The sequence below is a fragment of the Piliocolobus tephrosceles genome, unplaced genomic scaffold, assembly GCF_002776525.5.
Source record: "Piliocolobus tephrosceles isolate RC106 unplaced genomic scaffold, ASM277652v3 unscaffolded_76, whole genome shotgun sequence".
In the NCBI taxonomy this organism is placed as follows: Eukaryota; Metazoa; Chordata; class Mammalia; order Primates; family Cercopithecidae; genus Piliocolobus; species Piliocolobus tephrosceles.
Window position 1 is genome coordinate 203,822 of NW_022334940.1, and position 143,267 is coordinate 347,088.

At 45.0% G+C, this 143,267-nt stretch overlaps 1 protein-coding gene, 2 long non-coding RNA genes, 4 other non-coding genes and 1 pseudogene across 12 annotated transcripts; 2 read left to right on the forward strand and 6 right to left on the reverse strand.

Moving 5' to 3' along the window:
- Positions 1 to 9,683: 9,683 nt before the first annotated feature.
- LOC111530466 lies at positions 9,684 to 9,790 on the forward strand. The gene has a single exon (XR_002727822.1). It is a non-coding gene; the product is annotated as a U6 spliceosomal RNA (small nuclear RNA).
- A 21,934-nt stretch (positions 9,791 to 31,724) lies between these two features.
- Positions 31,725 to 105,077, reverse strand: LOC111530453 (putative uncharacterized protein FLJ44672). 5 transcript variants are annotated; one of them, XM_026446732.2, is made up of 16 exons: positions 104,666 to 105,077; positions 102,248 to 102,349; positions 97,555 to 97,602; positions 95,757 to 95,815; positions 94,542 to 94,614; positions 84,544 to 84,628; positions 74,824 to 74,977; positions 73,445 to 73,498; positions 72,977 to 73,051; positions 61,823 to 61,983; positions 58,295 to 58,359; positions 45,767 to 45,831; positions 37,978 to 38,165; positions 36,127 to 36,268; positions 35,849 to 35,911; positions 31,725 to 35,757 (listed from the first exon to the last, which is right to left on the reverse strand). In XM_026446732.2, the coding sequence occupies exons 12-16, from the start codon at positions 45,775 to 45,777 to the stop codon at positions 35,061 to 35,063; spliced, it is 1,101 nt and encodes a 366-aa protein (XP_026302517.1). In that variant the 5' UTR covers positions 45,778 to 45,831; positions 58,295 to 58,359; positions 61,823 to 61,983; positions 72,977 to 73,051; positions 73,445 to 73,498; positions 74,824 to 74,977; positions 84,544 to 84,628; positions 94,542 to 94,614; positions 95,757 to 95,815; positions 97,555 to 97,602; positions 102,248 to 102,349; positions 104,666 to 105,077; the 3' UTR covers positions 31,725 to 35,060. The 5 variants fall into 5 exon arrangements, 4 of the variants coding, with proteins under 4 accessions (XP_026302517.1, XP_023053431.1, XP_023053434.1 ...); XM_023197663.2 differs by lacking the exons at positions 74,824 to 74,977; positions 84,544 to 84,628; positions 94,542 to 94,614; ... (2 more) ...; positions 102,248 to 102,349; positions 104,666 to 105,077 and adding an exon at positions 66,195 to 66,299 and having other exon boundaries at positions 73,445 to 73,580; XM_023197666.2 differs by lacking the exons at positions 74,824 to 74,977; positions 84,544 to 84,628; positions 94,542 to 94,614; ... (2 more) ...; positions 102,248 to 102,349; positions 104,666 to 105,077 and having other exon boundaries at positions 36,127 to 36,376; positions 73,445 to 73,580.
- On the reverse strand, positions 33,394 to 34,951 carry LOC111530445 (annotated as a pseudogene).
- Positions 60,895 to 60,997, reverse strand: LOC111530468. The gene has a single exon (XR_002727824.1). It is a non-coding gene; the product is annotated as a U6 spliceosomal RNA (small nuclear RNA).
- Positions 105,064 to 113,759, forward strand: LOC111530455. The gene is made up of 2 exons (XR_004228830.1): positions 105,064 to 105,404; positions 111,844 to 113,759. It is a non-coding gene; the product is annotated as an uncharacterized LOC111530455 (long non-coding RNA).
- LOC111530456 lies at positions 111,104 to 120,447 on the reverse strand. 2 transcript variants are annotated; one of them, XR_004228828.1, is made up of 8 exons: positions 119,452 to 120,447; positions 118,746 to 118,850; positions 117,207 to 117,335; positions 116,079 to 117,108; positions 115,331 to 115,517; positions 113,589 to 113,691; positions 112,314 to 112,388; positions 111,104 to 112,050 (listed from the first exon to the last, which is right to left on the reverse strand). It is a non-coding gene; the product is annotated as an uncharacterized LOC111530456 (long non-coding RNA). The 2 variants fall into 2 exon arrangements; XR_004228829.1 differs by lacking the exons at positions 118,746 to 118,850; positions 119,452 to 120,447 and adding an exon at positions 117,604 to 118,510.
- LOC111530464 lies at positions 115,143 to 115,277 on the reverse strand. The gene has a single exon (XR_002727820.1). It is a non-coding gene; the product is annotated as a small nucleolar RNA SNORA15 (small nucleolar RNA).
- On the reverse strand, positions 119,651 to 119,784 carry LOC111530465. Its single transcript, XR_002727821.1, has one exon. It is a non-coding gene; the product is annotated as a small nucleolar RNA SNORA22 (small nucleolar RNA).
- Positions 120,448 to 143,267: the final 22,820 nt, after the last annotated feature.

Sequence of the window (143,267 nt, forward strand, 5' to 3'; positions counted from 1 at the left end):
AGGAAGGAAGGAAGGAAGGAAGGAAGGAAGGAAGGAAGGAAGGAAGGGAAAGTTATTTCACAAGAGTGCATTTAATGCAGGCAACTTTTGAGCATCAGAGAAATTTGTCTGGATGAAGACCAGAGATGCAGTGTTGGCGTTGCTTACAAGAATGGTTTGGAATCCCAGCTCTACTGTGTTAATAACTGCCTGTGCCTAGCAAGGTACTTAACCCCCCTTTGCCTCAGTATCTTCTCCATAAAATGAGGATAGCAGTCGTACAGTGGTCCATGCCTCAGAGGGTTTGAGGAGAATCAGTTACATGGTGATGGGCACACAGTTAATGCTCAATAAATGCTATAGCTATTATCTTCACTCTTGTCTCTATGGGTGAAAGAAAAATGCAACATTGCATCAGATTAAATTCTGCAGAAGCAATGGCTTAAAATAAACTGCTATTCAAAAACTAAAATTATCATATTGGGCTAAAGCTATTCAAAATTTAACTGAACTATATTCCAGTAATTCCACAAAATAGATAAATGTGTACGTAGTCACTTAGAAAAACATTTAACAACTGCGTTTAAATGCAGATTCTTGGCTGGGCATGGTGGCTTACACCTGTAATCCCAGAAATTTGGGAGGCCAAGGATGGTGGATCACCTGAGGTCAGGAGTTCGAGACCAGCCTGGCCAACATCATGAAACCCTGTCTCTACTAAAAATACAAAAATTAGCAGGGCATGTTGGCAGGCACCTCTAATCCCAGCTACTCAGGAGGCTGAGGCCAGAAAATCACTTGAACCCAGGAGGTGGAGGTTGCAGTGAGCCAAGATCGCACCACTGCACTCCAGCCTGGGTGACAGAGACTCCATTTCAAAAAGAGCAAATAAATAAATGTAAATTATTGGGCTTTGTTTCATTCATGAGTCCCACCAGCAGAGAGACCTAAGAATGTATATTTTTATCAAGCCCTCTAGCGACCTTTATGATCAGGCAAACTCAGGTAATAACATCGAACGGTTGGTGAGTGTGTATTTTCCAGGTTAAAATGATATTGGGCATAGAGCAGCGGTTCTCAAATTTTAATGGGCTTAAGAATCACCAGGAAAATTGTTAAAAATTACATATCCAGAGGTTTAGATATCCAGAGATTTAGATTCAGAGCTCTGGGAGACACTAAAAAATCTGCATTTTTAAACCAGTTTCTTCTCTCCAGGGTGAATCATTCAGAGGCACTTGTCTTCATTCTGGGCTGTAATTTATAATGAACAGAAATGTATTTGGCTCAGCGTTCTGGAGGTTGGGAAGTCCAAGTAGAGGGGCTACATCTGGTGAGGGCCTTCTTGCTATGTCGGACAATGGCAGAAAGTATCACATGGTGAGAGAGAGCAGGAAAGGGGCGGAACTCATCCTTCGTAAGGAACTCGCTCACATCATAATGAACCCCACTTCCACAATAACAACATTAATCCATTCCTGAAGGCAGAGTCTTCATGACCTAATTACCTCTTAAAGGTTGCACCACTCAACATTGTTGCATTGGAGATTAAGTTTCCAACACATGAACTTTGGGGCATATATTCAAATCATAGCATTCTGCCCCAACCACCCAAATTCACGTCCTTCTCACCTGCAACATACATTCATTCCATCCCAATGGCTCCAAAAGTCTTAATTTGTTTCAGGACCAACTCAAAAGTTTAAAGTTCAGAGTCTCATCTAAATCAGATATGGCTGAGACCCATGGCACAATTCATTTTGAGGCAACACCTGTGAGCCTGTGAAATTAAAAAAAAAAAAAGTGCTTCTAAAATACAATGGTAGGACAGATATAAGGTAGACATTTTCTTTATTTTTATTTTTATTTTTATTTTTTGAGACGGATTCTTGCTTTGCCACCCAGGTTGGAGTGCAGTGGCGCGATCTCAGCTCACACTGCAAGCTCCGCCTCCCAGGTTCACGCCATTCTCCTGCCTCAGCCACCCAAGTAGCTGGGACTACAGGCGCCCGCCACCACGCCTGGCTAATTTTTTGTATTTTTAGTAGAGACGGGGTTTCACCGTGTTAGCCAGGATGGTTTTGATCTCCTGACCTGGTGATCTGCCTACCTCGGCCTCCCAAAGTGCTGGGATTACAGGCATGAGCCACCACGCCCAGCCACTTTTTTGTTTTTTTTTCTTTTTTTGAGACGGAGATTTGGTCTTGTTGCCCAGGTTGGAGTGCAATGGTGCAGTTTCAGCTCACTACAACCTCCACCTCCTGATTTCAAGTGATTCTCCTGCCTTGGCCTCCTGAGTAGCTGGGATTACAGGTGCCTGCCATCACACCCAGCTAAATTTCTTTTTTTCTTTTCTTTTTTTTTTTAAGATGGAGTCTTGCTCTGTTACCCAGGCTGGAGTGCAGTGGCTATATCTTGGCTTACTGCAAGCTCTGCCTCCCGGGTTCATGCCATTCTCTTGCCTCAGCCTCCCAAGTTGCTGGGACTACAGTCGCGGGCCACCACGCTCCACTAATTTTTTGTATGTTTTTTAGTAGAGATGGAGTTTCACCATGTTAGCCAGGATGGTCTCGATGTCCTGACCTCGTGATCCACCCACCTCGGCCTCCCAAAGTGCTGGGATTACAGGCATGAGCCACCGCATCTGGCCAGTTTTTGTATTTTTAGTAGAGACAGGGTTTCACCATGTTGGCCAAGCTGGTCTTGAACTCCTGACCTCAGGTGATCCATTCACTTCGGCCTCTCAAAGTGCTTGGATTATAGGCATGAGCCACCATGGCTGGCAGATGTTTTCATTTCAGAAAGGAGAAATAGGCCAAAAGAAAGAAGGAACAAGCCCAAAGTAAGTCCAAAACCCAACAAGGCAGGCAAATTAAATCTTAAGACTCCAGAATAATCTTTTATTTCCTGTGCTGCTACCTGGACACATTGGGAGGATTGAGACCCCAAAGCCTAGGGCAGCCCTGCCCCTCTAGAGCTAGCAGTATAGGACTACTATACTGCTGTGGCCACTGGGCTCAGTCCACTCAGCAGCTCTCATGGGTTGAAGTATCATGCCTTCAGGTCTCCCAAGCTGGAGTTGCACATTATCAACTCTTCAGTTCAGCCAGGCATGGTGGCTCACACCTGTAATCCCAGCACTTTGGGAGGCCAAGGTGGGTGGATCACCTGTGGTCAGGAGTTCGAGACCAGCCTGGTCAACATGGTGAAATCCCATCCCATCTCTACTAAAAATACAAAAATTAGCTGGGCAATGTGGCACACACCTATAATCCCAGCTACTCGGGAGGCTGAGGCAGGAGAATCACTTGAATCCAGGAGACAGAGGTTGCAGTGAGCCAACATTGTGCCACTGTACTCCATCTTGGATCAAGACTGTGTCTCAAAAAACAAACAAAAAACTACAGTTCTTGGATCTCAGTGGTGGCCGCACTCTCACAGCTCCATTGATTTGGTGGGGACTCTCTGCAGTAGCTCCACCTCTGTGACAAACTTCTGCCTGGGGCTCCCAGCTGTTCAATTCATGTTTTGAAATCTAGGTGGAGGGCCAGGTGCGGAGGCTCGTGCCTGTAATCCCAGCACTTTGGGAGTCCGAGGCAGGTGAATCACGAGGTCAGGCAATCGAGACCATCCTGGCTAACACGGTGAAACCCCGTCTTCTCTAAAACTACAAAAAATTAGAAGGGCATGGTGGCAGGTGCCTGTAGTCCCAGCTACTCGGCAGGCTGAGGCAGGAGAATGGTGTGAACCCAGGAGGCGGAGCTTGCAATGAACCGAGATCATACCACTGCACTCCAGCCTGGGCGACAGAGCAAGACTCTGTCTCAAAAAAAAAAAAAAAAAGAAAAAGAAAAAAAAGAAATCTAGGTGGAGTCCACCATAGCTCCACAGCTCATATACTCTGCATATATGCTGAGTTAGCACTGTGTGGATGCCACCATGGTTTATAATCCTGTATCTTCTGGAGTGGTGGCTAGACCCACTTAAGTTATTGAAGTTTATTGTATTTGTCTATTCTCACGCTGCTAATAAAGACATACCTGAGACTGGGTAATTTATAAAGGAAAGAGGTTTAATGGACTCTCTGTTCAGTATGGCTGGGGAGGCCTCACAATTGTGACCAAAGGCAAAGGAAGATCAAAGGCAAATCTTCCATGTAGGCAAGAAAGCATGTGCAGGGGAACTGCCCTTTTATAAAAACCAACAGATCTCATGAGACTTATTCACTACCATTAGAACAGCATGGGAAAAACGCACTCCCATGATTCAGTTACCTCCTACTGGGTCCCTGCCACAAAATGTGGGGATTATGGGAGCTAAAATTCAAGATGAGATTTGGGTGGGGACGCAGATAAACCATATCATTGGTTTTTCCCCAGGTTCCCCCATATAAGTCGGTGAATGTAGATGGATACTTGTGACAAAGGGCACCATTGTGGTCCAGACACTGAATACACTGAAGTCCCAGCTGCTGCTCTGCCAGGATTCCCTGTCCCACCTGCCAGGACCTCCCCTCAACCACCTCCCTGTTCAGGAGGTGCCCATATATTCAAGAGAGAGTGTTCATAATTTTCTTTTTCTTTTTCTTTTTGAGACAGAGTCTTGCTCTGTCGTGCAGGCTGGCATGCAGTGACATGATCTCGGCTCACTGCAACCTCCACCACCCAGGCTCAAGTGATTCTCATGACTCAGCCTCCTGAGAAGCTGGGATTACAGGCGCACACCACTACGCCTGGCTAATTTTTTGTATTTTTATTAGAGAACAGGTTTTGCCATGTTGGCCAGGCTGGTCTTGAACTCCTGACCTTGAGTGATCTGCCCCCCTCAGCCTTCCAAAGTGCTGGGATTATAGGCATGAGCCACCGTGCCTAGCCAATTTTCATAATTTTCTTTACTTCCACTGTGGTGAGAGAACTGGCTTCAGGGAAAGCCATCCTGGGCAGGTGAGGTAGCCCCATTGGGAATAGGTTTCAATCAAATGTTTTGGAGGCAGTGATGTCTGTGCACCCTGGTGAGAAGGAGCGCGGCGTGAACATCAGGAACCAGACTTCACCCTGGAGGAAAGGCCACGGGTGGGGCTGAAGGAGCAGTTCTCACAAGTGATCCTGTGGGCACTGGGGACCTACCATGCACCTTGGTGCACAAGTGTCAATGTGGCTCAGAGTGGGGTAGAGGACTCAGGGTGTTAAAAGCATCAAGGCATCCAGGGGAGAGCCACCGCACCCAACTTTACTTTTACCCACAGGCTGATGCAGCCCAAGGAAATGTTACTCCACAACGACCTCAATGATACACACGGAACCTGTTTGCCAGGCCCTTGCCACAGGCAGTAATTTCAAAATGGGGGCTGTCAAGGCTTGTTAGAATACCTGGGATTGAAAGGAAAAATAATATATATATATATATATATATATTTTTTTTTGAGACAAGGTCTTGCTTTGTCACCCAGGCTGGAGTGCAGTGGTGTGATCATAGCTCACTGCAGCCTCTATCTCCCAGGCTCAAGCCATCCTCCTGCCTCAGCCCCTGCAAGTAGCCAGGACCAGAGGCGCACACTACCACACCCAACTAAGAAAATACTTTAAATATTTTATTTATATATTTATTTTTATTATTATTTTTATTTGAGAAGGAGTCCTAATCTGTCACCCAGGCTGGAGTGCACTGGCACGAACTCAGCTCACTGCAAACTCCGTCTCCTGGGTTCAAGCAATTCTCCTGCCTCAGCCTCCCGAGTAGCTGGGATTACAGGTGTGTGCCACCACACCAGGCTAATTTTTGTATTTTTAGCAGAGACAGGGTTTCACCATGTTGCCCAAGCTGGTCTCGAACTCCTGACCTTAGGTAATCTGCCTGCCTCGGCCTCCCAAAGTGCTAGGATTATAGCTGTAAGCCACTGCGCCCGGCCTAATTTAACATTTTAAAATCTTGCTTACATTTTGAAATAAAATCTCAATTTGGGTTTTTTTTTAGACAGAGTCTTGCTCAGTCGCCCAGTCTGGAGTGCAGTGGTGTGATCTCGGCTCACTGTAAGCTCCGCCTCCCGGGTTCCCGCCATTCTCCTGCCTCCTGCCTCAGCCTCCCAAGTAGCTGGGACTACAGGCGCCCGCCGCCACGCCCGGCTAATTTGTTTTTTGCATTTTTAGTAGAGACGGGGTTTCACCGTGTTAGCCAGGATGGTCCTGATCTCCTGACCTCGTGATCTGCCCACCTCGGCCTCCCAAAGTGCTGGGATTACAGGCGTGAGCCACCGCGCCCGGCCTCTCAATTTGGTTTTTAAAGAAACTCTGTCCAGGTTGTGATGACTCACATTTGTAACTTTAGTACTTTGGCAGGCTTAGGTGGGAGGATCGCCCAGGAGTTCAAGACAGCCTGGGCAACATAGGGATACCCAGTATTCCTAAAAATAATAATACAGAAATTAGCCAGGTGTGATGGTGGGCACTTGTGATCCTAGCTACTTGGGAGGCTGAGGCTGAGGCTGAAGGATCAGTTGAGCCTGGGAGGTCAAGGTTGCAGTGAGCTGAGATTGCACAGCTGCACTCCAGCCTGGGCAACCAAGTGAGACCCTGATTAAAAAAAAAAATAGTGCTTAGTGCCACATGCCAGGAACCACAATGACAACAAGTCAGAAGTGCGTTGAGTCAGGGCCCACCGAGAGTCGATGGGGTGTCATAATGTGGGGACCCTGCCCTTTTCCAGAAGGTGGAGGTACAGAGGAGCTCATAAGAATCACAGCTTCTTACCATGGCCCTGAACCCACTCACATCAGCAGCTCTCTGCACAGCCAACCGGACAGCTCGCACCAATAAATTAAACCTTATTTTTTGCCGGGCGCAGTGACTTACGCCTGTAATCCCAGCATTTTGGGAGACCAAAGTGTGAAGATCATTTGAGGCCAGAAGTTCAAGACCAGCCTAGGAAATATAGTGAGACCGTGCCTCTACAGAAAATGAGGTGGGAGTGGTGGCATGTGCCTCTGGTCCCAGTTACTCAGGAGGCTGAAGCAGAAGAATCTCTTTAGCTCAGGAGGTTGAGGCTGCAGTGAACTATGGCACCACTGAACTCCAGCCTGGAGGATAAAGCAAGACCTTGTCCTCATAAAAAAACAAAAAAGAAGCAAGCCAGCAGGTCTAATCCAGACTTAAGAGGAAGGTATTGTCCAGGAACACTGGCTTACACCTGTGATTCCAGCATTTTGGGAGGCTGAGGTTGATGGATCAAGTGAGATCAAGAGTTCAAGACCAGCCTGGCCAACATGGTAAAACCCCATCTCTACTAAACATACAAAAATTAGCTGGGCATGGTAATGGTTGCCTGTAATCCCAACTACTCAGGTGGCTAAGGCACAAGAATCACTTGAACCCAGGAGGCGGAGGTGGCAGTGATCTGAGATTGCACCACAGCACTTTAGCCTAGGTGACAGAGCAAGACTCCATCTCAAAAAAAAAAAAAAAAAAAAAAAAAAAGAAAGAAAGAAAGAAAAGAAAAGACCTTGCAAATCAGCCATCTGCACGATGCCTGAATTCCTACTATAGCCCTGGCCAACTGGCTTTTCATTCTGTCTGCGCAGTAGCATGGCTAGGAATGGTATCCTGGTTATACTGCAATGAAAAATGTCTACCTGTAACATTGACTATTTCGTGCAGGTACCTATAACTTGTGGAAAGGGTGAAAAGCTCAGAAGATTCTATTGTCTATTTGATTTGATTTATGTATTTTTGAGGCAGGGTCTTACTCTATCATCCAGGTTGGAGTGCAGTGGCACGATCATAACTCACTACAGCCTCAAACTCTTGGGCTCCAGCAGTTCTGCCTCAGCCTCCGAAGTACTTAGGACTACAGATTTGCGTCACAATGCCTGGCTTTTTTTTTTTTTTTTTTTTTGTAGAGATGGGGTTCTCATTATGTTAGCCATTTAGGCTAAGGTCTCAAACTCTTGGCCTAGAGTGATCCTCCCACCTTAGCCTTTCAAACAAATGGGATTACAGGCCTGAGCCACCATGCCTGGCCATCTACTCTCTAAATGCTAGTTAACTGCTTTGATGGGCCGGGTGCAGTGGCTCATGCCTATAATCCCAGCACTTTGGGAGGCTGAGTGGGTGGATCACCTTAGGTCGGGAGTTCGAGATTAGCCTGGCTAACATGGTAAAACCCCATCTCTACTAAAAATACAAAAATTAACTGGGTGTGGTGGGGCGTGCATGTAATCCCAGCTACTTGGGAGGCTGAGGCAGGAGAATTGCTTGAACCCGGGAGGTGGAGGTTGCAGTAAGCCAAGTTTGCACCACTGCACTCCCAGCCTGGGTGACAGTGCAAGATTTTGTCTGAAAAAACAAACAACAAAAACTGCTTTGATGAAAGCTAAAGAGTAAACTGTAAATACAGACTAGGCCTAACATTTTTTGTTTTTTGTTTTTGTTTTTGAGACTGAGTCTCACTCTGTCACCCAGGCTGGAGTGCAGTGCCATGGTCTCAGCTCACTGCAGCCTCTGCCTTCCAGCTTTTTTTTTTTTTTTTTGAGACGGAGTCTCGCTCTGTCGCCCAGGCTGGATTGCAGTGGCCGGATCTCAGCTCACTGCAAGCTCCGCCTCCCAGGTTTAGGCCATTCTCCTGCCTCAGCCTCCCGAGTAGCTGGGACTACAGGCGCCCGCCATCTCACCCAGCTAGTTTTTTGTATTTTTTAGTAGAGACGGGGTTTCACCGTATTAGCCAGGATGGTCTCGATCTCCTGACCTTGTGATCCGCCCATCTCGGCCTCCCAAAGTGCTGGGATTACAGGCTTGAGCCACCGCGCCCGGCCTGCCTTCCAGCTTTAAGTGATGCTTATGCCTCAGCCTCCTGAGTAGCTGGGATTACAGGTGCCTGCCACCATGCCTAGCTAATTTTTGTATTTTTAGTAGAGACAGGCTTTCATCATGTTGGCCAGAGTGGTCTCCAACTTCTGACCTCAAGTGATCCACCTGCCTCGGTCTCCTAAAGTGCTGGGATTACAGGCGTGAGCCACCATGCCTGGCCAAGATTAGGTCTAATTTTTGAAGTAATCGGGAACATAGAAAATGGTTCTGCAATTATTAATCTACTTTTTTTTCTTTTTTCTTTTTTTCTGAGACAGGGTTTCACTCTGTCACCCAAGCTGGAGTGCAGTGGCATGATCATGGCTCACTAAAGCCTTGCCCTCTTGGGCTCAAGCGATCTTCCTGCCTCAGCCTTCCAAGAGCTGGGACTACATGAATGCACCATCATGCCCAGCTAATTTTTTAGTTCTTGTAGAGACAGGGGTCTCACTATGTTGTCCAGACTGGTTTTGAACTCTTGGGCTCAAGAGATCCTCCCACTTTGGCTTCCCCAAATGCTGGGATTATAGGCATGAGCCACCACACCTGGCCTCACATATTTTGATGTATAAAACACCAAATATTTTTTTTAAAGAGCTAAAGAAATTAGTAGTTTTTAAAGAAAGAAGTAGTGGGAGTGTCTAGTACAACCAAAACCAGGCATCAAAGTCAGCAGTTACACATTCCAGGCTCAGTACAGTGGCTCATTCCTGTAATCTCGAAACTTTGGGAGGCACAAGTGGGAGGATTGCCTGAGCCCTGGGGAGTGGAGGTTGCAGTGAGTCATGATTATGCCACAGTATTCCAGCCTGGAAAACACACTGAAACCCTGTCTCAAAAATAAATAAATAAATCATTCCAGAACCAGTGCTCACTTTGGCAGCACACATACTAAAATTGACATGACATGGAGAAGATGAGCATGGTCCCTGTGAAAGGATGACACACAAATCCATGAAGCATTCCATATTTAAAAAATATTTCAGAACCAATCAAATAAATGAATCAAAAGAAAAGGAAGACCCTGGTGATTCCTTTGATACCAGAAAAAATCGACCGGGTGCAGTGGCTCATGCGTATAATCCCAGCAATTTGAGAGGCTGAGGCGGGCAGATCATTTGAGGTCAGGAGTTGGAGACCAGCCTGACCAACATGGTGAAACTCCATATCTACTAAAAATCCAAAAATTAGGCCGGGTGCAGTGGCTCATGACTGTAATCCCAGCACTTTGGGAGGTCAAAGTGTGTGGATCACTTGAGATCAGGAGTTCGAGACCAGCCTGGCCAACATGGTGAAACCTTGTCTTTACTAAAAAACAAAAATTAGCCGAGTGTGGTGATGGGCATGTGTAATTCCAGCTACTCAGGAATCGGAGGCAGGGAGAATCGCTTGAACTTGGGAGGTGGAGGTTGCAATGAGCTGAGATTGCACCACCGCATTCCAGCTGGGGTGACAGGGCAATACTCCATCTCAAAAAAGAAATAAATAAATACACAAAGTACAAAAATTAGCTGGACATGGTGGTTCATGCCTGTCATCCCAGCTATGTGGGAGGCTGAGGCAGAAGAATCGCTTGTACCTGGGAGGCGGAGGTTGCAGTGAGCTGAGATCACACCACTGCACTCCAGCCTGTGTGACAGGGTGAGACTCTGTCTAAAAAAATTAAATAAATAAATAAAAATTTAAAAAGTTTTCATTTGCAATTCTGAATTTGGCAAGAAGAGTGAACTGTGGCCCAGTGACCGGCACACAGCATTTTAGAGTTCATGGCGTGATCCCTGGGAAACTGTTTTTGCCAAAGTTGTGGCATCATCTCTGGCCACTCACTTTATTCCAAAGACTGGGCTCAAAATGACTGTTTATGGAAATCAACTCTAGCCTCAGAACACAAAATCATTGCAGTTCTAAAGATATTCAAAAGAAGATAATTAAGGTTATTAAAAAGCAATGAAGGGCCAGGCACAATGTTTCATGCCTGTAATCCCAGCACTTTGGGAGGCTGTGGCAGAAGCATCACTTGAGGCCAGGAGTTTGAGACTAGCCTGGGCAACATAGTGAGACCCTGTCTCTACAAAATAATTTTTAAAATTAGCTGGGCATGGTGGTGTGAGCCTGTTGTCCCAGCTACTCCAGAGGCTGGGATGGGAGGATCACTTGAGGCCAGGAGCTGGAGGTTGCAGTGAGCCAGGATTGCACCACTGCTCTCCAGCCTGGGTGACAGGGAGAGATTTTGACTCTAAAAAGGAAACAAAGGAAGCAAGGAAGGGCTTCTCTTCCAAATACTTCCACTTCATTTGGAGCAATTACAAGATTCCAGGAAACACAAAAACCCTATCCTGAGTACCTTTTTGGATGTATGCTAATAGGAAAACAAATCTCATTAATTAACTGACAGAACAGCTAAGAGAAAAGGATCTTAGGGGACATGTGTTTTCACTCCCTAAGTTTAAACACAAGGAAATTGGGTACCAAAGAGATGAAATAACTCACCAGGTAGAGAGAGAAGAGCCTGTCTTACCACAAGGGGTCTCTCACTGAAAACCCAGCAAAACTCGTCCCCTGCCTGCATTCTCCAACATCATAGCCCAACATAGGATAGAAATGTCTTCACTTCAGAGGACAACCGGTTTGTCCTTTGCCTTTTACACTCCTTTCAGCGAGGAGTATTTCTCAACTTTGTGTTTGTGCAAACTCTTGAGCAGCACAAACTCCTGAGCTAAGAGACACTTCACTCTGTTTGCAATTGAGGGCAAAGGCTGGGATGCTTGGGCACCGCTCCAGGCTCCTTTCCCAGAAGTCTGGGGTGGCAGAAAAAAAAAAGCATTTATTTTTCACTCACTGAGTAGAGACTTGCAGTGAGCCGAGATCTCACCACTGCACTCCAGCCTGGGTGATAGAGCAAGACCCTGGCTCTAAAAAAAATTTTAAAGATTGCCCTTGGAATTAAGATTAATATATATTCCCTGTGGTTTCCAGGGTATCAAGAAAAAAAAAAAAAAGGAGGCAGAAAGACACAGAAGAAGAAAAGGAAAATTTGAGCAAGAATGGAAGAAGGGCTGGGTGTGGTGGCTCATGCCTGCAATTTCATCACTTTGGGAGGCCTAGACGGGCGGATCACCTGAGGTCAGGAGTTCGAGACCAGTCTGACCAACATGGCAAAACCCCATCTCTACTAAAAATACAAAAATTAGCAGGGCATGGTGGCAGGTGCCTGCAATCCTAGCTACTCGGGAGGCTGAGGCAATAGAATCGCTTGAACACAGGAGGCGGAGGTTGCAGTGAGCTGAGATTGTGTCATTGCACTCCAGTCTGGTGACAGAGCAAGACTCTGTCTCAAAAAAAAAAAAAAGGTTTTCTGAGGCTGAGTGCGGTGCTTCATGCCTATAATCCTAGCACTTGGGGAGGCTGAGGCAGGCAGATCATTTGAGGTTAGGAGTTTGAAACCAGCCTGGCCAACATAGTGAAATCCCATTTCTACTAAAAATACAAAAATTAGTTGGGTATGGCAGTGGGTGACTATAATCCCAGCTACTCGGGAGGCTGAGGCAGGAGGATTGCTTGAGCCCGAGAGGCAGAGGTTGCAGTGAGCAGACATAGTGCCATGGCACAATCATAGCTCACTGATGCCTCAGATTCCTGGGCTCCAGCGATCCTCCTGCCTCAGCCTCCTGAGTAGCTGAGATTTACAGGCATGCACCACCATGCCCAGTGTGAAAACAAACTCACCTGTCCAAACACAAAGAATGGACTCAGATACCCAGAGAACAGTGAAGGTGAGACTTTTAACAATGGTCTTGCAGGATGGGGTGTCTGATAGGCAGGCACACCTAGCACAGTTTCAACAAGCAATTTATCCTCGTGTGTGCAGGTACCTCCCCTGTTTCCTCATACATAGGCTGAGTACTATGGGGTCACAATCTTCCTGCACGTCGCCTATTGGTTGTTGGATAGGGGCTTTAGGTGTTTTTTCTTTTCTTTTTTTTTGAGACGGAGTCTTGCTGTGTCACCCAGGCTGGAGTGCAGTGGCGCGATCTTGGCTCACTGCAAGCTCCGCCTCCTGGGTTCATGCCATTCTCCTGCCTCAGCCTCCCGAGTAGCTTGGACTACATGTGCTCACCACCATGCCCGGCTAATTTTTTTGTATTTTTAGTAGAGACGGGGTTTCACCGTGTTAGCCAGGATGGTCTTGATCTCCTGACCTCGTGATCCACCCACCTCAGCCTCCCAAAGTGCTGGGATTACAGGCATGAGCCACCGTGCCCAGCCACGTATATCTTGTTTCTTCTATAGTTTGCTGACCTAATCCGATTTAAGGCACTTTGTCTTGGAAATGGATCACTGTATACATTATTTCCTTCACCCAGCTAATTAAAAATATTTTTTGTAGTGATGGTGGGTCTCACTCTGATGCCCAGGCTAGTCTTGAACTCTTGGCCTCAAGTGATCCTTCTGCCTCAGCCACCCAAAGTGCTTGAATTACAGGCATGAGCCACCTGTTCAGTCATCTTTGTTTACAAAAGAGAGTTTAAAAGACTCCAACTAGGAACTATTGCCGTAATCTGGGCCAGATATGATTCTAGCTGGGTTGAGATAATGACCAAGATAAAAAGGAGGAAGACGGGAAAGGCTGGGAGGGACACAACAAACAGGACTTGCAAGTAAGCAGTGATAAAAGTCAGGGAAACCAAAGAAGACTCCCAGGTCTCCAGGTGACGAGGCCAGACATGGTACATGGTAGTGCCGGCAGATGGAGGGGGAGTGCACACCCCCACACAGTCAGCCCACACATTCCGGCTGTAAAAGGCCAGGAATCGCATGTGCTCCAGCTTGCTGCCTGAATTTGGACAACTCACTCACTCTCACTGCCTGTCTTCACAATTTCAATATGAAACTAAAAAGACCTTCTCTAACTTGTTTTGCTTTTTTCTGAGATGGAGTCTCATTCTGTCACCTAGGCTGGAGTACAGTGGTGCAATCTCGGCTCACTGCAACCTCTGACCCCAGGGTTCCAGCGATCTTCCTGCCTCAGCCTCCCAAGTATCTGGGATTACAGGCCTGCCACCATGCCCAGCTAATTTTTTTTTTTTTTTTTTTTTTTAAAAGACGGGGTTTCGCCATGTTGGCCAGGCTGGTCTCGGACTGTTGACCTCAGGTGATCCACCCTCAGCCTCCCAAAGTGTTAGGATGACAGGTGTGAGCTACTGTGCTCGGCCGGCCTCCAGCTTGTTTTAAGGATCCAATAACATCCCTATGTTTAACAATTGGTTTAGATATTCAGAAACTGCTGATGTGAATGTTTAATGAATTTTATGAGTAAAGAAATTAGATCAAAGTAAGTGGATTCCATGAAGCCGAGAAGCTGAGAATGATGTCTTCTGGATATGCCACCTGGTAACCCCTCCTTCAGTGCACTGTGCCCCTTGACAAACATCATGGTGAGCAGGGACAGAGGAGGTGGGTGGGGAGCACAGGGACACAGGCACTAACATCTGCCCTTGCCTTGCCCCCATCCCATTCACCCCTTTCTATAATGCAATCATTTAACAATGGTTTCCCATGTGTAAAATATTTGCTTCATTCAATCACAGAATAGATACTTGATGTTCATATTTACTGAGTAAGAAACTGTTCACTTGCCAAGTAGGAACTTTAAAAAATCAACAACACTTAATTAGCTGTATCACTGAAGTAAAACCAATGTAAGGGATTTAGTTTATCCAGGCAAGGCTGGTTGGCTTCTTGGCTTCCTGTCTTCTCCATTTCTTCCTCCTTCTCAAAGTATGGATTTTATTTTCAAACTGGGGAAAAGAAGTGTTCCAGGTGGAAGGTGGAGGCAGGAGGATGGCTTTAGACCAGGAGTTCAAGATCAGCCTGGTCAGTATAGTGAGACCTTGTCTCCAGAAAAAAAAAAATTTTTTTCTCTCTTTTTTTTTTTTTACTTAACTGGGTGTGGTTGCATGCCTGTGGTCCCAGCTTCTCAGGAGGCTGAGGCAGGAGGCTCACTTGAGCCCAGGAATTTGAAGCTGCAGCGAGCTGTAATCATGCCACTGCACTCCAGCCTGCGTGACAGAGCAAGACCCTGTCTAAAAACAACAACAACAAAAAAGGGCCAGACTCAGTGGCTCACACCTGTAATCCCAGAACTTTGGGAGACTGAGGCAGGAGGATCTCTTGAGGCCAGGAATTCGAGACCAGCCTAGACAACGTAGGAAGATCTTGTCTCTGTATTTTTTTTTTTTTAAAAAGAGGTGTTTGGGAACTTCCACTATGTAGACGTCCACTGCTGAAGGGCTGTTTTGGGTCATAACCAAGACATGTGGCCTGAGAGCCTGTGATGATTATTTGTATTTGTGCAAACTCCAGAGCAGCCCAAGCTCCTAGACTAAGAGATACTCCACTCTGTAACAGTCTTGAGCAGACATATGAGGAGAGACAGGTCATTGTCTCCAGCATCAAAGGAATGAACAAAGATGTTGATTTTAGAGCCAACCCTTTCCCAAGAAGCCTCCACACTGTGACTTCACAGGGACTCCAGCGGCACTGAGTATCAGAATTAAGGCATCTGAGGCTGGGCCACATTCTTGCAGAGGCCCCACTCAAAACGTGTCCTAATGTGATCAAAAGATGTTGATGTGGCAGCTCCTCACCAGGTGTTCTGCTTCCACTATTGCCCCTCCATGTCCAGTCTCTTGACAAGCAGCTGGAATGTTCTTTTTAGTGTTTTTGTTTTGTTTTTCTTTGAGATGGAGTCTCGCTCTGTTGCCCAGGCTGGAGTGCAGTGGTGTGATCTCTGCTCACTGCAACCTCTGCCTCCCAGGTTCAAGCAATTCTCGTGCCTCAGCCTCCTGAGTAGCTGGGATTACAGGTGCCTGCCACCATGCCCAGCTAATTTTTGTATTTTTTAGTAGAGACAGGGTTTCACCATGTTGGTCAGGCTGGTCTCGAACTCCTGACCTCAGGTAATCTACCCGCCTCAGCTTTCCAAAGTGTTGGGATTACAGGTGTAAGCCACCACACCCGGCCTTTTTTTGTTTTGTTTTGTTTTTTGTTTTTAGAGGTAAGTTCTAGCTCTGTTGCTCAGGATGGAGTGCGCTGGGGCAATCTATCTCCTGGGCTAGTGCGCTGCAGCCTCTATCTCCTGGGCTCAAGTGATCCTCCCACCTCAGCCTCTGGAGGTGGCCACTGTGCCTGGCACACCTGGTTTATTTTTTAAAAGTTATTTTTGACCAGGCGAGGTGGCTCATGCCTGTAATCCCAGCACTTTGGGAGACCAAGGCAGGTGGACCACACAAGGTCGGGAGTTCCAGACCAGCCTGACCAACATGCAGAAACCCCATCTCTACTAAAAATACAAAATTAGCCAGGTGTGGTGGTGGATGCCTGTAATCCCAGCTACTCGGGAGGCTGAGGCAGGAGAATAGCTTGAATCTGGAAGGCAGAGGTTGGTAAACTGAGATCATGCCACTGCACTCCAGCCTGGGCAACAAGAGTGAAATTCTGTCTCAAAAAAAAAAAAAAAAGAAAGTTATTTTTACAGAGACGGGGTCTCTGTATGTTGCCCACGGTGGTCTGAAACTGCTAACCTCAAGTGATCCTCCCCCTTCAGCCTCCCAAAGTGCTGGGATTACAGGCATGAATCACCATGCCCAGTCTTATTCTTTTTTAATTAGCTCAGTTTCAATTTCCTATTATAAAAATACCATCAAATAGAAAATGTCAATGTTAAGTAGGATTTCCATGTAAAGGTGGCAAATCACAAAATCTCCCTTCCTTGATACTTATTCTTTTTTTTTTCTGAGATGGAGTCTCACTCTGTCACCCAGGCCAGAGTATAGTGGCCCAATCTTGGCTCAATGCAACCTCTGTCTCCCAAATTCAAGTGGTTTTCCTGCCTCAGCCTCCCAAGTAGCTAGGATTACAGTTATGCACCACCATGCCCAGCTAACTTTTGTATTTTTAGCAGAGACAAGGTTCACCATGTTGGCCAGGCTGGTCTTGAACTTCTGACCCGAGGTGATTCACCTGCCTCAGCCTCCCAAAGTGCTGGGATTACAGGCATGAGCCACCGCACCTGGCCCCTTGATACTTATTCATTCTAATGACCTTTGTTGTGTGCCTACTGTCACGCGCCTCCATGTGAAGAGACCACCAAACAGGCTTTGTGTGAGCAATAAAGCTTTTTAATCACCTGGGTGCGGGCGGGCTGAGTCCGAAAAGAGAGTCAGCAAAGGGAGATAAGGGTGGAGCCATTTTATAGGATTTGGGTAGGTAAAGGAAAATTACAGTCAAAGGGAGGTTGTTCTCTGGCGGGCAGGAGTGGGGGTCACAAGGTGCTCAGTGGGGGAGCTTTTTGAGCCAGGATGAGCCAGGAAAAGGAATTTCACAAGATAATGTCATCACTTAAGGCAAGTCACAGGGGATGTGATGGCTTGGCTTGGGCTCAGAGGCCTGACATTTCTGCCTTCTTATATTAATAAGAAAAATAAAACAAAATAGTGTGAAGTGTTGGGGTGGTGAAAATTTTCTGGGGGTGGTATGGAGAGAGAATGAGCGATGTTTCTCAGGGCTGCTTCAAGCGAGATTAGGGGCAGCATGGGAACCTAGAGTGGGAGAGATTAAGCTCAAGGGAGATCTTGTGGTAAGGGGTGATATTGTGGGGTTGTTAGAATAAACATGTGTCATATAGAATGATTGGTGATGGCCTGGATAAGGTCTGAATAAGAGAAGGAGAGAAAACAGGTATTAAAGGGCTAAGAATTGGGAGGATCTAGGACATCTATTAGAGAGTGCTTAAGGAGACTCAGCATAGCCTTGCTAGCAAAGATTATTTACTTTAAGAGGGAATTTAGAGTGGTGGTTTGGGATAGCACCAGGAGATATTAGCTGTGATGGCTTGGAGAAACAGTGTAAACCAGCAGTGTAAACATGAGCAGGGCATTTATGAGTAGTTGAGAATGGTGAATAGGAGTATGACTAGACAGAAGACAGTAGGGATGAAAGTTTTTTGGGGTGCAGTCTAAGTTGGTCTGGTGTCTGGAATGAGACTGGGACATAATAAAAAGGAGTGTCCACACAGGAGCTCAAATGGGCTGGAACCTGTAGCATTCTGAGGACAGGCCTGAATTCTGAGAAGGGAAAGTGGTAAAGGTATTGTCTAGTCCTTTTTAAGTTGGTGACTGAGCTTGGTGAGGTGTGTTTTTAAAAGACCATTAGTCCATTCTGCCTTTCCTGAAGATTGAGGATGGTAAAGGATATAAAGGTTTCACTGAATACCAAGACCCTGAGAAACTGCTTGGGTGATTTGACTAGTAAAGGCTGGTCTGTTATCAGACTGTATAGAGGTGTGAAGGCCAAACTGAGGAATTACATCTGACAGAAGGGAAGAAATGACCGCGGTGGCCTTCTCAGAGCCTGTGGGAAAGGCCTCTACCCATCCAGTGAAAGTGTCTACCCAGACTAAGAAATTTTAGTTTTCTGACTTGGGGCATGTGAGTAAAGTCAATTTGCCAGTCCTGGGCAGGGGCAAATCCTCGAGCTTGATGTGTAGGAAAGGGAGGAGGCCTGCACAATCCCTGAGGGGCACTAGAATAGCAGATGGAACACTGAGAAGTCATCTCTTTGAGGACAGATTTCCACGATGGAAAGGAAATGAGAGGTTGTAAGAGATGGGCTAGCAGCTTGTAACCTACATGGAAGAGGTTATGGAATGACAACAGAATAGAATGGGCCTGTGAGGCTGGAAGGAGATGTTTTCCTTGGTCAAAGAACCATTTGCCTTGTGTGGGAAGAGATTGACAGGTGGAAGTTTCAGTGAGGGAGTAGGAGAGAGCGACCAATGTGAAGGAGAAAAACTGCCGTGAGGGATAGAAGTTGGAACGCTAGCTGCTTTTTTAGCTAACTTATCAGCACAAGCATTGTCCTGAGCGATGGGATCTGATGCCTTTTGATGGTTGCTTTTTAGTTACTTTATCAGCCTAAGCGTTGTCTTGAGCGATGGTTGGGGGAAGAAAATAGATTTTGCAAGTTATGAGAACTACAGAGAGTGGAGCACAATTTGTGATTTTTAGGGCCTCTACCAGTATTAAAGCAGTGGCAGCCATGCACACAGACATGAGGGCTAGGCTAAAACAGTAAGGTCAAGTTGTTTGGACACAAAGGCTACAGGACATGGTCCTGGCTCTTGTGTAAGAATTCTGACCACACTAACCATGCCTAGGAAGGAAAGGAGTTGTTTTATAGAAGGGATTGGGGTTTGGGAGATTAGGCAGACATGATCAGCAGGGAGAGTGTTATTTATGAGAATTATGTGGAGATAGGTAACAGATGAGGAAGAAATTTGGGCTTGACTGAAGTAATGGGGGCTGTCTGTGAAGCCTTGTGACAGTACAGCCTAGGTAATTTGCTGAGCCTGATGGGTGTCAGGGTCAGTCCAAGTGAAAGTGAAGAGAGGCTGGGATGAAGGGCGTAAAGGAATAGTGAAGAAAGTATGTTTAAGATCCAGAACAGAGGGTCGGGCACGGTGGCTCAAGCCTGTAATCCCAGCACTTTGGGAGGCTGAGATGGGTGGATCACGAGGTCAGGAGATCGAGACCATCCTGGCTAACATGGTGAAACCCCGTCTCTACTAAAAAATATAAAAAACTACCCGGGCGAGGTGGCGGATGCCTGTAGTCCCAGCTACTCCGGAGGCTGAGGCAGGAGAATGGCGGAGGCTGAGGCAGAAGAATGGCGTAAACCCGGGAGGCGGAGTTTGCAGTGAGCTGAGATCCGGCCACTGCGCTCCAGCCTGGGCGACAGAGCGAGACTCCGAGACTCCGTCTCAAAAAAAAAAAAAAAAAAAAAAAAAAATCCAGAACAGAATACTGGGTTGTGGAGGGTGGTATTAAGGATAGGAGAGTACATAGGTTGGGCACCACGGGGTGGATAGACAAGACAATTTGGTTGATAAGGTGCAGATCCTGAACTTACCTGTAAGCCTTGTCTGGTTTTAGGACAAGTAAAATGGGGGAATTGTAAGGGCATTTACAGGCTTTAAAAGGCCATGCTGTAGCAGGCGAGTGATTACAGGCTTTAATCCTTTTAAAGAGTGCTGCGGGATGGGATATTGGCATTGAGTGTGGTAAGGGTGATTAGGTTTTAATGAGATGGTAAGGGGTGACTGATCAGTCACCAAGGAGAGGTATCCTATGCTTGTGGGTTAAGGTTGGGGGACAAAGGGGAGGATGTGAAGGAGGCTTTGAACTGGGGGAAGAGGCAGCAATGAGGTGTGGCTGTAGCCTAGGAATAGTCAGGGAAACAGAAAATTTAGTTAAAATGTCTTGACCTAATACGGGAACTGGACAGGTGGGGATAACTAAAAAGGAGTGCATAAAAAAATGTCCAAGTTGGCACCAGAGTGGGGAGTTTTAAGAGGTTCAGAAGCCTGGCCGTCAATACCCACAACAGTTACGGAGGCAAGGGAAACAGGCCCTTGAAAAGAAGGTAATGTGGAGTGGGTAGCCTCTATATTGATTAAGAAGGGGACGGACTTACCTTCCACTTAAGAGTTACCCAAAGTGTCTGTGACGGTCCAGGAGGCTTCCAAGGCGATGGGGCAGCGTCAGTCTTCAGCTGCTAAGCCGAGAAGATCTGGGAAGGAGTCAGTCAGAGAGCCCTGGGCCAGAGCTCCAGGGACTCTGGGAGTGGCTGCTGGGCGAGTTGGACAGTCTGATTTCTAGTGGGGTCCCGCACAGATTGGACATGGCTTACGAGGAATCCCAGGCTGTGGACATTCCTTGGCCCAGTGGCCAGATTTCCTGCACTTGTAGCAAGCTCCTGGGGGAGGAGGTTCTGGAGGAACCCCTGACAGCTGCGGTTCAGGCATTTGGAGTTGTGTGCTGGAGATGTGGCTGGGGTTTGTCTCACAGTAGAGGCAAGGAATTGCAACTCAGAAATAAGTTGCTACTTGGCTCCCTCTATTATTGTACACCTTGAAGGCGAGGTTCATTAAGTCCTGTTGTGGGGTTTGAGGGCCGGAATTTAATTTTTGGAGCTTTATTTAATGTCAGGAGCAGATTGGGTAATAAAATGCATAATGAGAATAAGTCGGCCTTCTGACCTTTCAGGGTCTAGGGCTGAAAAGCACCTCAGGGTTGCTGCTAAATGGGCCATGAACTGGGTTAAGTTTTTTATATTTGATGAAAAAGAGCCTAAACACTAACTGATTTAGGAGGGGTCGGATAAAGAAAAAGGAGCATTAACCTTGACTATGCCTTTAGCTCTATCCACTTTTTTAAGAGGAAATTTCTGGGCAGGTTAGGGAGGGCTAGTTGAGGAATGAAACTGTAAGCCAGACAGGGTGTGGGGAGGTGAGGTAATAAAGGATTACAGGGTGGGAGACTGAGGAAAAATTGGGACCTAGCTTGACCTGGCGAGGAGGGGAGAGGTCAGATGGATCTGTAGAAAAGGAAGATTAGAAAGACTCAGCGACGCTTGGGGTTGGGACTGAAGGGACAGGCGGGAGGGAAAAAAGGAAGACTTGGGATGAGTTGCATTGGGAACAGAGACTAGGGAGGGACTGATGTGTAAAAGAATGCCTGGACATCAGGCACCTCAGACCATCTGCCCATTTTACAAGAATTATTTAGATCTTCTAGGATGGAAGAATCGAAAGTGCCACTTCCTGGCTATTTGGAACTACTGTTGAGTTTGTATTGGGGTCAAGCGGCATTGTAGAAGAAAATAAGGCATTTAGGTTTTAGGTCAGGTGTGAGTTGAAGAGGTTTTAAGTTCTTGAGAACACAGGCTAAGGGAGAAGAAGAAGGAATGGAGGGTGGAATGTTGCCCATAGTGAAGGAGGCAAGCCCAGAGAAAAGAGAGAGTAGAGACACAGAGAGAAGGAGTTTGGGGGTTCTTGCCCTCCAGAAAAGCGGGAAAGGGGTCGGGGTGCGGAAATAAGGGATTGGGGCACAAAAATAAGAGGTCAGGGTGCAAAAGTAAGAGGTTGGGGCACAAAAATAAGAGGTCAGGGTTCTAGCCCCTCCCCCAGAAAAGCAGAGAAGGGGTAGAAACAGGGAGAGAAGGGGTGGGGGTGCTTGCCCTTCCCCCAGAAAAGCAGAGAAGGGGTAGAGACAGGGAGAGAAGGGGGTTGGGGTGCTTGCCCCTCCCCCAGAAAAGCAGGGCTTGCCGCTAAGGGTGAAGGACCAAGGCAGGCGTCCCTGCAATGATTAAACACCAAGGGAAGGCTGCCTTCCCCAGTCCGTGACCGGCGCCGGCGTTTTGGGTCCACAGATAAAACGTGTTTCCTTTGTCTCTACCAGAAAATGAAAGGAATTGAAATTAAGAGAAGGGAGAGATTGAAGGGTGACGCCAAGATTGAAAGGAGAAAGAGGTTGAAGGATAGTGAGAGAGGCTGGAGAAGAGAGTAAAAAAGGGGCCGCTTACCCGATTTAAAATTGGTGAGATGTTCCTTGGGCTGGTTGGTCTGAGGACCAGAGGTCGTGGGTGGATCTTTTTCATGGAGCAAAGAGCAGGAGGACAGGGGACTGATCTCCCAAGGGAAGTCCCCTGATCCAAGTCACGGCACCAAAATGTCATGCGCGTCTGTGTGAAAAGCTCACCAAAGAGGCTTTGTGTGAGCAATAAAGCTTTTTAATCATCTGGGTGCAGGAAGGCTGAGTCCAAAAAGAGTCAGCGAACGGAGATAAGGGTGGGGCCATTTTATAGGATTTGGGTAGGTAAAGGAAAATTACAGTCAAAGGGGGGTTGTTCTCTGGTGGGCAGGAGTAGGGGGTCACAAGGTGCTCAGTGGGGGAGATTTTTGAGCCAGGAAGAGCCAGGAAAAGGAATTTCACAAGATAATGTTACCGCTTAAGGCAAAGACCGGCCATTTTCACTTCTTTGGTGGTGGAATGTCATCAGTTAAGGTGGGGCAGGGCCTTTTCACTTCGTGATTCTTCAGTTACTTCAGGTCATCTGGGCGTATATCTGCAAGTTACAGGGGATGTGGATGTGCAAGTCACAGGGGATGCGATGGCTTGGCTTGGGCTCAGAGGCCTGACACCTACCATGTGCCAAGTAGTCTATATTAGGTTCTGAGAATGAACAAGATGGGACTCCTGCCATAGGCAGCCTCTGTTCTGATTTGGTGTGAGTTTGAGAGGAGGACATACAGACAAACAATTCAATACATAACAAGCTGATTTTTGAGTGTGATATCTGCTTTGAGAGAACCAGGCAGGATGAGGCAATGAAAAGGAGGATGATTCCCTCTTCACAGGATGAGGGAGGATTTCTTGGCAGAGGTGATGTGTGAGCTGAGGTCTGAAATGTGAGACAAATCCAGCTACAGCAGGAGGTATGGGAAGTCCATTTCCGGCAGGGGAGAGCATGTGCAAAGGTCCTGAAGAGGGAAACCACTTGGCATTTACAGGAGCAGAAAAGAAGCCCAGATGCCTGATGCACAATAAGCAAAAGAATAGAGGGTGGCAGGCAGGGTCAGATCATGCTAGGATTGGTTTGTTTTTTTTAAGAGACATGGTCTTGCTCTGTCACCCAGGCTGGAGTGCAGTGGGACAATCATAGCCCACTGCAGCCTCAACCTCCTGGGTTCAATGGATCCTGTCATCTCAGCCTCCCAAGTAGCTGGGACTATAGGCATGAGCCCCACCATGCCTGGCTAATTTTTTTTATTGTCATTAGAGATGACAGTCTTGCTATGTTGCCTAGGTGGGTCTCAAACTCCTGGACTCAAGTGATCCTCCCATCCTGGCCTAAAAAAGCACTGGAATTACAGGTGTGGGCCACCACATCTGGCCAAGATTGGGGGTTTAAAAAATGCTTTAAATTTTTGTGGGTACATAGTAGGCATATATATGCATGGGGTGCACGAGATGTTTTGACACAGGCACATAATGTGTAATCATCACATCAGGGTGAATGGGATGCCCATCACCTCAAGCATTTATCCTTTCTTTGTTTTACAAACAATCCAATTATGTTTTTTTTTTTTTTCTTTTCTTTCCTTTTTTTTTTTTTTTTTGAGACAAAGTTCAGCTCTGTCACCTGGGCTGGAGACAGATCTTGGCTCATGGCAACCTCTGCCCGCTGGGTTCAAGCAATTCCCTTGCCTCAGCCTCCTGAGTAGCTGGGACTACAGGCGTGTGCCACCACGCCCCGCTAGTTTTTGTATTTTTAGTAGAGATGGGGTTTCTCCATGTTGGTCAGGCTGGTCTTGAACTCCTGACCTCAGGTGATCAGCCCCCCCTCAGCCTCCCAAAGTGCTGGGACTACAGGCATAAGCCACCACACCTGACCTCTTTTAGCTATTTTTAAATATACAATAAATTGTTTACTATAGTCATGCTGTTGTACTACCAAATACTACTAATCTTATTCATTCTAACTGTATTTTTGTACCCATTAATCATTGCTGTGCACCCCCTCCAGCCCACTACCCTTCCCAGCCTCTGGTAACCATCATTCTACTCTCTATCTTCATGAGTTCAATTGTTTTAATTCTTAGCACCCACAAATGACTGAGAATATGCAAAATTTGTCTTTCTGTGTCTGGTTTATTTTAGTTAACATAATGATCTCCAGTTCTATCTATGTTGTTGCAAATAACAGGATTCTATTCTTTCTCATGACTGAATAATATTCCACTGTGTATATATACCACATTTTTTCTATCCATTCACCTGTTGATGGACACTTAGATTCCAGATCTTGACTATTGTGAATAGTGTTGCAATAAATATAGAAATGCAGATATTTCTTCAATATACTGATTTTTTTTTTCTTCTGGGTATATATCCAGCAGTAAGATTGCTGGATCATAAAGTAGCTCTATTTTTAGTTTTTTTGAGGATCCTCCAAACTGTTCTCCATAGTGGTTGTACTAATTTACATTCCCATCAAGAGGGTCCCAGGGCTCCCTTTTCCCTACATCCTCAATAGCATTTGGTATTGCCTGTCTTTTGCATATAAGCCATTTTAACTGGAGTAGGATGATAGCTCTTTGTAGTTTTGATTTGCGTTTCTCTGATGATCAATGATGTTGAGTACCTTTTTATATACCCACTTGCCATTTGTATGTCTTCTTTTGAGGAATATCTATTCTGATCTTTTGCCCATTTTAACATCAGATTATTACATTTTTTCCCATTTTTTTTCCACCTGAGCTCCTTTTGTACTCTAGTTATTAATCCCCTGTCAGATGGATTCAGGATTGGGTTTTGACTTTTACACTCAATTCTAAATCATTAAATGCCGTCAAGTGGAGAAGTGATGTAATATTCATATTGGAAGATCACTTTGTGTATCAGTTATCTATTGCTGTGTAAGAAACCACCTCAAGCTTAATGGTATAAAGTTGCAACGATGCTTATTCATCTTCTCACAATACTGGAGGCTGACTAGACTCACCTAGGCAGTTCTGCCTCTGTATGTCTTATGTGGTTGCCTTCAAACAGTATGCAGTTGGAATAGTCTCAAAGGTTTCCTTGCTCAAATATCTCCTGGTTAATTTGGGCTCTTAGCTAGGGCCTCAGCTGGGGCTATCCGGTGGAACCCCCACACATCACCTCTGTACATGGCCTGGGCTTTCTCACAAAATGGTGAAAGGGTTCTAAGTGCACCTATCCCAGGAAGGAGAGCCAAGTGGAAACAGTGTCATCTTTTATGATCTAACTTTGGCAGACCACGAGCAACACTTCCACTGTATTCTACTTATAGAAGCAGGGGACTAAATTCACATTCAAGGGAAGATAAACTAGACTTTTTTTTTTTTTTTTTTTGAGATGGAATCTTGCTCTGTTGCTCAGGCTGGAGTGCAGTGGCCCAATCTCAGCTCACTGCAACCTCCACCACCCAGGTTCAAGTGATTCTGTTGCCTCAGACTCCTGAGTAGCTGGGACTACAGGCACAAGCCACCACAGCCAGCTAACTTTTGTATGTTTAGTAGAGATGGGGTTTCACCATGTTGGCCAGGATGGTCTCAATCTCCTGACCTCATGATCCACCCACCTCAGCCTCCCAAAATGCTGGGATTACAGGCGTGAGCCACCGCACCCGGCCCGAAACCAGATTCTATCTCTTGACAACAAGTATAAAAACAATGTGCAGACAACTTCATAACAGTGAAGAGATGGAATCAACATATGTTTCCTTCCATCAATGGAAAAAAGAATAAACAAAATGTGGCGGCTGGGCACAGTGGCTCATGCCTATAATCTGTAATCCCAGCACCTTGGTAGGCTGTGGTGGGCGAATCACCTGAAGTCAGGAGTTTGAGACCAGCCTGGCAAACATGGTTAAACCCCAGTCTCTACTAAAAATACAAAAATTCGCCAGGCATGGTGGTATTCACCTGTAATCCCAGTTACTTCAGGAGGCTGAGGCAGGAGAATCACTTGAACTTGGGAGGCAGAGGCTGCAGTGAGCTGAGATTACAAAACTGCATTCCAGCCTGGGTGACAGAGTGAGACTCTGTCTCAAAAAAAAAAAAAAGTTCAACACATAATCATCAAAGTGAATCAGAGGATAAAAGAACTACAATAAAGCAACTGAAGAAAATAATTATGGAAATTAGACACAGTAGTCTAACACTCGGTTGTTGATGGGTGACCCTGAGTTAGACAACCTAAAAAAATGAAACAGGGCTGGGCACAGTGGCTCATGCCAATAATCCCAGTGCTTTCAGAGGCTGAGGTGGGAGGATAGCTTGAGGCCAGGAGTTTGAGACAATCCTAGGCAACATAGTAAGACCCCATCTCTACAAATGTAACAAAAATTAGCCAGGTGTGGTGATGCACACCTGTAGTCCCAGCTACTCGGGAGGCTGAGGCAGGAAGATCCTTTGAGCCCAGGAGTTTGAGGCTGCAGTGAGGTATGATGATACCACTGTGTTCTAGAGCCTGGGTGATAGAGCAAGGCCCTGTCTTGAAAGAAAGAAGAAACACAGGAATAGAAGAAGGCAGAAGGTGGCCGGGCGTGGTGGCTCAAGCCTGTAATCCCAGCACTTTGGGAGGCCGAGACGGGTGGATCACGAGGTCAGGAGAACGAGACCATCCTGGCCTACACGGTGAAACCCCGTCTCTACTAAAAAATACAAAAAACTAGCCGGGCGAGATGGCGGGCGCCTGTAGTCCCAGCTACTCGGGAGGCTGAGGCAGGAGAATGGCGTAAACCCGGGAGGCAGAGCTTGCAGTGAGCCGAGATTGCGCCACTGCGCTCCAGCCTGGGCGACAGAGCGAGACTCCGTCTCAAAAAAAAAAAAAAAGAAAAAAAAAGAAGGCAGAAGGAAGGAAGGAAGGAAGAAGGGAGGAAGGAAGGAAAGAAGGGAGGAAGGAAGGAGGGAAGGAAGGAAGGAAGGAAGGGAGGGATGGAGAGGGGGAGGGGTTGCAGTGAGCTGAGATTGCACCACTGCACTCCAGCCTGGGCAACAGGGCAAGACTCTCTCAAAAAAAGAAAAAAAAAGTGATCCAAATATAAACACATTAAACAGAAACTATCAAACATGCAGCAAATCCAAAAATACAGCAGTTGTGGGTGAAAACAGAAACTGCAGATTGAAAAAACTCATAATACTTTTATTATTTTAAAAATAATTTTAGGCTGGGCGCGGTGGCTCAAGCCTGTAATCCCAGCACTTTGGGAGGCCGAGACGGGCGGATCATGAGGTCAGGAGATCGAGACCATCCTGGCTAACATGGTGAAACCCCGTCTCTACTAAAAAATACAAAAAACTAGACGGGCATGGTGGCGGGCGCCTGTAGTCCCAGCTACTCAGGAGGCTGAGGCAGGAGAATGGCGTGAACCCGGGAGGCGGAGCTTACAGTGAGCTGAGATCCGGCCACTGCACTCCAGCCCGGGCAACAGAGCAAGACTCCGTCTCAAAAAAAAAATAATAATAATTTTAATGAATGTTGAATAAAAATATATCACTTTCACATAGGCATTTATCTGAAGTTCAGAAATTCTCCCACCTTTAGTTTCTTCAGCTTCTGTTGTAGCAAGCAAAATAAAAGTTTTATATATATATATATAAACTAAAACACAATATAAAATACATAAATTTATTTTTTTTGAGAAGGAGTCTCACTCTGTCACCAGGCTGGAGTTTTTGTATTTTTGTATTTTTAGTAGAGAGAGCGTTTCACCATGTTGGCCAAAATTGTCTCGATCTCTGGACCTTGTGATCTGCCTGCCTCAGCCTCCCAAAACGCTGGGGATTACAGGTGTGAGCCACTGCACTCATGAAAGTTATTTTCAGTCCATTAATCTATCTACTTATCTAGCTACCTATTTGCACAAAAAGAGGTACGCGTTAATTATCACCTTTGCTTTTGATTTTGAGACAGAGTCTCTCTTTGTTGCCCAGGCTAGAGTGGAATGGTGCGATCTTGGGTCACTCACTGCAACCTCTGCCTCCCAGGCTCAAGCCATTCTCATTCCTCAGTCTCTTAAGTAGTTAAGATTACAGGCATCACCACACCTGGCTAATTTTTGTATTTTTAGTAGAGATGGGTTTCACCATGTTGGCCAGGTTGATCGTGAACTTCTGAATTCAAGTGCTCTGCCTGCCTCGGCTTCCCAAAGTGCTAAAATTACAGGCATGAGCTATCGCACCTGGCCATATCACCTAACGTTAAGAGTTATTTCTTGGTGGTTGAAAATTTCATGATTTATTACTTGCTTCTTTGTACTTTTCTCTCTCTTCTCTCTCTCTCTCTCTCTCCTTCACTCTTTCTGACAGGTTCTCACTCTGTTGTCCAGCCTGCAGTCTCAAACTCCTGGGTTCTAGCGATCCACCTATCTCAGCCTCCCGAGTTGCTGGGACTACAGGTGCACATTACCATAACTGGTTTTTAATTTTTTATAGAGATAGGATCTTGCTATGTTGCTCATGCAGGTCTCATACTCCTGGCCTTGAGCAATCCTCCTGCCCTGCCTTCACAAAGTGCTGGGATTACAGATGTGAGCTATAGCACCCGGCCTGTTTTGTACTTTTCTATAGGACTTAGATTTTATATAGTAATTACAAATAATTTTAACAAAAGCAGTAGTCATTCTAAACTTTTTAAAATTAAGCAGTGATTAAGAGCTACAGAAAGTAGTATTAATTCAGTGCCTATTATATACTAGATATTCTGCATTTAGTGAATCACCTAACCCACATATCAAGGCAGGAATTATAATCTTTATTTTCCAGGAGAGAAAACTGAGGCTTACAAGCATTTGTTAATTCTAGAGTTACACTGCTGCAGTTACACTGCCCCACCCAGCAGCCTGCCTACTGCTGGCTTTATCAAATTCAACCCCCCACTTCTACCCCTACATCTGTGCGTAAGAATGTTCACACACACACACACACACTTCTGCAATATTCCATCTGACTAGGTCAGGAATTTGTCATGACAAACCAACTGCAATACCTATTTCCTGACCAAAGCTGTTATTCAGTATCTCTACGATTTGAGAAATAGTTTGATTTCATGCTGACTAGGGTCACACTGAGGTCTTAAGAGAAGTAGTAATTACAAAGCATCCTAATCTAAGTGAAAGGATGTGATGTTCAGATATATCCAGCCCTTTGAGATGCTCTGCTGGAAGCTGGTTGAGGTGCAAAGTACTATTGACTCATGGTCATCTTGGTTCATGGTCATTAATAATGACACTTTGTACTTCTTTCGTGTTTGTGCTAAGGGTGGTTTCAAAACCTGGAAGAAGCTTATCAATTTCTAGGTATTCAAATATCTCTTTCACAATATATATGTGTGTGTGTGTGTGTATGTGTATTCTATGAAAATATACATGTATATTCACATATGAATATATATATGTATATTCGCATATGAATATAGTCACATATGAATATATATACATAGTCACATATGAATATACACACATACACACATAAATTTTTACAGTATACAGTAAATATATACAGTATATAATCAAAAAGTAAAATTTTTTTTTTTTTTTGAGACGAAGTCTCGCTCAGTCCAGGCTGGAGTTTAGTGGTGCGATCTCGGCTCACTGCAAGCTCTGCCTCCGGGGTTCACGCCATTCTCCCGCCTCAGCCTCCCAAGTAGCTGGGATTACAGGCGCCCACTGCCACACCCGGCTAATTTTTTGCATTTTTAGTAGAGATGGGGTTTCATCATGTTAGCCAGGATGGTCTCGATCTCCTGACCTTGTGATCCACCTGCCTCAGCCTCCCAAAGTGCTGGGATTACAGGCGTGAGCCACCGCACCCAGTCAATTCTTTTTTTTTTTTTTTTGAGATGGAGTCTCACCATGTTGCCCAGGCTGGAATGCAGTGGCTCAATCTCAGCTCACCTCCATCTCGTTCCCCCTGGGTTCAAGCAATTCTCCTGCCTCAGTCTCCTGAGTAGCTGGGATTACAGGCGCCTGACACCGCACCTGGTTAATTTTTCTATTTTTAGTAGTGACAGGATTTCACCATCTTGGCCAGGCTGGTCTTGAACTCCTGATCTCGTGATAGACCCATGTCATCCTCCCAAAGTGCTGGGATTACAGGCATGAGCCACTGTGCCTGGCATAAAGTGAATTCTTAATGATCATTGAAAAGAAAATGGCAGGCCAGATGTGATGGCTCCCACCTGTAATCCCGGCACTGTGGGAGGCTGAGGTGGAAGGATTGCTTGAGCCCATGAGTTTGAAACCAGTCTGGGAAATATCGTGAGACCCCCTCTCTATAACAAATATAAAAATTACCTGGGCATGGCAGCTCATACCTGGGGTCCCAGCTGATTTGATCTGGGCCTAAGACCACCAGAGCGAGCACAAAAGAACCAGCGAGTAGGCAAGGGTAGGAGCAAAACTGCAAATTTATTTTTGGTCACCCAGCTTCAGGGAAGAAGGTGTGGGGGTGAGGTCTGTCGGCCTCCGGCAAAGGAGGCCGAGAGAGTCACCCGGTGGAGCTCTCGGGCGGAGTTCCTGATGCAGCCCCGACAGGAGTGGGGGCTGGGAAGTCCGCGCTGCGCATCTGCCGGGAGCGGCTTTTCTAGGAGTGGGAGGGCAATAGGCGGGGCACGGGCGTGTCGGGGGGCGTTCCGTAGGTGCGACCAGGTAAATCTTGGTCTCTTCGGATTGACGTCACCTGACGCATGCCCGGTTGGTCTGCACCTTCCCAGGCACCGGCTGCATTTTCACGTGCGCGGGAAAAGTTAGTGATGAAGAACCCGGAAGTGCGCCATCTTGCCTCCGTTCGTCCAAACACTAGCTACTCAGGAGGCTGATGTGAGAGGATCACTTAAGCCAAGAAAGAGGTTGTGGTGAGCCGAGATCATACCACTGCACTCCATCCTAAATGACAAAGCAGTAAGTTGCCTAAAAAAAAAAAAAAAAAAAAATTGTTATCCAAGAAAAATTAAAAATCTCTCTCTACAAATGTATATAGTCATAGTATATTACTCAAAAAGTAAATTCTTAATAGTTCATGACAAGCAAATGGCAGGCCAGGCATGATGGCTCATGCTTGTAATCTCAGCACTTTGGGAGGCCCAGGCAAAAGGATTGCTTGTGTCCAAAAGTTTGGGGCCAGCCTGGGCAACATAGTGAGAACCAACCTCTCAGAAAAAATAAGAAATTAGCCAGGCATATTGGAATGAACCTGTAGTCTCAGCTACTCAAAATGCTGAGCTGGGAGGATCACTTGAGGCCAAGAGGCCAAGTCTGCAGTAAGCCATAATCACATGACTACACTCCAGCCTGGGTGACAGAGCAAGACCCTAAGGAAAAAAAAAAAAAAAGAAAACTGTAAAAAATATAAAAAAAGAAGACATGAAGTGAGAAGCTACCATGTCCAGGGCAAAGACAAAGGGCCCCAGCAGAGGCCCATTGCCCCCTCATCCCCAGTAGAGAAGAAAAACCATGGGACACTAAATAAAACAGAAATCACTGTGAAACCACATAGGCAGAATTTACTATTGATTTGTCAGAAATCCACTCTCAAGGTTAAAAGAAGAGACGGCTTTTGCTAAGGCACTCTGCTGTGAACAAATGAGAGTCTAGGGAAGCTTTAAGCTCCTTGATGCTGTTGACCATCAAAGACTTAAAGCTGGATCTGGAAGAGGCAACTGTGAGGCAAGAGCAAAACCAGAAGAGGCCACCATGAGGCAGAAGATGGGCCTTGAGTGGCCACTGTGAGGCAGAAGATAGGCCAGACAAGGCCATTGTGAAGCAGGAGCTGGTGTAAGAGAGACTACCATGAGACAGGAGCTGGGTCTTGGGAGGTAGATTTGAGGCAGGAGATGGGCCTGGTGAGGCCACCGTGAGAAGAGAGCTGGGCCTAGAGAGGCCAATGCAAGGCAGAAGCTGGGCCAGTTGAGGCTGCCGGAAGTCAGATAGGAACATGGCCGGGGAAGGCCAGCATGAGGCAAGAGCTAGGCCTGGAAAGCCCACTGTGAGGCAGGAGTAAAGCGTGGAGAGGCCATTGTCAGGCAGGAGCTGGGCCTGTTCAGGCTGCCACGAGGCTGACAATAGGTCTGGAGAGCTTGACTTGAGAAAGTTTTGGGCCTACAAAGGCCACCAGGAGCTGGGCAGTAGCTGAGTCCAAAGACGTTGTTGTGAGGCAGGAGTTGGGCCTATAGACACAGCCGTGAGGAAGAGCTGGGCCTGGAGAGGATGGCAGGAGGTAGCAACTGGGCCTAAAGAGGAAGTTCTGGGCCTGGAGAAGCCGCCAAAAGGGAAAAACTGAGCCTGGAGAGGCCGTTGTAAGGAATGAGCTGGGCCCAAAGAGGCCATTGAAAGGCAGAAGCTGGACTTGTCGAAGCTGCCAAAAGGCAGGAGTTTTTGGACTAGGGAGGCTACAGTGAGGCAAGAGCTGGGCGTGGAGAGTCCACTGTGAGGCAGAGGTTGGGCCTGTACAGGCCTTCAGAAGGCAGGAGCTGGGCCTGGAGAGGCTGACTTGAGGTCAAGTTCTGGGCCTGAAGAGGCCACCAAAAGTCTCTTGGTGGCCTGGGAAGGCCACCAAGAGGCATGAGCTGGGCCTGGACAGCCTGACAGGAGAAAGTTTTGCACCTGGAGAGGCCACCAAAAGGCAGGAGCTGGGCCTGGAAAAACTGACTGGAGGATGATTTGGGTCTTCAGAGGCCGCTAGGAGGCAGGAGCTGGGCCAGAAGAGGCCAACTTGAGGACGATTTCGGCCTGCAGAGGTTGCTGGGAGGAAGAGCCGGGCCTGGAGAGGCTGACTGGGGGAAGTTTTGGGCCTGGAGTGGATGCCAAAAAGCAAAAGCTAGGCCTGGAAAGGCCACCGTGAGGCATAAGCGTAGCCTGACAAAGGCCATTGGGAGGCAGCAGTTAGGCCTGTAGAGGCTGCGAAAAGGCAGGAATCTGGCTGGAGGAGGCCACGGTGAGGCAAGAGGTGGGCCTGGAAGGTGCACTGTGAGGTAGAGGCCAACAACAGGCAAAAGCTGGGCCTGGAGAGATGACGAGAGGAATGAGCTGGGCCTAAACAGGCCAGTATGAGAAAGGACCTTGACCTAGAGAGGCCAGTATGAGGCAGGAGCTGGGCCTGGATAGGTTGCCAGAGGCATCCATTGGGCATAAACAAGCCTCTGTGAGGGAGGAGCTAGGCCTGTTGAGGCTGCTGGGAGGCAGGCGGAAATTTGGCCCACGGAAGCCACTATGAGGCAAGAGTTAGGCCTGGAGCGGGTGCTAAGAGGCAAGAGTGGGGCCTGCAGAGGCTGTTCTCAAGCCAGAGTTGGGTCTGTACAGGCCACCGCGAGGCAGAAGGTGGGCCTAAAGAGCTTGACTTGAGGAAGTTTTGGGCCTACAAAGGCTGGCAGGAGCTGGGCAGGAGCTGAGCCATAAAAGGTTGTTGTGAGGCAGGAGTTGGGCTTGTAGACACAGCCAGGAGGAAGAGCTAGGCCTGGAGAGGATGCCGGGAGGCAGCAACTGGGCCTGGAGAGGCTGACTTGAGGAAGTTTTGGACCTGTAGATGATGTCCCGGGACAGGGGCTGGGCCTGGAGAGGCCACTGTGAGGCATGAGCTGGGTGTAGAGAGGCCAGTGTGTGGCAGGACCTGGGCCTGGAAATAGGTGGAAGCCTGGCCAGGGAAGGTTGCCATGAGACAAAAGTTGGGCCTGGAAAAACTCTCGTGAGGTATGAGCTTGGCCTGAAGAGTCATTGGGTGGCTGGAGCTGCGTGTGTAGAGGCTGCTGAAAGGTAGGGGCTTGGCTTGGGGGGGGCCACGGTGAGGCAGATGCTGGGCCTGGAGAATCTGCTGTGAGGCAGATGTTGGGCCTGTAGAGGCTGACAGGAGGCAGGAGCTGGGCCTGGAGAGGCTGCCAAGAGGCATGAGCTGGGCTTAAAGAGGCCAGTGTGAGACAAGAGATCAGCCTGGAGAGGCCACTGTGAGGCATGAACTGGGCCTAATGATGCCAGTGTGAGGCAGGAGCTTGGCCTGTTGAGGCTGCTGGGATGCAGGCAGGAACTTGGCCGGGGGACGACCTCCGTGAAGCAAGAGCTGGGCCTGGAGAGGCCATTGTCACGCAGGAGCTGGGCCTATCCAGGCCACCAGGAGGCAGAAGTTTGTGCGGGTGAGCTTGATGTGAGGAAGTTTTGGGCCTACAAAGACCTCCAGGAGCCGGGCAGGAGCTGAGCCGAAAGAAGTTGTGAGGCAGGAGGTGGGCCTGGAGATCCAGCCGGGAGGAAGAGCTGGGCCTGGAGAGGCTCACTTGTGGAAGTTCTGGGCCTAGAGAGGCTGCCAAAAGGCAAAAGCTGGGCTGGAATGGCCACCGTAAGGCATGAGCTTGGCCCAGAGAGGCCACTGGGAGGCAGGAGCTAGGCCTGTAGAGGCTGCTGAAAGGCAGGAGCTTGGCCTTGGGGGCTGTGGTGAGGCAGATGCTGGACCTGGAGAGTCTGCTGTGAGGCAGAGGTTGGACCTGTAGAGGCCAATGGGATGCAGCAGTTTGGGCTGGAATGGCAGACTTGAGAAAATTCTTGGTCTGGAGAAGCCACCGGGATGCAGGTGCTGGGCCTGGCGAGGCCACTGAGAAGCAAGAGCTGTGCCTAAGGAGGCCAGTGTTAGGCAGGAGCTATGCCTGAAGAGGGGACTTGAGGAAGTTTTGGGCCTGGACAACCTGTTGGGCGCAGGAGCTGGGCCTAAGGATGCTGCCATGAGACATGAGCTGGGCATAATGAGGTTAGTGTGAGGCAGGACCTGGGCCTGTAGAGGCTGCCGGGAGGCAGGTAGAAACTTGTTTGGGGAAGACCTCTGTGAGGCAAAAGCTGGGCCTAGAGAGTCCGCTGGGAGGCAAGATCTGGGCCTGGAGAGGCCATTGTCACACAGGAGCTGGGCCTGTCCAGGCCGTTGGGAGGCAGAAGGTGGGTCTGGAGAACTTGACTTGAGGCAGTTTTGGGCCTACAAAGGCCACCAGGAGCTGGGCAGGAGCTGAGCCAAAAGAAGTTGTTGTGAGGCAGGAGTTGGGCCTCCAGACACAGCCAGGAGAAAGTGTTTGGCCTGTAGAGGCCACCTGGAGGCAGCAGCTGGGCCTGGAGAGGCTGATGGAAGGCAGGAGCTGGGCCTTGAGGGGCTGACTTGTGAACATTTTGGGACTGTATAGGCTGCCCAGAGGCAGGAGCTGGGCCTGTACAGGCCGCCAGGAGACAGAAGGTAGGTCTCAAAAGGCCACTGTAAAACAGGAGCTGAGTCTTGGAAGGTGGCTGTGAGGCAAAAGCTGGCCCTTGGGAGGCTGATGAGAGGCAGGAGCTGGGCCTGGTGAGGTTGACTTGAGAAAGTTCTGGGCCTGGAGAGAAGGCTGGGAGGCAGGAGCTGGGCCTAAAGAGGCCATTGTAATGATGGAGCTGGGCCTGTGGAAGCTGCCATGAGGTAGGGTATGGGCCTAAATAGGCCATTGTGAGCCATGAGCTTGACCTGTAGAGGCCGACTGGACAAAGTTCTGGACCTGGAGAGGCTGCCAGGAGGCAGGAGCTGAGCCAAAAGATTCAAGCACATTACATTTATTAGGCACTTTTTTCCATTATTACATTGTAATATATAATGAAATAATTACAGAACTCACCATAATGTAGAATTAGTGGGCATGTTAAGGTTGTTTTCCTGCAACAAGGTGGTCCCATCTGAGCTTGATGGGAGAAAGTGACAGATCATCAGGTATTAGATTCTCACAGGGACAGTGCAACCCAGATCTCTCGCATGCACGGTTCACATAGGATGCATGCTCCTATGAGAATCTAATGCTGCTACTGATCTGAGAGAAGGCGGAGCTCAGGTGGGAATATGAGCAATGGGGAGTGGCTGTAAATACAGATGCAGCTTCCCTTACTGGACACCACTCACCTCCTGCTGTGTGGCTCCTTATAGCTCCATGGCTCAGGTGTTGGGGACCCCTGCTGATGTACATCCAAAAGGACCGTTCCCACAACAGTCTTCATAGCGGTCAAGTACAGTAACCACTTAGCTCCCAAGGCATGTGCCTCAGCTGGCATTTCATCACAATCAACAGTAAGTGGTAGCTTGAGTCATTGTGAGGTCACTTTCTGGAAATCACCAGCATCCCATTTTCCATGGCAAGGAGCTCAGTATAGTCCTTTGGATAACCAAACCCATGTCCAAATCCCATCTGTGTGAGTCTATCTCCAGGGACCCTTCTTAGCGTATCAGAGTCCAATCAGGAGACATAAACCACTCAAAAATTTAAAGTGGTAAAATTTAATACAGAGAATTATTCATTATAACAGGGGAATAACATAATGAGAGACTGGCTAGCGCAAAGTAAAGAGAACTCTAGAGAATATAGGACTAGCCCTGGTCAGGCATGGTGGCTCATGCCTGAAATTCCAGCAATTTAAGAAGCCAACACAGGAGGACTGCTTGAGGCCAGAAGTTAGAGGCCGGCCTGGACAACATAGTGAGACCCTGTCTCTATCCAAAAAAAGAATAAAATTAGCTGGGAGTGGTGGTGCACACTTGTAGTCCCAGCTCCTCAGGAAGCTGAAGCAAAAGGATAGTTTGATCCTGGGAGGTTAAGGCTGCAGTGAGTCATGATTATGCCACTACAGTCAAGCCTGGGGGACAAAGCAAGACCCTGCCTCAAACAAAACCACCACCACAATAACCATTTACAGACAGAAAAGAAATAGAGCTAATAAGCTAAGGAAAGATGTTGAAATGTGACAAAGTAATATGACGTCTTTTATCTATTTAAAATAATCAAACAAAAAATAACTTATTAAATTATAATACCCTGTGCTGGCAAAGGTGCAGTGAAATGGACTCCTTCTTATACTATGAGGGGTGTTTAAATTGTACATAAGCCTTCCAGGGTAAAACTTGGCAATTTTTTAAAATAATAGAGACAGGGTCTCACCTTACTGCCTCCTCCAACTCTTGGCCTCAAGCAATCTTCCTGCCTTAGCCTCCCAAAGTGCTGGGATTATAGCCAGGAGACACCCAAAACCTTGTCAGTTTACATCAAGAGCAATGAGAATGTCCATTCACCATGACTCACAGTAATCTCACTTCTGGAAATACCTTGGGAGACAATTCAATCTAAACAAAAGGTCATCTGCATAAACACGGTGAAATTCTGGGAGTAATCGAAGACACAGTGGTTAAATGAAATAAGAAACAGTTATAAGAAATTATATTACGGTATTTATAGGCACCTGATAAAAGGTCAGTTCATGTTAGCTGCTACTTTTTTGTTGTTTTGAGACAGGGTCTCACTCTGTCACCCAGGCAGGAGTGCAGAGGCCTGATCATGACTCACTACAGTCTCAACCTCCCTGGGCTCAAGTGATCCTCCCACAGCAGCCTCCCAAGTAGCTGAGACTACAGGAACATGCCACCACACTAGGCTTATTCATGTATTTTTCTGTAGGGATGGTGACTCCTTTGGTTTCCAAATCCTGTCTGAAACTCTTGGCCTCAAGCCATCCTCCTGCCTCAGCCTCCCAAAGTGTTGTGATTACTGGTGTGAGCCACCACACCTGTCCAGCTGCTACTTTTATTATTATTATTATTCCACTCAATTAAAAATAATTTTCATTAAAATTATCATTTTCAAGGCTATGGAACAATATGTGTCCTACAGCATAATTGTAAAAACATATACAGTCATCCCTCAGTATAGAGAGGATTAGTTTCAGCTCCCCATGTCTGCATATACCAAAATCCATGTATACTCACGTTTCACATTCAGCCCTCTGGAACCCACATATAGGAAAAGTCCAAATATTAGTTGGGCATAGTAGCAAGCATCTATAGTCTCAGCCACTTGGGAGGCTGAGGTGGGAGGATCACTTGAGCCTGCGAGGTTGAGGTAACGGTCAGCTGTGATGGTGCCACTACACTCCAGCCTGGACAATGGCAAGACCCTGTCTCAGAAACAAAACAAAACAAAACAAAAAACGAAAAATGGGTTAGAAATTGTAGTGAGGTCTGTTGGGCAAAATTCAATATAAGCAAAGTATAAATTAATGAAGCAAATGGTGATAAATTAGTATGATTGACTTTCTGGAGTTTCTGACAATAAAGGTAAGAAAAATGCAAAACACAGAGACAGAGGGTAAAAAAAGAAATTAGGGAAGCATTCTACATGTTTAATAAAATGACACCGGCCATGTTCATGCAGCAGCAGTATGTCATGATATGACATACCTTGGAGAGAAATTAACAGATGAGGAAGTTGATAAAAATGATCAGAGAAGCAAATTACTGATAGTGATAGTTAAGTAAACCATGAAGAATTTCCACAACTGATGCCAGCAAAGTGGAAATATTGTACAGTGTGTGTTGAAGTTCCTGGACAACACTGTTTATTTGCCTTTTGTTTGTAAGAAATGAAGAAATGTATCCACTAAAAGTTATTCTTATTATCAAAAGAATATGTGTGAATAAGTCATTTGAACTTATTCTTCTGTTTTTCTACTTTGATCTTCCAGCCATCATCCCACAGCCTTACTTTAGAAATTTTTAATTTTTTTAGAAATTTGAACAAGTGCTTGTTGTGGTGGCTCATACCTCTAGGATGGAAGGGTCACTGAGGCCAGGAGTTTGACACCAGCCTGGCCAACAAAGTGAGACCCCATGTCTACAAAACAATTTAAAAATTAGCCAGGTATCATCGTGTATACCTACAGTCCCAGCTACTCAGGAGGCTGAGGCAGGAGGAGCCTTAGCCCAGAAGTTCAAGGCTGCAGTGAGCTGTGATTGCACCACTGTACTCCAGCCTGGGTGACAGACTGAGACCCCATCTCCCAAAACAAAAAAGAAAGAAAGAAAATAGATCAAGTAGCAAGTTGTATGTGGCTTACTCTGAATATTTCTAACTAGAAGTTCTTAATCTTTCCGGGTCTAGCATCCCTCTACATTTTTTAACTTTGTTGAAGATCTCTAAGGCTTTTTCTTTATATAAATAATTATATTAAAATTAGAAAATAAGACAAAAATTTAAAAATATTATTCATTACATATTAATAATAGAACCATTACCTGTTGATAGAAGTAATACAAGACAAAATTTTTAAAATATTTGGCGGGGCGCAGTGGCTCACTCCTGTAACCCTAGCACTTTGGGAGGCTGAGGTAGGCGGATCACAAGGTCAAGAGATCAAGACCATCCTGGCCAACATGGCAAAACCCCACCTCTACTAAAAATACAAAAATTAGCTGGGCATGGTGGCACACACTTGTAATCCCAGCTACTCGGGAGGCTGAGGCAAAAGAATTGCTTCAACTCAGGAGGCAGAGGTTGTGGTGAGCTGAGATCGCACCACTGCACTCCAGCCTTCTGACAGAGCGAGACTCCGTCTCAAAAAAAAAAATAATAAATTTATCATTTATTACATATTAATAATAAAACCATTACATGTTGATATAATACTTCTTTTGTTTGTTTTCTGAGACGGAGTCTCATTCTTTCGTCCAGGCTGGAGTGAAGTAGCGTGATCTCCGCTCACCGTAACCTCCATTCCCCAGGTTCAAGCAATTCTCCTGCCTCAGCCTCCCGAGTAGCTGGGATTACAGGTGCCCACCACCATGCCTGGCTAATTTTTGTATTTTTTTTAGTAGAGACAGGGTTTCATCATGTTGGCCAGGCTGGTCTCGAACTCCTGACCTCAGGTGATCCACCCGCCTGGCTCTCCCAAAGTGCTGGGATTACAGGCATAAGCCACCACGCCCAACCCGATTAATATATTTTTTAAAACACTGATTAGTCTGGCAACAACACTGGGCAGGGGTCTCCTCATTCCCAGTGACATAAGCCCCACTGCACGGCTCCAGGGTTGCAAGGGCTGGAGAGCCAAAAGGCTCTGACTTGAGATTTTATTATTTTATTTGTATTTCTATTTGTGTTGTGAGACAGCTCCTGCTCTGTAACCCAGACTGGAATGCAGTTGTGCACTTATAGCTCACTGCAGCCTCGACCTCCTGGGCTCAAGCCATCTTCCTGCCTCAGCTCCCCAGTAGCTGGTACTACAGTTGAGTGCCACCATACCTGGCTATTTTTAAAATTTTTTGTAGAGTGAGGGGTCTTGCTATGTTGCCCAAGCTGGCCTCAAACTCCTGACACCTCAAGAGATCTGCCCACCTCAGCCTCCTGAGTAGCTGGGACTATAAGTACACATCACTATACCTAGCTACATTTATTTTATTTTATTAAATATTGAAAAATATTTTTGGCCAGGCGCGGTGGCTCATGCCTGTAATCCCAGCACTTTGGGAGGCCGAAGTGGGCAGATCACATGAGGTCGGCAGTTCGAGACCAGCCTGACCAACATAGAGAAACCCCATCTCTACTAAAAATACCAAATTAGCCAGGCGTGGTAGTGCATGCCTGTAATCCCAGCTACCCAAGAAGGCTGAGGCAGCAGGAGAATCGCTTGAACCCAGGAGAATCACTTGAACCCAGGAGGCAGAGGTTGTGGTGAGCTGAGACCGTGCCACACTGCACTCCAGCCTGGGCAAAAAGAGCGAAACTCCGTCTCAAAAAAAAAAAAAAAAAAAAAAGGAAAAGAAAAATATTTTTGTAGAGAGGAGGTCTTGCTATGTTGCCCAGGCTGGTCTTGAATTCCTGCCCTTAAAAGATACTCCCATCTCTGCTTCCCAAACAGCTGGGACTACAGGCATGAGCCACTGTACTGAGCCTGAAGATATTTCTTTAATTTAGCATCCCATACTTGATAGGATTGAGAAAGGCAGTAGTGTTTTTTAAAATTACTTAATAATTCAGTAAGTATCTATCTCAACTTTGACTCCTGCCTTCTCTCACACTCCACATCCAGTCTGTCAGGAAATGCTGTTGTGTCTTCAACATGTATTGAAGATCCCCACCCAGCAACTCCCTGGCCTCCTCCCCTGCTTCTCTCCTCTGACCATCTCTCACCACCACTATGACCCTGGTCAGGACCACTATCATCTCTCGCCTGGATGTTGCCACAGCTTGGCCCCCACGCTTCTACCCAAATCTTCCCACAGTCTTTCTCAACTCAGCAGCCAGAGAATGCTTTTAAATCGGGAGAGAGACCATGTCGCCTCTCTGCTCAGAACCCTCCTGCAGTTCCCATCTCAGTCAGAGTAAAAGCCAAAGCCCCAGCAATAACCTCCCAGGGCTTACACGATCTGTGCTGATCTCAGCCCAGCAACTCCCTGGCCTCCTGCCCTAATTCTCTCCCTCTCTTCTTCTGCTCCACTGACCTCCTTCCAGAGCCTCAGACACACCTCAGACACTTTATTCCGTTGTTTCTGCCTACAATCCTCTTCCCTCAGCACCTCGGCCAGCTCCTTCCCCTCCTTCAAGTCTTGGCTTAATTTTCGCTTAGGAGGCCACCCCTGACCATTTTATTTAACACTGCCATCTGTCCTCATCATGCTAATTTCTTCCTTCCTTCTTTCTTTCCTTCCCTTCCTTCCCCTCACCTCTCTCCTCCCTCCACCTCTCTTCCTTTTTTTTTTTTTTTTTTTTGACAAGATCTCACTCTGTCACCAAGGCTGGAGTGCAGTAGCACAGTCACAGCTCACTGCCACCTCAAATTCCCAGGCTCAAGTGGTCCTCCCACCTCAGCCTCCCTAGTAGCTGGGACTACAGACAGGTTCATGCCATCATGCCTAATTAATTTTTTTAGAATTTTATTTTATTTTGAGATGAAGTTTCACTCTTCTTGCCCAGGCTGAAGTACAATGGTGCAATCCCAGCTCACTCAGGTGATCCACCCGCCTCGGCCTTCCAAAGTGCTGGGATTACAGGCATAAGCCACCATGCCTGGCCATTTTTTTTATTTTTTGTAGACACAAGGTCTCACTATGTTGCACAGGCTGGTCTTGAATTCCTGGTCTCAAGTGATCTTCCTGCCTAAAATTCCTAAAGTGCTGCGATTGCCAACATGAGCCACCATGCTTGGTTTCATGTTCATTTCTTCTTGCTGCTGCAACATAGTTTGCAGTTTCCTAAATTTAGTGGCTTAAAACACTACAAATCTACCATCTTACAATTCTGGGGGCCAGAAGCCCAAACTAGGTTTATTAAGGCTAAAGTCAAGGTGTCAGCAGGGCTACAATTCCTTTTGAAGGCTCTAAAGTGTACCCTTGGCTTTTCCAGCTTCTAGAAGCCACCCCCATTTCTTGGATCATGGCCCCTGACTCCATCTTCAAAGCCAGAAGTGAAGCATCTTCAAATCTCCCTCTCTGACCTCTGCTTCCATCAACCACATCTCCTGCTCCAATTCTGACTCTCCTATCCTCTTTTTTTTTTTTTTTTTGAGATGGAGTCTCACTCTGTTGCCCAGGCTGGAGTGCAGTGGTGGGATCTCAGCTCACTGCAAGCTCCGCCTCCAGGATTTACGCCATTCTCCTGCCTCAGCCTCCCGAGTAGCTGGGACTACAGGCGCCCGCCACCTCACCCGGCTAGTTTTTTGTATTTTTTAGTAGAGACGGGGTTTCACCGTGTTAGCCAGGATGGTCTTGACCTCCTGACCTCGTGATCCGACCATCTCGGCCTCCCAAAGTGCTGGGATTACAGGCTTGAGCCACCGCGCCCAGCCCCCCTTTCTTTTATAAAGACCTTTGTGATTGCTGGGCATGGTGGCTTTCACCCATAAAACCAACACTCTGGGAGGTCAAGGCAGGAGGAACACCTGAGGCCCAAAGTTTGAAACTAGCCTGAACAACATAGTGGGACCCCACCTCTAGAAAAAAATGAAAACAAATGTTAGCTGGATGTGGTGTGTGCCTGTAGTCCCAACTACTTAAGAAGCTGAGGTAAGACGATCACTTTAGCCCAGGAGTTTCAGATCAGCCTGGGTGACATAACTAAATTTCATCTCTACAAAAATGAGCTGAGCATGGGTGACATGCATGTGTAGTTCCAGCTACTTGGGAGGCTGAGGTGGGAGGATCGCTTGAGCTCAGGAGGTCAAAGCTATAGTGAGCTATGATCACATCACTGCACTCCAGCCTGGATGACATGGGGAGATTCTGTCTCAAAAAAAGAAAAGAAAAGAAAAATATATTTGGTCTCTGTCCCTGGTTCCTGGTACAGAGCTTCTAAAGCTTTTATAAAGACCTCAGTGACAGAGGTGATAGGAGCATCTTTTGTTTTAATATTTGGTCTTGGTCCCAGGTTTCTAACACAAGAGCCTCTAAGAACTCTGGGATCTCCAGAATGATAAGAATGCATTTGGGGATGTTGTTGAGATGAATGGGTGGCTGCAAGCTCCTAGATTTCTTCAGGAGGAGGGCTGACTGCCAGAGGAAGCAACCAGATGATTAGAGGCTTGGAACTTTCAGCCTCACCTGCTTAACTCCAGGAGGCAAGTGGGGCTAGAGATCGACTTAATCACTGATGGCCAAGGATTTTATCAATCGTGCTTGCATAATAAAGCCTCCATAAACACCCTGAACAACAGGGTTTGCAGAGCTTCCAGGGTTGCTGAACACAGGAGATGCTGGGAGGGTAGTATGTTCAACAGAGTGCATGGGAGCTCTGTGCCCCTCCAAACTTACCTTGCCCTGGACATCTTTCTTTTCTTTTTTTTGAGAGGGTCTGGCTCTTTTGTCCAGGCTAGAGTGCAGTGGCACAATCTCAGCTCACTACAACCTAAGCCTCCCCAGTCCCCAGCTCAAGGCATCCTCTCACTTCAGCTTCCCTAGTAGCTGGAACTATAGGTGCACAACACCACACCTGGCTTTTTTTTTTTTTTTGTAGAGACATGTTTTTATCATGTTGCCCAGGCTGGTCTCAAACTCCTGAGGTTAAGTGATCTTCCCACCTCAGCCTCCCAAAGTGCTGGGATTACAGGCATGAGCCACCACATCCAGCATGTACATCTCTTTCATTGGTTGTTTCTGAGATGTATCCTTTACAATGAACCAGTAACAGGAAATGAACTGGCCCAATGCGATGGCTCACATCTGTAATCCCAGCACTTTAAGAGGCTGAGGTGGGAGGATCACTTGAGCCCAGGAATTTGTGGCCAGACTGGGCAACACAACAAGACCCCATTTCTACGAAAAATAAAAGAAATTAATTAGCCAGATGTAGTGGTGCAGACGTGTAGTCTCAGCTAATAGGGAGGCTGAGGTGGGAGGACCACTTCAGCCCAGGCAGTCGAGGCTGCAGTGAGCTATGACTGCACCACTGCTCACCAGACTGGCCAATAAAATGAGACCCTGTCTCTCAGAAAAAAATAAACTGTTTTTCTGAGTTCTGTAAACTGTTCTAGCAAATTATTAAACCCAAGAAGGCGATCATGGGAACCCCTGATTTGTAACAGATTGGTCAAAAGTACAGGTGACAACCTAGGACTTGCCATTGGCATCTGAAATGAGAGTGGTCTCGTGGGACTGAGCCCCTCATCTGTGGGGTCTGTGCCAACTCCAGGTAGTGTCAGAATAAAATTGTGGGATATCCAGTTAATATCCAGAGCATTGGAGAATTTGGTGTAGAAACTCCACACACACAGTCAGAAGTGTGTGAGTAGAGACAAACACGGGCTTTTCTTTCACCTGTCTACCTGCTTAACTGCATAGGAGAGGCAACACGTGGTGTTCATGAACAAAGCAAGCATTAAAGTCAAATCAGACCTGACATTTGACTCAGTCTTAATATCCAGGTGAGCTTGGGCAAATCACTCATTATCCCTAAGTCTTCATCACTTCATTCATAAAATGGGGATAACTGTGGCACCTACCTGTGATTTTATGAGAACTAATGAAATACTATGCTTGGTGTTAGTGTGATCATTATACCTATTCCAAACTATCTGACAAGGACAGTGATGCATGACAACATCAACAGATTAGAAATTGTAATGAGGGCTGGGCGCGGTGGCTCAAGCCTGTAATCCCAGCACTTTGGGAGGCCGAGATGGCCGGATCACGAGGTCAGGAGCTCGAGACCATCCTGGCTAACACGGTGAAACCCCGTCTCTACTAAAAAATACAAAAAACTAGCCGGGTGAGGTGGCGGGCGCCTGTAGTCCCAGCTACTCGGGAGGCTGAGGCAGGAGAATGGCGTAAACCCGGGAGGCAGAGCTTGCAGTGAGCTGAGATCCGGCCACTGCACTCCAGCCTGGGCAACAGAGTGAGACTCCGTCTCAAAAAAAAAAAAAAAAAAGGAAATTGTAATGAGTTCTCTCGGCAAAATTCCATACAAGCAAATTACTGTCTCTCCAAAGCATTCCCACCCACTTAATTCACCATTCCCTGAACAAAATGTGCCATCTTCATTGTCCAGGTCTTTACAGTGCTGGTTTCCCTGCCTGGGCAGCTCACTCCATCCCATCCCAGCCCATTCCCCATCCCTCCGCCTCCCCCTTCCCTCCCCACTCTCATACAAGTCTTCCTCATCTTTCAGGACCTGGTTTCAATATCACCTTAACTGGAAGCTTCTGTCACCCTCCAGAAGAGCTTCCCATTGTACCTGATGCATGCACTATTATTTGATCATTTCTGAGTCATGGTACAAGTCTTTTTGTACCTGAATAACATGTTGCCCAGTCAGTCTCTCTTCCTGGATTCTGAAGTCTTTCATGGTAGATCCAGCTGGAAGTGATAAAAAGACATTGTTTTGAAAAAGAGGGATGACACAGACAGACATAAATTCTTAAATGTTTTAAATGGTATGTGAAAATTTAACAAAATTCAAAGGCTTGTGGGGAACACTTAGGAGGAAAAGTTACTAGGAATGTTATAAAGGGTTAATTTATATTTTATTGTACTTTATTTTATTTTATTTTTTGAGACAGAGTCTCATTCTGTCACCTAGGCTGGAGTGCAGTGGTACAATCAGGGCTCACTGCAGTCTCAACCTCCTGGTCTCAAGTAATCTCACTTAATCTTTATTTGGTTTAAGAAACTCAGTCTTGGTTGAGCATGGTGGCTTATGCCTATAATCTCAGCATTTTAGGAGGCTGAGAGGGGTATATTACTTGAGTCAAGCAGTTTGAGATCAGCCTGGGCAACATATTAAGACCCTGTCTCTACCAAAGAAACAGAGTGAATTTGTGGAAGACAATTTTTACACAGACTGGGGGTGGAGGGAATGATTTCAGGATGATTCAAGTGTATTACATATATTGTGCACATTATTTCTATTATTATTACATTATAATATATAATGAAATAATTATACAACTCACTATAACATAGAATCAGTGGCATCTCTGAGCTTGTTTTCCTGCATCAAGGCTGTCCAAGTGGGGTGACGGGAGACAGTGACAGATCATCAGCCATTAGATTCTCATAAAGAGCGTGCAACCTAGATCCCTCATATGCACAGTTCACAACAGGGTTCGTGCTTCTATGAGAATCTAATGCTCCTGCTGATCTGACAGGACATGGAGCTCAGGTGGTCATGTGAGTGATAGGAGGGGCTATAAATACAGATGAAGTTTCCCCTCACTCGCCTGCTGCTCACCTCTGGCTCTGTGGCCCTATAGTTGGAGACCCCTGCTTGAGTGCATTCAAAGGGATCCATCCCATGCCATTCTTCAGAGTCATCTTTACTGCCATCATGGTCAAATGTAGCATCCCTAAGCTCACACGGCATATGCCTCAGCTGGCATTTCATCACAATCAACAGTAAGTGGTAGCTTGAGTCATTGTGAGGTCAGTTCCTGGAAATCACCAGCATCCCATGTCCCACTGGCAAGGAGCTCAGCACTGCTCCTGGGATAACCAAACCCATGCCCAAATCCCATCTGTGTGGGTCTATCTCCTGGTATCCTTCCTAGCATCAATTCTGTATTTGTAGGAGTCCAATCAGGAGACATAAACCACTCAAGAGTTTAAACTAGAATGGGCACAGTGGTTCAAACCTGTAATCCTAGCACTTTGGGAGGCCAAGGCGGGTGGATCGTTTTGAGCTCAGGAGTTTGAGACCAAACTGGGAAACAGGACAAAACCCCGTCTCTACAAAAAACACAAAAATTAGGCGGGTGTGGTGGTACATACCTGTAATACTACTTGTAAAGCTACTTGGTAGGCTGAGGCAGAAGAATTGCTTTAGCCTGGCAAGTGAAGGTTGAAGTGAGCAGAGATTGTGCCACTGGACTCCAGCCTGGGTGACAGAGTAAAATCCAGTATCAAAAAATAAAAGAAAAAAAATACATGTAAATTTAATATAAAAAGTATTAAATTTTGGCTGGGCGCAGTGGCTCACGCCTATAATCCCACGACTTTCGGAGGCCGAGGCAGGCAGATCACCGGAGGTCAGGAGTTAGAGACTTGACCAACATGGAGAAACCCCGTCTCTACTAAAAATACAAAATTAGCTGGGTGTGGTGGAGCATGCCTGTGATTCCAGCTACTTGGGAGGCTGAGGCAGGAGAATTGCTTGAACCTCGGAGACGGAGGTTGTGGTGAGCTGAGATTGTGCCATCGCACTCCAGCCTGGGCAACAAGAGCAAAACTCCATCTCAAAAAAAAAAAAAAAAAAGAGGTATTAATTTTAACAGAGGATCAGCATAATGAGGGACACTCTAGCACAAAGTAAACACAAAGTAAATCCAGAACTAGCAGAGGCCAGGCATGGTGGCTCAAGCTTGTAATCCCAGTAATTTGGGAAGCCTAGGCAGGAGGATCGCTTGAGGCCAGGAGTTGGAGACCAGCCTGGGCAACGTAGTGAGACCCTGTGTCTACTAAACAAAAGAAAAAAATCAGCCAGGTGTGGTGGTGGTGCACACCTGTAGTTCCAGCTACTTGGAGTCTGGGGTGGGAGGACCCCTTGAGCCTGGGAAGTCTAGGCTACAGTGAGCCAAGATCATGCCACTGCACTCCTGGGCAATAGTGAGACCCTGTCTTAGAAAGAAAAAGAAAAGAAAAGAAAGTGATAATCCCCCTATGGGAATCTCCTCTTCTCCTGCCTTCTCTGGAATCTCACTTGTCAGTTCTTCCTCCCACTTCCCCGTATCATTAACCTATCCTCCGCTTTTAGCTCCTTCCCACCATCATTTAAACTAATCAAACTTCTTATATTTTAAAAAACTCTCCTTAAACTCAGTGTTTCCCCTGCTTCAGGTCTCCAGTACACCCACTGAGCCATCTGCTTTCCCTGATGCCTTCTCTACACAGCAGCCTGGACCACATCTCTAATCCATGAATCTCATCATGTTACTCTTCCCCCATTTACATCACTTCTCCTTGCCTCGGGGATTAAGTCCAAACTCCTTAACAGCCCCTGCTCTGCCTTGCATTCCAAGGCAGACTCACTGCTCTTGCCCCTCTCCATTTTACCTGCTGTGGAGTCCAACTGAGCCTCATCTGCCCCCTGAATGCCCACTCTCACTCCTCTGGGAGCCTCTGAAGTGGGTGATGCCCTCTGCTTAGAATACGCTTCCCCTTAAACCTCTACTCTCTTCCTGGGTAGCTTCAGCTCCTCTGTCACTTCTCTGCTTTGGCATCATCTCCTCCTGGAAGCCTTCCTTGACTCCCCAGATTCTCAGGAGCATGGGAGGTGAGGTGCTCCTCCCATATATGAATGGAGATTAGGGAGTATGTGTTATTCATGTTTAATTCACCAGTGCTTAGCTTAGTACCTGGCATAAAATAGTCACTGTGGTGGCCAAGGTAACAACATCCCCTCCACCCCCCAGCAATAGCTCATGTCCTATGTTACACTGCACAAATACATAGGAAGGGGAATTAAGAGTGCAGATGGAATTAATGTTGCTAATCAGCTGACCTTAAAACAAGATTATCTGGCAGTATCTGGGTGAGCCCATGTAATTACAAGTGTTCCTTAAATGTGGAAAAGGGAGGTAGAAGGTTAAGAACCAGAGATAGTGGGCACAATGGCTCATGCCTGTATTACCAATACTTTGGGAGGCCAAGATAGGAAAATCCCTTGAGTCCAGGAGTTCAAGGCCAGCCCTGACAACATAGTGAGGCCTCATCTCTACAAAAAGCCCCAAAATTCCCCAAGTGTCATGGTGCTTACCTGTAGTCCCAGCTACTGGGAAGGATGAGGTGGAAGGATCACTTGAGCCTGGGAGTTTGAGGCTACAATGAGCCATGATAGGACAACTGAACTCCATCCTGAGTGACAGAGCAAGGTTCTGCTTCTAAAGAAAAAAAGGACACTGGAATCAGAGTCCCCTCCATCCTAAGGTGCCTACAAGGCATCTCTCTCTGCAAACAAGTAAACATCATCCTCCAACTCCTCACAGAGTGGAGCAGCAGGAAAACTCCCTCACCTCATTGCTGTGTGGCTTGGGAGGCCTGACAGCTCAATAACCAGCTCCTTGCTGATGAAGCAATTGGGAAATGGCTCGAGTTGAGCTAAGGAGAATTTGGATCCTTGTTTTGGTTCTCAATAGGCAGGGTAGGGGCCAGGCATGGTGGCTCATACGTGTAATCCTTGCACTTTGGGAGGCCAAGGTGAGAGGATCGCTTGAGGCCAGGAACTCAAGACCAGCTTGGACAACACAGCAAGACCCGGGTGGCATGCACCTGTGGTCCCCACTACTTGGTAGAATGAGGTAGAAGGGTTGATTACTTGATCCCAGGAGTTTCAGGCTTCAGTGAGCCATAATGGCTCACCACTGCACTCCAGAATGCATTGTTCCATAATGGGCACCGCTGCACTCCAGCCTGGGTGACAGAGCCAGACGATGTCTCAAAAAGTGACGAGAGAGAGAGAGAGAGAGACTATAGGCAGCCACCACCACATCTGGCTAATTTTTAAATATTCTGTAGAGACGAGGTCTTGCTAGGTTGCCCAGGCTGGTCTAAAACTCCTGGCATCAGGCCAGGCGCAGTGGCACATGCCTGCAATCCCAGCACTTTGGGAGGCCAAGGCAGGCAAATCACCTGAGGTCAGGAGTTCAAGATCAGCCTGGCCAACACGGCGAAACCCCATCTCTACTAAAAATACAAAAATTGGCCAGGCAGTAGTGGCATGTGCCTGTAATCCCAGGTACTCAGGAGGCTGAGGCAGGAGAATCACTTGAACCTGGGAGGCGGAGGTTGCAGTGAGCCAAGATCGTGCCACTGCATGCACTCTACCCTGGGTGACAAAGCGAGACTCTGTCTCAAAACAAACAAACAAACACAAACAAACAAACAAACAAACAAACAAAAACCTCCTGGCATCAAGAGATCTTCCTGTCTCAGACTCCCAGTGCCCTGGGTTTATATTTTTTGTTCAGTATAACTGAAGATACTTGTTCTTATATGGCTTTAAGATGTAAAGAAAAAAAAAAAAACAGATAATAACAAATGTTGGTGAAGGCTGGGCATGGTAGCTCAGCCTGTAATTCCAGAACTTTGGGAGGCTGAGGTGGGCAGATCACTCGAGGCCAGGAGTAAGAGACTAGCCTGAGCAACATGGTAAAACCCCATCACTACAAAAAAATATAAAAATTAGTCAGGCATGGTGGCATGCACCTGTAATTTTCAGCTACTCAGGAGGCTGAGATGAGAAAATCACTTGTGCCTGGGAGATCAAGGTTGCAGTGAACTGTGATGGCATCACTGTGCTGCAGCCAGAGAGACAGAACAAGCCCCTGTCTAGAAAAAAACAAAAATGTCAGTGAAGATGTGGAGGAATTGGAACTCACATACATTACTGGTGGGAACATAAAATCGTGTAACCACTTTGGGTATTTCTTTTCGTGTCATTTTAATTGGATTTTTTAAAAAAATCAAGACAGGGTCTCACTATCTTGCCCAGGCTGATCTTGAACTTGTGGGCTCAAGTCATCCTCCCAGCTGAGCCTCCTGAGTAGCTGGGACTACGGGTGTGAGCCATTGCACCCAACTGGTGTAGCCACTTTAGAAAACAAACTGTAAGTTTCTCAAAAGGCTAAATATACAGTCATCATATAATATCACAATTTCACTCCTAGGCATATATCCCAGAGAAATAAAAATGTATGTTTGCACAAAAACTTATACAGCAATCTTCACAGCACCATTATTCATAACGGCCAATACACGGAAACAACCCAAATGTCCACCAACTGATGAACAGATAAACAAAATGCAGTGTGTCTCTAGCACGGAATATTATTCAGTCATAGAAGGAATGAAATATTGATACACACTATGACATAAAGGAACTTTGAAAACACTGTGCTAAGAGGGAAAAAAGCCACAAAAGATCACATATTGTACCATTCTATTTGTCCAGATTAGGAAATTCTACAGTGACAAAAAATGAATCAATGGTTGCCTAAGGCTGGGGGCCAAGGCAGGTGGGGGGAGTAGGAGGTAGTGGCTAAGGGGTACGGATTTCTCTATAGCGTAATGAAAGGTTCTAAAAGTGACTGTGGTGATCGATGCACAGCTCTGGGAATACTCTAAAACCTACTGAATTGTAGATTTCAATAAATAAATAAATTGAAGGGTATGTGAATCATATTTTAATAAAGCTATTATTTAAAATAATAAGTGGCTGGGCACAGGTGGTCATACCTGCCTGTAATCCCAGCACTCTGGGAGGCTGAGGCAGGAGTTTGAGCCTAGTCTGAGAAACCTAGCAAGATCCCATCTCTATGATAAAAAATAAAAAAATTAGCTGGGCATGGTGGCACACGTCTGTAGTCCCAGCTACTTGGGAGACTGAGGATTGCTTAAGCCCAGGAGTTTCAGGCTACAGTGAACCATGATCATGTCACTGTACTGCAGCCTGGGCGACAGACCAAGACCCTGTCTCCAAAAAGGAAAGAAAAGAAATACAAGTTTTTTTGTTTTGTTTTGTTTTTTGAGATGGAGTCTTGCTCTGTCGCCCAGGCTGGAGTGCAGTGGTGCAATTTCGACTCACTGTAAGCTCCACCTCCTGGGTTCACGCCATTCTCCTGCCTCAGCCTCCCAAGTAGCTGGGACTGCAAGTGCCTGCCACCATGCTCGACCAATTTTTTGTATTTTTAGTAGAGACGGGGTTTCACCGTGTTAGCCAGGATGGTCTTGATCTCCTGACCTTGTGATCCACCCGCCTTGGCCTCCCAAAGTGCTGGGATTACAGGCGTGAGCCACTGTGCCAGCAGAAATACAAGTTTTTATCACTTTGTGAGTATGGCCAAGTTTGAGGAGAAATAGACAAGAAAAAAAGAGCACTGAACAATGAGAGTAAGTGGCTGGTTAGGCCCAGTTGCTAGCTAAGTGGCTTCTGAAAAATTCATTAGTAAAGTTACAGCTCTAGGGACAGTCATGCAAAGAATGAATGCTAAATACATTATAAATGCCGATGGTCTTTCCTTACATGCCTTCTAGTGAAAAATTCCTAAATGCCTAAATAGCAAGTCTGCAATGATAGCAGCTGTTTATTAAAGACTACAAAAAAGAAATGGAGGCTGGGCATGGTGGCTCATGCCTGTAATCCCTGAACTTTGGGAGGCTGAGGCTGGCAGATCACGTGAGGTCAGGAGTTCGAGACCAGCCTGGCCAACATGGTGAAACCCCATCTGTACTAAAAATACAAAAATTAGATGGGTGTGGTGGCAGGCGCCTTAATCCCAGCTACTCAGGAGGCTGAGGCATGAGAATTGCCTGAACCCAGAAGGCGGAGGTTGCAGTGAGGCAAAATCGCGCCATTGCACTCCAGCCTGGGCGACAAAAGCAAGACACTGTCTTTTTTTTTTTTTTTTTTAAAAAGCATATTTTTCAAGAATGACATAGTGTTTCATGATAAAGAAGCCTTAATTTTGCATTTGGTCAAGTATTGATTCGATTTAGCAAATATGACAACAGACTTGGATAAAGTGCGAAAAACACAATTTCATTTTCTTCTTAATCAAAACTGATTAGATAGTCTAATATCAATTCTGATCTTATTGAAAACTGATAAGGTAAAAAAATTAGGGAATGATGGAGCCAATAAGATGTTGCAACCTGTTCCAAGGAGAATTCCAAAACCCACACATATCTGAGACCATTAAGTATGATGAAATATATTTGATTACTATATTTAAAAACAAACTGATTATATAGCCAACAAGTGGGCAGGGGTCTCCTCATCCACAGCCACACAAACCCCGTCATGCGGCTATGTGGTTGCAAGGCCTGCATAGCCTAGAAGGGACTGGTCTGACTTGAAATTTCACTTCATTCGTATTTGTATTTTGAGACAGGATCCTGCTCTGTCACCCAGGCTGGAGTGCAGTGGTATAATCATAGCTCACTGCAGCTTTGACCAACTAGGCTCAAGAGATCATCCTGCCTCAGCTGCACCAGTACCTGGGAATATAGGCAGTTATCACCATATCAGGCTTTTTTTTTTTTTTTTTTTTTTTTAAATTTTTATAGAGAGAGAAGTCTTGCTATGAGCTGGCCTCAAACTCCTAGCCTCAAGACATCTGCCCACCTCAGCCTCCTGAGTAACTGGGGCCATAGGTACACACCACCATGCTCAGCTATATTTATTTTATTTTATTAAATTTATTTTTTTCATTTTTGTAGAGAGGAGGTCTTGCTATGTTGCAAGGCTGTCCTCGAACTCATGGCCTTAAAATATACACCCATCTCTGCCTCTCAAACTGTTGGAACTATAGGTGTGAGCCACTGCACCTGGCCTGACTTGAGATTTCTTTAATCTAGCATCCTTTACTTGGTAGGATTGGGAAAGGCAGCAGTGTTTTAAAAAATTACTTAATAATTCAATTAGAACAAAACTCAACCTTGACTCCTGCCTTCTCTCACAGCTCACATCCAGTCTGTCAGGAAATCCTATTGACTGACTTCATCTTCCACCTGGATACTGCCACACTTTAGCCCCCCTGCTTCACCCAAATCTTCCCACAGTCTTTCTCAACTCAGCAGCCAGGGCGGTGCTTTTATATCAGGAAAAAGATCACGTTGCTTCTCTGCTGAGAACTCCGCCCCACCCTACCCCCCACCTCCACGGTTCCCATTTCAGTCAGAGTAAAAGCCAAAGCCCCAGCAATAGCCTCCAGGGCTTACATGATCTGCACTGATCCCAGCCCAGCACCTCCCTGGCCTCCTTGCCTTCTTCACTCCCTCTATCTCTTTGCCCCTCTGGCCTCCTTCCAGAGCCTCAGACACACCAGGGAGTTTCCTCCTAATGCCTTTATCCTGTTGACTCAGCCTACAGTGCTCTTCTCTCAGCACCTTGGCCAGCTCCATCACCTGCTTCAAACTTTTGCTCAATTTTCACTCATGAGGCCAATCCTGACCATTCTACTTAACATTGCCATCTGTCCCCATTCCCACCATGCTCCTTTCTCTTTTTCTTTTTCTTTCTCTTTCCCTCCTTTCCTTCCTTCCTTCCTTCCTTCCTTCCCTCCCTCCCTCCCTCCCTCCTTCCTTCCTTCCTTTCCTTCTTTCCTTCTTTCTTTCTTTTCTGACAGGGTCTTGCTCTATTGCCCAGGCTGAAGTATAGTGGTGCAATCACAGCTCACAGCAACCTCAACCCCTTAGGCTTAAACAATCCTCCAGGCTCAGTCACCCTAGTAGCTGAGACTATAGGTGCATGCCACAACACCTGGCTAATTTTTTTTTTTTTTTTTTTTTTGAGACAGAGTCTTACTCTTTCGCCTAGGCTGGAGTGCAATGGCGTGATCTTGGCTCACTGCAACCTCTGCCTCCCGGATTCAAGTGATTCTCTGCCTCAGCCTCCCGCGTAGCTGGGATTACAGGTGCCCACCACCACACCCGGCTAATTTTTGTATTTTTAGTAGAGACGCAGTGTCACCATCTTTGCTAGGGTGGTCTTGAACTCCTGACCTCGTGATCCACTCCTCCCCTTGGCCTCCCAAAGTGCTGGCATTACAGGCATGAACCACTGCACCTGGCCTTTTCTTTAAAATTTTTGTAGACATGAGGTCTCACTATGTTGCCCAGGCTGGTCTTAACTTAAGCTCCCGGGCTTGAGCAATCTTCCCACCTCAGCCTCCCAAAGTGCTGGGATTATAGGCATGAGCAACTGCCACTGGCTTCATGTTCATTTCTTCTTGCTGTTGCAACAAACTACCCTATGTTTAGTGGCTTAAAACACCACAAATCCACCATCTTACAGTTCTGGGGGCCAGAAGCCCAACTAGGTCTATTAAGGCTAAAGACAAGGCATCAGAGGGGCTGCCTCTTCCAGTTTCTAGAAGCCACCCCCATTCCTTGACTCACCTTGAAGATGGCCCCTGACTCCATCTTCAAAGCCAGAAGTGCAGCATCTTCAAATCTCCCTCTCTGACCTCTTCCTCCATCACTACATCTTCTTTTCTAATTCTGACTCTCCCACCTTCTTTCTCTTATAAAGATCCTTGTGATTGGTGGGCATGCTGGCTCCCACCTGTAATCCCAACACTTTCGGAGACCAAAGATGAAGGAATGCTTGAGACCAAGAGTTCAAGATCAGCCTGGGCAACATAGCAAGACCCTGTCTTTACAAAATTAAAATTAAAATCAGCTGTGCATGGTGATGCATGCCTGTAGTCCCAGTTACTGGAGAGGCTAAGGTGGGAGGATTGCTTTAGCCTAGGAGGTCAAGGCTGCAGTGAGCTATGATCACATCACTGTACTCCAGCCTGGGTGGGAGAGTGAGACTCTGTCTCAAATATAAGAAAAGAAACATATATTTGGTTTTTGCCCTGGTTCCTGGCAAAAAGCTTCTAAAGCTCTTATAAAGTCCTTAGTGACAGAGGTAATAGGAGTATCTTCTGTTTTAATTTTTGGTCTTAGTCCCAGGTTCCTGACACAAGGGCCTCTAAGATCTTTCAGATCTGCAGCATGGTAAGAAAGCATGTGGGATGCTGTTGAAATGCCTAGGTGGCTGGAAGCTCCTAGACTGCTTCAGAAGGGCTGGTTACCAGAGGAATCAACCACATTTTTTTTTTTTTTAAACAGAGTTTGGCTCTCGTAGCCCAGGCTGGAGTGTAATGGGACAATCTCGGTTCACTACAACCTCTGCCTCCCAGGTTCAAGTGATTCTCCTGCCTCAGCCTCCTGAGTAGCTGGGATTACAGGAATATGCCACCATGCCTAGCTAATTTTTGTTTTTTTTTTTTGAGACGGAGTCTTGCTCTGTCACCCAGGCTGCAGTGCAGTGGCCAGATCTCAGCTCACTGCAAGCTCCTCCTCTCAGGTTCACGTCATTCTCCTGCCTCAGCCTCCCGAGTAGCTGGGACTACAGGCGCCTGCCACCTCGCCCGGCTAGTTTTTTATATTTTTTAGTAGAGATAGGGTTTCACCGTGTTAGCCAGGATGGTCTCGATCTCCTGACTTCGTGATCTGCCCGTCTTGGCCTCCCAAAGTGCTGGGATTACAGGCGTGACCCACTGCGCCTGGCCTAATTTTTGAGGCCTAATAATTGAGCCACTGCGCCTGGCCTAATTTTTGTATTTTTAGTAGAGACGGGATTTCATCATGTTGGTCAGGCTGGTCTTAAACTCCTGACTTCAGGTAATCTGCCCACCTTGGCCTCCCAAAGTGCTGGGATTACAGGCGTGACCCACTGTGCCCGACCCCAACCACATTTTTTTGAGGCTTGGAAATTTCAGTCTCACCCACTGAACTCCAGGAGGCAAAAGGGGCTGGAGATTGACTTAACCACCAATGGCCAATGATTTTATCAATCATGCTTCCATAAAAACCCTGAACAACAGGGTTTGGAGAGCTTCCATGTTGCTGCACACAAGGAGGTTCTGGGAGGGTAGTGTGCCCAAGAGACGGCATGGAAGCTCTGTGGCCCTCCCCACTTGCCTTGCTCTGTGCATCTCTTTCATTGGCTGTTCCTGAGATGCAGCCTTTACATTGAGCCAGTAATAGAAAATAAACTGGCCAGATGTGGTGTCTCATGCCTGTAATCCCAGCACTTTCAGAGGCAGAGGTGGGGGAATCACTTGAGCCCAGGAATTTAAGAACAGCCTGGGCAATGTAACAAGACTCCATCTATACAAAAAAATAAAATAAATTAGTCAGATGTGGTGGTGGGAAACCTGTAATTCCAGCTACTTGAGAGGCTGAAGCAGGAGAATCACTTGAGCCCTGGAGGTTGAGGCTTCAATGAGCTATGATTGCGTCACTGCACTCCAGCCTGGGCAATAGAACGAGACTCTGTCTCTTAAAACAAAAAAGAAAAACAAACTGTTTTTCTAAGCTCTGTGAGTTGTTCTAGCAAATAATTAAACCTAAGAAGAGGGTCATAGGAACCCCTGATTTCTAACTGGTTGGTCAAAATACAGGTGACAACTTAGGACTTGCAACTGGCATCTGAAGTGAAGGTGGTCTTGTGGGACTGAGCTCCTAATCTGTGGGGTCTCCACTAACTCCAGGTAGTGTCAGAATGGAATTGTGGGATATGCAGTTGGTATCCAGAGAGTTGGAGATTTGGTGTAGAAGCTCTGCACACACATTTGGTCAGAAGTGTATGAGTAGAAACATGGATTTTTCTCTCACCTGTCTACCTGCTTAACTGCATAGGAGAGACAATGCATGGTGCTCATGGAAAAAGCAAGCATTAAAGTCAAATAAGATCCAACACTGACTCAGTCTTAATATCCAGGTGAGCTTGGGCAAATCACTTATTATCCCCAATCTTCATCATTTTGTGTGTAAAATGGGGATAACTGTGGCACCTACCTGTGATTTTGCGAGAACTAATGAAATACTATGCTTGATGTTATTGTGATCATTATACCTATTCCAAACTATTTGACAAGGACAGTGATGCATGATAACATCAACAGATTAGAAATTGTAATTAATTCTCTCAGGCAAAATTCCATACAAGCAAATTACTGTGTCTCCAAAGCATTCCCACCACACTTAATTCACCATTCCCTGAACAAAATGTGCCATCTTCATTGTCCAGGTCTTTACAGTGCTGGTTTCCCTGCCTGGGCAGCTCACTCCATCCCATCCCAGCCCATTCCCCATCCCTCCGCCTCCCCCTTCCCTTCCCACTCTCATACAACTGTTCCTCATCTTTCAGGACCTGGCTTCAATGTCACCTTAACTGGAAGCTTCTCTCACCCTCCGGAAGAGCTTCCCATTGCACTTGATGCATGTACTGTTATTTGACCATTTTTGAGTCATAGTCCAAGTCTTTTCGTACCTGAATAAGATGTTGCCCAGTCAGTCTCTCTTCCTGGTCTCTGAAGTCTTTCACGGTAGATTCAGCTGGAAGTGACAAAAAGACATTTTTTTTTTTTTTTAAAAAGAGGGATGACACAGACAGACATCAGTACTTACTGGATTAAGAAAATGTGGCACATATACACCATGGAATATTATGCAGCCATAAAAAAGGACAAGTTTGCGTCCTTTGTAGGGACATGGATGCAGCTGGAAACCATCATTCTTAGCAAACTATCACAAGAACAGAAAACCAAATACTGCATGTTCTCACTCGTAGGTGGGAACTGAACAATGAGATCACTTGGACTCGGGAAGGGGAACATCACACATCGGGACCTATCATGGGGAGCGGGGAGGGGGGAGGGATTGCACTGGGAGTTATACCTGATATAAATGACGAATTGATGGGTGCTGACGAGTTGATGGGTGCAGCACACCAACATGGCACAAGTATACATATGTAACAAACCTGCACGTTATGCACATGTACCCTAGAACTTAAAGTATAATAATAAAAAAAAAAGTTTTAAATCGTATGTGAAAAGCAAACAAAATTCAAGGGCTTGTAGGAAAAACATAGGAGGGATGGTGTCACTGGGAATATGATAAAGGGTTAATTTTTATTTTATTTTATTTTTTGAGAAAGGGTCTTGCTCTGTCGCCTAGGCTGTACTGCAGTGGTGCGATCACAGCTCACTGCAGCCTTAACCTCCTGGGCTTGAGCAATCTTTCCATCTAATTTTTATTTTATTTAAGAAACGCAGTCTTACTCTGTTACCAAAGCTGGAGTGCAGTGGTGTGATCATAGCTTACAAATGCAGCCTCAACCTCCCAGGGTCAAGAGATCTTCCAGTTGCTCAGCCTCCCCTGTAGCTGGGACTACAGGTGTACACTACAATGTCAAGCTCATTTTTTTTTTTTTAATTTTTAGTAGAAGCAAAGTGTCGTTATGTTGACCAGATTGGTGGTAATCTCCTATCCTCAAGCAGTTCTCCCACCTCAGCCTTCCAAAGTGCTGCGATTACAGGTGTGAGCTGCCACACCTGGCTGAGGGGGTTAATTTTTAATTATATAAAGAGATCAAAGCAAACATTAGAATGAGCCTAAATGCCTACAGCAGCTGACTGATAAATTGTGATACATCCATATAATAAAATATTATGCAACCATGAAAAGGATTTAAAGCAATAGGTATTGGCATAGATGTCCACAAAATATGAAAATGTGAAGTGACGTCCAATTAGCCTGTATATATCTTGAATAATATGGCCCATTTTCACAATAACAATTATTTCCTGAGATAAAATTGTGGGTCTAAAGAGTAAAGGAAATTTTTCACTTCTTTATTTAAAAGTATTTACTATTTTTATAATTTAATGAGATTAAACAAATAGATCATCAAATTAGCAAAATACACATTAACTCTATAAATAAATGGAAAAGACACAGACAGCCCAGGCATGGTGGCTCACACTTACAATACTAGCACTTTGGGAGAGGGTGGTAGGAGGATTGTTTGAGGCCAGGAGTTCCAGACCAGCCTGGGAAACATAGCAAGACACTGTCTCCACTAAAAATAAAAAATAAAAATAGCCAGACATGGTGGTATGTGCCTGTAGTCCCAGCTACTGAGGTGGAAGGATCACTTGAGTCCAGGAGGTCAAGGCTGTGGTGAGTTGAGACTGTGCCTGGGCCACTACACTCAAGCCTGGAAGACAGCATGAGAGTCTCAAAAAAAAAAAAAAAAAAAAAAAAAAAAGACAATAAAGAAATAAAGCTAACAAGCTAACAAAAGAAAAGATATTAAAGTGTGACAAACAGGATGGGCACGGTGGCTCGTGCCTGTAATCCCAGCACTTTGGGAGGCTGAGGTGGGTGGATCATGAGTTCAGGAGTTCAAGACCAGCCTGATGAACATGGTGAAACCCCGTCTCTACTAAAAATGCAAAAATTAGCCAGGCATGGTGGCGTGCACCTGTAATCCCACTACTCAGGAGGCTGAGGTAGGAGAATCACTTGAACCTGGGAGGCGGAGGTTGCAGTGAGCCAAGACCGCGCCACTGCACTCCAGCCTGGTGACAGAGCAAGACTCTGTCTCAAAAAAAAAAAAAAAAAGTGACAAATGAAAATAATATGAGGTCTTTTATTTATTAAAAATAATTAAACAGAAAATAACTTGTTAAATTATAATACCCTGTGCTGGCAAAGGTGCAGTGAAATGGGCATTTTCTTATCCTATTAGTGATGTTTAAATTGTATATAAGCCTTCCAGGATAAAGCTTAGCAATTTTTTAAAAATAATACAGACAGTGACTCACTATACTGCCTCCTCCAACTCCTGGCCTCAAGCAATCCTCCCACCTCAACCTCCCAAAATGCTGGGATTATAGGCCGACAGCCACCATGACTGAAAGCTCAGCAATTTGCATCAAGTGTAATAACAATGCTCATGCCATGTGACTCACAGTAATCTCACTTCTGGAAATACCATCTTTGGATATAATTCAACCTAAACAAAAGCTCCCATGCACAAACACAGTGAAAATCTCGGAGTTATTTTTTTTTTCTCTTTTTAAAAAAAATACGGAATGCTTCACAATTTGCATGTCTTTCTTGCACAGAGGCCATGCCCATCTCTCTATTGTTCCAACTCTAGTATATGTGCTACCGAAGCAAGCATGAGTAATTTAAGATAGAGTGGTTATATGGAATAAGGAAGAGTTATGGGGAATTTAAAAAACTATGGTATTTATAGGCACCTAGTAACAGCTTAGTAAATATTAGCTGCTACTTTTATTATTTTTATGGTAATTTCACTCAATTAAAAATTGTCACTAAAAATTACCATTGTGATGGAACATATGTATCCTACAGTATAACTGTAAAAAACAGATATAATTTGTCCCTTGGTATATGGGGGAGAGTGGTTCCAGCTCCTCCATTTCTGTGTATACCAAATTCCACATATACTCAAGTTTTCGAGTCAGTCCTGAGGTATCGAGATATATATATATATATATATTTATATATATACGTGTGTGTGTGTGTGTATATATATATATATGAGATAATTAGTGAGGTGTGGTGACAAGCACCTGTAGTCCCAGCTACTTGTGAGGCCGAGTCAGGAGGACTGCTTGAGCCCAGGAGATTGAGGCTGCAGTGAGCCATAATTGCACCACTACACTCCATTCTGGGCAACAGAGTGAGACAGAAGGTTGACTGTTTAACAGAATTTTTCTGTTGACTTGAAAATATGGTCAGGACTGTGGCATATGAAAATTCTTCATAAGATAATTATCTAATCCAATTCATCCTGGAATTGGTAACAGAAAATGTTTTGGTGACTATTTATTCCTTCACTTGCTGTTATATAAACTATTGCCAGAGGGTACTTAACAACCAAAAGTGTCATCTCTGAGCTACTCACAGTGAAAGGTGATGTCTGGGGCCCAGGTGTATTGAGGTCCCCATGTCTGAGCTATGGGTGCTGAGTGGGACTTACTTGTCCATCCATTTTCTGTATTCTGGCACTGGGAAACTTGGGTTTATCCATCTTGATAAGAGGTCACTTAAATTCCACTTGGCAAGAACCACAAATGGAAGAAAGGCCATGAAATCACAGGCTTGCCCTTGTTCTCAAAGGCATCTTCAGCTTAGGTGGTTCTGTAAAAGAGGAATCACATTGTTGAAAAATCACCACAGGTCAGCTGAGGTGGTCCATACCTATAATCCCAGCCCATCAGGAGACTAAGGCAGGAGGATCCTGTGAGGCCAGGAGTTCAAGACCAGCCTGGGCAATACAGTGAAATCTCTACAAAAAATTAGAAAATGAGCTGGGTGCGGTGGCACATTCCTATAGTCCCAGCTACTCTGGAGGCTGAAGTGGGAGGATGAAAGTGGAAGCTGCAGAAGTGGAAGCTGCAGTGAGCTCTGATCTCACCACTGCACTCCAGCCTGGGTGACAGAGTGAGACCCTGTCTCAACATACACATACATACATACATACATACACACACACACACACATGGATGCACACAGCCACATGCAGACACACACACACCCCCTCATCTCAGTCTGTCTAGACTTGACTAAAGAGAAGGGTCTTCTGGTTACAGAAGAGGTATGCTCTTTTGTGGGACAGGGAGGGACCAGCAACCTTGTTCATGGTCTTTTCCTCATCCTCTGCTTAGTTTTCCAAGAACCCTCACAGTGGAAACAGAGTCCCTGGAAAAAGGACCAAAATCTTTAGACTACCAGGGAGAAATACGCCTCCTTTGTCAATTAATAAATAGAACACCTGCCTTAAAATCCAGGGAGTTCTGCTAGAATGAATCACTCCCTACGACCCTGACCTATGCAGGGAACATGAAAAACTGGAGTTTGGCTGGGCACGGTGGCTCACACCTGTAATCCCAGCACTTTGGGAGGCTGAGGCAGCGGACCACCTGAGGTCAGGAGTTCAAGACAAGCCTGGCCAACATGGTGAAACCCCGTCTCTACTAAAAATACAAAAATTAGCCGGGTGTGGTAGTGGATGTGTGTAATCCCAGCTACTCAGGAGGCAGAGGCAGGAAAATCACTTGAACCCAGGAGGCAGAGGTTGCAGTGAGCTGAGATCACACCACTGCACTCCAGCATAGGTTACAGAGCAAGACTCTGTCTTAAAACAAAAAACAAAAAAACAAAAAAACAACTGGAGTTTGGAGGCCTGTAATATTTTAAGCCACATTCCACATTGTAGAGACCTTACCAAAGTACGGCCTATCCACAAAGCACTGCCGAACACCAGCTGGCTGTCTCCATGGGGCACCGCCATATCTCTGGCTCTTGTTTCCCCAGGAGATGCTCTATTCCAGCCTTCTCTTACATTTTGTATTCTACACATTTCCTAGCGTAAGGCCTCAAAACATAGCAGGCTGCAGAGTCACTGCTGATCTACTGCATATCTGACTTCAGATTCCAGCAGGGCACTTTGTGTTTGAGAAATTAAAGAGGAGAGAATAGACCCAGACTGACACTGGTCAGCTTAGTGGTCCAAAGATATAAGCTGCTCAAATGGACTACAGTGCCTCTGATTTTCTGAGTCTGCCCTGCTCCTAGGGCTCCTTGGATGCAATTAATTTATCCTTGTTGAAGGATTTGCTAGAATATAAAATATAAATATAGAATATAGAATATAAAAAAAATTGGCCAGGCACGGTGGCTTACGCCTCTAATCCCAGCACTTGGGGGGCCGAGGCGGGTGGGTAATGAGGTCAGGAGTTCAAGACCAGCCCGGCCAACATGGAGAAACCCCGTCTCTACTAAAAATACAAAAATGAGCCTAGTGTGGAGGCACAGGCCCGTAGTCCCAGCTACTCAGGAGGCTGAGGCAGGAGAATTGCTTGAACCTGGGAGGTGGAGGTTGCAGTGAACCGAGACGGTGCCATTGTACTCCAGCCTGGGTGACAGAGCAAAACTCTGTCTCAAAAAAAAAAAAAAAAAAAAAAAGAAAAAGAAAAAGAAACAGAAAAGAGAATATAAAAAACTTAAAGAAGAAAAAATGTTAAAATAAAATTTTCTCCTAAAGAACACTCAAAAGCACGCTCCCACCAATGCTGGATCTATTTAGCTCTCTCTTGCTTTATTTTTCTGAGATAGGGTCTCATTCTATTACCCAGGCTGGAATGCAGTGGCAAGATCACGGCTCACTGCAGCTTTCAATTCCTGGACTCAAGCTATCCTCCCACTTCAGCCTCCTGAGTAGCTGGGATTATAGGTGCATGTCACCATGCCTGGCTAATTTTTAAATTTTTTGTAGAGAGGGGGTTCTCACTATGTGGCCCAGGCTGGTCTTGAACTCCTGGGTCAAACTAATCCTCCCACCTTGGCCTCCCAAAATGCTGGGATTATAGGCTTTAGCCACTGTGCCCAGTCTATTTATCTTTCTATAACTCATATATTAAATCTTCCTCCTTAAATTGCCTCCTACCCACCCATCTGTAGGGATAGCAAACACAGGTTTCAGTGAGTCAGGCAACCTACATGAAGGAAGGAGGCCCGAGTAACGTGGGAGAGTGGGAGACCGGGGGAAACTGTAGCAAACTGCAAGGTACTCAATTCAACAGTTCTTCAACACTGTGATGGTCAAACCAAACACAGAAACAGCAAGTCCAGTTTAGTCACCAGCAGGCAACGTGGGATATTTCATCTACATGCTACAGGGCAAAATGCTTAGGATGAATGACCTGGTCTCCACCAACCTGCTCTTCAAGTCCAGCCGCTCCTGCCCAAGTCCCTACACTCTACTGACATGACCCACATTCTCAGGTCTCCTGACATCTTTTCTTGTTCACTTTTTTCCCCCAACAAATATTGCTGCTTTTTAAATTTTTATTATTATTATTATTATTTTTACTTCTTTTGAGACAGAGTCCCCCTCTGTCACACAGGCTGAAGTACAGTGGGGTGATTATGGCTCACTGCAGCTTCCATCTTCTGGGCTCAAGTGATCTTCCCACCTCAGCCTCCCAAGCAGTTGGGATTACAGGCATGTACCACCACACCCGGCTAAGTATATTATTTTTTCTTCTTTTTTTTTTTTTGTTGAGATGAAGTCTCACCCTGTCACCCAGGCTGGAGTGCAGATCTTGGCTTACTGCAACCTCCAACTCCCAGGTTCAAGCAATTCTCCTGCCTCAGCCTCCCAGGTAACTGGGATTACAGGTGTGTGCCACCATGCCTGGCTAATTTTTGTATTTTTAGTAGAGACGGGGTTTCACCATGTTGGCCAGGCTGGTCTTGAGCTCCTGACCTCAGGTAATCTGCCCACCTCAGTCTCCCAAAGTGCTGGGATTACAGGCATGAGCCACTGCACCCAACCAGTGTATTATTTTTTTCTAGGGACAGGGTCTCACTATGTTGCCCAGGTTGGCCTTCAACTCCTGGGTACAAGCAATCCCCTGGCCCTCTCCTCCCAAAGAGCTGGAATTACAGGCTTGAGCCAACACATCAGGCTCTAACAAATATTTCTTGAGCACCTACTGCACACCAGGCACTATAATAAGTGCCCAGGAAATAGCAGTGAACAAGGTATAAGAGTTTCTGCCCTCTACAGAGCTTATAGGGTAGCAGGAAATTGACAGAGTTTGAATGCTTGTCTCCTCCAAATCTCATATTGAAATTAAATCCCTAATGTTGGAGGTGTTGCCTGGTGGGAGTGTGTGGGTCATGGGGGCAGATCCCTCATGAATGGCTTGGTGCCCTGCCCATGGTAATGAGTGAGTTCTCCCTCTACTAGTTCACGTGACAGCCGATTGTTTAAAGAGCCTGGCACCTCCTCCCCTCTCCCTTGCTTCATCTTCTCACCAAGTGACGTGCCAGGTCCTCCTTCACCTTCTACCATGAGTGGAAGACTCCTGAGGTCCTCACCAGCAGATGCTGAAACTATGCTTTTTTTTTTTTCTGAGACAGGATCTCACTCTGACACTCAGGCTAGAGAGCAGTGGTGTAATTATGGCTCACTGCAACCCTGACCTCCTGGGCTAAAGAGATCTTTCTACCTTGGCCTCCCAAGTAGCTGGGACCACAGGCATGCATCAGTGCACCATCATGCTTGGGTGATTTGCTTTTTATTTTTAGTAGAGATAACATCTCACCATGTTTCCCAGGCTGGTTTCAAACTTCTGGGCTCGAGCAATCCTCCTGCCTCAGTGTCCCAAAGTGCTGGGATTACAGGTGCAGGCCACTGTGCCCAGCCTGGCACCATGTTACTTGTATAGTCTGCAGAACTGTGAGCCAAATAAACTGTTTTTCTTTATAAACTACCCAGCCTCAGGTGTTTCCTTATAGCAATGCAAAATGGACTAATATAGGAATCATATGCCAGCACTTACCAGACTGTGATGAGCACAATGACAGAAGTACAGAGTGGGACTGAAATGTTCCCCAGGGGTTTCTTGTTGCATCATAGAGGATGGGGTGAGACATCTCGGTTAAGGCTAAAGATGAGTAAAGATGAGAGTGAAAGAGTGATGACGGGGGTAGCGAGAGGGTTTCCTGAAGAAGGACCAGTAAAGTCCCTCAAGGAAACTGTGAGGTCACTTCCTGGAAATCACCAGTATACCATTTCCCATTGGCAAGGAGCTTAGCACGGTCCCTTGGATAACCAAACCTATGCCCAAATCCCACCTGTGTGAGTCTATCTCCTGGGACCCTTCTTAGCATATTAGAGTTCAATCAGGAGACATAAACCACTCAAAAGTTTAAAGTGGTAAAATTTAATACAGAGAATTATTCATTATAACAGGGCAAAGCATAATAAGAGATTGGCTACCGAAAAGTAAAAAGAACTCTAGAGAACATAGGACTATCAGAGGCCAAGCATGGTGGCTCATGCTTATAATTCCAGCAATATGAAAACCCAAGACAGGAGGATGCTTCAGGCCAGGAGTTTGAGACCAGCCTGGGAAACACAGCGAGACCTTGTCTCTACCAAAGTAAAAAAAATAGCCAGGTGTGGTGGTGCACACCTGTAGTCCTAGCTACTTGGGAGGCTGAGGTGGGAGGATTGCTTGAGCCAGGGAGGTCATGGCTGCAGTGAGCTGTGAAGCCATGGCTGCAGTGAGGCATGATTTTGTCACTGCACTTTAGCCTGGGCAACAGAGGGAGACCCTGTCTCAAAAAAAAAAAAAGTATAGGACCAGCTGATACAATAAGCAGTAACTGCCCCTACTGTCCCTACACTGCCCCTACTGTCTCTACACTGAGATAGAGTGACCAAGGAGATAGACTCCTCACTAGGGCTGAGATCCAGCCACCCTTGGAGAGGGTATAGTCATGGGTAATTCAATGGCAGAATTGCTGCATTACCACATGGTGGAAGATGCTAACAATCTGCCCTCTGGAATTTGCTGAAAATCCGCCCTCTACGATGCTAGACTAAGATATTAACGAACAGTTGTCTCACTACAAAACCACCCAGGCAGGTGCAGAGAAACTGCTGGTCACTGGGTGCTGCTGAGCACCGTGCAGGGCAGGAACCCAGTGCTGTAGACGCTCAGTGCCTGTGGAGATTGACACACCACAATCAGAAAGAACAGCCTCTTACAAAGTCCCTCTAGCACAACATACTGACAACATTTAATAATGCACCAGCTGACAGAGGAAGCATATAAGGAACCCACGTCTATGTTTGCAGAGCAGGCAGTGAAGGGTGAATTTGGAACTGGTGGGCAGTCATTGGATGGATAGTTGGTACATGACACATTTCAATCTACCAAAGAAAAAAGGAAGAGAGAAAAGAGATACAGGACCAGGCATGGTGGCTCACTCCTATAATCCCAGCTGTTTGGCAGGCCAAGGCAAGTGGATCACTTGGGTCCAGGAGTTTGAAACCAGCCTCGGTGACATAGTGAAACCCTGTCTCTACTAAAAATAAAAATGTTAGTTGAGTGTGGTGGCTTGTGACTGTAGTCCCAACTGCTCAAGAGGCTGAGGCAAAAGGATCGCAAGTGTCTGAGAGTTCGAGGCTGCAGTGAGCCGTGATCACACCCCTGCACTCCTGCCTGGGTGGCACAGCAAGATCCTGTCTCAAAAAAAGAAATGTTGGTGAAAATGTGAAGAAATTGGAACCCACATACATTATTGGTGGGAACATAAAATGGTTTAACCACTTTGTTTGGGTATTTCTTTCTTGTCATTTTAATTTGATTTTTAAAAAATCAAGATAGGATCCCACTATCTTGCCCAGGCTGGTATCTTTTAACTTGTAGGCTCAAGTGATCCTCCCACCTCAACCTCTCATGTAGCTGGGATTACAGGTGTGAGTCACTGCACCTGACTGGTGTAACCACTTTGGAAAACAGTTTCTCAAAAGGCTAAATGTACAGTATCACAAAACGCAACAATTTCTCTCCTAGGTATATATCCCAGAGAAATAAAAATATATGTCCACACAAAAACTTGTACATGAATCTTCACAGCAGCATTATTCATAGTGGCCAGTACATGGAAACAACCCAAATGTTCATCAATTGATGAATAAACAAAATGTGGTGTGTCTCTACCATGGAATATTATTCAACCACAGAAGGAATGAAATACTGACACATGCCATGACAGGAAGGAACTCTGAAAACATTGTGCTAAGAGGGAAAAAAAAGCCAGCCACAAACGATCACATATTGCACAATCCTATTTATATAGAAGGTCCAAGTCGGGTGTGGTAGCTCACACCTGTAATCCCAATACTTTGGGAGGCCGAGGAAGGCAGATCATGAGATCAGGAGTTTGAGATCAGCCTGACCAACATGGTGAAAGCCCATTTCTACTAAAACTACAATAATTAGCCAGGCATGGTGGCGGGCGCCCATAATCCTAGCTACTCAGGAGACTGAGGCAGAAGAATTGCTTGAACCCAGGAGGCAGAGATTGCAGTGAGCTGAGATTGCACCACTGCACTCCAGCCTAGGTGACAGAGCAAGACTCCGTCTCACAAAAAAAAGAAAAAAAAATTCCAGATTAGGCAAATCTATAATGACAGAAAATAGATCAGTGGTTGCCTATGGGAACACAGGGGCATGGGGGGAGGAGAATATAGTGGCTAAGAAGTGTGGATTTCTCCACAGGGTAATGAAAGCTTCTAAAATGGATTGTGGTGATAGATGCACAGCTCTGTGAATATTCTAAAAACCACTGAATTGCATACTTTGATAAATTAATTACATGGTATGTGAACTACATGTCAATAAAGTTGTTATTTAAAAAAAGGAAATGGGGGGCTGGGCACAGGTGGTTCATGCCTGCCTATAATTCCAGCACTTTGGGAGGCTGAGGCAGGAGGATCACTTGAGGCTAAGAGTTTGAGACCATCCTGGGAAACATAGCACTATCCCATCTCTACAACAAAAAAATAAAAAATTTAGCTCTGCATGGTGGTGTACGTCTGTAGTCCTAGCTACTTGGGAGGCGGAGGTGGGAGTATTGCTTGAATCTAGGAGTTTGAAGCTACAGTGAGCCATGATCATACCACTGCATTGTAGCCTGAGTGACAGAGCAAGACCCTGTCTCTAAAAAGGAAAGAAAAGAAATGTAAGTTTTTATCACTTTGTGAGAGTAACCAAGTTTGAGGGGAAACAGATAAGAACAAAAGAGCACTGAATGGTGAGAGTGGGAGGCTGGTTAGGCTCATTGCTAGCTAAGGGACTTCTGAAGAATTCTTTAGTAAAATCACAGCTCTGGGGGTCAGTCAGGCAGTCAAATGATGAATGTTAAATCCATTACAAATGCCCATTGTCTTTCTTTACACTCCTTCTGGTGAAAAATTCCTAAATGCTTAAATAGCAAGTGTTCTGAAATGACAGCAGCTGTTCATTAAAGAAATAACATCTCAAATTTTAAAAATCATGAGTCAAATATGATTTTCCTCCTCCCATTTTACAGGTGTGCAACCTAAAAACAGAGAATTTAAGTAACTTTCCTAAGTGGCAGAGCACAGATTTAAATCTTATCACTTTGGCCTCAGAGTTTGTGCTTTATTTTATTATTTTAAAATTCATCTTTTTTAAAACCAAGAGGCTTATGCAAAATTCTGCTAGGATTCAAAAAAAGCCTCTTGCTTTTCCTGACCATGGGTGCAGGCAGGGCTCATGCTGCATTTTCTTTACTTATAATTGGATAGAGACATGATGGATGGAGACATGATGACAGGAGCTCTCCTGGTCATCATGCACCAGAAAGGAGAGTGGAGAGAAGCACAGGGAAGCCAGTCTTACCATGTTTGAGCAACTGAACCAATGTCAGCCTCAGCCTACCTGCACAATTACTTTTATGTGAGAAAAACAGGCATCTCCCTATTTGGAAAATCACAGCTGGCTGCAGTAGCAAACAATCCTCAAGTTATTCCTGGTAATGTTATTTCTACAGTCCCAATCCTGTTAACTCATTACATTAGCTCTTCATTTCTCTATTGTTCCTAACATCTAGTTCATAACCAAGAGCTTATGTTATTAAATAAAGCTTTGGGTTAACAGGATCAATGAAGGAAGAGTTTAAAGATACCAAAAAATGCTCACAGAAGTACCTGCCAAATGTGCCAACTGACTACTATGAACTAATTTACTTTTGAGAAACATGCTGTTTCTTATATGCTACTGACAGTGCCTGTAAAAACGGTGCAACTTAACTGGCTGTTTTATTTCCTCCCCAATCTTAATATCTAATATCCACAGACTGAGATCAGAGCACCAGCATATACATGCCACTTTATACTAGAGTTAGGAGGGGAGGCCAAGAGTAGAAATCAGAGTCACTTTCCTAGCTGCTGTTCTCTGTCCAGAGTATTTTAAAGGAGACTGTATTCCCCCAGGGCTCGCTGACCTGGCACTTTCTCCTTGCGGAGGCTCACATCACTGTCTTGTGCAGCCCTCACTGCTTTTGCAGAATGTGTCATCATCCTATAAAACACCTTCTCCTCCACCTCTCAACCTAAGCATGTGTTACTGGGCTTTGGGACAGCTTGTTTTCTCACTGTTCCGCCTTTCCTTCTGAGCGTCTTGGTCTTTGTGGTGGCCTCTCATCTCACCATCCTGGTGAAGCTTTGGGGTCATTACTTCTTCAGTTGCTTCCCTCACCAGTATATCAATTGAAGACAGTATGGACTAATTGCTTTAGAGTACAACTACTGTGACCCTAGAACCAGCTGGTCCCAGGACTTCTTCTGACCCTAAAGTTTTTGAGATACCAGATACAGTTGGAACAAGATATACGACCATGCTCCCTAGAAGGTGAGACTGTCATCATTTCCTGGACCTTTTAATCTGCGCTTTTGCTCATGCTATTCCTTCTATCAGGAGTAGCTTTGTCTCTGCCTGGTGATATTCTCCTCTTCCATCAAGGCCCAATTTAAATGTAATTTTCTTCATAAAGTTCCTGTCACCTTGGAATTAACCCCCCTTTTACATAGGGTCATTGCTCACTTTGTTCAAATCTTTATAAATTGAGGCTCAGGTCTGTGTGGTCACGGAGTGTGTCTTTTTACCAAAAGGAACACCTCGGCCAGGCACGGTGGCTCATGCCTGTAATCCCAGCACTTTGGGAGGCCAAGGCAAAGGCAGGCAGATCACCTGAGGTCAGGAGTTCGAGACCAGCCTGACCAACATGGAGAAACCCTGTCTCTACTAAAAATACAAAATTAGCTGGGCGTGGTGGCAGGCACCTGTAATCCTAGCTACTTGGGAGGCTGAGGCAAAAGAATCGCTTGAACCCAGGAGGCAGAGGTTGCTGTGAGCCAAGACAGTGCCACTGCACTCCACGCTGGACAAGAGTGAAACTCTGTCTCACATACATACATACATACATAAATAAATAAATAAATAAATAAATAAATAAATAAATGAAACACCTCATGCACTTTACAAGGAGCTCCTTCAGGAAAGGATGACACCTCGTGTAGAGGAGAGATCTCCAATACTCTGATCTTTTCCAAAAGGAGGAAAGTAAAGGTTTGAACATATTTTTAGTTCTTTGCATTTCTGAACAGAAATAGTCTGTTATTAAGTTGCTCAAAGATGCCTATAAGCTTTCATAGGAGAAACATCTAATTCATAACCAAGAGTTTATGTTATTAAGTAATCTTTCCTTTAACAGGATCAATGAATGAAGAGTTTAAATCCTTGCTGTAGTCCCCATTTAGTCATCTGGTATCCTCTCTGTGAGGTATACGCTCAGTATCTGGTATCCTCTCTCTGAGTATGCCAGATGATTAAATGGAAATTACTGCACCACTAAACACCAGTACTGCAACTCTTACTTAAAAATTCAACACTTAGGACATAAAGAATGATCCTAGGCTGGGCTTGGTGACTCACACCTGTAATCCTAGCACTTTGGGAGGCTGAGGTGGGCAGATTGCCTGATCTCAGGAGTTTCAGACCACCTTGGGCAACATGGTGAAACCTGTCTCTACCAAAATACAAAAAATTAGCTGGGCATGGTGGTGTGCACCTGTAGTCCCATCCACTCGGGAGGCTGAGGCAGGAGAATTGCTTGAACCTGGGAGGCGGAGGTTGCAGTAAGCCAAGATCGCACTATGGCACTCCAGCCTGGGCGACAGAGTGAAGCTCTGTCTCAAAAAAAAAAAAAAAAAAAGAAAGATCCTAATGCAGTCATTTCCTTTTAAATTTATGAGGAGATGGAAGAAATACCCATATTTGATGGTTGGTTGGGAACTGTCTTTGGTATTGTATGAAGTATTTTAATACTGTGAACATGAAAATATGAGAACCCTGCAGACCCCGTGGGCACAGAGAGAAGGAAGTACATTAGAGGGTGTTGCAGGAAATACTTTCATTCCAAGCACTGCTGTTTAAAAACAAAGAAGACAAAAGATGAAGAAACATTCCACGTGACCCTCTGCACCCTTATTTGTTGCAATAAAGGAAAAGCATTTTAGGAATTTTTTTGAGTCCAGTTTATGATGTGATCCATGTTAGTTATTTTCTGTTAATGATTTTCAAAATCTCAGTTAAAAACATTCAGAAGTTTAGCTTTATCACAGGCAGCTGTTCACATGTAAAACTAGTTTGGTTATGTTCATCTGTATAAACATGTAGCTAGTGAACTGACATAACTATTAAACTGGAGAATCAACAGAAACATGCCAAGGACTGGCCCTTACCTTCCACAGTGACCTCAATGTCAGGAAGCTTTTCATTACTCTCAAAGCTTCATGATCTTTTCAGAAACTGCGAAGCTGTAAAATAAGCACAGAATTACTTAGTATATTGTAGGAAAAAATACAGAAGGAGATGCTTTATAAGAGCAGAGTATTAAAATTTATTCAGTTTGGCTCTTTTCAAAGGAACCTGCGGAATTAAACTTGTAGTGTAATCCTCCACAGGGGGCTCAACAAAGCCATGGAAACATAAATGAAGTGGGATTGCAAATGTGATACTTCCAATAAATTTTTTTTTTTTAAAAAACAGAAAGAAAAAGAGGTCCATTAAATAAAATACCTTAAAAAGCCAAGAAACTAACTGCAAGTCCCCCAAAGAGAGTGGTCAATGATTCTGTGTTATTTAAGGAATGCTGAGAAAGAATGTCTTAATGCAGTGAACTATAATATGAAATACAGGTAATCTCTTACCTTTAGTGTTTATTAGCCATTCCAGGAGGCAAGTAGGAAATAACTAGTTCAGGTCTAGAAAGAAAACCAAGAAATGTTACGGTAGTCAGTACAATGGTGGCCTCACAGCTAGTAAAACAGTCATGATATGACCAGTGTTTTTCCCTAAAGGCATTCGCAGAGTCATCCCGTAATGTAACAATAATTCCTATCATTGTGGACAAAAACCCTGACTTTTCCGTTCCATGACTGGCAAGTAATTATATGAAGAATAAATTACTTCTTTCATGAAAAAGAAAATTTAACACTAGTGTACTTTCTTCGGCTACTAAAATTCTACAGAAATGTAGATATAATAAGAAACTCAATCATCACATCAGGCCAGGTGCGGTGTCTCACGCCTGTAATCCCAGCACTTTGGGAGGCCGAGGTGGGTGGGTCACCTGAGGTCAGGAGTTCGAGACCAGCCTGACCAACTTGGTGAAACCCTGTCTCTACTAAAAACAGAAAAATCAGCTGTCTCTACTAAAACACAAAAATTAACCAGGCATGGTGGTGCATGCCTGTAATCCCAGCTACTTGGGAGGCTGAGGCAAGATAATCGCTTGAACCCAGGAGGCAAAGTTTGCAGTGAGTCGAGATCATGCCATTGCACACCAGCCTGGGCAACAAGAATGAAACTCTGTCTCAAAAAAACAAAAAAGAAAAGAAAAGAAACTCAATCATCAATATTTAGTTGCTCACTAGACTGACCCAGGAATAACAGAGCAGATAAAACCCAGCAAATTAAACTTCATTCAAGTACTTAGGCATACTGTGAGCCACCGCAGTGCCTCTGAACACCATGAAGGCAGTGGTCACTAATCTTGCACTGATGAAGACAGCTGAGTACAGGATGAGGGACTGCAGGGGCAATGGAGAGTGCCAGCACTGCAGCTCAGAGCCAGGCTTTTCCATCAAGGACTTACAGGCATGCCTGTCACCTCTAGCTAGAAAAACATTTTAGTAGAAATGTCAGTTTATTGTTTTAATTCCAGAAATGACTACAGTGGCAAATAGAACCTACTTTTTTATTATTGTTGTTGTTGTTGAGGCAGAGTCTCACTCCAGACTCAGAGTCTGGAGTACAGTGCTATGATCTCAGCTCACCGCAGCCTCTGCCTCCCAGCTTCAAGCGATTCTCCTGCTTCAGCCTCCCAAGTAGCTGCGATTACAGGCACCAGCCACCATGCCTGGCTTATTTTTTGCATTTTTAGTAGAGATGTTGGCCAGGCTGGTCTCGAACTCCTGACCTCAGGTGATTCACCTGGTTTGGCCTCCCAAAGTGCTGGGATTACAGGCATGAACCACCATACCCAGCCTGGAACTTACTTTTTTAACAACAAACTTGATTTTATTACCCCCATGGACGATCCTTTCAAGTCATGGAATTCCAAACCAGGAGGGTTTTGAAAGGAAGTCCTGTCTGCAAGCCTTCTACATACAGGCACTCGGGGTTTGATTCAAACACAGGAGATGGTACTTTTACTGCCTCAGTGAGTCCAAGAGCTTCAACTGAAAGTGCAAGAGAAAATAATTTGTAGAAGATAAAATTTGACGCAGACATTCTTTTATTTGTATCTGCATTCTCAAGTACATTATGAACAAGTTCCCTATAATCGAGCAATATTCACTTCATATTGAAGGCATTTTGCTTAGGATATTGGGCAAATCTGAAGAACAAGCCTAAAAGTACTTTTAGGAGGAACATTTTAACACTTTCTTTTTTTTTCTTTGAGATGGAATCTTGCTGTCTTGCCCAGGCTAGAGTGCAGTGGTGCAATCTCAGCTCACTGTAATCTCCATCTCCTGGGTTCAAGCGATTCTCCTGCCTCAGCCTCCCAAGTAGCTGGGACTACAGTCACAGGTCACCACACCCAGTATTTTTAGTAGAGATGGGGTTTCACCATGTTAGGCAGGATGGTCTCGATCTCCTGACCTCAAGTGATCCACCCACCTCAGGTTCCCAAAGTGCTGGGATTACAGGCATAAGCCATCTTGCCCAGCCCATTTTAATACTTTCAATCAAAACGAGAGTTATGTTATTAGTCAAAATGACCTCTGTGTTCTAAGCAGAAATGACCGAAGTCCATACCATACAGCAGTGGCCCCTGGCAGCCTTTGCATTCTCAAGAGGCAGAGTAGCTGTTCAAAGACAGGTGGTGTCTATGATGCAACTAAGTAGTACTCACTAAGTTCAAGTGATTAGATGCAGAATAGTCAGTATTCCTGATAAGGGACAGGAAACGTCAGCAGCAGGTATTGAGACAATGGACAGGAATGCCCCGGGAATGCTGCGTGCTCCCCACTCCTTACTTCCTTCTCCATGACAGACACACCCAATCAACTGAAACACACTTTCTTGCTGAGTCTGTTCAGAATCGTTCAAGACAGCAATCCAGGAAACCGCTGTCAACAAATCTAAGAATTTTTCACACATGTGTTAGCCAGATTAGAACTCCAGACAGTGGAATGACACTTATCCCAGCGCCTCCCTTCCTCTCCCATTCTGACACATGAGAAAGCTGAATTCAGGAGAAATGAAGTTGTCTGCTTGATTTCAATAGCAAGTGTAGTAGTAGAAATAAACCAAAGTCCGGTTTCTGGGACCTTCCTTTTTTAGGTCCTAAACTCCCATAATTCATTCAGACATGATCCTTCATTGATATGTTATCAAATTAAAGACATACTGTAGGGGAAGGACTAAGACTCCCTTCACGTCCATACGAAAGAGCAAGACTCTAGTCTCCAAAAAATAAAAAATACAAAAATATTTCAATTAAAAAAAAGTGTGATGGTTTTTGGCAATGTTTAAATAGAAAATAAGAGTATCCCTTTCAAATAAGCTGACACTTTCTGAACATGTAATAACCAGGGTCACAGAATCACAGAGGCTAGTGAGAAGATTAAAAAGTACCCCTGTGAGCCCCAGTGACACATACACCGCCAGGAACATTTCCTGTTCCTGTCCCTCCAACTAATCCACAGCAACATAATGTCGGCAAGTGGCACGATCTGCCTCCCCTACCTCCAGGCAGCCACAGGAAAGTAGAGAGCAAAGGAACCATTCCCTGTGTCACTGATAAGTGAGGCTCAATGGGAAACACAAAGCATGAGGGGCACCCAAAGGTAGGTGACAAGTTCAGTGTCTCCCCTTTGTCTTCCTGCTTCATGTATTATCTGCACCTTCTGCTCTTCTCATGATAAGGAAAGAAGCAGCAATAGCGTGTCTACTGTGGAAATGTGGGACTACTCATTGGGCATCATGGAACTTAATGTAGTTTATACAACCCTGGGAGCTTTCAGAATCTGGTCTCCTAAGGCTCCTGGTTTTCTAAGGCTCTTGACCAGGCAATAGACTGTGAACCCCCAGGAGTTCACACAGGTTTTCCAGGGTCTTCACACTGCTAAGCGCAGTAATGGCAACTCCTTCATTTCCTTTTTAAACAATTGTTTTCCCAATTATCCCTTTAAAATTGGGCAGTTCAGGCTGGGCATGTTGGCTTACACCTATAATCCCAGCACCTTGGGAGGCCGAGACGGGCAGATCACTTGAGGTCAGGAGTTTGAGACCAGCCTGGCTGACAATGTAAAACTCCGTCTCTACTAAAAAATACAAAAATTAGGCCGGGCGCGGTGGCTCAAGCCTGTAATCCCAGCACTTTGGGAGGCCAAGATGGGCGGATCACGAGGTCAGGAGATCGAGACCATCCTGGCTAACATGGTGAAACCCCGTCTCCACTAAAAAATACAAAAATCTAGCCGGGCGAGGTGGTGGGCGCCTGTAGTCCCAGCTACTCGGGAGGCTGAGGCAGGAGAATGGCGTAAACCCGGGAGGCGGAGCTTGCAGTGAGCTGAGATCCGGCCACTGCACTCCAGCCCAGGCGACAGAGCGAGATTCCGTCTCAAAAAAAAAAAAAAAATACAAAAATTAGCTGGGTGGGGTGGCGGATACCTGTAATCCCAGCTGCTCGGGAGGTTGAGGCATGAGAATCTCTTGAACTCAGGAGGCAGAGGTTGCAGTGAGCAGAGATTGTGCCACTGTACTCCAACCTGGGCGATAGAGCAAAACTCCATCTAAAAAAAAAAAAAAAAAAATTGGGCAGTTTAGAGCCTCTGATATAGTGACTGTGCACAATGATTTGTGGTGATGAGCTACTGAACATCATTAACGAGGCTATGGTGGTTTTTTAAAATTGTGATTGGCTAGGTGAGGTGGCTCATGCCTGTAATCCCAGCACTTTGGGAGGCTGAGGCAGATGGATCACCTGAGGTCGAGAGTTTGAGACCAGTTTGACCAACACAGAGAAACCCTGTCTCTAGTAAAAATACAAAATTAGCTGGGTGTGGTGGCGCATGCGTCTAATCCCAGCTACTCAGGAGGCTAAGGCAGGAGAATCACTTGAACCCAGAAGGCAGAGGTTGCGGTGAGCCAAGATTGCACCACTGCACTCCAGCCTAAGCAACAAAAGCGAAACTCTGTCTCAAAAAAAAAAGAAAAGAAAAGAAAAATCAATACTCAGCAGATTGTGAATCATCCATAATGTGATCAGGTGCCAAGGAATGTCCATAAGGATAGAACTGCAGTCAAGTCTCCTGAATTTCCTTCCTTGGGCCCCTTCCCTGGGCCCACCCCCTACCCATATAACCACATCCTCACTCTTCTTCCCTAAACACAAATTGAGGGACACTCAAAGCAAGCATAGTACTCACTTCTTTTCTTTTCTTTTTTTTTTTTTGAGACGGAGTCTCGCCCTGTCGCCCAGGCTGGAGTGCGGAGTGCTGCAGTGGCCAGATCTCAGTTCACTGCAAGCTCCGCCTCCTGGGTTCACGCCATTCTCCTGCCTCAGTCTCCCGAGTAGCTGGGACTACAGGCGCCCGCCACCTCGCCCGGCTAGTTTTCTGTATTTTTTTTAGTAGAGATGGGGTTTCACCGTGTTAGCCAGGATGGTCTCAATCTCCTGACCTCGTGATCGCCCATCTCGGCCTCCCAAAGTGCTGGGATTACAGGCTTGAGCCACCGTGCCCGGCCAGTACTCACTTCTTAACTGATCCATCCCCTCCTCCATCTCCAACACATAGGGAGAACTTATGTTAGCCTTGTAAATAAGAAACACTTAACATCCTAGTTATTTTTCTAGTCTGCCTTTTTTTAACCACTCACCTGGCAGAAACTTATTCTCCTGGTCAGTAGCTAATTGTAAAACTGGTCTGCCTCCCTATTTTCACACCAAAGATACTAATTCTTTAGTAGAAAGGGGAGTATTCTAAATCAGACAAGTAGCAAATCACCTAGAATTCCCACCCTCTCCACAGAGGCACACAAACAAGAGAATTAACCCAATTTGTCTATAATAAACAGGATGTTCTACCCACCACTGAGCCCCAGAGCTTGTTACTAGATGACTAATCCCTAGCAGTAATGGCTACAATGGCCCAGTTCCCTATTTTATTACTGTGTGCAGAAATTTGAAAGGCACCCCTCTCCCATCCCCATCTTCCTTTACATACTTTTGCATATCAATCTATTAAGAATCTGAGTGTAATTTATCTTATTTACTCTTATCCTGTTAAATTGCTCTACAGCTGCCATGGAAGTAATTGCAGTGATCAGCAATTCAGACTTCTTGAGCAAAGGGCCTTAAGTAGGTTTCATTATTAAACCTTCCAAAGGTTTTATTATTGAAATAAATCCGAGATAGAGCAGTATGCCTCCATAGGGCAGTCATACTAATGACTCTTAAGTTATGAGGGATGTCAGACTCATCATCAATGTTGTGCTTGTGAGTACGAGTAACTGGGAATTTATCAACCAATAAAACCAACTGGCATTCTAAGAATGAAGAATAATTTCTCATTTTAAGTAGCATATGCAGTGCTGTGCAACCCTTTAAAAAGCTGCCTTTGGCCAGGCGTGGTGGCTCACGCCTGTAATCCCAGCACTTTGGGAGCCCAAGGCGGGCGGATCACCTGAGGTCAGGAGATGGAGACCATCCTGATTAATATGGCGAAACTCCGTTTCTACTAAAAATACAAAAAAATTAGCCAGGAGTGATGGCACATGACTGTAATCCCAGCTACTCGCGAGGCCGAGACAGGAGAATCGCTTGAACCCAGGAGGCGGAGGTTGCAGTGAGACGAGATCGCACCATTGCACTCCAGCCTGGGCAACAAAAGCGGAACGCCGTCTAAAAACAAAAACAAAAACAAAAACAAAAACAAAAAAACCTGCCTTTGGCCAGGTACAGTGGCTCAGGCCTGTAATCCCAGCATTTTGGGAGGCCGAGGTAGGTGGATCATATTTACCTCCTAAATATCTCTCAAAACCTCACTTCCCCTTCATATTCACTGGCACCTCCTATTCAGCATCTCATCACTCATTCAACCATATTTAATGAGTACAAAGCATAGCTAGGTGTTTTTAAATAGAATAAAAACAGTGTGATCTTTGTTTTCTAGTTATTTCTTTTTTCTTTTTTTTTTCCAAGACAGAGTCTTGTTCTGTCGCCCAGGCTGGAGTACAGTGGCACGATCTCAGCTCACTGTAACTTCCGCCTCCTGGATTCAAGCAATTATCCCGCCTCAGCCTCCCAAGGAGCTGGGAATACAGGTGTGCACCACCACACCCAGCTATTTTTTCTATTTTTAGTAAAGATGGGATTTCATCATGTTGGCCAGGCTGGTCTCCAACTCCTGACCTCGTGATCCACCCACCTCAGCCTCCCGAAATGCTAGGATTATAGGCGTGAGCCACCGCGCCTGGCCAACATCTAGTTATTTCTTATCTGAACTATTCAGGTATACTCTTGTCTCTTACCATTCATTCCCAGAGTAGTACCCAGTCTGGGAATGGTAAGAGACAAGAGTATACCTGCGTACACCATGCCAATAGTGCCCAGAGTTTCTCCTCTTCAAAACACAGATCATTTTGTTCAGGGGTCAGTAAACTTTTTCTATAAAAACCAGACAGTAAATATTTTAGGTTTCTGGGTCATATGTCCTCTGTTGAAACTACTCAACTCTACTCTTGTAACATTAAAAACAGCCATGGACAATATGTAAACCCATGGGTGACACTGTGTTCCAATATGGTTTATTCATAAAAGAAGGCATCAGGCCAGATTCGACCCATGGGCCGTAGAGTTTGCCGACCCCTGATTTAATCACAGTGCTTCTTACTCCATTGGAATTATCCAGATTCCTTTTCATAGCCTAGAAGGTGTTCCATCCTCATCTGAGTTAATACTCAGATGAGTATTACTTCCTCCTTCAGGCTCCACTATGCTCCAGCCACCCTGACCATCTTTGTGGTGCTTAAACACTGTGCCAAGTCCGTTCACACCTCAGGCCCCTGCACTCGATGTCCTACCCATCAGGACCACTCTTGCCCAGATCTTCTTTGAGCTGCCTCAGCTCAAATGTCACCTCCTCAGAGAGGTCTTCACTGCCCACCCCAATAGGTCAGTGCCCATCCCAATGCCCAAACATTCTAACTCCCACAGCTCTATTTATTTTCTTCAAATTACTTATCACCATCTGAAAACATATCATTTGTGGCATGTATATAGTCTGCTTTCCCACCAGCACACCACCACGAGAACGGAAGCTCCCTGAGAACAGAGACTGTCTTACTCATTCTCCCCTAAGTTCCCAGCACCTAGATCTGTGCCTGGCACCTGGCAGGCGCTCAAAAAATATCTGTTATCGGCCGGGCACAGTGCCTCATGCCTATAATCCCAGCACTTTGGGAAGCTGAGGTGGGTAGATCACCTGAGGTCAGGAGTTCGAGACAAGCCTGGCCAACGTGGTGAAACCCCCATCTCTACTTAAAAAAATACAAAAATTAGCCAGGTGTGGTGGTCACACCTGTAATTCCAGCTACTTGGGAGGCTGAGGAAGGAGAATCACTTGAATCCAGGAGGCAGAGGTTGTGGTGAGCCGAGATCACACCATTGCACTCCAGCCTGGGCAACAAGAGTAAATAAAACTCCATCTCAAAAAAAAAAAAAAAAAAAGAAAGAAAGAAAAAGAAAAGAATATGAACAGTTGGGAGATCAAGACTTCCGGCCCAAAGGGCCTGCAGCTGGTCTGACCATTCATCAAAAAATCTGAGTTTAAATGGAGACACATTGGACTGTCACATGCAATAAAGGAACTGAAGCAGCAAATGGTCTTGATTTGGGTTTCCTTTCTACCCTATATGGCTCCAGCAAATGAAGGAGTGAGCATGCCTGCGGTGCTCCTGACACATTTAGGGTAGTTCATTTTCACAGTGGTCAACCTTTGGGATTCTCCCCACATCACAGGGTCATCGTCCATCTAGGCTAACCTAGAATGTCCAGATAAAAGCTCCTGTTTAGAGACTGGAGAGAAAATTGTCAAACCTGAAAGCCCATGAACTGTCTCAGGCAGGAGAGAACACATGTAGGAAAGAATACAGAATCTGACGTCAGAAGCCTAATTTCAGATTGACCTGTACAGCTTTATGATTGTGAGTAATTAACTTACTTTCTCTAGGCTCTGTTATTCTCACATCAATAATGAGAAAAGCAGACCAAATAGTTTCCCAGATCTCTTCCAATTTTAACACCCTCTGACTTTATGATTAAAGAGTGATACTAATAAGGCTAAAACTGTGTCTTAACCCCAGTAGGAGCCTGCTGGGATTATGCTAAGCAAAACTATTCCACACAGACAGAGCCATTCTGACCACGTCCCTCCCTACACAGCTAACATACAGATAGGCACCACTGGCATGAGAAGTCCCTCCTACAGAGGACATTGACTGATTCAATAATAGGTTGATTTAGTCATTCAACCAACAAATATTTACTGAGCACTTTCTAGGTATTTAGGGATACAACAGAACAAAACAGACAAAATCCCTTCCCTTATAGAGCTTACATTTTATTTTAGTGAAGAAGAGTTGGGGGAGTCAGACATCAAATAGGAAATGAGTTGAGGATATATTTCACACGGAGCACCCTGGAGCCGCTTTTGATAAGGTGATTTTTGAGCCTCAATCCAAAGCAGTGAGACAGTGAGCTATGCAGACGCCAGAGGAAGAATGTTGCAGGCAGAGGGAACAGCAAGGCCCAGAGACAGGACAGGGTCAAGCATGCCTGGCATGTTAAAGGAAACACCATGAGCTCCGTGTTCATACAGAGAAGTAAGAGCAGGAGAGTAGCAGGAAGCACAGACAGACAGGTAGTGGGGGGGCAGATCATGTAAAAACAGAAAGCCACGCAGAGTTTGAACAGAGGAGTAAACATGATCTGAATTCCACTGTAAAAGGACTGTTCTAGCTGTTGTATTGGGAGTACAGGTGTGGCTCACACCTGTAATCTCAATGCTTTGGGAGGCCAAGGCAGGCGGATCACTTGAGGCCAGAAGTTCAAGATCAGCCCAGCCAACATGGCGAAACCCTGTCTCTACTAAAAATACAAAAAAATTAGCCAGGCATGGCGGTTCGCACCTGTAATCCCAGCTACTAGGGAGGCTGAGGCAGGAGAATCGCTTGAACTTGGGAGGTGGAGGTTACAGTGAGCAGAGATCACAGCACTGCACTCCAGCCTTGGTGAGAGAGCAAGACTCCGTCTCAAAAAACAAACAAACAAACAAACAAACAAACAAACAAACAGAATAGACTGAAGGAGGCAAGCATGGAAACAAGGAAACCAGTTAAGAGACTACTGAGATAATCCAGGTGAGAGATGATGGCAGATGGCCCAGGGTGGCACCAGTGAGGAATGATGAGGGACAGACTCTGGGATATATTCTGAAGTTGAATCAACAGGACACTGGAGGACAGGATGATCTTGGAAAATCTTGGGACTACTGCAGAATCGAATGAAGCTAAATGGCACTGAATTCCAACATCCGCTGTGAAATCCTCGGTCAGGGATTTGTTCACCTCTGACACCCAGCGTCCCACCCAGTACTTGGCACATAAAGGGGATATAAAAAGTCTTCAATCCTTGAATAAATGTGGAACTGAATATATTACAAAGCCAAGAGACCTGCAGTTTGATAGGTCATTAGGAGACCAAAAAGCATCTGGTACTAGATATATTTTACTAACAGAGTCTCCCTCTGTCGCCCAGGCTGGCAATGGTGTGATGTCAGCTCACTGCAACCTCTGCCTCCCAGGCTCAAGCAATTCTCATGCCTCAGCCTCCCCAGTAGCTGGGACTACAGGTATCCACCACCATGCCCGGCTTTTTTTTTTTTTTTTGTATAGTAGAGATGGGTTTTCACCATGTTGCCGAGGGTGGTCTCAAACTCCTGAGCTTAGGCAATCCACCCATACCCATCTTGGCCTCCCAAAGTGCTAGGATTACAGGTACGAGCCACCACACTCAGCCTAAATCTATTTCTTTTTATAAAAAATTTCCCTTAATATGGCCAGACGCAGTGGCTCATGCCTGTAATCCTAGCACTTTGGGAAGCCCAGGCGGGCAGATCATGAAGTCAGGAGATCGAGACCATCCCGGCTAACACGGTGAAACCCCGTCTCTACTTAAAATAAAAAAATAAATAAAAATAAAAAATTTCCCTTTATAACTCATTTCATAGTAGTAACGAAACAACTTCACATTATACAGGTGAGAATCTGAACAATTTGGCCATTTCCCTGAGAGGACAGATGTAGTCACCAAACCTCAGCAACTCCCATCTAAAATACAGGGATAAGTGTTACACAAGTAGTAAGCCCATGTTCTTATAAATAGTAAATCATGGGCCAGGCACAGTGGCTCATGCCTGTAATCCCAGCACTTTGGGAGGCTGAGACGGGTGGATCACAAGGTCAGGAGATCAAGACCAGCCTGGCCAACATGGTGAAACCCCATCTCTACTAAAAATACAAAAATCAGCTGGGTGTGGTGGCAGGCGCCTACAATCCCAGCTACTCTGGAGGCTGAGGCAGAGAAATGCTTGAACCTGGGAGGTGGAGGTTGCAGTAAGCCGAGATTGTGCCACTGCACTCCAGCCAGGGCAACAGAGGGAGACTCCATCTCAAAATTAAAATAAAATAAAATACAGTAAAATATAAAAATAAAGACATAAAAGATGTCACTTACATGAACAGGTGTTCAGGGCTTGTGTGGAGGAGCTGTGGATGAGGACGAAAGTCGACTTGGAAACAATGGAGTCCAACTGGAGTTACTGGATGAGGAAAGGAAAGAGAGAGAAAAGGAAAAGAGTAAGGGGAGTGGAAGATTCGCCTCAGTGTGAAGGTCATCTATGATTGCTGACAAAGGCAGTGGAAAATGTTGGAGAAGGTCTGAAAATATTGCTAAAGGTTGGTGGTTTCAGAAAATCTTGTAACATTTCTTTTACTTTAAAACTTAGCATCTCAAGGGTTTTTAGTATGAGTTGTTTTTTTTTCCCCCATGGATTTCAGAGTAGTTGAACCATTCAGCCACAGAAAATAACTGTGGTATGAACCACATTTGAATATTACCAATAAAGACATGGGACTCTCCTCCTCTGAGGTCGAGTGCGTCTATTCACTTGCTGCTCAGCCTCCTCTTCTGCCCATCCTCCTCACCTCCTTTTCTGGCATCTGCTCCTCCCCGAGATGAGATTCACACCCTCCTCACAGAGCCAGCTGCCGCCTCCCACTCTTCGAGGCTCCATCACGTGCCTGGCTCCACCACCTTTTCATGTGTGACATCTACCTTTCCCCAAGCTGAGAACACAGTGCACCAGTGCACCCATGGTGTGTTTAAGGAGACAGTTCTGACGGTCACAAAATTATTTTGTTATGTGGTCTGTGATTTGAATTGCCCTGTCCAAAGACTAATGCATGCTTCATGGTCAGGCCAAGTAAGGTTATGTTGGAATGAGAAACTACCAAGCACCTTTAATTCCTTCCAAGATCTTTTATGAGTGGGACAAAGTCAAAAGCTGTTAGTGATGGCGAGAGTGGAGATTCTCCTTCTGGTGACAGCTGCTGCACTCTGGTGATGATGGCAGGTCCAGCACTGCTCCAGCACCCAATCCTTGCAGTGTCTTCTATGGCGCTTGCACATTCTTTACATAATACAGGCTTTGCTGTCTCAGTTTCTGCAATCCCTATCACAACTGCCCCTAACAAAAGCAGTGACTGCATTCCTCACAACCTTGAATTTGAGCTTTGTCTTGAGAAATGAAGGTTTTATCATGTTCACACTAATCCAAATTGAAGATTTAGCTCCAGGAATATTTATCTTTCTCTATTACTTCCCTTAGCAAAAAATGTGTTAACTTCCAATCTTCAATTCTTCACCAATGCTTTGATGCTTTGGCTAAATCAAAAGCATGCTGAGGGCGGGGCACAGTGGTTCACACCTGTAATCTCAGCACTTTGGGAAGCTGAGGCAGGCTGATCACAAGGCTGATCCTAAAGGATTATAAATCATTCTACTATAAAGACACATGCACATGTATGTTCATTGTGGCACTATTCACAATAGCAAAAACTTGGAACTAACCTAAAAGTTCATCAATGACAGACTGGATAAAGAAAATGTGGCACATATACACCACGGAATGCTATGCAGGCATAAAAAAGGATGAGTTCATGTCCTTTGTAGGGACATGGATGAAGCTGGAAACCATCATTCTCAGCAAACTATCGCAAGGACAAAAATCCAAACACCGCATGTTCTCACTCAAAGGTGGGAATTGAACAATAAGAACACTTGGACATAGGAAGGGAAACATCACACACCGGGGCCTGTCATGGGGTGGGGGGAGGGAGGAGGGATAGCATTAGGAGATATATCTAAGGTAAATGATGAGTTAATGGGTGCAGCACACCAACATGGCACATGTATACATATGTAACAAACCTGCATGCTGTGTACATGTACCCTAGAACTTAAAGTATCATAAAAAGAAAACAAAAAAGCTTCAGTTATCCCTACAATGCATATGTTCATATTGGCAAATCAAGGAGTGCCTGTATTGAGCTTCTGCAAAAGATTTTTGGGGGAGGTGAAGGAAGAAGCAGTTCCATCATTTTAAAAGGTTAATTTTTTAAAGCTTAAAGATTAATCTGTGCTTTTAAAAAGGATTTCACAACTATTTTACCTGTTGTATTTGTTCTTGACTGAGTTTGTATTGTGAGTAAGAAGTTTTGGACTGTAAATACATAGTTGATATTGATATTATAAAGCATTTAGAAGAAATTTACAGGCCTTTCTCACACAGCTGTGCACTGCTAATTATTATTATTATTATTATTATTATTATTATTATTAGAGACAGAGTCTTGTTCTCTTGTCCAGGCTGGAGTACACTGGTGCGATCTCAACTTACCGCAACTTCCGCCTCCCAAGTTCAAGCAATTCTCCTGCCTCAGCCTCCTGAGTAGCTGGAACCACAAGTGTGTGCCACCACACCTGGCTAATTTTTGTATTTTTAGTAGATACGGGGTTTTGCAATGTTGGCAAGGCTGGTCTTAAACTCCTGACCTCAGCTGATCCACCTGCCTCAGCCTCCCAAAGTGCTGGGATTACAAGTGTTAAGCCACTGTGGCTGGCCAATTTTTAAACATAGTCCATTCTGCATTCATTTTATAGTGAAAACAATCATTTTGGTGACTTGAATTTTGAAAACAGCAATTTTCAGACATTCAGGTGAGACCACCTGGATGTCTCCAAAGTCATTGTTTATTTGTAAGATAAATATGCAAAAGTCACTTTTCCCCTAAACCAGCTCAATTCTGCTTCTGAATCTTAGATGAACTGTCCCACAGCACAGCCAGAAACAGCTTGCTGTATCATCTTAAACCTTTCTTCTCCATATATAACTCAGTCCCAACGAATATACACAGATGAACAACCTCAATCAGTAAGCAAGACTCAACCCACTTCAACATTCCTTTCATGAGTAGAAACAGGCCTTCTGCTCCAACCCCCTACACTCAAACTACCCATATATTACCCTTCCAAATCAAGCCAGCTTAATCTTTCTAAAGGGCAGATCCAAATTATTTTAAGAGGGAATTGCTATGAGACCATTTAATGACTGCCACTGCTTTTGTAGAATCTAAGGCCTCCCTCCACTTGGCCACCCAAGTCTATGCAATCCCACCATGCCCACATGGTATTCCTCACTCCACACAGAATGGCTGAGGTATGTGAATATGTGGGCATTTTTGACACCCCCCTGCCTTTTCTCATATTTGGAACATGTTCCCTCCCTTCTGGATGTACAAGTGACTGATCTGGATGTGCCATCCTTGCCTTCTTCCCCCAAAATGCTCAATAACTCTTCATTGCTTTTTTCATAATATTAAGCCTCCCAAGGACAGGGTTCTTGCTAGACCCAGTTTTGCACATCTGATACTTATACTAAATAAATGTTTGTTCAGTAAGTGAATCTAAATGTTAATTGTAAATATAAGGAAGTCATGATGAGAGGGGAACAAAAGGCCCTTCTTCATCAAATTAATCTCTCCTTAGGGAAGACACTGAATTTGTTTCTGCAGATTATCATCTTGCTTTTTAATAAGAAATTTAATTTGATTGCCCACTTCAATGATGTTTTCCAGCCTTGGGATTCCATACCACGAGGGCTTCTGAAAGGAAGTCCTTCTGGTAGCCTTCCACATACAGATCATTTGCATGGGCTTCAAATTTTTGGTACAGTAGAGCCTTGGCTTCAGTGCTCCCCAAGGCTTCAGCTGAACAAAACCAAAGCAATTCAGGAGACTATGCTTGTGTTGAAATCAGATTTTAGTACAATCCAAAGCAAGGTGCAGGTCAATTTTTTTAAATTGGAAAAACTCTGGAAACGTATTTACTAACTATTGAAGCAGGCTTAAAGCGAAGGCAAGTATAAATGACTCATTATTAGACAGATCAATGAGACAGAAAATTAACAAGGATATTAAGGACTTGAACTCAGTTCTGGACCAAGCGGACTTAATAGACATCTACAGAACTCTCCACCCAAATCCACAGAATATACATTCTTCTCGGCACCACATCACACTTATTCTAAAATTGACCACATAATTAGAAGTAAAACACTCCTCAGCAAATGCAAAAGAATGGAGATAATAACAAACAGGCTCTCACTGCATAGTGCAATTAGAACTCAAAATTAAGAAACTCACTCAAAACTGCACAACTACATGGAAACTGAACAACCTGCTCCTGAATGAGAACTGGGTACCTAATGAAATTAAGGCAGAAATAAAAGATGTCCTTTGAAACCAATGAGAACAAAGACACAAAGTAGCAGAGTCTCTGGGACACATTTAAAGCAGTGTTTAGAGGGAAATTTATAGCACTAAATAACTAATGCACTGAATGTCCACAAGACAAAGCAGGAATAATCTAAAATACAATATTTATGCAGCTAACAAACATGAAAAATGCTCATCATCACTAGTCATTAGAGAAATGCAAATCAAAACCACAGTGAGATACCATCTCACGCCAGTTAAAATGGCACATAATAAAAAGTCAGGAAACAACAGATGCTGGAGAGGATGTGGAGAAATAGGAACACTTTTACACTGTTGGTGGGAGTGTAAATTAGTTCAACCATTGTGGAAGACAGTGTAATGATTCCTCAAGGATCTAGAACCAGAAATAACATTTGACCCAGCAATTCCATTACTGGGTATATACCCAAAGGATTATAAATCATTATACTATAAAGACATATGCACACGTATGTTTATTGCAGCACTATTCACAATAGCAAAAACTTGGAACCAACCTAAATGCCCATCAATGATAGACTGGATAAAGAAAATGTGGCACATATATACCATGGAATACAACGCAGACATAAAAAAGGATGAGTTCACGTCCTTTGCAGGAACATGGATGAAGCTGGAAATCATCATTCTCAGCAAACTAACACAAGAACAGAAAACCAAAAACTGCATATTCTCATTCTTAAGCGGGAGTTGAACAATGAGAACACATGGACACAGAGAGGGGAGCATCACACACCAGGGCCTGTCAGGGGTTGGTGGGTTAGGGGAGGGATAGCATTTAGGAGAAATACCTAATGTAGATGATGGGTTGATGGGTGCAGCAAACCACCATGGCACGTGTATACTTACATAACAAACCTGCATGTTCTGCACATGTATCCCAGAACTTAAAGTATAATAAAAAATAATAATAACAAAATTCCGCCCCCAATCCAAGGCCACCAATAATTTAATTAAAGCCTATAAAACAGGACACACACACAAGTCACTGTTTCCTTGACTCCACAACTTGTATGTGTGGCTTACAATGCATTTACTTTATCATCACTCTCGATAAACTCTGGGGGAGAAAGCCGGGGGTAACCCACCTAATCCTTTCATGAAATGTCTAACATGGCCTCGAGTGTGTGGGATCTTTTCTCAAGCCCCCATGCCTGAGTGCTACTTGCTGATGGCCCTTCCCCATGATTGAGGAAGCTGAGTCACTAGCTGAACACTAAGTACAAGACAGCATGAGAATCATGCTTGCAGTTGCAGTTAGCTGGGGGGCTGGTAGAAGGCACTGCTCCATGATTGCATATTCTGAGTTCTGCCATCTTAACGATACATGTATATGTTTTCTATCTTTGAAGATACTTGCATTTTTACATATCAGAATCCCAAGGCTGAGAAATAAAAATTTTAAAAATTAAAAATAATAATAATAATAAAAATAAATGACCCATCATTAACATCCAGATTTTGGCAGATTTAAGTGTCCTGGTCCTAAGACAATCTTAATAACTCTAAGATCTCAAAAGGTTAAACTTTGTTTTTCAATATTCTTAGGAAGAAGAGAGAGAAAGAAAATCATTATAGACAATAAAGAACACAACCTAAATACTATTTTTTCTTTTTGCTTTTTTGTTTTTTTTTGAGACGGAGTCTTGCTCTGTCACCCAGGCTGGAGTGCAGTGGCATGATCTTGGTTCATTGCAAGCTCCGCTTCCTAGGTTTAAGTGATTCTCCTGCCCTAGCCTCCTGATCAGCTAATATTACGGGTGCCCGCTACCAAACCTGGCTAATTTTTATACTTTTCAGTAGAGACAGGTTTTTACCATGTTGGCCAGGCTGGTCTCAAACTCCTGACCTCAAGTGATCTGCCCACCTCGACCTCCCAAAGTGCTGGGATTACAGGTGTGAGCCACCGCAGCTGGCCTGCAAATACTATTTGGAAGCAGCCTTTTGCTACTATCTGCTTGTGAAATTAATAACCCTCCTCCACTGGCTGCTGCAAACAGGCACATTTCTAAATTTTCATCCACACTGCAACCATGAGATCAATGTTCTTTACCCCTTTAGCCTCATGAGCACGCTATTTTAAAAGAAATAACTTTCCATGAAGAATTCATGGAATGGGAAATAAAAATAGTAAGCAGAGGCCAGTTTAGATTAAAAGAGACATAACAACCAAAGTTAGCACATGAAGATTGTTTAGACCCAGATTTAAAGCAAAATTTTTCAGATAATGAGGAAATGATACTATTCAGGTAACAGTAAGGAAACTTGGCCAGGTACGGTGGCTCATGCCTGTAATCGCAGCACTTTGGAAGGATGAGGTGGGCAGATCACCCGAGGTCAGGAGTTCGAGACCAGCCTGGCCAACATGGCGAAACCCTGTCTCTACTAAAAATACAAAAATTAGCCGGTCATGGTGGCGTGCGCCTGTAAGCTCAGCTACCCAGGAGGCTGAATCGCTGGAGCCTGGGGGGCAGAGGTTGCTGTGAGCTGAGATTGTGCCATTGCACTGCAGCCTAGGGTGACACAGCAAGATTCTGTCTCAAAAAAAAAAGAAAAAAGAAAAAGAAAAGAAAAAAGAGTGTGGAAACTCAACTAAGGGCTACAGATGAGCTGACACCAAAAAAATCACTGTAATTTTGTCGCATGTGATGAGATAGTAGCTGTGTAAGAAAACTTTAATGCTGTTTGGGGATGCATACCGAACAGATAAAATGATGTGATGACTGATTTGCTTTACAATATCCCTGCAAAGGGAGGTAAAGGAATAGAAGAACAAAATGTGGGGCAATCTTAATGATCACAGAAATTGAGGAATGGGTATTTTAGTGTTCATTGTACTATTTTCTCTACTTTTGAATAGGTATAAAAACTGTAATTTAAAAACGTAAAAAAAGAGCCAGGCGCGATGGCTCATGCCTGTAATCCCAGCACTTTGGAAGGCTGAAGCAGGTGGATCACTTGGGTCAGGAGTTCAAGACCAGCCTGGCCAACATGGTGAAAACCTGTCTCTACCAAAAAAAAAAAAAAAAAAAAAAAATCAGCCAGGTGTTGTGGCAGGCACCTGTAGTCCCAGCTACTCAGAAGGCTGAGGTAAGAAAATTGCTTGAACCTGGTAGGCAGAGGCTGCAGTGAGCCAAGATCATAACACTGAACTCTAGCCTGGGCGACAGAGTGAGAATTCACCTCAAAAAAAAAAAAAAAAAAAAAAGTAAAAAAGAACTGACTAATCCCTGCTCTGAAGCCACATCCAAACAAAACTCTAAAAAGAAAGATTCAAGCAATTTATATCGTGCTATTTATATACAGCTCTCCCTTGCACCTCTGTATGTAACATTTAAATATTTTGCAACCTGATGGTTGGGGGTGGCTCAAAGCTCGGCATGGTGGCAGGTGCCTGTAGCCCTAGCTACTTAGGAGACTGAGGCAGGAGGATAACTTGAGCCCAGGAGTTCTAGTCTGTTCCAGACAACATAACAAGACCCTGTTTCTTTCTTTCTTTCTTTTCTTTTCTTTTTTTTTTTTTTTTTTTGAGATGGAGTTTCACTCTTGTTGTCCAGGCTGGAGTGTAACGGTGCAATCTCGGCTCACTGCAACCTCTGCCTCCTGGGTTCAAGTGATTCTCCTGCCTCAGCCTCCCAAGTAGTTGGGATTACAGGCGCACGCCACCACGCCCAGCTAATTGAGTATTTTTAGTGGAGATGGGGTTTCTCCATGTTGGTCAGGCTGGTCTCGAACCTCCTACTTGAGGTGATCCACCCGCCTCAGCCTCCCAAAATGCTGGGATTACAGGTGTGAGCCACTGCACCCAGCAGATGCTGTTTCTTTAAAAAGAAAAGTTGGGGAGCCATCAGGGAGCTCATTGATGAATTATTTTGGTGATAACAATTGCTATCAAAACACAACTATAAAATCCAAAATTATATCTATTGCCAGATCTTTCTCCTTACTTCCGGACTTATTTATCCAACTGTCTCCTTCACCTCCACACCTCAACTTAAATGTCAACTTGAAAGAAATTAAGTATTAATTAATTAATAATTTTTTATTAATAATTAATGTTTTTGTTCTTAGATTGGCTTTCCTCTAACATCTCAACATTTGTCTTAAATTCTTACTTCATGATATTAGCACCAAATCTAAAGGGCTCTAGTATAGGAACTCTTTGAGATAAGAAACACATGTGTTTTTGAGAAACCACACAAAATGAAATAATTATCACAGTTGTAAAAACAAATACGCCCATGAACAAATAACAGTAAAAGATTAGAGGCTTTTGGTCACACTAGAGAGGATGTTAAATAAAATTATTCTGTTAATTCAACAAGGAAATATATAAACCTAATTCTAACGAACTTTTTATAAAATAAAAAAGAACCAATTGGAGTTCAGAGTGAAAAGTGGAAGTTTAGAAAGAGGTGAGGCCAACTACAGAACGTGCTCATCACATATCATCAAGGCTGATCCAATCACAACCCCTGCCTCCCCATCCCCCTTATTCCACTTAATTATTTCCCAGACCTTATACCTTCTTACATAGTAAATATCTCTTACTTACTACACGTTTCCCCACTAGATTGAATGCTCCAGAATGCACGGGGCAGGGCACTGTCTTCTGCACTGCCCAGTTCCCGGCACCTGACTCACAGGTGCCAAATGACTGCAGGATTATGAGGTTGGAAGTAGTAAATATTTCCTGAATACTTGCAGTGGTTCATAGCAATGAAAAATCTAAGATTTCTTCTCTCCCTTTCAGGAACCTTAGAGAAAGCAGCAATACTGTCAGAGGTGTTTGAATGACAGCAACTCAATCTTAAATAGAAGCTGGGTAAAATGAGGCTGAGACCTACTGAGCTGCATTCCCAGACAGTTAAGGCACTCTAAGTCACAGGGTGACGGAGGAGGTCAGCACAAGATACAGGTCATAAAGACCTTGCTGATAAAATGAATTGCAGTAAAGAATCCAGCCAAACCCACTGAAACTAAGATGGTGATGAGAGTGACCTCTGGTCATCCTCACTGCTACGCTCCCACCAATGCCATGACAGTTTACAAATGCCATGGCAACATCAGGAAGTTACCCTATATGGTCTAAAAAGGAGAACCATAAAATAATCCACTCCTGGCCAGGTGCGGTGGCTGATACCTGTAATCTCAGCATTCTGGGATGCCAAGGTAGGTGGATCACCTTAGGTCAGGAGTTTGAGACCAGCCTGGCAATGTGGTAAAACCCATCTCTACTAAAAATACAAAAACAAATTAGTTGGGTGTGGTGGTACGCACCTGTGATCCCAGCTACTTGGGAGGCTGAGGTAAGAGAATTGCTTGAACCCAGGAGGTGGAGGTTGCAATGAGCCGAGATCACACCACTGTACTCCAGCCTGGACTCCATCTCAAAAAAAAAAAAAAAAAAAATAACAAAAAATAGTAAGAGAGGCTGGGAGGCTGGGTGTGGTGGCTCACAACTGTAATCCCAGCACGTTGGGAGGCTGAGGTGGGTGGATCACCTGAGGTCAGGAATTTGAGACCAGCCTGGCCAATAAGGTGAAACTACATCTCTACTAAAAATTTACAAAAATTAGCTGGGCATGGTGGCAGGTGCCACTAATCCCAGCTACTTGGGAGGCTGAGGCAGGAGAATCGCTTGAATCTGGGAGGCGGAGGTTGCAGTGACCCAAGACCACACCACTGCACTCCAGCCTGGGTAACGTGAGTGAAACTCCATCTCAAAAACAAAACAGTAAGAGAAAACCGGAGCTGAGTCCTGCTCATTATATTTACTTTCCTAAAATAAAACAACATTATAAAAAACATTACTCAGTAATATACTTTAGTTGAAAGGGGAAAAAACAGACTTACCAAAATTTTTTGCAGAAAAGCTGATCCACCACCTTTTTTAATTTAGTGATTCTGGCATACTATTCTTCCTTTACTGTCGAAATCACAAGAATACAAGTTTTCTCAATTTAATGGGTTTAATAGCTTGGGTTATTAAATATTATTATTATAAAATAGGCAGTATTATTTTTTCTTTTCCTATGACTAAAGTTATTTCTAAGATCCAGAATGTATTTATTACTGAAACAATGCTGACACACACTGCACAAAAAAGGAAGAACCAGACATTCATTAAAGCTGGGAAAAAGCAGAATTCAGTGTGCTCAAGAACCACTAGCGGGCCAGGCGCAGTGGCTCACGCCTGTAATCCTAGCACTTTGGAAGGCTGAGGTGGGCAGATCACCTGAGGTTGGGAGTTCGAGACCAGCCTGGCCAACATGGTGACACCCCAACTCTACTACAAATATAAAAATTAGGCGGGCGTGATGGCAGGTGCCTGTAATCCCAGCTACTTGGGAGCCTGAGGCAGGAAGAATTGCTTGAACCTGGGAGGTGGAGGGTGCAACGAGTTGAGATCACACCACTGCACTCCAGCGTGGGCGACAGAGCAAAACTCCATCTCACAAAAAAAAAAAAAAAAAAAAAAAAAAAAAAAGAACAGCTAGCAGGTGCCATTTGGTATGGGGAGACTGTGCGTATAATCTTGCAGCAATCCTTCCACACTAAACAGTGTGATTCCATTCTGTTTTGTCCCCACTCTACTCCAGAGCCAAAACAAGTAAGAAAATCAGTTATATTTCTATTTCTTTCAAAATACATCTAACAATTAAGAGATGATATGAATGGCTCTATATTCTAAAAGGAAATCTCTTATATCCTGGGTATCATGGACATTTGATGAATGTTTGCTCAATTGTTTCGTGCAAGCTTCAGTAATAACCTGTTCAATGCATTATGCCAGATACATCTTGCATCTCAAAAGTAGGAAAAATATTGTTCTTTTAGTTCTGTCTATCCATAAATGCAACATTTACATGTATTTATAATGGGTTAATAAAAATAAAATGAGTTTACTGTTCTAGAGAGTATTAGAATTTTGACAACATGAATTCTCCTGTCCTGGCATATAATTAAAAGTTAGAGGAATATGGAAGATACCATTAAAAAAAATCAATGTTAAGCATTAAATAATTATTTTACATAATCTTCTAATCTGACTTAAGACTGAAGACCTACCTCCTGAAGCTGGTTTATCAAGTTGTAAATCTTCATGTGTCGAACTCACAAGTTCACGTCTGCAAGGTGAGAATAAATACTTAATATTCACTAGGCAATATTCAGCAAAGTAATATCCATTAGTACATATTTAACATGTAATCACCAAGGGTGGCTTTGGAAAGAAAAGACAGGCTGGGCACAGTGGCTCACAGCTGTAATCCCAACACTGACTGAGGCAGGTAGATCACAAGGTCAGGAGTTCGAGACCAGTCTGGCCAACATGGTGAAACCCCATCTCTACTAAAAATACAAAAATTAGCCAGGCATTGTGGCAGGTACTTGTAATCCCAGCTACTCAGGAGGCTAAGCTAGGAGAATCATTTGAACTTGGGAGGCAGAGGTTACAGTGAGCTGAGATCACACCATTGCACTCCAGCATGGGCGACAAGAGCGAAACTCCAGCTGAAAAAAAAAGGAAAAGAAAAAGAAAAAAAGGAATATCCCATTACTTTAAGGCAATGTAGATACAGCCAGAATTTCTACAGAAATCTGAACTACATTACAAAGCTAAAAAAAAATACCAGCTAATATCGTTTAAAACATATAGTACTAAACGGAATAGGTAATATTTTAATTTTTTTTTTTTTTTTGAGACAGAGTCTCGGAGTGCAATGGCACGATCTCGGCTCATTCCAACGTCTGCCTCCTGGGTTCAAGCAATTCTCCTGTTTCAGCCTTCGGAGTAACTGGGACTACAGGCATCCACCACGATGCCCGACTAGTTTTTTTATTTTTAGTAGAGATGGTGTTTTCACCATATTGGTCAGGCTGGTCTTGAACTCCTGACCTCAGGTGATCCACCCACCTCGGCTTCCCAAAGTGCTGGGATTACAGGTGTGAGCTAACGCGCTTGGCTGGAAAAGGTAAAATTTTCCAAACATAAACATTAGTGTAACTTTATTGGACTTAAAAAAATTTTTTTTTTAGTAAAAGAAGCAGAAGATTCTCCTGAACTGCATCATTTCAACTAGCATTTATTTACTCATGATTAAAATAATACAACAGCTATAAAAAGTCAAGAGGTGGCCAGGTGCAGTGACTCATGCTTGTAACGCCAACACTTTGGGAGGCCAAGGCGGGTGGAGCACCTGAGGTCAGGAGTTTGAGACCAGCCTGGCCAACATAGTGAAACCCTGTCTCTACTAAAAATACAAAAATTAGCTGGGCGTGGTGGCACACACCTGTAGTCCTAGCTACTAGGGAGGCTGAGGCGGGAGGATTGCTTGACCCTGAGAGGTGGAGGTTGCAGTGAGCTGTGATCACGCCACTGCACTCCAGCCTGGGTGACAGAGCAAGACTCTATCTCAAAGGAAAAAAACAAAAAGTCAAGAGCATAGGGAGTATTAAAATCAGACAGAACCAATGGTCTCTCATCTGAACAGCTCCATTTTTTTGCTATCATTATGTATTAAGGTCTATTTGCTACTAAACATTAATATTTGTACTAAAGTTTCAAGTGTACCACATAACATATTAGTGCTGACTTAGGTTTAATGTCCTTTGCTGTACACTATACTCGAATATTATACTTACATATCACAACAAAAGTATCTTTCTGCAAGGCAATTAATAATAATACTGCTTTAAAATTATAAAATGTGGGCCGGGTGCGGTGACTCATGCCTGTAATCCCAGCACTTTGGGAGGCCGAGGCAGGTAGATCACAAGGTCAAGAGATCAAGACCATCCTGGTCAACATGGTGAAACCCTGTCTTTACTAAAAGTACAAAAATTACCTGCAGGCGGTGGCACATACCTCTAGTCCCAGCTACTCGGGAGGTTGAGGCAGGAGAATTGCTTGAACCTGGGAGGTGGAGGTTGTGGTGAGCCGAGATTGTGCCATTGCACTCTAGCCAGAACAACAAAAGCAAAACTTCGTCTCCAAAAAAATTATAAAATGTGAAGATTGTTTTTATAATTTCACAACATCTGAATATTATTGTCTTTAAACTAAATAATAAATCACCATCACAACAAAAGCCCCACAACATAATCTGTTTCACTTTATAAAAAGCACTGACATTTATAAAATTGTCATAGTCAATTTATAAAACTGTAATAGCAAATTATTTTTACTCAGAATAGTACTAAATTAACAATATAATAAAAATATAGACCAGGTGTGACGGCTCATGCCTGTAATCCCAGAACTTTGGGAGGCCAAGGCAGGTGGACCACTTGAGGTCAGGAGTTCGAGACCAGCCTGGCCAACATGGTGAAACCCTGTCTCCACAAAAATACAAAAATTAGCTGGGCGTGTTGATGCATGCCTGTAATCCCAGCTACTTGAGGCAGCAGAATTGACTGTAATCCCAACTATTCAGGAGGCTGAGGCAGGAGAATCGCTTGAACCTGGGAGGCGGAGGTTTCAGTGAGCTGAGATCGCGCCATTACACTGCAGTCTGGGCATCAGTGTGAGACTCTGTCTCAAAAAAAAAAAAAGAAAAAAAGATAAAAGTAGAGACAATAGGGGCATCTTGGTGAATACCGAATTTAACAAAGCAGATTAAGAGAAAAAATTAGTTTCAAAAAATAATATTCAATTAAATCCCTAAGATCCAGGGCTTTGCAATAAATATGTAAATAAATCCCCAATATCCATGCTGAAAGTTTAAAAGAAATGCTAACGACAATTAAAGAAATACAACTTTTGCTCAGCTTTGCAGTAATCTAGAAACAAAGAATGTTTCTAATATTTAGACAGAAACTACAAAGCAACTTACAAGGAGAGACGTGTAAGGATGGCAGGATTCACCAGGAGCCCTGGGCTTGTCCACAGTACCCCCATGATAAACAATAACTCCATTGTGTAAATGCTTATGAACAAAGTATCACAGGACTTTTCCAATTTAAACATACCGTATTTTCTTTCAGACAATTCTTCAACTTATTTACATAGATCAGCGATATGATTATTCCATTTCTCTGAAAACTGAGCAAAAGTTGATTCTCAATAATATGTCCCTAGGTCAGAGCAGCACTAACATATGACTTATTTCCTACATTTTACATACTAACAGTCCACATCATTTTACTGCTTTTGGAAACATTTTTCCCTTTTTTGGTGGTTCTTAGAATTAGTTTAATGGGAGACTATAAGAGAAGTTTTAAAGTTTAGTACCTCTTTTTAACCTTTTAATTTCTGAAAAGCAGGAAGGCAGAAAAGATCAATCAAATTAAACACGACAACAGGGAGACCACAATGAGGAGGTCTCCGGGGGTCTTTTAGCAAACTTCCTAAAACATGTCTCAGCTGTGTGGAAATAAGATTTTACAGTGGCTGGTGGTGCAGGCCTGTAATACTAGCACTTCGGGAGCAGAGGTGGGCGGATCACTTTGAGCTCTGGGCAACAAAGCAAAAACCACTCTCCTCTCCCCAACCCCTTGCCTCCGCCCTCATCTCTACCAAAAATACAAAACTTAGCCGGACATGGTGGCAGGTGCCTGTAGTCCCAGCTATTCAGGAGGCTGAGGCAGGAGAATCACTTGAACCCAGGAGGCGGATGTTGCAGTGAGCCAAGGCCGCACCACTGCCAGCCTGGGTGACAGAGCAAGACTCCGTCTCAAAAAAGAAAAAAAGAAAAAAAGAAAAAAAAAAAAGGTTAAGTAAGAGGGACCCCAGACCTTAAAAATACAAGTTTAAGAGGGACCCTGACTGAGCGCGGTGGCTCATGCTGGGACATTGGGAGGGCGAGGCAGGCGGATCACGAAGTCAAGAGATCTAGACCATCCTGGCCAACATGGTGAAACCCCACCTCTACTGAAAATACAAAAAGTTAGCTGAGGGTGGTAGGTGCGCACCTGTAGTCCCAGCTACTAAGGAAGCTGAGGCAGGAGAATTGTGTGAACCCGGCAGGCGGAGGTTGCAGTGAGCCGAGGTAACGCCACTGCACTCTAGCTTGGGCAACAGAGCAAAACTCCATTGAGGCAAGGTTTCTCACTCTCAGGTCCGAGGGGTTCAATAACCGGGCCCATAGGGAGGTGTGAGCCCCCTGAAACGATGCAAGGTTTTGTGTGGAGAGCGTGCACATGCGTTTCTGGGAAAATGGTCCACAGCTCTTTCTCAGCAGGCTCCATACAAAAACGGTTAGAACTCTTGCTACAGAGCCGTGGGAGCAGCCAGGTGAGGGGCCTGCCAAGGGCACTCTGGGGACTACCTGGGCAGTCTTGAGCCCACCTGGGTAGTCCTGAGCCCACTGTTGACTAGGCAGGCTGCGCTGCTTGGCATTTGCAGAGCTGAGGGGATGGGGCATGCAGGGACTGTGAAATTGCCCTGAGATGACCCACAGTCCTCAGCTGGGAAGTGAGGGGTGTGTATCCTGCAGCATCCTCCATCCCTAGGGCCATGGGGCCAGGAGAACTGGCCCTTGTAGCAAGTGAAAAGCCTATTATTGACTCCCTCCCTGGCCATGTAGACAGTGAACCAAAGGCACTCATATCAAGTAAATGCCTTGGTCTCTGTGACCGAGGTGGCCAGTAGGCATTCCCAGGTGCAGGGAAGGTCCTGACACCAACATATGCACCTGGTCACCTGAGGAAAGAGAAAGGACTATCTAAGGGGATGGGGATGAGCTGGGTGTGGAGTGGTCCTTATGGGTCTTGGTGAGCAGGACGGGGAGCAGCATGAGCCAGGCCTCAGGGCAGGACAATCAGGAGATGGCCTGGAAAAAGTGCTGAATCCACGAGGCTTCAAGGCTGTACAGAGAGGGAGGCGGGATAGGCTGGGAAGTCCCGAGGTCTGAAGATTGGCCCTGGCAGGCAGAAACCAGGTAAGATGGGCAGTTACCTGCATCCTGGGGGGCCAGATGCATCCTTAGCCCAGAGTAGGCACCAAGATTTCTGGCTCTGGGTGTGACCTCAGTCTGGGGAAAAGCCCCAACCCCCATCAGGACCACCTGCCCCCCAGAGTACTTCAGATACTGAGCCCAAGCAGGGGCAGGAAGCTGGACTGATGCCTGGGGTATCCCAACAAAGTCCCTGCTTCCCCCAAGCTATGGGGCTAAAGGGGGATTACAGCCCAAACCCCATATGCTGGTTCTCAGACTAACATTGAGCCCTCAGTGCCCAAAGGGAGATTTAATCAGCACACTTTCCAGATGGGAAAATGACCTCAGAGAAGTGCAAGAGCCTTGCCCAATGCCCCAGACCAGGGCTCTAGGCCCAGAGTGTTCTTTTGTCACTGTGTCCAGAGGGCAGCAGCTACTCTGATGTACCCACCTGAGCCTGGCAACTTTCTCCAACTTTGGAAGCCCAGTAGCATGGCGCATGTCCACAGATGCACCTGGCATGAGGCGCACCCAGAGGGACAGAGGCAGATGAGTTTCACTTCCTCCACTGGATTGTGAGGGCCTCCAAGGAGACAAAGATCTGCTTGTAAAGGCAGCGGACAGTGAGCAACCTGGGGTGGTTTAACTCTAGATGGATCTGCAGTGCCTAGATGGGACCTGTCTCAGACAGAGCTCAGTTCTGCAGGTCACTTGAGGCATGGAAAGGTCACAGCTACCAAGTATAGGAGTCTGGATTCAAAGCCAACAGCATAACTCCAAAGTCTCTGCCCTAGCCCCTGGACCACCCACCTCTCGGAGTCACCCTTGCAAGCTCATTAGATGCTCAGGCCAGCAGCACAGCTGGCCAGGGCCAGGGAAACTTGGGGAACCTCAGAGGACCCCTAGGTATTCCAAACTAATCCTGGCACCACTGCCCCACACCATCCTTCTTCTTGCATTAACCTTACCCCTTACACAGAGCCTGGGCCACTTAACTTGGCATCAAACAGATGCCTCAATAAATCAGAGTCTGATCTTCTTAAAAAAAAAAAAAAAAAGACTTAACAGATATACAGTTGCAAGTTAGAATACTAAAGAACATAAACATACAACAACTTAATGAACATATAAATTCAATATATAGCCAATCATTGTAACTATGACATAATAGAATATTAAAATACTATTTTCAAAATGTATACAAGCTTAATGATCTATTTATATCCAAAATATGAATCATCAACATAATTTGCCACTAATATCTCATTCAGTCCCTTCACAGGACACATCATCCACTAGGAGTTAACAGATTAGCAGCTGACAGGCAGTGACACACAGCAAAAACGAAAATGAAGAGATGATTTTTTTTTGTTTTGAAATAAAGAAAGTTTTAAAGCTAAGAGAAACCATTGAATTACTAAGTCATTAGCACTAATTTTGAGCCAACTAACTAATTAATGTGAGATGAAACAATGTCCTATGCTTTGGTAAATTCAAACCATGTTTAAACAATGTCTATAATGCGACTTTCAAAAAGCTCCTGGCTTTACAAAGGTGAGATTATAATGTAGTAATACATGCTAAAGCATGTGCCCCTGCAGATGAGCATGTTGTAACTTTCATCAGCCACACTGAGAGTCCAGAAGATGAAGGAAAAGGTCGTGGATTTCACTGAGAACTTACCAGAGTTGAACTCCCTCACTTTCTGTTGCCCAACATTGGCAGGTTCTGGAACTGGTGGCTCGTTGGTCTTTGGTCTCTTAGAAGATGGAGAATAATCATCATCTTGAAAAAGAAAATGGTCATTACTGAAGGAATCATCTTAGGTTACAGCCACCTCCTAGTCAATTCCCAACATTCAAAAGGTAAGTGGCTTTAAAACTATTTTGAGTATTAATAATTATTCCTGTATTATGATCATCAGCATACCTTTTTCTAGTTACATCTGAAATTTTATTTTTTTGGGATGTGCTCGAGTGAATACTGTTTTATCCTCTGTCTTGCTTCATTATTTTTTAGTTTGCTTCATTTGAATCATCATTACAAATCTCCCCTTGCCCTCAAATAATTCTGAAATTGCTGCCAAGAACTATATTCTGTTTTAAGGTTTTTCAGAAAAAACTTTCAACAAAGACAGCCACCTAAAGTTATACAAATACAGAAGAAAGGGGATATAATAAAGCTTAGATTGGAAAAAATATTTAAGCTTATACAAAATTCAAGCATACATAAACAAGGGAAGCTGGATAATTGTATGTTCAAATACTTTTAATAAGGTCAAAACATATATGCTTAAAGAAATAGGGCTGGCTGGGCGTGTTCGCTCATGCCTGTAATTCCAACACTTTGGGAGGCCAAGACAGGCAGATCACTTGAGGTCAGGAATTCAAGACCATCCTGGCCAACATGGTGAAACCTCATCTCTACTAAAAATACAAAAATTAGGCCGGGCGTGGTGGCTCACACCTGTAATTCTAGCACTTTGGGAAGCTGAGGTGGGCAGATCACCTGAGGTGGGGAGTTCGAGATCAGCCTGACTAACATGGAGAAATCCTGTCTCTATTAAAAATACAAAATTAGCCAGGTATGGTGGCACATGCATGTAATCCCAGCTACTCAGGAGACTGAGGCAGGAGAATCACTTGAACCCAGGAGGCGGAGGTTGCAGTAAGCTGAGATGATGACATTGTACTCTAGCCTGGGCAACAAGAGCAAACTCTGTCTCAAAAACAAAAACAAAAAAGTATTAGCCAGATGTGGTGGCACCTGTAATCCCAGCTATTTGGGCAGCTGAGGGAGGAGAATCGCTTGAACCCAGGAGATGGTAGTTACGGTGTGCTGAGAACGTGCCACTTTACTCCAGCCTGGGTAACAGAACCAGACCCTGTCTCAAAAAAAATTGGGCTATATTATTTATGAAACAGATACTGTTGACTCAGTCACCAGAAAGCCAAGGTCGCCAACATTAGACAAATTCGCTGGAGGACCTATGTATGTGCTTTGAAAGACAAAACGCTTTTGTAAAGAATATGGTATTTTAGAAAAACATAATCACATTAACAACTAACAACACTGTAAAATTAACTATCTAGAGACATAATCTCATTCTATTGCTCAGGATGGAGAGCAGTGGGATGATCAAAGCTCACTGCAGCCTTCAGCTCCTGGCCTCAAGTGATCCTCTTGCCTCAGCCTCTTAAGTAGTTTGGGCCACAGGTGGACACAGGTACACCTGACTCTTTTTTGCTTGTTTTGTAGAAGCAGGGTTTCACTACATTGCCTAGGCTGGTCTCAAGCTCTGGAGTCTCACTCTGTCGCCCAGACTGGGGTGCAGTGGTGCGATCTCGGCTCACTGCAACCTCCACCTCCTGGGTTCAAGAGATTCTCCTGTCTTAGCCTCCCGAGTAGCTGGGACTACAGGCATGCGCCATCATGCCCAGCTAATTTTGTATTTTTAGTAGAGATAGGGTTTCTCCATGTTGATCAGGCTGGTTTTGAACTAACCTCAGGTGATCCGCCCACCCCAGCTCCCCAAAGTGCTTTGATTCCAAGTGTGAGCCACCACACCAGGCCTAATTTTTGTATTTTTTGTAGAGACTGGGTTTCACCAAGTTGGCAAGGATGGTCTCGAACTCCTGACCTCAGGTGATCTACCTGCCTCAGCCTCCCAGAGTGTTGGGATTACAGGCGTGAGCCACCGCACTTTCTTATGTTATTAAATAGCCTACCCCAGGAGGGTGCGATGGCTCACGCCTGTAATCCCAACAACTCTAAAGGCCAAGGTGAAAAGATTGCTTGAACCCAGGAGTTAGAGACCGGCCTGGGCAACATAGCAAGACCCCTATCTCTACCAAAACCACAAAAATTAGGCCAGGCGAGCATGGCGTCCGGCAAATTTTTGTATCTTTCGTAGAGATGGGGTTACGTCATGCTGCCCAGGCCCGTCTTGAACTTCTGAGCTCAAGCTATCCTCCTGCCTCGGCCTCCCAAAGTGCTGGAATAACAGGGCAAAGGCAGCCTCATGTTTTCTTTAAGCAGTCCCTCCCGGTTGTACACTTGGATAGTTTTTTCTTTTTTTTTTTTTTTTAATACAGGGTTTACCTCAGTCTCGCAGGCAGGAGTGCTGTGGTGGGATCATAGCTCACTGGAGCTTTGAACGTTGGTGTTCAAGTAGGTGGGAGGCTGAGGTTGGACTACAGAGATGGGGTTGCGCCATATTGCTAGGCTGCTCTCGGCCTGAAGGGATCCTCCCACCCCGGCCGCGCCCGGACATTCTTTTCTATTTTTGACCGACATAAATACTGTGCTGGGTGGGAGTTTATCAGCTACCCCTTTCCAGCCCGCAACACACAAGAACTAGCCGAGAGGTCGCCATTACCAGGTTCCACTCTGAGAAGACTGCCCAGCTCCAGGAACTGTACCGCCAGTGACGTGGCAGAAGGCGCCCCCCTAAGATGCCGCAAAGGCCCGCCCCTCACGCGGAGCCAATCGGAACTCGAGGTGGGAGTGCTGGGTCTTCCAGGAGCGCGCTTGCGTGTGAGGGTGACTCCAGGCGGCCTGCTGGTAGGTCATGTCCGCAGGCTTCAATCCAGCGGCCGCCACCCATAAGCTACCAGGAAAAGCTTTACCTCCACCTGGACTACTATACCTGCCTGACTTCCCGGCCTGCGGGGTCCGCGCAGCAAAGACTTGACGCTACTGGAGCAGGCGCTGTGCACCTACTGGCTGGCGCCTGGTGGGTACCAGCGCAAGGTCGCCCAGAAGCTCCTCAGTGGCCGCCGCAAGTGCCAGCCAGCACCAGCTGCAGCCCCGGCGGCGAACTCGCCTCAGCTGAGCCTAGGTACGTGCACCCCCCAACACTTCCCCCAGCCAGGTTCCGGGAACCTCGGGAGCGTCCCCCACTGCCCGGTGCCACTGGTGCTGGGCAGGGAGGGTCGGCCCCCTTTGAGGCTGCCCCGCATCAGGAAGCTGCACCAGCTTGACCTCTGACTGCCGTTGCAATAGCATTAAAACCTTCGGAACTTTGTAGGTGGGTAGAAGGGGCTAGGAAATAAAGAAAACATCTTTTTAAAAATATATATAAGAGATTGACCGGGCGCAGCGGCTCACACCTGTAATCCTAGCACTTTGTGAGGCCGAGGTGGGTGGATCACGAGGTCAGGAGCTGAAGACCAGCCTGGCCAGCGTGGTGAAACCCCGCCTCTACTAAAAATACAAAAATTAGCTGGGCGTGGTGGCGGGCGCCTGTAATCCCAGCTACTCGGGAGGCTGAGGCAGAGAATTGCTTGAACCCGGGAGGCGGAGGTTGCAGTGAGCCGAGATTGCGCCTTTGCACTCCAGCCTGGGCAACAAGAGCAAAACTCCGTCTCTAAATAAGTAAGTAAATAAATAAATAAATAAGATTTTCAAGGCCAGGCATGGTGGGTCACACCTAAATAAGTAAATAAATTGGACTTTCAAGGCCAGGCATGGGGGGGTCATACCTATAATCCCAGCACTTTGGGAGGCCCAGGCAGAAGGATTGCTTGAGCCCAGGAGTTCGAGACCAGCCTGGGCAACAGGGCAAAACCCTGTCTCTACCAAAAGCACAAAATAAGCTGGGCATTGTAGTGCGCACCTGTAGTCTGAGCTACTCAGGAGGCTGAGATGGGAGGATGGTTTGAGCCCGGGAGGCAGAGGCTGCAGTGACCTGAGATGATCGTACCACTGAACTTCAGCCTGGGTGACGAGCCAGACCCTGTCTCAAAATAATAATAATAATAATAATAATAATAATAATAATAATAATAATAAATTCATACAGTTTAGTATGGTTTAGTAAGTTTCAGCAGGCAGATTGTCAGGGTAAGATGGATTGTTATATATATACGTACATATATAACAATATGTATATTTATATACTTATTTATTTTAGCAGAGATAGGGTCTCCCTATGTTGCCAGGCTGGTCTCAGACTCCTGAGCTCAAGCAATCCTCCTGCCTTGGCTTCCTAAAGTGCTCACATTGCAGGTGTGAGCCACCACACCTGGCCTATAAGGGGAATTTAAGGGACTCTCTACTATGATGTCCCTTCTCCCAGTCCATTTCCCCATGTAGAAGAGGGTTCTGCTGAGTGACTGGCATTTGGTTCTATTTCTCAGTGCTATGCACAGTGTAATGGACAATGCACAGACTGGCTCAGGAGCCCAGGGATTTCAGTTCCAGGCCAAGCTCATCCACTGACTGAGTCAGTCAAACCTCTTTGGATTTCAGATTCTTCATCTGAATAACATAGATAACACTTACCCCATAGTACACTGCAAAGATGACACATGATGGTGAACAAGTTAGTTTCCCTTTAAATATTAAGAATTAGGCCAGGTGCAGTGGCTCACACCTGTAACCCCAATACTTTGGGAGGCCGAGGCGAGTGGATCACAAGGTCAGGAGTTCAAGACCAGCCCGGCCAATATGGTGAAACCCCGTCTCTACTAAAAATACAAAAATCAGCTGGGTGTGGTGGTGGGCGCCTGTAATCCCAGCTACTTGGGAGGCTGAGGCAAGAGAGTCACTTGAACCCCGGGAGGCGGAGGTTGCAGTGAGCATAATCACACCGCTGTACTCTAACGCCTGGGTGACAGAGTGAGACTCGGTCTCAAAAAAAAAAAAAGAAAAAAGAATGAGATTGGAGAAGGCCTTCATTCCTCCTAGAAATATGGATTTCACTGTTGCCTACCGCACAGGGCCTTCACCATCTCTGCCGTCTGGAGAATTTATTCCCATCGGGAATCTCCCACCTGGCAGTTGGACCGTGCTAGTAGCCTGTCCATTTCCTGCAGAGAAAAAAGAGAGTTATTGGTAACATGCATATATATAAAACAAGTGATAATATTTGGATCGTATACAATACTCACGATGGTATAACAAAACAAAAAACGTAGAGGCTTAAAAATCTGGCTTTAAATTCCTTTTGTGTTTTGTTTGGCTTCACATTCTTGTTCTGTCACTTAATTTGATGGGAAACCTTAGACAAATTACTTAATCTGAGAATCAATTTCTTTTCTTTTTTTTTTTTTTTTTTTTTTGTGACAGGATATCACTCGGTTACCCAGGCTGTAGTGCAGTGGTGCAGTCTTGGCTCAGTGCAACCTCTGCCCCCGTGGGCTCAAGCAATCCTCCCACCTCAGCCTCCTAAGTCACTGGGACCACAAGTGTGCACCACCATGCCTGGCTAATTTTTGTATTTTTTGTAGAGATGGGGTTTTGTTATGTTACCCAGGCTGGTCTCAAACTCCTGAGATCAAGTGATCCTTCCACCTCAGCCTCCCAAAGTGCTGGGATTACAGGTGTGAGCCAACACGCCCGACTGAGATTCAATTTCTTTATCTGAAAAATGGGGATGTCTATAGACAACTGTAGCTTGTTCATAAAAGAAAAAAAAAGTATGAAAAATGGGGATAATATTTCACTATCTCTTAGGTAGTAGCTGTATCAATTAAAGTAATACGGAACCAGGTGCAATGGCTCAGAGACAGGGTGCAGAGGCTAAGGCAGGAGGATTGCTTGAGCCCAGGAGTTCGAGGTTGCAATGAGCTATGATCATGTCACTGCACTCCAGCCTGGGTGACAGAGTAAGACCCTGTCTCAAAAAATAAGAAGTAAAAAGATAATAATAAAATAGCATGGGTGAAATGTTGAGCACATGATAGATTTGCACTTACCTTTCTTCCTCTACACAAACCCTTGCCCCAGCTAGGCTTATTTAGACACTCTACCCTAAAATACATTTAGCACTTTCTACCCATCCTTCTGCTCATGCTGTTTCTCTGCCTCTTCCTCTCCACTTACTGAACTCTTATCAGTTCTTAGTGATTCTCACCATTATATGCTCCAGAAGGGAAGTATATAATACATACAGTTTTGACAGTATATCCCTGGCCCCTGCCATAAATGTGCAGTGATTATCACCAAATAGTTAAATGAGCATCTTTAGACTTGTTTGAATGCTTAAGAAAAATGATAGAATTAAAAAGGACTAGCCAGGCATGGTGGTTCACGTCTTGGAATCCCAGCACTTTGGGAGGCCGAGGCGGGCAGATCACCTGAGTGCAAGAGTTAGAGACCAGCTTGGCCAACATGGCGAAAACCTGTCTCTACTAAAAATACAATAATTAGCCAGGCTTGGTGTCAGGTGCCTGTAATCCCAGGTACTCAGGAGGCTGAGGCAGAAGAATCGCTTGAATCCGGGGGGCGGAGGTTGCAGTGAGCCAAGATCATGCCACTGCATTCCAGCCTGGGTGACAAGAGCAAGACTCCGTCTCAAAAAAAAAAAAAAAAAAAAAAAAAAAATTAGGCATGATGGTGCACACCAGTAATCTCAGCTACTGGGGAGGCTGAGGCAGGAGAATCACTTGAATCTGGGAGGTTGTAGTGAGCCCAGATTGTGCCGCTGCACTCCAGCTTGGGGGACAGAGTAAGACTCTGTCTCAAATAAAAAAATAGAAAAGGGTCTTTGCTTCAGCCCCCTTATTCCACAGGAGGAAATCAAGACCCAAAAAAGAAATATGACTTAAAATGCTGGTTAGCAGGAGACAGGACTAGATTCGGGTCTCTTTACTGTGTTGTTTCCAACAGGCCACACTAACTCAGCTTGATGCACCACTTCACAGTGTCTTTCCAAGAATGATCACTGTAACTTCTTTCAAGGCAGAGTCCTGGTCTTTTGATGTTCCTCAAGATCCTATCTTTGGCTGTCTTATCCTGACACATTCACACTGATTTCATCCTTTTTTTTTTTTTTCTTTGAGGCAGAGTCTCGCTCTGTTGCCCAAGCTGGAGTGCAGTGGCAAGATCTCGGCTCACTGCAACCTCTGCCTCCCAGGTTGAAGCAACTCTCCTGTCTCAGCCTCCTTAGTAGCTAAGACTACAGGTGCATGCCACCACGCCCAGCTAATTTTTTGTATTTTTAGTAGAGACGGGGTTTCACCATATTGGCCAGGCTGGTCTTGAACTCCTGACCTCGTAATCCGCCCGCCTCGGCCTCTCAGAATGCTGGGATTACAGGCTTAAGCCACAGCGCCCGGCCTATTTTCAGTTTCTTCAACAAATATATCTCAAGGGGAAAAAAACGGATCATCCTGGCGTGGTGTCTCAGGCCTGTAATCCCAGCACTTTGGGAAGCTTGATTGCTTGAAGCTGCAGGGATTGCTTGAGGCCGCAGTGAGCTATGATGGTACCACTGCACTCCAGCCTGGGCAACATGGTGAGACCTTGCCCCCTGCCCCACCAAAAAAACAAATAAATGAGTAAGTAGGGAAATAATCAGATTGAATCGGAATTAAGAACATACAATTGCAATGTATGAGATTTTGTCCCTAAATCAGCCAGCAAACGTTAAAAACCCTTTATGAGATGATAGATGAATTTGAACAGACTGGATATATTATTAAGCAGCACTGTTAGTTTTTTAGGTGAGAAACGGTAATTATTTTTTCGTCTAGCTGAAGGTTTAGAATAAAACGGGATACGTTTGGACCCACTTCAAAATGGCTCTAGGAGACGGGGAGAGTACGATTCTGCAGGAGCAGGACTGGCCACAAACTGGCAGCTCTTTAAGCTGGCCAACAAGTACATGGGAGCGGGGGTCATTCCTTGTTACATTCTCCTCTTTCCTTTTTTTTTTTTGCGATGAAGTCTCGCTCTGTCTCCCAGGCTGGAGTGCAGTAGCACAATCTTGGCTCACTACAACCTCCACCCCCTGGCTTCAAGCGATTCTCCTGTCTCAGCCTCCTGAGTAGCTGGAATTATAGGCCTGTGCCACCATGCCCGGCTAATTTTTTGTATTTTTGTGGAGATGGGGTTTCACCATGTTGGCCAGGCTGGTCTCCAACTCCTGACCTCAAGTGATCCACCCGCCTTGGCCTCCCGAAGTGCTGGGATTATAGGCGACAGCCACCGTGCCTGGCCTCTCATTCCTTTTTATAGGTTTGAAAGATTCCAGAGCAAGTTGAAAGCACAAGGCGGTGAGGCACCATGCACATTGAAAGCGACCTCCCCAGCTGGCCGCTGCAGGTGCATCCCGGAAGCGGGCAGAGGGGCCTCAGGCTCAATCCCACCAGGGCAGAGGGCCCCATCCCCTTTCCCAGCGCCCCCGGGTGACCAGCGGTTCAATGACCTAGCTTGAGCCATGCACCAACCAGGAGCGACAGCAAGGACAGCAGCGGTGATGAACAACCCATGCTGGCATCAGGACTAGCGCACCATGCTGTGCACACCCATGGCCCTGCTGCTCATCCGCCCTCAGGCACCAGGGTGGCAGTCGCCCCCTGCACACATGCGCATGCTACTCCACCACCCGCCCTTCACCCAACAATTCAGCAGGGGGAAACTGACAGAGGTGAGGGGTAGGACTGGCCACACCACCTGCAGGGCCACCCATGGAATTAAGGAAAAGCACGTTGAGGGTCCCTAGAGGCCCCTTCACTACTTTTTAAACCTTTGGACAGTTTACACTACCTTTAAAATTGCATTTGTGCATCATACCATTGCAAGACCACAAAGGAAGTTTCAACTTAACATTTATTGCACACTCACTTCAGGCCACTGCTGAGCCCCCAAAACACACAGCCTAGTAACATCAACATCACCTTCAAGGACTGCAGAGATAGACTAACAACTATATAAATAATATTGTGGAAACGCAGTTATTTGGGTGAGAAAAATATGACGCTAGAGGCTTTGGGATGAATATCTTGCATAAGCAAAAGTTCAGAAACTTGAAAATACAGTTAGCCTACAAATCTCAAATTTAGCCCCGTAACTGTAGCCTTTAGTCACCACACCTTCAAGCTCTCTCAACTCCCTTGCCTCTAGTTTACTCCTCTTCCCATTTCCTAAAACTTAACTTTATGGGGGGAGCATTTTAGCAAGGCTATTTCAAAAGCATGAAAAGTCCAACTGATCCAATGAATTTACTCAGAAATTAACACTAACAGGGATGCTCTCAAAATTTTAAATTACTTAAGCTTTGTATTAGCATAAAAATTTTAAAACCAAATGCTTAATAGGGTACTGTTGAATAATTTAACATATGTCCACATAAAATTAAACTATTAAAATCTGCTTTTCAAGAAATATTTAATGTAGGTAATATATGCTTATCTAACGTGGAATTTTATGTCACTGCTGCTAAAGCAAAACATCCTGTTCACTGGGTGAAAGACCTGCTTTATGTATGTACACTTCAGTGTAATTTTTTAAAATACTGTAATTATAATCTCAGAACTTCCGAATTTCAACAGATGCCAGTGTTCTCTTCTTTTCTCATATGGGAAAATTCCTTTGAAACTCATTTGAAGCATGGACAAAAACTCCACAGCTGTATTCCTCAGGATCACTTTGCAGAATCTTCAAGACTCAGAGAGGAAGCTTCAATTCAACCTTTCAGGGAAGGCATTCCAGCTCACATGATCTCATCAACCAAGATAATGTTGGTGGCAATCACAGCGCTGAAAGGGGGACAAAAATTAGATGGCTCAGATGATTAAAAGCCCTGATTCGACTTAACTTCCCACTTCCAACTAAGCTGCACACATTACATCCAATTAAATTTCCCCCTTCCCCTCTACACATCAGAGGGTTAGTTTGGTTTCCGTACTTTCAGCTGATTACATTGTTCATGGGGGAAAAGAAGCAACTAAACAGGACACACCAAATGAAAAGAGTATGATGATTCTCTAACAGTTTACAGTTTTCAGTTTCCCAAACTTACCAGGAGTGGATGAAGCTGTTTCTTTACACAATTGTTATCCCGTAATGCCTACTTCTGCTGCTACCACTGGCTCACCTAGAAGGCAACCAAACCTTAAAATAAGTTCAGTCAATAAGAACCAACGATATTGTGTGATTGTGTGTGGCTTTGCTTATCACTGATGACTCAATTCCGCCAGTATTAACTATGAGAATTCAAAGCTTCTCTGTTAGCCCAGTTTTCTACTCTGAACCATGAACCCTGTCCACAATATTTGAGGAGTGTCTGACTTCTACTTAGAAGACCTGAACATCCCTCTCTTCTGGATACATTTCTGTTTACCCATAGTAAAGTATAGTACTGCGACTATAATCTGGCTAAAATGGACTGATCATTTCCCTCATTCCAGAAACCTTTTTTATTAAATAATAATGTTGACAACAATAGGTCTTGCACATACTGCATGGACGTACCTGTTATCTGTCTTCTACTTTGTACTTAATTTGTGTTGTTTTGTTACAGGGGACTAAGATCAGGGCTGTCACCATTTCATTAGATTTCTAGATCCCCTCTTCTGGCACTATTTGCTATCTTTAGCTGTTTTTCACTCATGAATATAATCACCCAATCTATTTTCTTATCATAGTACTTGATTAAAAACTGAGTAAGGTGGCCGGGTGCGGTGGCTCACACCTGTAATCCCAGCACTTTGGGAAGCCGAGGCGGGCAGATCATGAGGTCAGGAGATCGAGACCATCCTGGCTAACACAGTGAAACCCCATCTCAACTAAAAATACAAAAAATTAGCCGGTGTGGTGGCAGGCGCCTGTAGTCCCAGCTACTTGGGAGGCTGAGGCAGGAGAATGGCATGAACCCGGAAGGCGGCACTTGCAAGTGAGCCGAGATCGCGCCACTGCACTCCAGCCTGGGGGACACAGCAAGACTCCGTCTCAAAAAGAGAAAAACAAAAAACAGACAAACAAAAAAAACCCACTGAGTAAGGCAAATGCAATATGAAAATCCTTCAACAGTAATCTGAACCATCTACCACCACTCAACATCTCCAACCAAATTATCCCAAAACTACTCAGTCTACTCCCTTATTATATCTAATCATTCCATTTTTTATTAATATCCCATTTTATCCCATTTTTAGAACCTAGAGTTCCCTAATAGTACTAGTATCAAATTGAAAAGCAAAAGATTTTTTTCTGGTCCCCATTTTTAATCTTTCCCGGCTTCGACTCTCATGTATTACATCTAGTTTTCCCTCTACAAAAAGTTGCATTCTCTTACCTGTGTTCAGGTTCACACCCACGAGCTGAACTGATTCTGAATGTTCTTCTTAAATTTTAACTAATGTTTCCTGAAGGTCAGAACCAGAATTCTGAGCAAGAACCTAAAGTAAACAAATTTAATTCTTGAGAAAACAGGAAGTAAGAATTGATAGTTAAAAAAAAAAAAAAAGACATGGCTGGGCACGGTGGCTCACGCCCGTAATCCCAGCACTTTGGGAGGCCCAGGCGGGTGGATCGTAAGGTCAAGAGATTGAGACTATGCTGGCCAACATGGTGAAACCCCGTCTCTACTAAAAATACAAAAATCAGCTGGGCATTGTGGCACGTACCTGTAGTCCCAGCTAGTCAGGAGGCTGAGGCAGGAGAATCGCTTGAACCCGGGAGGTAGAGGTTGCCATGAGCCGAGATCACACCACTGCACTCCAGCCTGGGCGACAGAGTGAGACTCTTGTTTCAAAAAAAAAAAAAAAAAAAGTGCAAAAGAAATCTCAGCTGGATGCAGTGGCTCATGCCTGTAATCCCAGCACTTTGGGAGGCCAAGGCAGGTGGATCACCTGAGGTCAGGAGTTTGAGACCATTCTAGCCAACATGGTGAAACCTCATCTCTACTAAAAATACAAAAAAACCCAAGCCGGGTGTGGTGGCAGGTGTCTGTAATTATAGCTACTACAGCTACTAGGGAGGCTGAGGTTGCAGTGGGCCGAGATCACACCACTACGCTCCAGCCTGGACAACAAAAGCAAAACTCACAAAGTTCTCAAGAAACAACAACAAAAGAAACACAAAAAATCTATTGCATGAAGACAGAACATTTATGTTCCCTTCAGAGAATAACCAGACACAAGTTACTGATCAACTCTCTCATCTACCCCAAAGCAAGCAGCAATACACCAGTCATAAACTATACTTCAAAATTAGTATATAATAGAAAACAATGATATCAGTTTAACTAAAACCAAAACAAAAAGCAAGTTTGTACTCAAGTATAACCCCTAATACTGCAAATATTAAACTACAGGTTCTCTCTTGCCATCTGAAATGTCAGCTATTCAGGCCTCCCAGAGAAACCAAATACATCTGGATGATGAGGGATACCTGTTCTAGAGTCAGGAAGAAAACTGATCAAACTTGCTTATCCAAAATCCACATTATCAATAAAGCCTACATTATCAAAAAGGTTTGATGAGCTGAATCTTCTGGAAGATTGACTGTTTAAGGCATGTACACCTTGGGAATAACGAGCAACGCATCAGCAAATGCTTGGACTCCAAGCTGTGCCCTGCCCTTAACACTGAGCTTATATTTAATCACACAGCCTGTTGGATGGGGAAAAAAAAATACTAAGAAAACTGTAGAACTAATTTTATGAATAACAAAATATACATATGAAAGCCATTACTTTCTTACAAATTCACTATGACCACATCAATTTAAGTGCTGCATTTGAAAGCCACAATACAAGCGACTAACATATCAAATAGGAGAATGGCTCAACCAGAATGGCTTCACTAGCCACTGGCAGCTCTTTCAACAGATCAGTATTAGTTCATTTATTTGTATTCACCTTTAATAATGATACGCTATGAAAAACCTTAGCATACCATCAGTCATTCTAAAGGGAAGACTGCTTTTGCATGGTGTCTGGCTGTGTAAACTACTGATAAAAGAACACAGTATTCAGCCATGCTTTTCAGACCAGCAAAACAATATAATAGAATTGAAATATGGTGAGGACCTTACCATCATCAATAGCAATTTTGACAGCCCTCAAGCCATCCCTTACTGCATCTTTGATCTAAGTGTGGGCTTATTTGGTCCTTTGATCAATAATGTGACAGAATGAGGGTTGTTAACACTTCTCAATAAAGGTGAACTCCTATATGTAGAAGCAACATGATTGTGCAAAGAGTGAAGAGAGAAGAGGAACCTACAGAGAATGACAAGCAGCATATTAGTAAGGAACAAACTTGATCACATTAAACCAAATTATCTCTTTTTGAAAAATCACATATAAATGTGATTTCTCCCATCAATGGCTTCCCATTACTACACCTAAACCTTCAAAATGTATATAAACAAAAATCTAATCCTGAATTTCAATTAATTTTTCTGCTAAAGACTTCCTGAACCAGGCACAGTGGCTCATGTCTGTAATCTCAGCACGTTGGGAGGCTGAGGGTGAAGGACGGCCTGAGCCCAGGAGTTTAAGACCTGCCTGGGCAACACAATACGACCCTGTTTTCTACAAAAATTACAAAAAAAAATTAGCCATGCATGGTAGCACATGTCTGTGGTCCCATTTGCTCAGGGGCCTGAAGCAGGAGGAACACTTGAGCCCAGAAGATGAGGAAGATGAGGCTGCAGTGAGCTGTGATCACACCACTGCACTCCAGCCCGGCAGGAGTGAGACCCTATCTCAAACAAACAAAATAAAAATAATTCATGAGCTAAAAAAGTTCTATTGCCTTCAAGAAGAAAATACACTTACCAATGTATACCCATATACAAGTCCTACATGTCCCAAGCAGTCAGGACTGAGGTCATCAAAAGAATTCAGGGCCACCCCACCCCAAGCAAGAGTCAGCCTGAAATAGCATTTTAAGGGAGATGGATAAGCAATGTTACCACTGAAGTTCAAAGAGAAGACAAGTAATTTTTAGGAAGGAATTTTTCAGAATTACACACAAAATTACATTTTAAAATGTAAAACCTAAGCCTTTTAATTTGCCATCAACCAGCTGAAAACTAGTCTTTTAACCCTCCATTTAAACCACTCTCCCCAAGTCAGCAAATGAAATCTAAAAGTAGACAAGAACTCTTTGTTGGCCAGGCATGGTGGCTCACACCAGTAATCCCGGCACTTTGGGAGGTTGAGGTAGGTGGATCACTTGAGGCCAGGAGTTTGAGACCAGCGTAGCCAACATGGCAAAACCCCATCTCTACTAAAAAAGCAAAACAAAACAATTCAGCGGGCATGGGGGCAGACACCCGTAATACCAGCTACTTGGGAGGCTGAGGCATGAGACTCCTAGAACTCAGGAAGCGGAAGTTGCAGTGAACCAAGATCATACCACTGCACAACAGAGCAAGACTGTCTCAAAAAATAATAATTTTTTAAAAAAACCTTTATTGTGGTGAGCTCTTTGGGAGGAGGTATACTGAATTCAGAGACAAAAAGTAAAATAATGTTTACAAGGCGCAAGAGGGAGGGAGAAATGGGGAGGAACTATTTAATGGGTATACAGTTTCAGTTTGTGATGATAAATTCTAGAGATGTACAGTGCTGATGGGTGCAAAATAATGTGAATATAGTTAATGCCCATTAATTATACAGTTGAAAAACCCAAAAATAAAGTATAAGGAAAAAGAAATAATCCCAATTTATTTGCAAAATAAGTAAAAGTCAAATTACTTGGATAAATCTGCTACTCATACCTCTCCATATTTCTCCTTTTAGCTCTGCGCAGAGCGACTACGCCTTCTTTTGAAAGAGCATCTGAGGAAAAGGGGTCAATTCCCTATAACAAAAATAAAAATTAGTTTCAACATCTTCTACCTTAAAAGTAAAAAGGATGATACATACTATTTCGTTTATACAATGAATTTTCATTCTCACCTTTTGATTAATAACAAATCCTTTACTGAATCACCACAGACTTTGCTTTTCAGTTCTATTATTTGTTTTAACTCTATCTTCAATGAATTTTCTTTCAGCTTTTATGAGTTTTTCTCCCTTTTCTGCACTCTTGTTAAAAAAAAAAAAAAAAAAAAAGCCAGAATTCACTTCTCTATTAAGAAGAAAAAAAAGTTACAGAAAGTAGGGAAACATTTATTTTTTGAGAAGAAAATAGCTTCTGAAACTGTATTAGTCCTAAGATTTAACAAACAGTTCACTGAGCTCCAATCCTGCCCCTTGCACATCTTCAGAGGCTGTTTCCTATAACTCTCCCAAACCAATTTGAGGATTATTGTCCTTACAGTGGGAAACGAAGTTTCACAAAAAAGTAACTCACCTAAAGTACGAAGCTCCTCCATTTCACTGTTAAGGGGCTATAAACTTAAGTTTTTTCATATTCTAATGACATGTTACAAGTGAGGATGTATGCATCCTCCACCCTTTTTTTCTATCAGGATGCTATGCTCCGTGATCCAAAACAAGCCCTCTGATTAAGCTGTTCAAACACACAAAAAATTATGGTTATTGATCTCCAGATGGATGTGTGTTAAACACTGAACTGAGAAGGTATTGATAATTTTCATATAGTCAGCTTTGTTTCTTGAATTACTTGAAGATCCTATGCTGTACAGAAAAGTCTGCAGAGATAGTCTCCCTGGTAGGCTGTCAAACTGTGATGACATCCTTTAAAAATATATTTTCTGCCAAGCGCCTATAATGCCAGCACTTGGGGAGGCAGAGGTGAGAGGACACCTTAATCCCAGGAATTCAAAACCAGCCTAGGCAGCATAGGGAGACTCCATTCTCCACTAAAAGAAGGGAAAAACGAACACAAACATGTTTTCTAACTAAGTGTTTGAAAAAAAATTTTTTTAATTCCTCTGCTGCTTCTCATTATGCTTTGTACCTAGCAATTCAATAAATGCCAAATGACTGATGTTCACTTTTCAGAACAATTCTAACCATAAATACAACATAACATTCACTGTATTTCAGGAGAAAATATTACTAAAAGTAAAAACAATATTCACCAAGCAATTTATCCAACTTATATCTGCAGGTAAATATACAATATTTTATATCCAAATATATTAAAAATTTTGCCAACAGTATATATTGTACAAAGCACCCTAAATTTCAAAACACATTTTATTATTATTTTTTTTGAGACAGAGTTTTGCTCGTCACCCAGGCTGGAGGGCAATAGTATGGTCCTGGCTCACTGCAACCACCACCTCCCAGGTTCAAGCAATTCTCCTGCCTCAGCCTCCCAAGTAGCTGGGATTACATGTGTCTGCCACCATGCCTGGCTAATTTTTGTAATTTTAGTAGAGACGGGGTTTCCCCATGGTGGCCAGGCTGGTCTCGAACTCCTGACCTCACGTGATCCACCCACCTCGGCTTCCCAAAGTGCTGGGATTACATACAGGCATTAGCCACCACACCTGACCATTAGTATTTCAGTCTTCTACCACCTACCTTGTATCAGTTTCAGATTTATGTTTCATCTCCATGATCACAAAACCATAAAAAGATCAATAGTTCATCTTTTCTTTTAATGGCCAAAATGGAGCCCACTACAGCCTGCAATAGAAGGATAACCATTAAGTAAATTCAATTTGCGGCAGCAGAAATATGTTGCTTTTCAGAAGGCTAAAGTAGACAGTTTCTTCATTTTACAATCTCTACACTGATTTGTCTTCTTCTATAAGCAGATAGAATACATTATATATAAATAGCTGTTACCTTTCTGAAATCAATCTGTAATTCACAAACATTAACATTCCTTAATATTAACATTCCTCCTGGTGTTTCATTAAAAATACTGGTAACTGGAAGCTTTCTAACAACAAAATCTCCACTTTATAAACCTTTTAATGAAAGCTCCAATTTTATAACCTGGTTAGGTATACTATTATTTGAATTTCCTCATTTTACTTTTTAGAGACACAGATTAGGTATCACTCACAAAAATGAACCTACATAGCACCTTGTAATTGAAATTGGTAATTATATTTATGTTTCTACTATCAGAGATTTTCTGTATAGGTGTACCATAACACACACACACACAAAATTTAATATATATCTCTGTTAAGACATCTGCAAATTCAACGTGAACTTTAGTACGAAGAGATGCTCTGGCCACATCTTTAAGTGTTTCCTTGTCCATCTCTCTGCTTACTTTGACTTCTTCCAAAAACTGAAGGGCCTTTTCCTTCACAGCTTCAAATCCTTCAGTGATTATCCTGGGATGAAGGTCCTACAATAAACACACAATAACACTCCCATCTTCAATTAGGTGCAACTACAGTTCATGATAAAGTTCAGATAATTCTTGGAGGGATATTCTGGATCATCATACCTTTGAACACGCAGTAACATAATGTGCTGGCTTTCTGAATACATTTAAAAGGATAAACATTCCTTTCAATGCAGAGGAGAAGAACAGGCAATGCTCTAGCACAGGGTCAAAGCCAAGGGAACTATAAAGCACACTTGGGTGTTCACTGTGCAAACCACCCCGAATCATGCCAAAACCGACACTGTGTCCCAACAACTCGCAGATGGTAGCGTTATTCTATTTTTTCTATAGGTAAGCTCAAACTAATTCACGTAATTTACTAATAAAAATAAAGACTGAATAAAGACTGTCTGCTCTCTTCTGCCAGGATATTCTGACAATAGATTCATAGTCCTTGAGGTTTGTTTTAAACCTTGGAACTAGTCAGGGCTAAAAAAGTGGAATTTATCCAAATGTAAGCTTTTGGTTGGCTTTTTCCTAACAAATAAATATGCCTAGTCCTAAACATCCCGTTTTAAAATCTCAATTATTAATCTACACTAAAGACAGATACAAATCACATAGGCAATTCAACTTGATTATAAAATTATTCTCAGGTCAAAGAAGGTTCCATAACCTGTCCAAGGTCACAATTAATTTATTTTAGACCAGGATGAAGATCCAGATTTAAGCCCCCTAATTCTACTCTATGGCCTCAGCTAGTATTAACAACACATCAATTTGTATAAATAAGTATTTGACACATCCTATATACAATGAAACATTACAGAAACGAGTTGTGCGCCGGGTGCGGTGGCTCACGCCTATAATCCCAGCACTTTGGGAGGCCAAGATGGGTGGATCACCTGAGGTCAGGAGTTTTGAGACCAGCCTGACCAACGTGGAGAAACCCCATCTCTACCAAAAATACAAAATTAGCTGGGCGTGGTGGCGCATGTCTGTAATCCCAGCTACTCGGGAGGCTGAGGCTGGGAATTGCTTGAACCCAGGAGGCGGTGGTTGCGGTGAGCCGAGATCACACCATTGCACTCCAGCCTGGGCAACAAGAGTGAAACTCCATCTCAAAAAACAAAACAAAACAAAAAACAGTTGTGCATACTTCAGAAATGTAGAGATCCGCCTGTTTCAGTAGCTCTCCAATGATTAGGACGTTGGAAGTCGTACCATCCCCAGTTATATAATCCTGGGCTGTTGCTACCTTTGCTATTAAGGAAGCTGTTGGGTGTTGAATTTGCTGAAAGTAGAAAAAGAATGAATCACTTAAAACAATATGAAGCAGTCTAAATATACCACAAATAAAATGCATGAAGGGCCTCTTTAAGTGCTATCTACTTGAAAAATCTACCCAAGAGTTTGGCTACAAATTACTAGGATTAAAAAGTCACAATTAGCTATCATGCACATGCAATTATAATGATCAAAACATTTTCATGTGTAATTTATTTCCCAGGTTATCTCTACTTTACAGATGAGGAAGCTTGAGGCTCAGTAAAAGCTTACTCAGATGACATAGCTAACACATAATTTTACATCCTTGCCTCTTTACGGCAAGTATAGGGCTCTAGTGAGAATAAGCCAGGTATCTCCTAAAATGAAAGCTCAGCAGCCTCCACTGTTACTCTGCAATGATCAAATAATTTAAAAGGAAAGGTCAGGTGCGGTAGCTCATGCCTGTAATTCCAGCACTTTGGGAGGCCACCGCAGGTGGATCCCTTGAACTCAGGAATTTGAAACCAGCCTGCGCTACGTGGCAAAAATCCTGTCTCTTAAAAAAAAAAAAAAAGGGAAACACTGTATTTTAGAGGTAAAATGGCATGTCTGCAGCTTATCTTCAAATGATTCAGGGGAAAAATAGAAAAGAAATGGAGCAACATGTAAACAATTGGTGAATCTAGGTAAAGGGCACACACATTATAATCACTACCATTGTAGGTTTATAATTTTTTCAAAGAAAACGGAAATACAAACTTCTGGAGACTGGAAAGAGGTTCCAGTGGGAGGGGACTTCTAAGGTGGTAGCAACAATTTATTTCCTTTTTTTTTTGTTTTTGTTTTTTGAGATGGAGTCTCGCTCTGTCGCCCAGGCTGGAGTGCAGAGGCCAGATCTCAGCTCACTGCAAGCTCCGCCTCCTGGGTTTATGCCATTCTCTTGCCTCAGCCTCCCAAGCAGCTGGGACTACAGGCGCCTGCCACCTCGCCCAGCTAGTTTTTTGTATTTTTTAGTAGAGACAGGGTTTCACTGTGTTAGCCAGTACGGTCTCGATCTCCTGACCTCGTGATCCGCCCGTCTCGGCCTCCCAAAGTGCTGGGATTACAGGCTTGAGCCACCGCACCCGGCAACAATTTATTTCTTAACTACAATGGTGGTTGTGTGTGTCCACTTTATAATTATTTCCTAAATTGTAAATGTTCAATGTGCTTCTCTCTACTTATGCTGTATTTCTCACACACTAAAACCCAAATAATGTTTTTTTTGTTTGTTTTGTTTTTTAATGTCAGTCTCACTCTGTTGCCTAGGCTGGAGAGTGCAGTGGCACAATCTTGGCTCACTGAAACCTCAGCCTCCTAGGTTCAAGCGATCAATTCTCCTGCCTCAGCCTCTGGAGTAGCTGAGACTACAGGCGTGCAGAACCATGCCCGACTAATTTTTGTATTTTTAGTAGAGACGGAGTTTCACCATGTTGGCCAGGGCTGATCGTGAACTCCTGGCCTCAAGTGATCCACCTACCTCGGCCTTCCAAAGTGCTGAGATTACAAGCATGAGCCACCGCACCCAGCCCCCAAACAATTCTGATGTCAAGTTTAACTGTGGTTCCACTTTTTTGCTAACGCAGGCCACCACTGAACCTACTAAAAAAAAAAAAAAAACTATACCTGCTAGGTTAGCGAGTCTTTGCTAAACATATTTCATCTGGATGTTGATGGCATGGTATACTACTAGCAAAACCCTAATTATTATTCTGTACTCAAACCAGCAGGAAATCATTTCCTTTTCTGGTATTTGAACTGCGAAGTTTTGGGAATTTAGGGATAAGTAAAACACATACTCCCATCAATAATCTCATATTCTCCATCCCTAAGACTTTAAAAATGTTAAAGCAAAGAGATTTCTCTCCCCTCCAGTTGGAGATGGAGATGAGACATTAACAGAGAAATTGCTGTTTTAAAAAGAGAAAAACCAGCCCCATGCGGTGGCTCACGCCTGGTAATCCCAGCACTTTGGGAGGTTGATTCAGGCGGATCACCTGAAGTCATGAGTTCAAGACCGGCCTGGTCAACATGGTGAAATCCCATCTCTATAAAGAATACAAAAATTAGCTGGGTGTGGTGGAGGGAGCCCGTGGGAGCCTGTAATCCCAGCTACTTGGGAAGCTGAGACAGGAGAATCGCTTGAACCCAGGAGATGGAGGTTGCAGTGAGCCACTGGACTCCAGGCTGGGCGACAGAGTGAGACTCTGTCTTAAAAAAAAAAAAAAAAAAAAAAGCCATAAAGAGAAAAACCATCCTCATGCATTTTGACCATGTGATTGTGTCAACCACCCTTAATTTTTCAGATTTTATTATAATTAATGTACAATTACAATCCTTTAGCTCAGACTGTGAATGGCAAAAAAGCAGGGATTCAAAGACAGGGCTGTCAGACTCCAGGCACTGTCAATACTATTACTGATTACATGTCACTTCTGAATGTTCTCCTTCCTTGAAAATGAACATTGCAAATCTTTCTACAAAGCAAAAGTTCTATGGAAAATCAAGACATTTCAGACCTAGCAGAGCACCTCTCACCATTTCGTGAAGCAGCACACTGCAGGACCATGCCTGGCTAATATTTGTATTTTTGGTAGAGACCGAGTTTCACCGTGTTGGCCAGGGCTGGTCGTCAACTCCTGTCTTTAGTAAGCCTGATGTCTCCAACGCCAGAAACAAGCCTGTTTAAGGGACAGAAATGAATCAGATTGTGACAAAAACGAAACTAATTAAAACGAAAACTAAATGAAAAAGTCCCATTAGAAAACGGGCTTTTTCGTCCGGCCGGGTGCGGTGTCTCACGCCTGTAATCCCGGCACTTTGGGAGACCAAGGCGGGTGGATCACGAGGTCAGGATATCGAGACCATCCTGGCTAACACGGTGAAACCCCGTCTCTACTAAAAATACAAAAAGAAAAAAAAAAAAAAAATTAGCTGGGCGTGGTGGTGGGCCCAGTTACTCGCGAGGCTGAGGCAGTAGAATGACGTAAACCCGGGAGGCGGAGCTTGCAGTGAGCCGAGATCCTGCCACTGCACTCCAGCCTGGGTGACAGAGCCAGACTCCGTCTCAAAAAACAAAAACAAAAAACAAAACCAAAAAAACAAAAAACAGGCTTTTCCCAGATCTCAGGGAGCCGGGGATATGGAGCTAGTTATCAACGAAAACTAAATTAAAAAGTCCTCTTAGAAAACGGGCTTTTCCCAGATCTTAGGGAGCCGAGAATATGGAACTAGTTATCTACCGCAGGCTGGAGGGCACGTGTAGTGCCCACCCCATCCACGCAGAGATTGTGCAGAGTCCTCAGGGTGCCTGGAAGTCCCAGAAGGCGGGGAACGCCGCACACTAGAGCCGCTTTTTTCTCCATGGAGACGGCATCAACGCAGAAAGAAATGGCCACGATGGTGGGGCTTAGCAGGGAAGAGGACCGGCCTGGGAGGACGTGGGGAAGGGAGGCTGCGGAGCCCCGAGGCGGCGGGCTCGCGTCCGCGGTCCTGGGCCCGGCGCGCAGTGCCCGCCCAGCCCTCCCGCCAGCCCAGCCTTACATCTTGATGGTGCCCTTGGGCCCCAGGTTGGTCCTCAGCACGTCCTGCAGACCCCGCGCCGCGCTGACGTTGACCGCCAGCGCTGCCTGCGCTCGGGCCACCTCGGCCTTGGGGTTCAGGGTCTTCGCCGCCGCCACAGCTGCTCCAGAGGAGAAAAAGAAAGCCAGGCGGCGCGCGGAGAGCTCAGAGCCGGCGCGCCGTGGCCGGGAGGCACTATGCGGTTCTTCCGGAAAAGTCGGCGCGCCCGGCCCGCCCCTAGCGTGCCCCCGCGCCACCGCCATTGAGCCACGGCCCGTGCGGCGCCCGCTCATTGGTTCGCGGCTGCATGGTGCCTGCGGTCCCACCCCTCGCGCCGCCCCAGCGACCGCAACGTTATCGCGTAAGGGAGCAACCTGTTCCCAGTAGTCAGTGCTACCTCGTTCCGGCGTTGTGGCTCAGTGAGACACAGCTTTGCGGACCCAGGAGTTAAGGATGCAGGCGGGGCTTGTGCTCCGCGCGGGGCAGGGCGTGTGGTGGGCCTCCTCCCGCCCCTACTCGCGCGGTTTGCTCCTCAGTCTCCTCTTGCTGCTTTCATGGCTTTCATTGGAGCTTTCTGGACCCTGTGCTTGACGGTGCTGCAGGTGTCGTGGGGACGCACAAGCTAGTCTGAGAAGCACCCTCCCCCAGGATCATTTGGTGTCGTAAGGACTAGCGAAGATGAAGATAGAATGCAAGGTAGAAAGTGCTGGATGCCTTTAGAAAGCTGCAGGACTGGTGCAATGGGAGTTGAGTCGTAAGAACCTGTCTGTCGGTAGGACTCAGGATGCTGCTAAGGCCCTGGACTTCCATGGTAGATTTGAAAACTCACCCTTGTAAGAGTCATGGTGTCCAGCCTTTGAGAGGACTCCCTTTTAAGGTAAATTTCCAAAGAGCTACACAATTGTTTCCAGTATCCAGTGCCCGCCAAATACCAGGGATTCAGTAACACGTGATATTTTACTTTATTATTTTTTTTCTTTTTGCAGACACAGGCCTCACTCTGTTGCCCAGGGTGGTCTCAAATTCCTGAGCTCAAGCGATACTCCTGCGCTTAAGTGATCCTCCCGCCTCGGCCTCCCAAAGTGCTGGGGTTACAGGCGTGAGCCACCGTGCCCGGCCGGTATTTTATTTTTAATAGATAAGGGAAATTGTTCTGAATTCAAAAGGCATGAAAAGGCATGTGGAAATTAAATCATCCTCCCGCCTCTAGTTCAACACTAGAGGCAAGCACAGTTACCCCTGGATACTCGATGAATTTTCGGAATGCTTTCTGAATTTATAAACTTATATATGAATATAATTATTTCCCCACACAAATCGCAATTCCTAATACACACTATGGGGTGTGTTATACTTTAAGTGTCTTGGAGAGTGTGCAATATCAAGATGAACGGGAAGTCCTCGTTAACAGCTGCGTGATGTTCTTTGTAAGAATTACACAACTAGGGGCCGGGGCACGGTGGCTCACAACTGTAATCCCAACAATTTGGGAGGCCAAGGTGGGCGGATCACTTGTGCCTGGGAGTTCAAGACCAGCCTGGGCAACACAGTGAGACCCCATCTATACAAAAAGTACAAAAATTAGCCGGGCGTGGTGGTGCACGCCCATGGTCCCAGCTACTCGAGAGGCTGAGATGGGAGGATTGCTGGAATCTAGGAGGCGGAGGTTGCAGTCTGCTATGGTATTGCCACTGCACTCCAGCCTGGGCGACAGAGCCGACCCTGTCTCAAAAAGAATGACACAATTAACTGGTCACCTACTGACTGATGTTTAAGTTGTTCCCAATCTGCTATTCAGGCTGCAGTGAATATCAGTATATGATGCTTTTAGGAGGGTTTGTGTATTTGAGAATCACAAAAACGTCTATATATGTGACTAGAAGCATTGCACAATAGAAGACTAGTTATTAGTTCCATAGGTATTACATGGTGTGCATGCAGATTTATTGTAACTGCTGTTAAAAATGTTATGAGGAGACCAGGCGTGGTGGCCCACGCTTGTAATCCTGACACTTTGGGAAGCCGAGGCGGGCAGATCACTTGAGGTCAGGAGGTCAAGACCATCCTGGCCAACATGGTGAAACCCTGTCTCTGTAAAAATACAAACATTAGCCCAACCAACATGGTGAAACACTGTCTCTGTAAAAATACAAAAATTAGCCTGGCATGGTGGTGTGCATCTGTGATCCAAGCTACTCAGAGGCTGAGGCATGAGAATTGCATGAACTTGGGAAGGAGAGGTTGTAGTGAGCCAAGATCATGCCACTGCACTCCAGCCTGGGTGACAGAACCAGACTCTGTCTCAAAAAAAAAAAAAAAAAAAAAAGCCGGGCGCAGTGGCTCACGCCTGTAATCCCAGCACTTTGGGAGACCGAGGTGGGTGGATCACAAGGTCAGGAGATCAAGACCATCCTGGCTAACGCTGTGAAACCCTGTCTCTACTAAAAAATACAAAAAAAAAAAAAATTAGCTGGGCGTAATGGTGGGCGCCTGTAGTCCCAGGTACTCGGGAGCCTGAGGCAGGAAAATGGTGTGAACCCGAGAGGTGGAGCTTGCAGTAAGCCGGAAAAAAAAAAAAAAAATAGGGCCGGGCACGGTGGCTCACGCTTGCAATCCCAACACTTTGTGAGGCTGAGGCAGGCAGATGATTTGAGGTCAGGAGTTCAAGACCAGCCTGGCCAACATGGTGAAACACCGTCTCTACCAAAAATACAAAAAGTTAGCCGGGTGTGGTGGTGCACACCTGTAGTCCCAGCTACTTGGGAGGCTGAGACAGGAGAATCGCTTAAATTCTGGAGACAGAGGTTGCAGTGAGCCAAGATCATGTTACTGTACTCCAGCCTGGGCCACAGAGCGAGACTCCTCAAAAAAAAAAAAAGGCTGGGCATGGTGGTTCACACCTGTAATCCCGGTACTTTGGGAGGCTGACGTGGGTGGATCACCTGAGGTCAGGAGTTCCAGACCAGCCTGGCCAACGTGGTGAAACCCGTCTCTACTAAAAATACAAAAGTTAGCCTGGCATGGTGGCAGCCACCTGTAATCCCAGCTACTCAGTAGGCTGAGGCAGGAGAATCATTTGAACCCGGGAGTCAGAGGTTGCAGTGAGCCGAGATCACACCATTGCACTCCAGCCTGGGCGACAAGAGTGAGACTTGTCGCCCAGGTGACATGATAGGAAGTATATTAAATACATAAATAGGTGTTCTTGATGGGGGAAAAACATTTTAAATAACATGTATAAGAAGTTCTCACTTTTGAAACATTTCCCATGGGTCTCTACAGGGAAGGGAACATCACACACTGGGGCCTGTCAGGGGGTGGGGGGCAAGGGGAGGGAGAGCATTAGGACAAATACCTAATGCAAGCGGGATTTAAAACCTAGAGGATGGGTTGATGGGTGCAGTAAATCACTATGACATGTGTATACCTGTGTAACAAACCTGCACATTCTGCACATGTATCCCCGAACTTAAAGCAAAAAAAAAAAAAAAAAAGCCTGGTGTAGTGGCGCATGCCTGTAATCCCAGCTACTTAGGTGGCTGAGGCAGAATTGTTTGAACCCAGTAGGCAGAGGTTGCAGTGAGCCAAAATCACAGCACTGCATTCCCAGCCTGGGCAACAGAGCAACACCCTGTCTCAAAAATAAAAACAAAAATAATTTGTAAAAAACGGTAGGAAGAATTCCCATACTCTACACACAGATCCTCCAAATGTAAACATCATATTTAATCCTATAATAAGAAATTAACATTGATGCATGATCCAATCTATAGATTTCATTAAAATTTTGCTAATTATATAATGATTGTTCTATCTCTGGCCCTGGATTCTATTTATCCAGAATTATGCTTCGCATTTAGTTGTCATGTCTGCATGTTTTGAATGATCTTGGCATTGCTTTTAGTACTGGCCAGTTATTTTACAGAATGTCCCTTACTTTAGGGTTATTTGATGTTTCCTTATAATTTTTTTTTTTTAATTTTTTTGAGACGGAGTCTCGCCCTTTTGCCCAGGCTGGAGTGCAGTGGCACAATCTCTGCTCACTACAGCCTCTACCTTGTGGGTTCAAGTGATTCTCCTGCCTCAGCCTCCAGAGTACCTGGGATTACAGGTGCCCGCCACCACTCCTGGCTAATTTTTGTATTTTTAGTAGAGATGGGGTTTCACCATTTTGGCCAGGCTGGTCTCTAACTCCTGACCTCAGGTGATCTGCCCACCTTGGCCTCCCAAAGTTCTGGGATTACAGGCATGAGCCACTGTGCCTGGCCCGATGTTTCCTTATGTTTAAATGCAGGTTATGGCTGGTCACAGTGGCTCACGCCTGTAATCCCAGGACCCGCTGAGGTGGGTGGATCACGTGGTCCAGAGATCAAGACCATCCTGGCCAACATGGTAAAACCCTGTCTCTACTAAAAATATAAAAAATTAGCTGGGTATGGTGGCACGTGCCTGTAATCCCAGCTACTCAGGAGGCTGAGACAGGAGAATCACTTGAACCTGGGAGGCAGACGTTGCAGTGAGCCAAGATCGCACAACTGCACTCCAGCCTGGGCAACAGAGCGAGATTCCGTCTCAAAAAAAAAAAAAGCAGATTATTCATATTTGGCGAGAACACCAGAGAAATTATGTGGCCTTTTCAAGGCATCACAGGAAGAGTCACATGATGTCAGTTTTTCACATTCTTGGTTATGTTAACTTTGTTCGCTTGGTTAATGTTTGCCAGATTGCTCTACTTTAACGTTATTATTTTTTCTTTGTATTTAATAAGCATTTAGTAAGCATCTTGTGGGAAAATATGTGACTGTTCTATTTTTCATCATAACAGCACCTACTAATTTAAGCATCCATCGATTTTTTTTATTATTATTATTATTTTTGAGACAGGGTCTCACTCTTGCCCAGGCTGGAGTGCGATAGCACAATCACACAGCTTACTCTAGCCTCAACCTCCTGAGCTCAGCCTCCTATCTCAGCCTCCTGCGTAGCTGAGACTACAGGCTTGCACCACTATGCCTGGCTAATTTAAAACTTTTTTTTTTTTCTTTTGTAGAGATAAGGTCATGCTATGTTGCCTGGGTGAGTTTCAAACTCCTGGCCTCAAGCAGTCCTGCCTCAGCCTCCCAAAGTGCTGGGGTTACAGGCTTGAGACACTTCACCCAGCCCATCCATAATTTTTGCCTGAAACGATTATTACTGTGATCTTTGTATTGAGAGTTCTCCATGGATCTGTTGCGTGCTTACATGTCTTGCTGGGTGTGCCAAAAATGCAAGGCCCAAGAATGTTCTTTATTGGGCCTTTTCTCAGGGTTGTTTACACAGCTGGTAATCTTCAGAGAGAAGAAGGATTCTCCTGCCTCAGCCTCCTGAGTAGCTGGGATTACAGGCGTGCAGCACCACACCCGGCTAATTTTGTATTTTTTAGTAGTGATGAGGTTTCTCTGTGTTGGTCAGGCTGGTCTCAATCTCCCGACCTCAGGTGATCCGCCCCCCCTCGGCCTCTCAAAGTGCTAAGATTACAGGCGTGAGCCACTGTGACTGGCCTTGATTTTTTTTTTTTTTTTGAGATGGATTCTTACTCTGTTGCCCAGGCTGGAGTGCAATGGTACTATCTCGGCTCACTGTAACCGCCGCCTTCTGGGTTCAAGTGATTCTCCTGCCTCAGCCTCCTGAGTAGCTAGGACTATAGGCGCATGCCCCCCTGCCCGGCTAATTTTTGTATTTTTGTAGAGACGGGGCTTCGCCATGTTGGCCAGGCTGGTTTCGAACTCTTGACCTCAGGTGATTTGCCCTCCTTGGCCTCTGAAAGTGCTGGGATTGCAGGTGTGAGCCACCGTGCCCAGCCACCCCAGCACTTTGGAAGGCCAAGTCGAGGGTCCTTTGAGGCCAGGATTTTGAGACCAGCCTAGGCAACATGGTGAGACCCCATCTCTACAAAAATAAAACAATAAAACTCTGAGGTGGGTGGATCACCTGAGGTCGAGAGTTGGAGACCAGCCTGACCAATGTGGAGAAACCCCATCTCTACTAAAAAAAAAATACATAATTAGCCAGGCATGATGGTGCATGCCTGTAATCCCAGCTACTCGGGAGGCTGAGGCAGGAGAATCGCTTGAACCCGGGAGGTGGAGGTTGAGGTGAGCTGAGATCGCACCATTGCACTCCAGGCTGGGCAACAAGAGTGAAACTCTGTCTCAAAAAAAAATTTTTTTTTAAATAAATAATAGTAAAACAACAACAACAACAAAAAATAGATTCCCCGAGCTGAGTGTTCCTCAGCTATGATCCAAACCCACCATCTTTGAGGCATCCATCTGGGCCACGTTGGAAGTTGGAGGGAAAGGGGAACTGATGCAAATATCCTGCTGCCCATGCTGCTTGCTGTGCTGGAAGCAATAAAGTCCTTTGTCTCTGACCCAGGAGTCTTGTTTCTTCCTTTCTTTCTTTTTTTTTTTTTTTTTTTGAGATGGAGTCTTGCTCTGTCGCCCAGGCTGGAGTGCAGTGGCGTGAGGCGGGATCTCAGCTCACTGCAGCCTCCATCTCCTGGGTTTAAGCAATTCTCCTGTCTCTGCCTCCTGAGTAGCTGGCACCACAGGTGCATGCCACCACACCTAGCTGATTTTTGTATTTTTAGTAGAGATAGAGTTTCATCATGTTGATGAGGATGGTCTCGATGTCCTGACCTTGTGACCTGCCCGCCTCAATCTCCCAAAGTCCTGGGATTACAGGTGTGAGCCACCGCGCCTGGCCAGGAATCTTGTTTCTTAGGCCACATCCATAAAACAAGCAAGAGGTTAATTTATTAGTTTGTAAGTAGGGTAAAATCAAATCTCAGACCTGACAGTTTGCAAGTGGTAATTTTCTATTAATTTTTTATTTTATTTTATATATATTTTTTGAGATAGGGTGTCACTCTGGTTGCCCAGGCTGGAGTGCAGTGGCACAATCACTGCTTACTGCAACCTCCATGTCCTGGGCTCAAGCGATCCACTATCGTGCCTAGCTTAATTTTTTTTTAGACACAAGGTCTTACTATGCTGCTCAGGCTGGTCTTGAACTCCTGGCGTCAAGCGATCCTCCCACTTTGGCCTACCAAAGTGCTAGGATTACAGGTGTGAGCCACTGCGCCTGGCCAATTTTCTGCTTTCATCATTCATTATACATTTATTGGTTGGAATTCTACTGTAAAGGAGAATTTTCCCTTCTTCTCCATGAATGAGTGAATGAATGAATCAATTTGTATCATTATGGATTCAAGAATTCTTGTTTTTCTTTTTTTTTGAGACAGAGTTTCACTCTTGTTGCCCAGGCTAGAGTGCAGTGGAACTATCTCGGCTCACCACAACCTCCGCCTTCAGGTTGAAGTGATTCTCCTGCCTCAGCCTCCTGAGTAATGGGTTACAGGCATGCGCCACCATGCCTGGCTAATTTTTTACTTTTAGTGGAGATGGGGTTTCTCCATGTTGGTCAGGCTGGTCTCGAACTCCTGACCTCAAGTGATCTGCCCGTCTCGGCCTCCCAAAGTGCTGGGATTATAAGCATGAGCCACTGCGCCCGGCCTTTTTATTTTTTGACATGGAGTCTCACTGTGTCACCTAGGCTAAATAAAGTTCAGTGGCACAATCATTAGCTCACTGCAGCCTTGAAATCCTGGGCTCAAGTGGTCCTCTCACCTCAGCCTCCCAAGTAGCTAGTCTCAGGTGATCCTTCTGCCTCAGCCTCCCAAAGTGCTGGGATTACAGATGTGAGCCACCGTGACTGACCTATTATCTGATTTTAGCCAACGATGTTGTGTGTCTTCATATTTTTCTTATACTGTTAATTAAATGTGATTTAAGTAATATCTTTTAACTCTCAGTCATAGATGAAATAGCCAGCAAAAACTCACTCTACTTCACTTGTTCCATAATCTGTGTCCTCCTGATTTTTCTCTTGCATCATTTCTATATTGTCAGAGTAGATAACATTTACATTCTGTTTTTTCTCCCCAAAACCTGGGTTTGTTTAGTCTTAGTTTTATAGTTATATACACTCAATGCTCCTGCTTGTCCCTTTGCCGAAGTTCTCTTTGCTATCCATTGGTGGATAAAGGTTATTCATTAACAGTTTCCTCAAGAAAAATATTCCCATGGGAGGCCAGGCGTGGTGGCTCACGCCTGTAATCCCAACACTTTGGGAGGCCGAGGCAGGTGAATCACCTGAACTTGGGAGTTCAAGACCAGCTTGACCAACATGGAGAAACCCCATCTCTACTAAAAATACAAAATTAGCCAGGCATGTCTGTAATTCCAGCTACTCAGGAGGCTGAGGCAGGAGACTCACTTGAACCTGAGAGACAGAAGTGGTGGTGAGCTGAGATGGCACCATTGCACTCCAGCCTGGGCAACAGGAGTGAAACTCAATCTCAAAAAAAAAAAAGAAAGAAAAGGAAAGAAAAATATTCCCATGGGCAAAATATACCCAGAATTCCTGTATGTTCAGAACTATCGTTTGTAGCCTTTGTGTGTGAATGATGGCTTGGTTTGTTTTGAAACAAAAAATCACTGGCTCATACTTTATTCATTTGTTTTTTTGAGACAAGGTCTTGCTCTGTTGCCCAGACTGGAGTGCAGTGGCATGATCACAGCTCACTGCAGCTTCCACCCCTGGGGCCCAAGCCATCCTCCCACCTTAGCCTCCCAACAGGTGTGCACTACCAAGCCCAGCGAATTTTTTTTTTTTTGGGGGGCGGGGGGGTGGGGGGGGGGGGGGGGTCTCATGTTGCCCAGGCTGGTCTCGAACTCCTGACCCTAAGTGATCCTCCTACTTTGGCCTCCCAAAGTGCTAGGATTACAGGCATGAGGCACCATGCCTGGCCTATATATCTTTAAATATTTATTTGCTTATTTTTAGAGATGGGGGTCTTACTCTGTTGCTGAGGCTGGCCTTGAAATCCTGGCCTCATGTGATCCTCCTACCTCAACCTGCCCAGTAGCTGGGACTACAGGTTCAAGTCACCACACCTAGTTAAATACTTAGTTGTTCTAATGTTTTTGTTATCTTCTTTGGAAATTTCAGTTGTGCATATGTTGGCTCTCTTTGGTCTGTTTTGTATAGCTATCTTTTTTTTTGAGATGGAGTCTTGCTCTGTCACCCAGACTAGAGTGCAGTGGTGCCATCTAAGCTCACTGCAACCTCTGCCTCCCAAGTTCAAGCAATACTCATGCCTTAGCCTCCCAAGTAGCTGGGATTACAGGCTTGCACCACCTTGCCTGGCAAATTTTTGTATTTTCAGTAGAGACAGGGTTTCATCATGTTGGCCAGGCTGGTCTTGAACTCGCGACCTCAGTTGATCTGCCTACCTTGGCCTCCCAAAGTACTGGGATAACAAGCGTGAGCCACTGCACCTGGCCGGCTGTCATTTTTTCTCTAATTGCATTTAATTCCTTTTGTTTGGTCCTCTCATTTTTATCCTCCATATTGGTTAATATATTTTTTGATAGTATCCACTTATATTTTTGCTGTTTTTAGCTTCATCTTCACTTCTGTGATGGTTATTTTACCTATTTGTTGGAGATGGCATCTCAATATGTTTCCTAGGCTGGATTTGAACTCCTGGGCTCAAGTGATCCTCTTGCCTCAGCCTCCTGAGTAGTTGGCATTATAGGCATGTGCCACCATACCCAGCATGATAGTTATGTTTTTCCCTTCTATTTCCTTTGATTTTTTTCTTTTTTTGAGACAGGGTCCCACTCCGTTGCCCAAGCTGAAGTGTAGTGGCATGAACATGTTTCACTGCAGCCTCAATCTCCTGGGCTCAAGCTTTCTTCCTGCCTCAGCCTCCCGTGTAGCTGGGACCGTAAGCACTTGCCACCACACCTGGATAATTTTTTGATGTTTTGTAGAGACAGTGCTTCACTTTGTTGCCTATGCTGGTCTTGAACTCCTGGCCTCAAGCAATCTTTCTGCGTTGGCCTCCCAGAGTGCTGAGATTACAGGTGTTAGTCACTGTGCCCAGCCCCCTTCTGCCTCTTTCCTGGATTTTGTCAGTTTTGTCTCATCTCCTTGTCTTATTTTGTCATCTTTTCCATGAATTCCTATATTTGTATTTTTGTTTGTCCTCCATGGAAAGAATTCATTGTTTTGTTTTTTGTTTTTTGTTTTTCAAACAGATCTTTTTTTTTTTTTTGAGACAGAGTCTCTCTCTGTTGCTCAGGCTGGAGTGCAATGGTGGGATCTTGACTCACTGCAACCTCCGCCTCTCAAGTTCAAGCAATTTTCCTACCTCAGCCTCCCTAGCAGCTGGGATTACAGGTGTGTGACACCATACCTGGCTAATTTTTGTATTTTTAGTAGAGACAAGGTTTCACCATGTTGGCCAGGCTGGTCTGGAACTCCTGACCTCAGATGATCCACCTACCTCAGCCTCCCAGAGTGCTAGGATTACAGGTGTACAGGTATGAGCCACCAAGCCCGGTCCAGATCTTTTGTTTTTAAGGCAAAGTCTTGCTCTGTCACTCAGGCTGGAGTGCAGTGGCACAATCTCAGCTGGCTGCAACCTTTGCCTCCCAGTTCAAGCAGTTCTCCTGCCTCAGCCTCACAAGTAGCTGGGATTACAGGTGTGTACCACCATCCACCATGCCCGGCTAATTTTTCTATTTTTATTAGAGACAGGGTTTTGCCATGTTGTCCCAGCTGGCTTCCAACTCCTGGCCTCAAGTGATCCGCCCACCTTGGCCTCCCAAAGTGCTGGGATTATAGGCGTGAGCCACTGTGCCCAGCACACTCACATGTTTCTGATGTCTTTCCATGTCCAAATTTTCTCTTCTTATAAGGACACTGATCAGTGTAGATTAGGGCTCACTCTAAAGACCTCATTTTAACATAATCACCTCTTTAAAGACCTTGTCTCCAGGACGGGTGAGGTGGCTCATACCTGTAATCTCAGCACTTTGGGACACTGAGGCGGGCAGATCACGAGGTCAAGAGATCAAGACCATTCTGGCCAACATGGTGAAATTCCATCTATACTAAAAATACAAAAATTAGCTGGGCATGGTGGTGGGCACCTGTAGTCCCAACTACTCAGGAGGCTGAGGCAGGAGAATCGCTTGAACCCGGGAGGTGGAGATTGCAGTGAGCTGAGATCACACCACTGCACTCCAGCCTGGCAACAGAGCAAGACTCAGTTTCAAACAAACGAACATACAAACGAAAACCTTGTCGCCAAATATAGTCACATTCTGAGGTACTAGGGGTTAAGACTTCAAGATGTGGACTTTGGGGGAGCACAGTTCAGCCCATAACAAAGGTGTCCCTTTCTTTTTTCTTTCTTTAAGCCATTACAGAATGAGCTGTATTCTTCTGGACTGATCATTTGCAAGGGTCTTCTCTGAAAGAAAGGGACCAGGGTAGTTTTCCAAGCTTCCCAATGCAAATGAAGATTTTTAGCTGCCACAGTCAGACTGTGTCATTCAATGTGGCTCTTGGTGGTTTTTGTGTAGCTCTGCCTCCTTTGCTGTGTACTATTTTTTGTTTTGTTTTGTTTATTTTTATTTTTGTTTCTTTGCACTGTTCTAAACTGGCCCTGTAGGGCTTCTCCTCCCAGTCCAGTACTCCCTAGCATCACCACCAATCACTGCACATAGGGCACACAGCCCCTGCATTTCCTGTGAGCTCTTCATCTACTTTCTTCCTTTTTTTTTCTGGAGTGCAGTGGTGCAACCTCAGCTCATTGCAACCTCCACCTCCTGGATTCAAGGGATTCTTGTGCCTCAGCCTCCCCAGTAGCTGGGATTACAGTTGTGAGCCACCGTGCCCGGCCTTTTTTGGTATTTTTTTTTGTAGAGCTGGCGTTTTGCTATGTCACCCGGGCTGATCTCAAATTCCTGAACTCAAGCAATCCGCCTGCCTTGGCCTCCCAAAGTGCTGGGATTACAGGCACGAGTGGCTCCTGCTCTCACAGTCTCTGTCCTTTTAAGTGATAGAGTCTTAGGGCCAGGTGCAGTGGCTCACGCCTGTAATACCAGCACTTTAGGAGGTCAAGGTGGGCGGATGACGAGGTCAGGAGTTCAAGACCAGCCTGACCAGCATGGTGAAACCCTGTCTCTACTAAAAATACAAAAATTAGCTGGGCATGGTGGCACGCGCATGTAATCCCAGCTACTTGGGAGGCTGAGGCAGGAGAATCACTTGAACCTGGGACGCAGAGGTTGCAGAAAGTTGAGATTGCGCCACTGCAGTCCGGTCTGGGCCACAGAGCAAGCCTCCACCTCAAACAAACAAACAAACAAACAAACAAACAAAAAAAGAAAAAACAAAAAAAAGGAATAGAGTCTTGCTATGACGACCAGGTTCATCTCAAATTCTTAGGCTCAAGCAATCCTCTTGCCTTAGCTTCCTAAAGTGTTTGGATTATAGGCATGAGCTACCGTGCTGGCCAAAATAGAATGTTAGTGACACACCCTACATTGAATTTACTTGGAAGGCTGATTCTTTTCCCATGCCCTCCCTAGGAGAGCGAGCTGGGTTTTAGGACCTTAACTCTGCCCATAAGATGCTCAGGCCAGGAGAGATGCCCTTCGCCCCTTGGGTTACAAGGGTTTCAACTCCCCTTCTGCTTGATTGAGACTTGCCCTCAGTTCTTTTTATCCCTGCTCTGCTGTGCTTATTTCAAACAACACATGTTTGCACTGTGGCATGAACAGCTCATCTTCAGAGAGTCTGTTTTAGCAGGTGTTTTTTGGGATCTGCATCTGCCTCTTCCCATGTAACTTTGGTAGCCCTTGTGCAGGTCTTGGAGTCTCCAGTGGCTTTTTGTCTTCTGGTTTTGCTGAATATGGGATTTCTGCCTCATTCACCCCTCAACCACATCTCCCTATCACTTTGCATAATTTCTAGGAGGAGGAAGGGGAAGATTCGGTCAAATATTGCTGCAGTTCTTATACTGTAATCATACTGCTTTGTAATATAAATTTTCTCCACTTTTTCCATGATAAAGGTAGCTGTAGGCAAGGTGTGGTGGCTTACAACTATAATCCCAGTGCTTGAACCCGGAAGGTGGAGATTTCAGTCAGCTGAGATTGCACCACTGCACTCCAGTCTGGACAGTGACAGAGTCACACACTGTCTCAAAAAAATAAAAATTAAATAAATAAATAAACAGTGTTTCCTCTTTTATATAGCTATATAGACATAGATATATAACCATATACCATACCTGGATATAGACACACATAGAGATTTCTTTGTTCAAAACTGGGGGCTCAAACTATGTGTATGTTCTGCAACTTCCTTTATTCATGTGACCTGTCATGAGCATATTTCCATGGCGTGACTTATTTTGAATCCCAATGTTTATATTAAATCACATTTTAAACTGTGTTTACTGTATTCTTCTAAGACATTTATGCTATTTTAATGTACTGGTATTTATTTATTTAGCGATAAGAGTCTTTCTCTGTCACCAGGCTGGAGTGCAGTGGCATGATCTCGGCTCACTGCAACCTCCGCCTCCTGAGTTCAAGTGATTCCCCTGCCTCAGCCTCCCTAGTAGCTGGGACTACAGGTACGTGCCACCATGCCTGGCTGATTTTTTGTATTTTAGTAGAGGTGGGGTTTTGCCATGTTGGCCAGGATGGTCTCGATATCCTGACATTATGATCCACCTGCCCCAGCCTCCCAAAGTGCTGGGATTACAGGCATGAGCTACTGCACCCTGCCAGCAATGTATTGGTATTTAACATATTGATATGGAATATGTTAGCAAATATTTTATACACACAGATACAAAAAGCATCTGTACACCTACTATCCTACTTAAAGAAACATTATTATTATAATGCCATTGATTAACTCTACATACCTTTTCTCAATCTCATTTCCTTCCTTAATTTCAGAAGTAACTACTGAACTGAATTTTATGTTGTAAGTTATCATTTATGACATTAAATGATATTCTCTTTTTAAAGTTTCCAGTGGCGATTGGAGTACCATAGTAACTGAGAATGTTCACAGTATTGCTGTGAAAATTCTTATACATGTGGCTCCTTGACTCATACAAGTTTCTTCTCTTTTTTTTTTTTTTTTTGAGATGGAGTTTTGCTCTTGTTGCCCAGGTTGGAGTACAGTGGTGTGATCCCGGCTCACTGCAACCTCAGCCTCCTGGGTTCAAGTGATTCTCCTGCCTCAGCTTCCCAAGTAGCTGGGATTACAGGCGTACACCGATACACCTCGCTAATTTTATATTTTTAGTAGAGACGGGGTTTCTCCATGTTGGTCAGGCTGGTCTTGAACTCCTGGCCTCAGGTGATCTGACCGCCTCAACCTCCCAAAGTGCTGGGATTACAGGCGTAAGCCATTGTTCCCAGCCTCTTTTTTTTTTCTTTTTGAGACAGAGCCTCACTCTGTCACCCCGGCTGGAGTGCAGTGGTGTGATCTTAGCACAGCCTCAACCTCCCAAGCTCAAGCCATCCTCCCAACTCAGCCTCCCAAGTAGCTGGGACTTGAGGCATGTGCCACCATGTCCAGCTAATTTTGTTTATTTTTTGTAGAGAATAGGCCTCACAATGTTGCCCAGGGTGGTCTTGAACTCCTGGGGTCAAGTGATCCTCCCACCTAGGCCTCCCAAAGTACTGGGAATAGAAGCATGATCCACCCCACCCAGCCTACTCATGCAAGTTTCTCCTGAGTGTCTTCCTCAGGTGGAATTGCTGGGTCGTAGAAATTGCATGTGTTCAATGTTACTGAATAAACCATATTGTTTTCCAGAGGGCTTGTTCCAATTTACTATACTTTAGAATGCTATTAGCACTGAATAACTTTTTTAAAAAGAGTACATGATTCTAACATAATTAGCCATTAGAAAATTTGTGGCTGGGCATGGTGGCTCACTCCTGTAATCCCGGCACTTTGGGAGGCTGAGATGGGCAGATCACTTGAAGTCAGGAGTTTGAGACCAGTCCAGCCAACATGGCGAAACCCCATCTCTACTAAAGATACAAAAATTAGCCAGGCATGGTGGTCCACAGCTGTAATTCCAGCTACTCGGGAGGCTGAGGCAGGAGAATCGCTTGAACCTGGGAGGCAGAGGTTGCAAGATTGCTCCACTGCACTCCAGCCTGGGTGACAGAGAGCAAGAGCAAAATATATACAGGTTCTTCACTAGATTGTTATTATTTCAGACCCCGATTAGGCACCCGCCCCCCCATGAATTGTATAATTTTTTTATCTCATTATTTCAAAATGTCAGAATTCATCCTCTGAATCCTTTATCAGAACTACCTCCCACAGACTTGGTGTTATGGTAAACTGAGGAATGGAGAGACTGATATGGGAAAACAGAAGGATATTCATTTTAGGGTATGCACTGGCTCAGTGGATTCACATCTAAAAAGCTGAGCACTGAACAAAGAGCAGGGTTTTTATAAGCGGGCTTACAAAGGCAAAACAAAGGCAGTTAATCATATAGTGCATAACTTGTGGCCTTGCATACCTGGTGACCTTGTAGCTGCGTCGAAAGAAAAACAAGAACTGGCTAAATACATTTGTAAAACATAGTCATGCTTAAGAAGCTAGGGAAAAGAATGGCTGGGCGCGGTGGCTCACGCCTGTAATCCCAGCTCTTTGGGAGGCCAAGGAGGGTGGATCACATGTGGTCAGGAGTTCAAGATCAGCCTGGCCAACATGGTGAAACCCTGTTTCTATTAAAAAAGTACAAAAAAATTAGCCAGGCATGGTGGCACACGCCTTTAATCCCAGCTACTCGGGAGGCTGAGGCAGGAGAATCGCTTGGACCCAGGAGGGAGAGGTTGCAGTGAGCCAAGATCACGCCACTGCACTCCAGCCTGGGCGACGGAGTAAGACTCTGTCTCAAAAAAAAAAAAAAAAAAAGGAGCCTAGGGAAAGGAGTAGCAGTCAAGGAATTTGTCTCTCTCTCTCTTTTTTTTTTCTTTTTCAACATTGCTCTGGAAGTGGGAGAGGTGTCTGGAGCCTATTCCTTTGGCCTTGGCTTTTCGGACAGTGTTATTTTATAACTGTCCTTTAAGTGAGAGGAAAGCTTGTTTCTTTTCTTTTTAACCTTTGTCTTGCCTGTTACTTTTCTTGGAGTGAATGAATGCATATTTTTAAATTTTCTGCCTCACTGGCAGATATTAAACTGGATGTCCCCAAAAACCTGCAACTATTTTCTTACTAATAAAATCTGGAAATATTATTTATTTATTTAGTTAGTTTTATAATAAAGACAGGGCCTTGCTTTGTTGCCCAGGATGGTCTCGAATTCCTAGGCTTAAGCGATCCTCCTGCCTTGGTCTCCCAAAGTGCTGGGATTACAGGCGGGAACACGAAGCCTGGCCTCAAAATCTGAAAGTATTGAATTTAGGACACATCCAATCCAAGAGCATCAGGCCTCTTGTTACTGGATACAATTGTGTTTTAGTGGCCAGGCATGTTGGCTCATGCCTGTAATCCCAGCAGTTTGGGAGGCCAAGGTGGCCAGATCACTTGAGGTCAGGAGTTTGAGACCAGCCTGGCCAACATGGTGAAACGCTGTCTCTACTAAAAATACAAAAATTAGCTGGCTGTGGTGGCGTGCACTTGTAATCCCAGCTACTGGGGAGGCTGAGACAGGAGAATCACTTGAACCTGGGAGGCGGAGGTTGCAATGAGCTGAGATCGTGCCACTGGACTCCAGCCTGGGTGACAGAAGGAGACTTGGTCTCAAAAAAAAAAAGAAGAATTGTGCTTTGGTGGGGAGGGTCCTGTAGCTAAGGGCAGGAACGCTGTGACCAAGTGTCCTGCCCCACGGATTGCATCCTCTGCGTGGGTGAGCAACTTAGAGTGAGCCTGGAGTGCAGACTGTCAGCCTCTGAGGTTTCAGGTTGTGTTTTAGACTGGACCTCAATGCCCAGCTCCACCCAGCTAAACCCAGTGGTAAATGTTTGGGGGAAACACCTCTTATTTGTTGTAGTTAACATAGTTAACATACAAGGAGCTGGGCAAATGACACGGGGGAAAAATTTTTTTTTTTTGAGACAGAGTCTCACTCTATGCCAGGAAACACACTAGTGCAGTGGCATGATCTCGGTTCACTGCAACCGCCTCCTCCCAGGTTCAATCAATTCTCCTGCCTCAGCCTCCCAAGTAGCTGGGACTACAGGCATGCGCCACCATGCCCTGCTAATTTTTGTATTTTTGCTAGAGACGGAGTTTTGCCATGTTGTCCAGGCTGCTCACAAACTCCTGATCTCAGGTGATCCGCCTGCCTTGGCTTCCCAAAGTGCTGGGATTACAGGCCTGAGCCACCGTGCTTGGCCGGAAAATCTTTTAAAAGAAAGAAATAGGCTGGTCGCGGTAGCTCACATCTGTGATCCCGGGAGGCCGAGGAGGGAGGATCACGTGAGCCCAGGAGTTCAAGCACAGCCTGGGAAACACAGTGAGACCTCCCCATCTCTATTTAAAAACATAAATAAAAATTAAATAAAATAAAAAATAAAAACATGGTGCAAAGACTCATTTTGTTACTCGTGGTTGCATTTTAATTAAGAATATAAGTAGTCTTTGAAGTTCTTTTGGGACCTACACTGCTGCAAGCGCTTAATGTCAAACGTGGATTTCAAAAGAGGCCCCCCACGGGGGGTTCATTAATTGCAAAATCAGAGCAGAAGTCCCTTGCTTCCCTCACCTACCCTTATCCTAAGTGGTGGTGGCGGCAGCGTGGAGCAGCTTCTGAAGGTCCGGGAGCTCTTTTATTCCTTCTCTGCAAAGCAAAGCTGTCACAGGGCGGGCGCGAATTTGCCAGAAAGCGCACTCCGAGCCGTGCAGCTCTCAGTCTGCAGGCGCTGAGCCCCCGGAGGAGGGGGCGGGGCCAAGGCCTCCTCCCAGCCCCGCTTTGCAGAGCAGAGATCTGATGTCTGGAGTCTACAGAAGCACTTGTAGAACTGATCAGAAGCCACCCCGCTTATCGGCAGATCTTAGGAGAGTGTTCAGTGGAGGCCCTGCCGGTCTGCGCAGCTCACCTTCCTGGGAACTGCTCGCCTGAGCGTAGGAGCCGGCGCTGGCACCCTGCAGTCAGAAAGTTGCGGCCTTTTGCTTTCCCTGTGCCAACTTTCTGATTTCGCTGACTTTACTTTTCCTCTTCAGGCTTGCTCTCTGAGTCTACATTTATTCTTCTTAATCGCGTAGGCAGATCATTTCCTAGAATCTCCAGGCTTTCTTTCTATTGATTTATTTTTTGGGTAGCTTCACTGCAACCTCTCCCCTCTGGGTTCAAGCAATTCTCCTGCCTTAGCCTCCCTAGTAGCTGGGATTACATGCATGTGCCATCATGCCCGGAAATTTTGTATTTTTAGTAGAGATGGAGGTTTCACCATGTTGGTTAGGCTGGTTTTGAACTCCTGACCTCAGGTGATCCGCCTGCCTCAGCCTCCGAAAGTGCTGGAATTACAGTCTTGAGCCACCTCACCCGGCCTTGCTGGGTCTTATGGTAAGTATATGTTTAACTTTATAAGAAACTGTAGGCCCAGTGTGGTGGCTCACGGCTGTCATCTCAGCACTTTGGGAGGCTGATGTAGGAGGATCCCTTGAGGCCATGAGTTCAAGGTTAGCCTGGGCAACATAGTGAGACCCTGTTTCTAAAAAAAAAAAAAAAAATTAGCTGGACATGGTGGTGTGCATCTGTAGTCCCCACTACTCAGGAGGCTGAGGTAGAAGGATTGCTTAAGCCCAGGAGTTCTAGGCTGCAGTGAGCTATGATTGCACTGCTGCACTCCAGCCTGGGCGACAAAGACCCTGTCTCAGACGCGCGCGCACACACACACACACAGACACACACACCGAGCTGTTGTCTTTGCTCCCTTGTAATTGGGCAGCAGATCCTGTCCCTGATTCATATTGGAATGCTGTTGTCTCTG

Bases quoted from the DNA above. Each gene is read 5' to 3' on its own strand.
- LOC111530453 (XM_026446732.2), bottom strand. The intron at 35,912-36,126 runs GTGAGTGGTGTC...TCTCCCATCAAG, and splicing joins AAGGAGCCACACAGCAGGAG to CTCAGATGGGACCACCTTGT. The intron at 35,758-35,848 runs GTGAGTTCTGTA...CTTTTGGCTCAG, and splicing joins CCCACTAATTCTACATTATG to CTCCTGCCTCCTGGCAGCCT.